This window comes from Corvus cornix, chromosome Z (genome assembly GCF_000738735.6).
Source record: "Corvus cornix cornix isolate S_Up_H32 chromosome Z, ASM73873v5, whole genome shotgun sequence".
Taxonomy (NCBI): domain Eukaryota; kingdom Metazoa; phylum Chordata; class Aves; order Passeriformes; family Corvidae; genus Corvus; species Corvus cornix.
Window position 1 is genome coordinate 30,357,366 of NC_046357.1, and position 138,811 is coordinate 30,496,176.

Here is a 138,811-nt window from a genome sequence, read left to right on the forward strand (position 1 = left end):
ATCAACTTACATCCTGAAAGGTACATCTTACCCTGTTTTCACTCCTCTCCTCAAGTCAGTTCTGACATTTTACTATCACCTGCACAGGCCAGCAGCCTCCTTGGTGCAGGGACAATGAAAAATGCCTGGAAAGGCATCTCAAATAATCATTATAATTTCAGGATAAAAACTACTCTTGTAGTAATTTTGGAAGAAGTATTTAAGATAAGACCTTTCTCTAGCAGTTTTGCATTCTTCTCCTCTTTTATTTTAAACTTTGTATTGCATTTTCTGCGTGGATTACCTGTTTTGATCCACATCTTATAACTGTCAGAGGTCTACACTTCAGTGAGGGTTTATCCCTTCTCTACCTGCAGTGTGGACCTCTGAAATCTCATGTGTCAATTTTTTGGATGACAAGAGAAATTGCTATCCCTACAAAAGGGTGCATTATATTGAAGTCTGTTCCTGCAATTATGCACTGCTATCTGGATCACTCAAGTTCAGAAAAGCTTCTGCAAACATTCCGTCAAGCATTCCCCCCCCACGACTTTTTACAGTTATATTTCTGAGGTGCTGGTCTTTCTGTTTTGGGAAAAAAGCACTGGAGAAAAAAGGTTTTACCTATACCATCTTTAGCACCTATGACCTGTCGTCCACATGAGACCTGAGTATGTCAAATGCATTGGGTTTGTTAAAAGTTAATGAAAACAATTTACAGGACAAATTGGGATTGTCTCATCAGGATAACTGAACCAGTTGAAAGCAGTCCATATTATTACCTCAGAACTACATGTTTGTGAGGTAGCATATCTGCAGAACCAACATAAGGAATATGAATGAATTTTCACCCACCATCATTACAAAAAAACCCCATCCAAAATATGTTCAGCCACACAAATACACAGCTGGATCTTCAAGATTATCTGTATTAGTGAGCCAGGTGCCCATATAGTTTGTAATAGTCTATGTAATTATACACATAATTGCCAATTGAAAATATTATCTTTTGAGGGCCCACAGAGAAAATTAATGAAGAAGCATAACTGAATGTCCACCTTAAACTACTTATTTACTTTTACAGATAATCTCATCTGGAAGCACACAAACATCAGCATGAAATTATAAATCAAGAGTAGAGTTATTCTGTACCCTGAAAGGGCTGTAATTCAAAGCAGAGTTTAAGTACCAATGGAATTTTAGTATGGTAACTGCTCTTATCTTTCATCACAATCTAAAAGCATGGAAAAGGGAGAAATGCTAGCAGGTATCTTTGATGAACCATTGTGCCATCAATACCACCACACTCAAATACAAACTATAATCAAAAGCAAAGCATGAGTGCTAAAAATACATGTGTACCTTTTATTCAGACAGGCTACAGTGGTCTCAGTGTCTTCATGAGATTTTCTTATGGAAGTGCACAGGTTGCTTCTTCACTGACATAATTTTCACAACATGAATCGGCAATGTCTGTACTTTTTACATTCTATTTCTAACATTTTCCCCAAACAAGCTAAAGGTAAACATCTAACTGTGTTCCTTAATCATTCACAAAGTAAGTCCAACAACTTAGAGGCTTGGAAAACAAAACAAAAAAACCACCATCTTCATAACTGTAAAGCCCATATTCAGCTATTTGTGCTGCATTATTTCCCAGCTTAGGCATCATCTTAATGAAATTTCTTGCTACTCAAAGGTTAAGAATCCTGATCAGTTCTATAAGTTATATTTCACCTTCACTGATAAAAATGGACCACTGATGGAAGATGCAAGGAAATAAGGTGAAAGGCAGAAACAACATGTGGTCATAATTTCAGACACAGAAGCCATTTGTGCAAGCAAGGATAAAATCAGAAATGCCATGTCACCTGGCCAGTTTGATACCCTGAGGTGAACTGAGTTTCGAAGATTGAGAAATTGATTCACACCAAAGGGTCCAAGGCTCAAGCAGGAATGGCATAACCTTTAGCAAATGCTAAGTTTTATTGCTTACATGCACAGTTACAACATGCAGTACACTGTTTTACAGTGAGCAAGTGGTGGTTCAAGATACGGTGCCACATGCTGCAGTGGTCCCAAAGCTGTTCAGCCATTCATTAGGGGCAGGACAGACCATGTAACTGGTCTCACACTGTACCATTCCCATCTAATGAGTAAGAATACAGATACACAAGAAAAACTCACTGCAAACTTTTAGTGTTTGACACCACCCTCTATTTCTCTTTTTTTTTTTTTTTTTTTTGTCTTCTACTATGGAAAAAGTAAGAGGAAATGTTAGTTTTACTCTTAACATTGAAATGCTCCGTTTGAAGGTACTATCTTTACCGTAAATTTGAGTCATTACCGTGTGTTTTGAAGGTCAAAACTTCCTCCAGTGCCTCTTGTTAACTGCAGTGCTTCTAGATAAATATTTTTGTAAACAAAGCTATATGACAAATAGCTGAATTTAGTAAGCAATTAGAGCTGAAGCATTGTCTTGCAGTTCAAGACCTGGAAAATACAATGGTTTTGTACATACTACGCTTGTGGTAACCTTGTGTTACCAAAACCAGTGTGACAAATGGACATATGCAGTATTACAGCAGTATCTGGAATGCAGCTCTGATGCAAATTAATGCTGAATATTCCAAACATTTAAGAGAATCAAAGTTCAAAGATCACCTATAATATACATGTGCATAAGGTACTAGTTTCTTCATTACAGGATAAAAAATGAAATAGCAATTCTAGTATATGTGGCGGCTCCACATCTACCTGTAGACCAATCCATGCTTTTCTCGAGCAAAAGTTTAAAGTTACCTGTGCCAGATTGTATTGCATGCTAAACAAATAAGACAAATCCTAGTCAAGCGAACAGAGACACTAATCCAAAGTCTATTCAAAATAATTAATTTTTCTTCTCTCCATTAGGGGAGATATGACTGAACTTTCATCAGATAGCATTTTTCTGAGCAAGCATCCATAAAAGCAAGGATACAGAGTTTTTACTTACCAGAATGTCCTTCAGCAACAGATTCTGAGGTAAAAAGAAGTAGTTTTTCTTTATTTGACATGTTTTGATATCTTTAGCAGGCCTGCAAGTGAGAAGGAACCAAAGCAACTGGACTACAGAAGAAGCACAGGCAGAAGGTGAAGTGGAAAGGTTAATGTCTTAATGCAAACAGCTGACGTCACTGCTCCTCCCTGTTTGTTCCCCAAAGGTTCAATAGGTAAGACTGATCTGTGTGGCTTTTACAGTGCACTGCTACAGAGACTTCTCTCCTAATACTTCAGTGTGGGTAACCTCCTAAACTGTGCAGAAATGTATCGTTACATGAAAGGTGGACATAGCTAATTCAGAGTTCAGTGCTCTTGCAGACTTCCCTGAGCCTCCACTCTTACTCTTTATTCTAAGTGCAAACTAAAGAGCATTTCAAGATAGTAACGCAGAACACAGATTTTATTTGAATCTGTAGGTGTAAATGATGTTTTCAACTAGGCATAATATCCATACTTTTTACTCAGCTGCAGTAGTGAACTGTGCAGAAATCTCTCTTTATGTGAGAACAAATGTTCATAACAGCTCCAGGTGGAAGAAATGTGCTCTTCTTCCACAATACTATGGCTAAGTCAGGACCTGTAGAGCAACAAAGCAGCATGCTCTGTAGAAGCAGGGATGAAGGCAGTAGCTTTACTACAAGTTACCTTGAATTCTGAAACTGAAAGCTATACCCTAGCTCAATAAATTTTTGATTCGTTAATGATCAGGCTCTCACAATTAATTTTAAAGACCCCTTCTCTCATACTTTTTGTCTCGATTGAGAGACACTAGTAGGAAACAGATAGACTCAAGTATCCAAACTAAGCAAAGAAGCGCTTCCCATTTGGAAGCACTATTTCCCTTTGGCTTTTTTCAGAACACAGGGCAACAACACACCAGAGCACCTGAATACAGCAGTGTCAAAAAGCTACCTAGGAGTAACAACAGTTGTGTCTGGTCTTAAAAACCCTTGTCCTTCTGAGCAGCTCTACACTGCTGCTATACATCATGTTGAGGTCAGCTTCTCTAAATAATTCATCATTTCTGAAAATGTTGCTCCATAACCTAAGCGTATTAAACAGCAGCAAGAGTGGTACTGAAATGCAGGTACAACTTCACTGACAACAGAAGGCTTTACAGCTGGCCATCACGAGTAAACCACATTCCTTACCAGGCCACCAGCAAACATCTCATAAGAGATGTGTGTTCATTCTGAAGTCTTCAATGCTAGGAGGAGACACGACTTCACTTCAGGAGACTTCCCAGTAGTGAGGTATATGAGATAATAAAATCAGTAGTGAAGGCAAAGCACTTAAACAAATGAGACAAAGCCAACCATCAAAAATATAAAGCAAAATTATATGTCAGCTGCAATGACTGGAGAAGGCACAGCCTAGCTGTGGCCATGCAAGTGATAGCTAGTGTGCTGCGAGAGGCCAGTCACTAACAGTGAAAACCACCCCTCTGGAAAGCAATATGTGAAGAGGTGAGTTAGTTGAAGGAAAAAGACCATCTGTACCCTTTTTGGTTTTGTCTTGCCTGTTGTTTTTTTTTTAAATCCTACAAACAAAAGTTTTCAGCACATAACACCAAAAAATACCAGTTCTCCAGAGAACAATTATTGCTTAAGTGTTTGTGGAGAACACCATTAAAGAAAAGACTTTAAACCAAATTCACAATTATCAGAAATGCCCTGTGAAATCCATTAGCTCATCTATTTAATTGCCTTTCTTTAGTTTAAGAATTTATTATGATACACTAGTGTCTTGGTTTTGAAAGACAGGTGTCTGCTAAGGAAGGCAGAAGCCTCCCTTGAAGTGGCAGATATAACCCCTTTCCCTCTGAGTTATTATAATTTTGAAATCAAGGGCCTTTAGGCAAAGATGTGGGAAATAGGAAAATAGGAATAACAGTTCTTTACTATATATATATACACATATATATATATTACATATATATACATACATATATTACTATATATATATATATGTATATAACCAGTCAAACAAAACAACAACAACTATGGCAGTAACAGCAATCACAAACCCAGTCCCAGCCTTCTCGGCTGTCAGGCTATTTCCCCTCGGGTGCAGTTCCGCTCGCAGCCGGCAGGGGCGCTGGCGGCTCCCGGTGAGCAGGGCAGGTGCGATGGTTCCCCCGCGGCTGCAGGGGGCGCTCCGGAGCAAGCTCGGGGAGCACGCGGCACTGGTGCCCTGGGATCCCGGGAAGGGATGGAACAAAGGCTTCACAAACCCCTGGGCAGCCGATCCCGGACTCTCAGGAACAGCAGGCTGGAACGGCAGGCACAAACACAAATCCCGGGTGGCAGACGCGATGTATCCAAAGGGGGAACCCCCCGGAGGCCCAGGCAGGCAGGGCGAGCAGGGCTACAGCGTAGCGAAAGCTCGAAGCAGCAGCGGGGCAGGGCGGCCACAGCCCGGCCTCCAGCAGGGCAGGGAAAGCGGCTTTTGGGATCCCGGCGTTGTTTCCAGCAAAAAGAAAAACGGCCGAAAAAAGGAACCAGCAGCTCCTTTCTCTCCAGCTTCTCTCTCCAGACGCTGAGAGCGAACTGAACCCACACCCAGGTGAAACAAAAGAGTGGCCAGGCCCTTTTGTCTTCTCTTAAACACCCAGCAATTTATCGTCTTAGTAACAGAATGGGGGAAAATTCCTTTAACAGAAAAAAAACTAGATCTCTTAATACCCCAACAACTAGAAAATTAAACTAGCCATACAGAGATTTGTATGTATTTGCCTGGAAATATTTCAATTCTGTGTAATAAATACACTTTGAGCTCAAGTTACATCTTCTGTAAAACACTTCATACAACACATGGGACAACATTCAAATGAATAATTTCAGTCTCCTCCATCAGGAGTTCATTTTATACTGCATTCTAAAATACTTCTGCTTTACATTGTTCCACGTGAAAAGGTGATGGAATAGCAGATCCTGAAGGATATCTCTATCCAAATGGATGACAAGAAGATGATCAGGAGTAGTCAGCATGGATTCACTAAAGGAAAATCATGCTTGACCAACCTGATTGCCTCCTACAATGGGACAACTACCTGGATGGATGAGAGCAATGGATATTGTCTACCGTGACTTCAACAAGGATTTCAACACTATCTCTCATGATGTGCCCATAAATGGAAGCTGGATGAATGGATGGTAAAGTGGATGGAGACCTGGCTGAATGGCAGATCCCAGAGGTTTTGTAATCGGTGGCACAGGGTCTAGTTGCAGGCCTGTCACAAGGTTCAATACTGGGCCCAATGTTGCTTAACTTGTTCACCAATGACTTGGATGAAGGGACAGAGGCTTCCTCAGCAAGTTCACTGATGACACAAAGATGGGAGGAGTGGCCAATGCCCCAGAGGGCTGTGCAGCCCTTCAGAAGGACCTCGACAAGCTGGAGGAATCGGTAGAGAGGAACTGTCTGAAGGTCAACAAAAGACAGTGCAGGGTCCTGCACCTGGGGAGGAATAACCCCAGGCCCCAGCACAGGCTGGGGGCTGACCTGCTGGAAAGCAGCTCTGGGGAGAAGGACCTGGGGGTCCTGGTGGACAACATGCTGTCCATGAGCCAGCAGTGTGTCCATGTGGCTGAGAATGCCTGGGGTGCAGTAGGAAGAGCACTGCCTGCAGGTTGAGGGGGGTGATCCTGACCCTCTACTCAGCCCTGGTGAGGTACATCTGGAGTGCTGTGTCCATTTCTGGGCTCCTCAGTACAAGAGACACATAGAGCTCCTGGATTGGGTTGAGCACAAGATGACAAAGATGATGAGAGGCCTGGAGCATCTCTCTTATAAGGAAAGGTTGAGGGAGCTGAGTCTCTTCCGCCTGGAAAAGTGAAGATTGACAGAGGATCTTACCATTGCATAGAAATATCTGAAGGGAGGATGTCAGAGGATGGCCAGGCTCTTCTTGGTGTTTAGCAATAGGACAAGATGCAATGGGCAGAAACTGATGTGCAGGAAGTTCCACTTGAACATGAGCAAGAACTCCTTTACCGTGCAGGTGACTGTGCACTGGAACAGGTTTTCCAGAGAGGTTGCGGAGTCTCCTTCTCTGGAGATATTAATAAGCCATATGGACACAGTTCTAAGCAACATACTGTAGGGGACCCTGCTGGAGCAGAGAGGTTGGACTAGGTATCCTCCAGTGACCCCTTCTAACCTTACCTATTCTGTGATTGTATCTCATACAACATTCTCATTCAACAGATACTCCTTAGTAGGGTATACTCCAATTCCAACCTTAAACGTAAAAGGAAAAAAAAAATACATGCAAAAGAAAAGTCAATCTTTCTGAGTACACTGTGAAGAATATAGAATATGGCAGAAGATAAACCCCCTGGTTTTTCAGCTGGTCCTGGGAGATCAGAGGGGCTGGGTGCTTCAGGCGCTGGACGCCCAGCGTCACCGCGGTTCAGGGACATCTATCCCATTGTTTCCCAGAGCAGCGTTCCCCTGCCTCCCAGGGCCACCGGGCGGCTCCCGCCCCTCTGAGGGCGAGGGGAAGCGCCGCCCCCGCCGCCGCTGAGCGCAGCGGGGCCATGTCGGCTCCGCGAGTTGCGGCGCCGGAGCGCGGCCTGGGGCTGGGGCCGGAGCCGGGCAGCAGCACGCAGACATCGCACCGGCTGCTGGCCTACAGTGACGCGCTGCTCTCCATCATCGCTACCGTGATGGTGAGCGCCCGGCGGCGGGAGGGAGAGAGGGAGGGAGAAGCCTGGGGCAGCCGCGACTGGTCCTGGGTTTCCGGGTAGCGCCCGTGCCTGTCCGGCCCGCCCCGCGCTCCCGCGGGGCCGCGACCGCCCGTGCCGCCCGGCCCCGCTGTCGCGACATGTCGGCGACTGTCCCGGGGCAGTGTCTGCAGTGCCGGCCGTGCCGGGCCGGGCGGGGCCGGGCCACGGCTCAAGACCGGCTGTGACTTGCAGAGCGTAGCTCCTGGCTACGCCATCCGCGGGCACCTGAGGGTTGTGTGGTTTTAGGGAAGTGCTCAACAAGGAAAAGAACGTCATGTGCTAATAAACATTTTGTTATTTCAGATTTTGCCGGTGGCTCACACAAAAATACATCCTGACCAGGTATCACGTGGCTTTTGTTGTTTCTTGAGTCCTCGCAAGTAGATGTGACAGCCTCGTTCAGCACGCCTGCTTCATTTCAAGTAACAGGCTTTAAAAAGCAGAAACCATTAAGGAACATTAAACCTAACAGAATTTTGTATAGGGCAAGGAACTGGTGAACTTTGAGTGTAAAACTTGAAGATGAATATTTGTGTTATCTGCACATGTTTTGACATAAAGCCAGAATGAGCTATATGTTATAGGCCATAGATTATATGTAGTTACTTTTCTATGAAGAATGAATTGCCCATCTGACCAAAACATCTTTCAGAAAGCATCTGGTCTTCCTGGTAATAAACCATCACTTAGTGAAGCCACTTCTATACCACAATATGAATGCTAGTTTTAAAGTTAGGTTCATAATAAATGTAATTTGAATGAGCAGAGATTGAAAAAGAAGACTGTAGGAAATAATACTGAAAATACCCAGGAATTTTAGGAAACATTAATAATTTGAGAATGTTTACAGATGGGTTTTTTTAATCATGATTTGTTTTTCTACTCTCAAACAGACCTAAGTCTTAATTCAAGGAGCTCAGATAAGATCTGTAACACAGCAAATATACTACATGAGTCTGTTTAAGCCATTCTGGTGGTAAAATGTGCAAAATTCGGTGAGGTTAAGCCCTCTCCTTTCTCCTTGTTAACAATCATTACACAAAAACCTGTGTGCGGCTTCTAGTGCAGAAGTCAGTGCTGTGAAAGTAAAAGGGGCGTGTTGTATCCAGTTCTCTGAAACGCATTATTAAAGTAACGGTGATGAGAGATGAATCACAAGGTGAACAGAGCATTGGGAAGCCCTTTTACAGATTGAAGAGATGTGTTGGCATATCACATGCCATATTTCAGCCTACTTAACAAGTTCCTAATAAACTGGTTTCTCTGCAATGTACTAAAGAGATTGTTGAATGGGAACTGCATTCTTGGGAGACATTTTAAAAAAATAGATTACATTACTGTACATCTCTTTTGCAGATGTTGGTAATGATTTTGTAATATAACATTTAAATTTTGTTTCCTTGGGTGTCACTTTCTGTTTCAGAAATTAGGTGAAAGTGTTCAGCAACTTCTTCTAGCAAAAATTGCAGTCTACTTGATGACCTTTTTAATAGTCACAGTGGCATGGGCAGCTCATGTAAGGTAGGATCACAGTGTTTAAATCTAAAGTTAAAAGTTAGAAAGTGCAGGAGATAACCATGTCTCTGATACATTTCTGTCTTGCTGCCAGACTTGTGAAATGTCTTTTGTTGAATAATATTAGAAAATCATTGTAAAGAAATGTTACTCTTACCAGTGAATAGCTACTCTTACACCACTGCCATGGTGATACAGAGAAACACAAGAATTATATAGCTTTTTGAGTTACTTTTCATTTTACTTCAAAGTCTAGATGGAATTAGACTTCTAATTATGCTGAAAAAACAGGAATTTGTAACTTGCATACTCCACAACAAAGGAACTGATATAGTACCAGCTGGGCAAAACTCATCTCTCTGTCCTCAGAAGTACTTGTCACAAAATCAATTGTAATGTTGCAGATTCTGAATTTTATAGAGCTGTGGACATCCCCACCTGCCGTGTCTTGGTGGTTAAAAAGAAATTGGCATGTAGGTATCATACTGGAACCAGGGCAGTTTTTGTTTGAATTTTGAAATTTACAATATTTTGAAGATACTCTGCCGTTCAAATAGAAACAAGGTTCTTGATAACTGCTTCATGAGTGACTTGATTGTATCTCACTTTTCATATTTTTCTAAGAAATTACTTTTGTATTTGAGCTACATGAGTTTTGGTAGCACCTGGAGCACTTGTATTAATTCCGGAGCAAAGGAAATTGGGTTCCCCTACACTATGAGAAATGTACAATTCATATGTAGTGTTGTAAAATATATTTTGTGAGTTGGCTTGTTCATAATAACCTTACCTTGCCTTGCCTTGCCAGGTTGTTTCAGGTGATAGAGCATATAGATGATGTCCTGGCTCTTCTAAATCTGGTAAGTCATGTCAGACAGGCTGGATGTTTAACCTAGCAGATACAGGTCACTTTTTCTTAAGTGTGTCTGTGAATATCCAAAAGTTTCTACTTTAAATAGAGTAACTCTGTCATATTTCCAAGTCAGGAAAATACAAAGATCTTTAGTTCCAATCAGTTATGACTGATTCATAAGTAGCTTGCGTTTAACTTAAAAATGTTTTACTGTAAGCCAATAGAAGCTCTGCAGCAGGTTAGTCTGAAGTCCATCTGAGGGAACTGAGTATTTTGCTATGTTGTTTAAAACTCTGTTCTCTGAAAGTATGCAACCACACAGATAATTTAATTTTGTTACTCATGGAGCACGGTTGGAGCTCCATGAGATAACATTAGAGGAAATTCTTTTAAAAGAATATCCTAAGACATCTAATTCTTACCTAATGTAGCTTTCAAAGCAATGCATTTCTTTACGCTTTTGTTTGGTTGGTTGGGTTTTTTTAATTTTGCTTTTTTAGATATGAAGTCTTTGGGATCACATATTAATGTTCTTGACAAATCAGAAACACCTATTTAGAAGGTGTGGTACATTTAGCATTGCTACTTTAGAGAGAAGTCTCTTAAAAACCATAGCAAAACTTTTACCTGCGGTATTGGTAAAAAACTGCAATGTTTTCTAAAATAAGCGTGTACAATTCGGATAGAGAACATGGAAGATGTGTACAAAACTAGCCATTTGTTTTAGTCAAAACTCAGTAACTTCAGAAATGTGGGTGGTTTTCATTATGCAGCGCAAGCATTTGATCTCTTTGTAAAATACAAAGCAAGCAATACCCTCATTGAAGATGTGTCCAGAAAATACATAGTGTTTCAATATGCTTTTTTTCTATTTTAGGCTTGTATGATGATCATAACCTTCTTGCCATATACAGTAAGTAATTTTCTAAAATCTGTCATATGTTTAAATTAAAGTGTTTGTTTCTTTATTTATTTGGAAAGACTTTACCAAAGTATTCAGAAACCCAGGAAAATGTTGTTATAGTGTAAACCCTGAATCCATTATCATAGTCAAGTGTTTCTTCTTTAAAATTCATTAACCTATTTTATAACCTTCAAATATTGCATGTTTTAGACCTGGCAGAAAATGGGCAGAAAATTTGTTCCATTTTCCATGACTGGAACAAAAATTACAGTCATGGGAAGTCACAGTATCATAGAATCATAGAACAGTTTGGATTGGGAGGGGCCATTAAAGGTCATGTAGTCCAACCCCTGCAAAGATCAGGAACATCTTCAACTAGATGAGGTTGCTCAAAGCCCCATCCAACCTCACCTTGTCTGTCTCCAGGGACTGGGCAACCTGTGCCAATGTTTCACCACCCTCATGGTAAAAAAATTCCCGTGATTTCTTTTAAAAAAGCAACCAAGTTATCTGATGAGAATTTTGGCAAGATAAATAAAACTGTGTTTCAAACTCCTCCATATATGGCAGGACATTTTCCTTTTGTAATTTAGACCAAGTTTGTGGTATCACTTCTGACTTGCTCCGCAAGGTTGATTCTGGCAGCTGATAGTTCATGTTTAAAATCTGCACAATTTTTGGTCAGATGACCTCAAAGGAATATTTGCTGAATATATATTAACTGAATGCTATATTAACAGAACAAAACAGTTGCTTAAAATGCATCTTGACTGTTGTATGTGTAAGACAGGCACCTGTTTCTCTATGGATATATATGTCCTACATTTAGTCTGCAAAAAATAAGGCTGTGGGCAGTAAAATGATCTTTAGCAGCAAGAGAACATACTTTTCATTTTGTCTTGAAGCTGAAATAATTTTTGGAAAGCTGTCAATGTTACTTTACTACTACACTCTGCTTTTCTTTTTTTTTTTATCCTCCCCTAAAGAAGCTGCAGAAATTAATACAACAGGGAGCCATGGAGATAGACAAAATAAAAGATTCAAAAAGGTATCCTAATATCAAGAATTTTCACAGCTATGACATGTTGACCAAAGCCAGTTAAACTTTACACTCGGGTACAAGCCAGTCTGTAATTACTATGCAGGCACAGTGCCAGAGTGGTTAAGGTTTAGCACTATCAATGTCAGAGCAAAACCATCTCTCCAGATGCTTTTGGTTGGGATATTAGTTGGTAGAAATTGCATTTAATGGAATTATGGTGAAATACAAATTATTACTTAGATATATGAGTTTCACTATTGAATGAAGAGTGCTTCTGTTTGTTTACTGCTATTCCTACATCACTTCTTAATTAAATATTTGATCTTGTTGCATTTTTTTCCAGTTTTCCTTAATGGCCTCCTTTCCAGGGGTACCTTTTGGCATCTTCCTGTTCAGTGTCTGTGCTGTTGTCATTGGCCTTATACAGGTATTGGAGCTATCCATTTACATTTTCACTTTTAAATAGACTTTCTTGTGTAGAACTGAAATTAAGTTTCTTAGTGAGGGGCATAAATTGCTAAATGTGTTGTTTGTATAGCATTCTTCTTCAATGTTGTGCCCGTTATGATAATACAGTGCCGGTATGTAAGATGAAAGTTCAGTCATGTGAAGCTGTTTCATGCTGATCTCAAAGTTCACAGAATTCCTTTCCCACTCGTTGTAGAAATGCCGTGGGGAAAGAACAATTGAGTTTTCCTGCCGAGGTATTTCTGAGCTGTGCAGCAGTGGGTGAGGGAACACAGACTTTCAGCCTGAAGTCCAGCAGCACTCTTCCTCCTGGTGCAGTGCTTTGTCACTTTCAGTTCCTTATTACAGCGATTTTCATTCCTCTTCATCAAGGATCAAAGGTCATGACAGGCTCTGCAGAGGAGATTAAAATCTTGACATGCAGCATGTTGTCAAATCTCAGAGTTTCTAGGACCAGCCTTTGATATGGAAGTGAAGAATAAGTTTGGAAGTGTTTTGGAATTTGTTGATTTATAGTTCTATGTCTTATATTTGAAATGCTGCATATACTTATATGTAATAATTTCAGTAATGCTCTTTTCCTTGCAGGCTGTGATAGTAGCATATGGATTCTATCACCCACACTTACTGAATCAACAGATACAGGAGTCCGAAAATCAGGATTTCTATAAACGTCATATCTTAAAGATTATTCTAAGAGGACCAGTTTTATGCTTTTTAGCAGCCATCTTTTCTTTTTTCTTTATTCCTTTGGTAAGTTCTCCCAGTTAACTGAAAACTTTGATGCAGCAGTTTGTATTAGTTGTCTTTAGGACTGTGTATGAAAATAATGATGTCTGCATTACTTATGCAGACTTTCTCAGTTGCCCGTTCTGTGGTGTTGTAATCATGACTGCTATTTTGCATTGAATGTTTTTAATCACATGTATCAACCTGTAACTTGATCCATGAATTTGTATCATTTAAAAATAATATTCTGCTACAATATTACTTGCTATGCCTGCTTTTTTCGTTTTAGTAAAGTCTTCTCAATTCTACCTTAGTATCTTACGCATCAGAAGTAGTTGAGATAATATGGAAAGTGCACGAAATAAACACCACATTGCACAAACTGAAGAGAAGTGAATGCAATTGCTGCACTAACTCAGGGTGTAAGAGCAAATAGAGTAAGGAGACCGGTTAGACAACCTGCATCTCAAAACAAGTAGTTTTGGCCACGGCCTGCTTTTACACAGCCTTTTTCTCTTCCATCTTTAATTAAGGTCAATGAGGTGCTCCTCCTTATTAATAGCTTTAAGTCTTTTTTGGAACCCCTATTTGGAACTGAAAGCTAGTTTTTTCAATGTATCCTGAGCTTCCATTCCTCATGTTCTTTAGGAAAAGATGGATTTAACTGAATTTTGAGGAAGATTCCACAGGAATTAGCAGTATTTAAAAAAATCCCCAAATTTGTGAGAAATCAGGTTGCTGTTGATGAAAGGAGCATTTAGGAGTCCAAAGGTGAAAAAATCTAGTTTTATCTGAAAGTATGTTTTCTTCTTCCTCACTCTGTTCACTGTAATTTGGTTGTTTGTTTTAATATTAACAACAGTGAAATTAGTCTCCAAGTTGCTCCTGTGTGTGCTTAGACCTGTACAAAGCCTGTGAACCACTTAGGACCCACCAATGTGTTTTTGTGACACAAACAGTAGATTCTTAGGATATCATTAATTGGAAGGACCCATAAGGATCATTTGGGATAATTCTTTAGCTTCTAAAGCAGTTATTCCTACACTTTTTGTTAGCAGAATTGTTTTGTAATGTTTGTTTTAGCTTTCTTTATTACTGGTACTAAATTAGGTAGGAAAAAGCAGTGCTTGGTTCCACATGCAGTATTCAGGAGGTGCATGTGCATTGCAGCTGAGCCGTTTTTTCTTTTTGAAAGTCAAGATTTGTTTTTCTCAATGTCACTAGATCTAAGATTGACAGTTATTTTCATACTAAAGTTGGAAGGTAATTTGTATTTTGATAACTATATTTAAACTGTTCATCTTCTTTTCCAACAGTCTTACGTACTTCTTGGACTCGTAATTGTTTTTCCGCATCTCACTCGATTAATTACATGGTGTAAAACCAAAGTTCTTGGTGAGTAACAAAACTCCTAGGCATATGTTCAGATTAGGTTGTCAACATGTTATGCATACAGCCCAGAATGAAGTAATTTTAGTTCTGCTTTCATTTTCAGTCTCAGAACATAGTGATTTTAGGGTTTGTTGATGTGCTTCTGAACAGTGTCTCCCTTGCTCCGTGGTTTTCCATCATTATGATGTGATTTGTGCAAGGCACAACACATTTAAAGATCATTTCCCTGTGCGAAACCTTCCTGGTTTGTCCTGATAATACAAGTGCATGCAGACACACAGAGCTATATGGATGATGGCTGCAGGCCATCTATCCCTTTTCCCTCCTCAAGAGAGAGCATGGAGATGGAAGAACATAAGGAAGCAAGCTCTGTGCCGTTATCACTTCTCTGCAATGCTGAATAGTCACACATTTTCAAACCAGCAAGCGCTGCAGCTGTAAATCAAACTTCGTCACAATAGTTAACTGTTCAGGGTATTACATCTCAGTAATCTAACTGCTGTGGTCTAAAGAGGTGCCTTAACACATGTCTTAAGTTAGCCTAAATCCATGCTTCCTTCCCTCACGTGCTTTCTGCCCTCCTTGTGTCAGGACTAACAATTGCACAACCGTACCAACAACCTGAACTTCGCTTAAATCCTGCTGAGAAAGAGGTTGCCTTTGCCAAAATAAAAGGAGAAGGGGATATCATGTAACCTACTTGGCCAAAAGGTGCAGTGTCCCTCTGAGAGGGACCACAAAACCACTGAACAGATAATGTCTTTGGAACTGACACTCCTGAGCTGAGTCAGAAGAATAACACCTTTGTGTTTCTGGTGCTGCTGTTCAGATTAGTACAAGTCTGTCTGTCTACAGTGCAAACGGGAGCATACTCTTGACTCCCTCATGTGGTAGCAATAGTAGGGAGGCAGAAATGCTCTGAAAGGATGAAGCCAGAGAGTTCTCAGAGCCTGAGAATAAGCACATACAAATATTGAGTGTGCTTATTGCAATGGGGCCACTGTGGTTTGTGGTCATGTCATGTCTGTACCTCTCACCCTGTCAGATGGCTGATTTACTGCTTTATTTAGTTTCTTGTCGTTACACCTGCTTTGCGTTCCTGTGGAACCTTAACCTTTTTCTTTGTCCAGTCTATACACACAAAGCAGTGTATTTTGGCTAGCTAGGCAGTTCTGAGTTCAGTCTTAAGAGATGTATTTGACATTTACTATAAAAGCTACACCTTTTGACAAAAGGCTTGTGTTATTTTAAATCAGGTCATTTGATATCCCAGTTCAGCCTCACACTCAAGACAGGATTTTTTCTGCCATGTAGTGTAAGTTCTCTGAGCTGGCATAGAGGCCCTACAGCTGTTAGGGCTTTCTGAGGCACAGCATCTGATTTGTTTTGTTCAATTACAGCTTTGAATCATTATTCACGTGGTGATAATGGTTTGCCATATGGTTTAAAGGACAGGGATTTTTTTTTGTTCCTGAAGCACTTTCCTTGAAAGAAACATAAACTTCAGGAAGAGGCACATAGGCCAAAAAAGTGGAGTGACTGACATTTGTGGATGACAGGCATTCTTTTTTCTAAAGAAAATATTTGGCAATGGGGAAAAAGGGGGGGTCACAGTAGGTTGTTGAACTACCTTGTTTTATACTTCTTCTCATTATTAAGCCTCTGGATTTGTTACCAGGTCAGAGAAGTGAAGAGGAGGAACATCATAGCATGGAAACCTTCAGTTTTTACCTCAGTGAGCCTCTGAGTAAGGAACGGGTAGAAGCATTCAGTGATGGAGTCTATGCCATTGTAGCAACCCTGCTCATTTTGGATATATGGTAAGGCTTTGTGCTGATTTTTACACTTTGTCTTGTTAAATATAGTAACTTTTGTCTGTATGTAATATTTGAGGAAATAAAATTAATCAAACATGGTCTTTAACTTCTAAAATCTGCAGTGGTTACTGTAAAGTATGATTTTCTGGAACGACACAGAGCACAAACCAAAGATACTTCTAACACTCACGTTACAGCAGTAATGATCATCAGTGTGTGTAATACATGTTGGGATCTAGAGTCTTGAAGAACAAAACTTTTTAGCTTAGTTTTCAGATGAAAGGCTTTTATCAATAAAAGCTGTTTAGTCACTGTGACAATTAACCCAAAGGAATGCCAACTTACATTCAGATTTCCTTTTCTATAGAATTTCTTTGTAGAGGTGTTATTTAAAATACTAAGTTATAAATTAGAAAACTATGGAGTGGATGCTTGTTGTTCACTACTTCCTCAAAGTAAAGCAGTTCAGTGTTGCTCCAGTAATTTTTCTCTCCACAGTGAAGACAATGTTCCTGATCCCAGAGAAGTTGAGGAGAAGTTCCACAGCAGTCTTCTTGAAGCTTTAAGTGAATATGGGCCAAACTACCTTGCTTACTTTGGCTCATTTGTCACAATTGGTCTCCTGTGGTTTGTCCATCACTCACTTTTCCTTTATGTAACAAAAGCTACCCGATTAATGGGACTGCTTAACATACTTTCATTGGCTTTCATTGGTGGGCTTCCACTAGCTTACCAGCTGACCAGTGAATTCGCAGAAAAGTCTCATAATGAAATAGAAGCCATTCAGGTCAGCTGCGTTATCACTTTCTTTGCCAGCATATTTCAGTTTGCCATATGGACTACAGCCCTTCTCAATGAAGAGGAAACTTTGCATGCCTTTGCAAGATATGGTGGCAAGGAGCATGCCTTCATGTTTGCCAAGCTGGCTCTCTACCCTTGCGTAAGCCTTGGGGCCTTCTTTCTAACTTGCTTGTTAAGTGAATTTAGCACAGCAATTTTCCATCTTATGCAGATTGTAATACCATTTGCTTTTCTTGCCTTGCGCATCTTTGTTAGAATTTCTTTAACTGCCATAAAGTCTGTGATGTCTCTCTCCAGACGGAAGGTTGTATTGTTAGAAGAAGAGGAGGCATGTTTGTCTCCAAATGAAACACTGTCCTAAATTTCCGCACAGTGCATGTGAAGTTAACAAGAGCAACTTCATTTCCTCTGACTCGCATTATATTCATGTGTGGATTATATTGATGTAAACCAAAGCCTGTATTGGCCATAACTGGGGCATATTTATGTTTTAGCTCAAGACCCTTTCTCCAAAATCTGCTATTGAAAATATTGGGTAAACAGGGGATACAAAGAAAAGCATGTTCCCTCTCGTTTAGGGTTACCCTATAGGAAAAAATGCTGCTTGACATGTAACCGCAGTGATGATTGATTAAGAAGTGCACAGATGCCCAGCAAAATGGCAGCCAAACACAGACATAGAAGCTACTTGTGCTTCTATGCAAGAGAATGTGAGGCATGGAAGACATGGAGACTGCTGGATTTCTGGATGGCGCATCATAGTAGAACATATGCGCATACAAGTTGCTGGTTTCCTTTTCTTTGTTTTTTCTTAATTTTTTTTTCAATCGTTGCACTGTCTGTTCTGCATAGTTACAAAAAGGGGATAGCAGCTGGAAATCTACCTGTGTTTGAGTGGTTCTGTGTGTGAGTTTAGATGGGAGTTGCAATTGTGATAGCAGTCTTCCAAGCTACCTGAACACAAGTTCTTTTAGCATATCTATTCTAAAAAACGATATATGTGACAAATGAGGATTCACGTGGCTTTGCATTCAAGTTTCAACTAGCTTTGATAATTTCTGAGGGAAAAGAGCTCTGTGACTAGAGGTGAGGTTTTTTTCTGTTCTGCAGCAGCTGCTCATCTGAAATGTTTGAATTTCTAAGGCTTTTTGTGTCTGTCAATGTAACATCCTTCTGTTATTCAGAAGGCATGGTGTCATATTCAGGCAGAGTATGAGACTGCCATGTGTAAGAGTTCCACATCAGGTAAGGGAGTTCAGCTTTCTCCTGAGTTGTGCATAACTAAGGGATCCCACAGATTTCTGAGTCTCAGAAAGCCAGCAGAAGAAACTAACCCCGTAGAAGTTCCTGTCCATGATACGTTGACGTTGTTTTTTTACACTTACCTGCAGCTGGATAAGTTTTGTGCTTATCAAGTCATCTAACCTCTGGCTGTCCTAGAAGCCATTATATTTCCTTCTGGCGGAGCAGTTAATTTGTATCTTGAATTGTCTTAGTGCCTGATAACTTTAATGCCATAATTAAAGGCATTTGGGGGATTTTGTTGTTCATCATACATCATAAAAAAAAAAATACTGTGGCAAAGTATGCCTGAAGAACATATAGGTGAAAACAAATTCAAATATCTTGTTTCAGTTGACATCAGTCTTGAAAGCACTTGTGCTTTTGTTTTGAAGCACCTTGATACCGATATCTAATTGTGACTATTACATACTTCTTGTGAAGAGTATGTTCAGCTATTCAAGGGGATTTATACCTAGTTGTGGTTAAATGACTTGTGTTGTGTATAACGTTTTATTCTGATACTTAATAAAAGCACTTTTGGTTCTGTATGGTTTTGTTTCTAATGTGCAGCAGGCACATAGTAAGTAGTGAATATGTGTATTTGTAATAAATTGCAATCAGCGAAAAAACAAAACTTTTAAGTCATTTATTTCTTCTCTGTAGGTGAGCCCTAAGTCCGATGTCTGTAATTAAAATTGTTAGATGGGTGTTTTCCTTCAAAATCAGCAAGGTCCCTTCCAACCTCAGCAGTTTTGTGATTTTTTTTATAAAACACCAAAATGCTTTTAATGTGATGTAAAGAAATGTTGATTCTACTTCTTTTGGTATCTGAAGAAAATGAAACCCAAAATCTGAATCTGACCAAGGAGTTTCATTTCAGTGTTTACAAGGATGCTTTGTCTGAATCTGACCAAGGAGTTTCATTTCAGTGTTTACAAGGATGCTTTGTATAAAGCAGCGCATAAATACTACAAGGCACTGTATTGGCTCAATAATGCATTTTTCCTTTTTGATTTTTGTTTTGGTTTGGGGTTTTTTGTTGGGTTTTTTTGTTGTTGTTGTTGTTTACCTTACTTATAAATAAGTAATTTATTCTCAGAACCTAAACCTGAGGACAAACCATTCGAGACTTTGTATAAACAGAGCTCATCCAGCATAATTTTAAAGTTCTTGAGAAACAAACTGCATTAATTTGAATTGTGTCATTCTCAAGTTAGAAAGATCATTCCTAAATGTAACTGTAACTTGCTGTTCTTTATAGAATTACTAATGACCACAGGATTTTGTATCTATGAAAATTAAAGTGAAATACAATGATTATTACAATCCCAGAATCACAGAATGGATGTCGTTGCAAGGGGCCTCTGAAAACCATGTAGTCCAACCCTCCAGTTTAAAGTAGGATTGGCTAGACTGGTTGCAGCGGTGTGTGTCCAGTCTGACTGAGCATCTGCACAGAGACACCATAACCACTCAATAGTTTATAGCATGATGGAATCAAGGTTGGAAGAGACCTTTAAAATCATCCAGTCCAACCATCCACCCAGCACTGCCACTGTAACCCCTAACCCACTAACCCACCTCACCTGCACCAGATCCACGTGCCTCTTGAACACCTCCAGGGATGGGGACTCCACCACCTCCCTGGCCAACCTATGCCAATACCTGACCACTCTGACAGTGAAAATTTTTTCCAGTGTCTGTTTTCAAAGGGCTCAACCCGTTCTAATGTTCAATTACCCTTATGAGGGGGGAGAAAAAAGGAAGAAGAAGAAGTGGGGTTTTTTCTTCCATTTAAAAGGAATTTCCTGCATTTCAGTCTGTGTCTGTTTATCATTGATAAACATCGATAAGGTCCCCTCGATCCTTCTCACAGGCTGCACAGTCGCAGCTCCCTCAGCCCCTCCTTGCAGCAGAGCCGCTGCGGTGCCTGCGCCGCCGGAGCTCTTTGAGCGCTGGACTCGCCCGCACTCGGGAAGCAGAGGACAGCGCAGGCATTCGGCTTCCCGGTCACGGCTGCTCCCCGCCCCTTCCTGCCGCCGCGCTCAGTTCCGGCCGCCGCCGCCGCCGCCAGGATGATCCTCCGGTGCAGGTCTCCCCGCTCATCAAGGTGAGGGCGGTGCGGGGATCACCCGGACTGTCCCGCGTGTCCCGGGGCGCGGGGAGGGCTGGCGGGGCCGGCGGCCTCGGCGGGCCGGGGCGGGGGGCGGCGGGGGCCGGCGGGGGCCGGCTGTGCCAGTGGGCTGAGTGAAGGGCGCGTCCTTGTCTCTGCTTCCCGCAGTTCACCCGGTACTCGGCGCTTCTCGTGGGGATGATCTACGGCAAGAAGAGATACGGTGAGTGTGGCGTCCCGGGCGGCCGCTCCCCGTTCCCCTGCGCCCGCCGCGCAAGGGCACCTTGAAATGGTCCGGCCGCCATTTGCCTCCCCCGGCCCGGCCGCGGCACTGCCAGGACGGACCTGCTGGTGTGAAGCCACAGATCCGTGTGAAATGTGCCTTTGTGCCAGCAGAACTGGCTTTTCCTCCTTTTTGGGCGAGCCTGCAGGCGCGGAGCTTTCCATCGGGGGTTCGGGAAGTTGTGTTTTAAAGGGATTGTGTTGATGGCAGACTACCTGAAGCCGATTGCTGAAGAAGAGAGAAGAATAGAGGCGGAGGAGAAAAAGAAACGTGAAGAACTGGAGCGGATTGCAAAGGAGCTTGCAGAAGGTAGTTCCTCGGTGTAGGTTATTCATCCCACGCTGCCTTGCAGGTGTTTGGCTGCAGGACTGCTCTTCCACCGCAGTGCTCTTAGTAGTAATTGAGGCCTGTGGCTAATCCCTGGAGGCAGTGGTTAGGGCCGTGTGAGGAGTAAATAGTGCTGCTGTTTAATGATGCTTGCATTTTGAAAAGGTCATCAGAGCAAGAGTTAACATTTTTGCGACAGTCAGGACTTGTTAAATGGCTGAATTTCCACTGCAAAAAGAAACTGCCAAGAGCTGCTGGTTATTCTGTGAGGAATAACTGAATCCATGTATTAACTGTAGCACGATGTCCCTTATTCATCTGGATATATGAGCCCTTTTCTCCATGCAGTGTAGAAACTTCAAAAATATGACTGTCTAGGCTATAAGCCATAGGGAACTGCATGTAATTGCAACTTGAGGCTTTTAAGTGGTGTATTGTTAGAGGTCAGCTTCATTTTTTGTATCTCTCACATTAAGAGGGTGTCCTGTAGGGCATTACTTGGCGATTAATACTGCTGCTTTTGTTTTCATTCCTTTCCATCTGTTGTATTCTTGCTGCAGCATTGTTTCCCTTGTCTTTGGGATTATTTCTTGTGTTCCCTGTACAGTTCTAACAGAACTCTGCTGCTGTACAGAGGAATGTGTTCTCTGGTTTTGTTTCACCTAAGGTTTTTAGGTAGAGTTAAACCTAAGAAGAATTTTAAGAAAATTGAATAATAAGCTGTTCTTGGTGCAGATACACACTCAGTAACTCTTCCCATGGGAAGGAGTGACATTTGCATCGTCCTAAACAAAACTAGTGTTGAACAAAACATTAAAGTTAAATTAACTACACATACAGAAAATCAAATATGATGTGTATCACTCATTAGAGATAAAGCTGTTTTGCCATCTTAAACATATGATCTCCATTGGTCATGGACTAAATAAATGGATCTTTTAGATGTCCTCTAGTTAGATGAAACTTCCTGTGGTTTTGGAGGTAGAGGCTGTGCTGTAATGTTGCCAGGGCACTTAGAAAGGAAATTTTCTTTATTATTTCTTTAGAGTGCTTAATCTGTTTTAAAGTGGCAGTGTGACAGGTCTGTTGTTCCCAACAATGGTTTTGGTGTGCTTTTTTCAGAAAAGCTGTTCTTAAACTCTCACTATGTGCAGAGCAGTTGCTGAAGATTGTTCCTTAAAGATGAACATACCTGCAGTGGTAGCTTTTTCTGGGCTTATTTGACTTGTCAGTTCTGAAAACTCCTTTTACTAGGGAGTAAACTTAAAAGTTTGCCTTTATCCCAAAGCTATGAATTACAATTCTGTTGAATAAACAAAGTGAGAATTATAAATACTAGCTAGAAAAAAAATACATAAAGATAACCTTTGGTTCCACTAGTGCTTTGCATATTTTAGTTCTTCATGGGAGTGGCTAATATTCCTAACCATGTTTTTGTTTCCTTCCCTTTTAGCAAGTGAAGATTCCATACTGAAATAAACAACAGATTTCATCTGAATTTCGCACATGGAAATACATGGCTAGGCTCTGAGCTGTCCTGTGGTTTCTGAACTCTGTGTGATATTCTATCAATAAAGTATTTACTACACTTCAGTTGGTATTTTTTGAGTGAATTGCACAGAACAGCAGCAAAAATGCTTAGAGAATGTGACAGGAGCCATCTGTCACAATCTTGTATTCCCCCAGCAGTAGCCAGTCACAACACCCATTACCCACAGGTAGTGATTGTGATCAGAAAATACATACAATTTGATATATATGGGCAGATGGGGGAGGCTGGTGAGGCATTGACTGCCTGAATGTGTAACTTTAATGACTTGGCTGGGGAGTTTCATAGAATCAGAATGTTAAGGGTTGGAAGGGACCTTCAGGAGCATCTAATTTCAACATCCTCCTGCCATGGCCACACCTCTCAATAGATCAGGTTGCTCAAGACCTTATCCAACCTGGCTTTGATCAGTGCCAGGGTTTGGGGCATCCGCAGCCTCCCTGGGCAACCTGTTCCAGTGTGTCATCACCTTTGCAGGAAAGAATTTCTTCCCAATATTTAACGCAAATTTCTCTTCTTTCAGTTTGTACCCATTACTCCTTGTCCTATCACTACACTTACTGACAGAGTCCCTCTCCAGCTTCCCTGTAGGACCCTTCAGATACTGCAAGGTTGCTAGGGGGTCTCCACACAGTCTTCTCCAGGCTGAACAGACCCAGCTTCCTCAGTTTGTCTGCATAGCGAAGGTGCTCCAGTCCTCTTACCAACATTGTGCCCTCCTCTGGACTTGCTCCAACAGTTCCATGTCCTTATGCTGGGACCCCAGAGCTGGATGCAGTGTTCCAGGGGCGGCCTCACCAGAGCAGAGCAGAGGGGCAGAATCCCCTCCTGTGCCCTGCTGCCCACGCTGCTTTGGATGCAGCCCAGGATCCCATTGCCTTTCTGGGCTGTGAGTGCACCTGGCTGGGTCTTGCTGGGTTTTTCATCCACCACCACCCCCAAGTCCTTCTCCTCAGGGCTGCTGTCAATCACTTGTCCACCCAGCCTGTAGCTGTGTCAGGTGTTGCCACAACCCAGGTGCAGGACCTTGCACTTGGCCTTGCTGAACTTCATGGGGTTTGCACAGCCCCACCTCTCCAGCCTGTCCAGGTCCCTGTGGATGACATCCCTTCCCTCCAGCGTGTCGACTGCCCCACACAGCTTGGTGTTGGTGGCAAACTTGCTGAGGCTGCCATTGATCCCACTGTCCATGTCACTGACAAAAGTGTTGAACAGTATCAGCCCCAGTACTGTCCCTTGAGAGTCAGTGACCATCTGTCACTGGTCTGCATGTTGATCACAATTCTGCCTTTCTGACATCTTTTTTTCAGCTTTGCTATCACAGTGGATTATTGCTCAATTCTTGCATGTGATAGGGCAGTCAGATTTGATTCTGGCTTGTCAAACTGTGCTGTGATCTGAGGAATTGGTGCTGACCCAATAGTCAGATATTCTGAACACTACAGATGGACAGATGTTGTTCCTCAAACTAAGTACAGCCAAATGGTAGTCTGTCTCTTTTATAGGGAGTGACCATTTATGCATCCTGATTATGCAGGAGAGGTCTGCCACACTTTCCATACTGTCTTCAAATACTGGCTCCAGGCAAGAAAGCTGTCCTGGTAATACCTCTTAGACTGGGAAGAATTCCTATGTGGGCTGGGAAAGGTACCATGTATCTCTTTACAGCCATCCCATGGGGACCAAATTAGTTCTCTGCCACCCCATTTTGGCCAGACAGTAGATGATTATCGGGTTCAAGTCAAAAAAAGGCCAAGAAAAGGAAGGAAGCAATGAAAAAATTTCTTTCCTGTCAAAGGGTATGAGAGGGAAGACCCCTCATGTTTGTTCCATATTCTGGAAAACACTACATTCACGTTTTCTTCTGCTGGAACTACATTTGTGTGACTCCTGAGTACTCTGCTGCTTCTTGAGACGGAGTTGAATGGTTTTCTACTGAATCTACTGGAAGTTTTTTCTAATCCTATAGTTTTGTGGAAGGAGTAGAGGAAGAGGTACAGAGAAAAAAGATCTTCCTCTTGCAAGTTTTATGATAGATGATGCAAACCACACTCAGCCCAGACAACAATAAAATCTTGGATCTAGTTGTCTCTGGGCTTTCATGGAGATTTCCTTATACAGGATCTGGAGATGCTGATAGGACAGAGCCCCTTTACTGAGCAGCAAGACATGCAACCCATCTGCCTGAAGGGTGGAGCCGAGATCCATACCCACACTGTAGTGCTCAATACTATCTCTTTGTCTGAAGAACTGATTGAAGGTTGAGTTGTTCCTGTCCTGCCTGCCTGGGAGGAGAGGAGCACTTCCCAGCCTTAGCCTGAGTCAGACTGTGGCTGACTGGGAAAAGACAGTAAGCATTTTGCTCAAATTCACAAGAGGTGGCTGAGGACCACATTCTCCGTTCTCCCTGGAAGTTTATCCTTTCCTCTCTGCTAGAACTGCCATCCTCACAGCTCTGCCAGCAGCAGAGGCCTTGTACATGTTCCCACATGTCTGACCGTGCCAGGTCAGGTATGTCCACTCACAACCCAGCAGCGGTCTAGGCTCCAGCAGAAGGAATGGCTGAAGGGCATACACATGCTCTTTTTCAGTAGCAAAGAGGTCCTGTCTTGTGTCAGCTTGTCCTACCCCTTCCACCAGGGACATCAGATGATGGCCAAGATGCAGGACTAAAAGTCCCTTCACAGTTTCTCACTCAAGCAAGCCTCTTCTCCTGCATGGAGGGAAGATATACACTTCACCCCTGAGCATCTCTCTGAGAAACCTCTCCTGCCAGTCTCACAGAGATTTTAATTTTCCTACCCCCTAACAGCCACCTTCATAAACAAGAATGGAGGTCTGTATGCATTACCTGCTTCAGTGAGGCACTTACAAAACAGATCCCCTCTTGTCTCCCACTGGACTTGAGAGCTGCATCAAGCCAGAGGTGAAAACAGTTAACTGGAGGGTAGGCAAATATGACATAAGCAGATTTAAATTATCTACAGCCCTCAACAGACTTTTCCCAAAATTGTGTTGCAATGACATACATTTTTTTTCAGACCTGGTGTTATGACCAGCCTTTGAGGTAGGCTAACTGAGGTTCTTGTTAATAGATCCCTTGGGTAGATTAGAGTGAAACAACACTGAATGACTGGTATGTATATGAGGCAGGTTTATTTTAAAACAATTTGGTTGCAGTGGAAAGGAGGTATGTAGCTGCTTTGGTTCTTTTCTATTAAAAATATATATAAAAATATCCCAAGGGAAATACATAAGGAAAAGAAAGAAGCAGAAGGAAAGGACAAGTGTAGATAGTGGAGAGGAAGGATCCAGTGACAAGACTTGATCATTTCAATTTTGGTGTCCATGGTCATCACTCTGATGGTTGCAGTTTTGATCCATTGTGGGTGGAGGCCCACACAACAAAGAGTTTGATGAGTTGTTATGTGTTCAAGCCTATGTGGGACCAGCCTGATACTGCCCCTGGAGAGGGGTTTTACACTGTCTGATGCAACACTGTGGAAATGAGTCAGGGTGGTTCTTCAGGGGTCTTTGATGGCTTATGTTGCCTTCTAATGGCACAAGAGCTGTTTGGCCCTGCTTCTTGTGACTGCATAGTTTTGCCAGTTGTGCCTTATCAGAAAAGAGGAATAACCTCAGGCCTATGTGTGAACACCCCCATATCTCCGCTGGAGGGGGAGTTTTACATTGTTAGATGTGGTTGTGCCTCACCAGAAGGAAGGAGATTGGCATGATAAAAAGCATTACCCTACCTCTGCAGGATCTGCTTCTTATCTGCCTTTTTCACTATCTGATGTGAAAACACTTTGTTTAAGACATCAGTCCCAGGTAATCATGGCAAGTGGCACAACCAGCCCACCCAAGCAAAGTTCGGTCCATCACGCCTGGGAAAACAGCGGACAAATCTGTCTCTTGGCCCTTTCTTTCTCCATGTCTAATATATCCAGGCAGTCAGCTCCCAGTTGCAAAGGGAGACCTCTGCAGGAGGAACTATGCCAAGTTTCACCTGCATCTAACTGGCCAATACCTCCAGTGAGAAACATTCACTGCTCCCATGGAAAGGGTCCACCCTTGAGAAACAGCCTCCTGCACTGGTACTCCACTCTGAGTGTCCATGGACACCCCTCTGCATGCATGCATTCATGGTCCCCTTTGGAAATACCTGGCAGCATGGCCACCCTGAGGCTTTGAGGACAAGCTGTGCACCCAAGTGCATGTGGGCAGACAGGGCACAGCCACCCACAGCTCACAGGGTGTGCTGGGCAGGCACCCCATGCTCCTTGTGTGAGCAGCCCTGCTGGAGCACCCTGCAGTGCTCTGAGTGCTTCACATCGGGCGCAGGGAGCAGGAGGGTTAGCCTCCAGGTTTTATTTCCCAGAAAACATTTGAGAACAGGAGGAGCTTTTCTCAGCATTTAAGTGTACAGTGTCTTGTGGTGATCTTCAAAAGCCCACTGCTTACCGCTCCACTGTGCAATAAACTTGTGGCATTTTTTCCACTTAAAAATGGAAGAACAAACTTATTTGACTTCTTCTGCTGTGTGATAAAAGCTTTCCACATGGTCCTCTGCTCTTGTGAGACCCCACTTGGAGTACTGTGAGCAGTTCCAGTGCCCCCAACATAATAAGGACATGGAACTGTAGGAGCAAGTCCAGAGGAGGCGACGATCTTGATAAGAGAACTGGAGCACCTCCCCTAGACAGGCTGAGAAAGCTGGGGCTGTTCAGCCTGGAGAAGAGAAGGCTGTTGGAGACCCCCTAGCAACCTTGCAGTATCTGAAGGGTCCTACAGGGAAGCTGGAGAGGGACTCTTTGTCAGGAACTGTAGTGACAGGGCAAGAAGTAATGGATACAAACTGAAAGAAGAGAAATTTACATTAAATATTGGGAAGAAATTCTTTCCTGCGAAGGTGATGAGACACTGGAACAGGTTGCCCAGGGAGGCTGCGGATGCCCCAAACCCTGATCAAAGCCAGGTTGGATAAGGTCTTGAGCAACCTGATCTGTTGAGAGGTGTCCCTGACCATGGCAGTGAGGTTGCCACTAGATGACCTTGAAGGTCCCTTCCAACCCTTAACATGCTAAGATTCTTAATGAAACTGGGACATACAGCATGGAGTCACTACCTGTGGCATGTTAGCTTTCATGCAAGTGGACAAGTTTCTGTGTTTTCCCAAAAGATAAGTTGCCTCTCACAGAATTGCTGCATAGTGATTGAAGATTACAGCTTGCTTACTACACCGAGACAGATAAATGATCACCAGATACCACCATAGCTCTAGTTTTCCTTTTACTTGCAGTATTTTTGCAATGCAAAACAATATACTGAAGGGTAAAGCCGTGAAGGTAGCAGGAGTAATAGAAGAAGAAGAAAATCCCCAGCAAAACAGATCTCCAAACAGTTTCAAAAAAGAAAGAGAAGGGGGGGGGGGGGGGGGGGGGGGGGGGAAGCAGGAGCTGAGAAGGGTGTGTTTACTAGTACAAGAGTGTGATTGAATGTTCTAATATATTTGCATGAATAAACATGAAAAATAACATTCATCTGAAATAAAAGAGTCACAAGTCTGGAGGATAATCTAAAAACCAGACATCTCAGAACAGGAGGAGGAAAGGAAGGACAGCTGGTTCTGATCAATTGTCTTAAATAACTAGTATTAAGAGGCAAAACAGAACAAATTTATGAGATGCCATAACTCAGGTTGCTTGGTTAATTGTATGAGGAACTGTAATGGGTGATGATAACACTGTCTTCTTTAAATGACATGTGAAAGAGCAAATCTTCAATTAGCACACAGTGTGGATCCTGCTCCTGAATAAGGTAGCTACTGTGTGTTGCATGGATGGCTCCAAGCTTTGGGATAGCAACCCATCCAGATTCTTGAAGTGAATACAGAGCTATTATCTGTCTGATTTTTTCTTGGATTTACATGGAATAGTAACATTTTAGAGCAGTTCAAAAGTTTACTATGGTCAGTTTTCATGCTTTATCTTTACCCTCAGATTTCTTTCTAATATCCTTACAGATACAGACTTAGATATGATAAATGATAAATATCTCTTCTTCAGTTTTCCTACCCTGCAGGCTATGGTTGCATTCACTGTCAGTCTCATGGGGTTGTATAGAGCAGGACTATCCCCATCAGCTTTGGGGTAAGAAGTGTTTCCCTGCAGGAAAAATGCAGGGAAATAATCATAATCTTGCAACCTGATTTACTGGGCCAAATGTTGTTCTGAGTTGCCACATGCCATCTGATAGCAGGTGCATTAAATGGAGGGCAGGAGACAAGACAGAAGTGGCTCCTTACCGTCAGGAAGAGATGCAATTAAGGCAAACAAGATCTAGCCCTTCCCTGGTTGGTCACAAGCCTAATAAATTACCAGAGTAGTCCAATCAGGAATATATTTGTATGCCATGATTTTTTTTGTTTGTTTTTAAGTGTGAGCATTCTCATTTTGGGTGGCATATACTGCAGTTATAGTAGGTCTAAAGTATACTACAGGTTCTGGAAGCTGGAGCTGTTCCTCCATTACATGTTATTTCACCTGCCATATAAAAAGAAACACAGAATTAGGGGCACAGTCATAAATTTCCTTCTCAGTCATTGCAGGAGTTTTTTAGAACTTTTATGTTATCCAGTAATTGGTGTAGATCATGCCTATGGCGCCCTACCTAGAGCTGCAAAGTAATTGTGCTTGGAAAGAGTATTGGAAAGAGTATTGTGGAGTTAGTGAAAATCTTCCTTACTTGAATATCAATTACTTATTCAGGAAATAATTCTTCAGAAATTGTCTAAATTGTAGTTAAAACACTTACTTTTGATATTTTAAGTTAACTACTGTGAGTTAAACTGAAATAAAACATCTAGACAACTCTAATAATTTCTAAACTGTGTCATTTGAGCAATGTCCACACCATGGGCTGTTGGAATTTTGGTCCAGTTTGTAACAAAAGAAGAGTTCAGATACAGTCTCTGGGGAGTGAAAGCACCCAGTCGTGGCAGATATTTGGTCAGACATTTGGGAGAGGCCAGGAGAACCTTCTGCTTCTCCCTTTCTGCACTGCTTTCACCCAAAGCCCACTACAGCTGATGGATTTCAGTACAACACAGGCTGGGCCAACAGAAAAAAGAAAACCATGTTCAACCAAAATAAATTGCTACTGGGTACTGCCAGGACTGCTTGCTTCTAGGTAGTACTTAATCCGGGCTAGAAATGGGATGAACCATTATTTCTTAAGTGTTCTCCTAGGACTGTGTTAACTTTTCTTAGCTTCTGCTTCATGACCTGTGGGACAGCAGTTCAGCCACAGCCCCTGTGTCCAAAGGGATGTCTCCCTGCTGTTTTCCAGGGACAGCAAATGATATTCTGCTGTCCTCAGGTGCATGGGAATTCATGCTGAATGTATTCTCACTAGTTTCTCAGATACTAGTGTTTGGGAATTTAAGCTGGTGGCCTTTTTGACAACCTGTCATGGTGTCAGGTTTGAAGGCAAGGTGCCTTCAGCCTTGCCAGTGGAGCCAAATATATGAAACTTGTTCTGGGTGTCTTACTCTGCTGTTTCAGCAAAGCTTGCTGTAGATCTGTGAGAGTATTCATAAGCATGTTTTTGAGTTACGAATGAAAAGCTAATTACTTTTTCTGACCTCTCTTTGCAGCCATTCTCTCTTCCTCTTTTTTCTTCTCTTCCTCCAGAGCTTTAATTTTTGCATCATACTCATCAGCACGAGTCTTCCACTCATTCCTGTTGTTCAGAAGCCCATCAAGCATAGGCTGAATTTCCTCATGGAAACGGGAAAATTCCTAATCCAAACACACCTCTCAGTACAATGCAATGCAGAGGGAATGCTTGTCCATCACACCCCAGGATAGACCCTGACACTTTGCATCCAAAGCTGATGCTTTGCAGAAAGCATTAATGGCAGAAAAAGGCACCATGTTGCAATGCCCCAGAAAAGGGCAGATGTTCCCTCATCAACATATCCCTCTCCCCAGGAGTGATGTTGCTGCACCAGGACTCAGTCACCTGGGATTTGAACCCCTGTTGATAAGGATGAGGTGTGTAAGGGTGCACGTTACTTACCTTATAGACAAATGTGCACACAAAGTCAATGAAACCCACTTGAAGCTTTGGAAGCTCAGCAGCTTTCCTTCGGTCCATCATGGGCTGTGGGAGGACACAAATTCACCATGATTTATGAGACCACTTAATTGAAAAACACACCTCTATCTTCTCCCCAAAACTGCCTTGTTGTGTCAGCCTGGCACTTTTGTCATGCTACCCTAAAGACTGTCCATCACAGATCTCTTCCTCAGCTGCAGAGGAGTGAAGTGGGCTCATTTCTATTGCCATTTTAGCAGAAATTTGAGGCAGCATTTCAAGCATCTATGGATGGGGAGGAGAACAACAAGTTTTTCCCTTGTGCCTCCCAAACAGATACCAGAAAAGGTTCATGTTATAAAACGTTGAAGAGGTTTTAAATACTCTAAAACATGACTGAACAAGAAATTATATTTCTACAAGATCTTGTTGATAACTATATAATTTGTGATGCCACTGTAGGTAGAGGGGGTGCATGAAAATCTACTTTAAAAAAACCCCCAAACCACACAGGTGGATGCCGCATCAAGGAAAAACTCCTGGTTCTTTCAATGTCAAATTTATCTAAAAAAAAAAAGTTAGAAATGCCCTTCCATTTATCAATAATTCCTTGACTCTATGGAGTCTGTGTTTGTGGTTTTTCTCTTTATTAGAAACTCTTCTTTCTTCTGTGACCTGTCTATTCAGTTTTTCACTTTTTCTGTAAGGGACCTGCACAAAATCTCCAGGGGGTTAGTCACCCTTTGATGGTTCACAGCTACTGAACCCATCTAACTATACGGACAGCTGGACAAGAGGCACTGGGCACAGTCAGAGATGCTCTTCACTTTCTCAGAACACAGTTTTCTATTGGATTTTGGCAAGCATGGTGATTTCAGGCAGACACAGAGCAGTCAGAACAGCACTGCTTGTGGTAAGTGTGTAGTTCAGAGCAGCACTGCTTGCTGTCTGAATTGAACTGCCTGGTTCTTGCACGGTACTTACAATGGGCTGCTGCTGAAGGACGCTTATTTCCAAATCTCCTTGCTCCCAGAACTCAGCTGCCACCAGTAGAGCTACCTACATTGATAAAGAAGGAAAAAGAAAAGTTAGCACTAACTTCAGCCTTGTAACTTGATGCACTTCACATCTCCATTCTGAAGCAAATCTCACTTGTAATCCTTCTGTTTCTTCTAGTCCAACCATAGCCCCACTCTTTCTCCTGGGAAGGGCAGCTGTGGCAATAGGATTGCACCTGTCTAGTGACAACTCGACAGTCCTGTTGCACTGGATCTCATTAGTCCACTCCTCATCTATTAAGAAACATTTCCAATGTATTCCTCTTTAGGATTTGCTTACTGGTCGCCTTGTGGGTGTCTATTTTATTTTTTTTTTTCTGTTGTCTTTTCTTCATGCTGAACAGGAAGGTAGGCTTTATTTCTTTTACCCTCCTTTAAATTTTAGTGTTGTCTTGGGGTGACTTTATGATGTGTATCCCATATCACTGCCCTATGCCCAGGAATTAATTTTTGTACCTTTCTATGCCTTTAAACTGAGCCTGAGAGGGGGAAGGAAAAACTGAGCAAAACTTTTTCAAAGCAATTTGCAGCTTGTTCAAGGAGACACAGAGATAGAGGCTTTTATTTTCAGCTGCAGCAGGAGAGCAGGAGGGAAGGGAAGCACCCGACTTGCTTTTCTTTCCAGCCAGCCTTCAGCAGTTTTTTTTCCTCAGCTCTTTTTCCTTTGGAGAGTTGAACTTTTGTTTTCCTGGGAATTCATTTTTTTCCTTTTCTCTCTGCTGGACTCTTTCAACATCAGAATACATTGGGAGGACTTTCCACCAAGGCCTTGACCCTGGACGTGGGCTCACCACCCAATCCCAGCTCCAAGAAGGGGGAGAGAGAGACTGCGGAAGGACTCTGAAATTTTCCCAGGTTTCTCTCAGCAGGGCAAGGGGTTTTATTATTTAGCATTATTATCCTTTTCCTGTGTGTTTGTTAAATAAATAGTTTTTATCTCTTTCAATTTCCTTCTAGGAAATTTATTTTTCCTGAACCTCGTGGGGGGAGGGGTGGTTGTGCCTTCTCTCAGAGGATATATTTCTAAATTTGACCAAACTGGCACAAGTGTTTATTATTTAGCAATTACTCAAGTACAGTTCAGGAATGAACTCCTTAAGGAAATCAAACAACTGAGCAAACTGGAGGTAGGTATTGCTGTAATAAAGCCAGTGCATATGTTATATCTAAAAAATCTCACTGTGACCCAAAAATCTATATTACTGGGAGGTTTGTTTTGCTTTTTGTTTTGATGGGGGGTTTTTTTGTAAACATGAATTTTTTGAGGAACTCACAACTACGATCTGAAAGACTGGTTAATCCATCAAAACCATAGCTATTCCTTTTCGTAATTTTGGTAGGAGACTTTGATTTAACTTATAGGCAGCTTAGAAATTGCATTACTTTGAAGTATAAGTACAGAAATCTAACAGGATTTCAAGCACCTGACCTTACTCTGGACTTCCCAAGGTTTTGTGATAGCCGACAAGTCACAAGCAGTCATCATCATGGCCCTAAAAACAGGAAAGAAATTAATTTATTCCCTATTTTTTCAGGCTCAGGACCCTCACACCTCAGTACTGTATCAGGTCTACCCTGGCCCCTGGTGAATTGATAGACAAAAAAAGATGTATTGCTGCAACAGCCTTGGTTCTGACTGGAACAATCATCAAAGGTTGCTCTCTTGCTTAAAATGCAATTATGATGAGGAACTACTTGCTTCTGGCACTAAGATATTTACTTCTTTAGTCATTGCTGAGCTGAACTCCATGACTTTAGAGTAACACCTTGGCTCCCTCATGGGTGTGTAGCAGTGCAGTCTGCGGTGAGGTTGTGAGGGCACTTCATCGCCAGTGTAGCAGCACTTCATCCTGCAAAGTGTCTGTCTGGTCACAAGAGCAGCATTGTGCAACTCAGATTCGTTGCCACTGGGAAGAACAGCTAATGGATCGGATGTCCCTGTCTGTGGCCTACAGGGTGACCTGGTAGGAGTATATAACCAGAAGGGATCCTGCATCTCCTTAGGAGTATATGACCAACATGACACTTATTTGGATGAAGAACCACTTTAAGGTTTTTTTCCCCTGTTTAATTTTCCCTGCTTCTCCAGAAGATCAAATCTGAGTGGCCAGTAATGTATCACTCGCTGACTTTGCACTAAGTGCAGCACAAAGTGTGTGGTGGAACTCTCATCAGGTGTCCACATCACTAACCTTTCCCCAGAGCCAACTACTCACATGACAACCTCTTTCTTTGTTGTCTCCAGAGACAGATACTCAGTCCAGGCAGTCACACTGTCATAGGTCTTAGACTCATCCACAATCTTTTGAAACATTGTTCTCTTTCTTTGGGGGGGTAGGGGAGGAAGGTAAAAAAAAAAAAAAAAAAAGGAAAAAAAGAAAAATCTATTAAACAAGGAAACAAATATGTTAAATACAGGTGGCTGATCCTGATATTGGTAACCCTTCCAGAAGGGTTTCCAGTAGTTGCTGTCCTGACACTTTATGTCCTCAAGGAAGCCCCCATCAAAACCAAGAACCATCATCTGGTCTCTTAACTATTGTAAATGCCTTAAAAATACGTATAGTGGTGAGACATGAGCAGGTCCTTGAAAGTATGACCTACTGCAAGCTATGTCAGCTGAGAAATGCTTCCACCTTAGCTGGCAGTACAAGAAGCATTTTTCCTTAAATGTTAAGCAAACTGCAGAAACCTAGAGCTAGCCGGAGTATTTTTAAAGCTACCTGGCTTTATATACTTAGTCAAGCATTGTTAGACTTATTTATATGATCTAAATATATATAGAGAATTCTGAGGAATGGTTTATACACAATACACCCTTGTTTGGAGTGGCGTAAGATCTGAAGAAACCCGATGTTTCAATATTAGCAGAGAAAACAGGCCATATCACAAAGTGACTTGTGCATGTGTTCTCACATAAATAATCCTGTGTCAGCTCAACCAAGCCTCTGCTTGCAGTTCACTTTGCCCAAGGAGGGCAAGGACCAGTTTGCTCCCAGCTGGTGAGGAAATGGTATTATACAGATAGATGGTGCCAAACAGATATTGCATCTCCACAGAAAGAGTTCTGGTTATTCCAACCTCCCTCAAATTCCTCTCTTTTGGGCTGTTTAAATTTAGTGTTATTATACTGCAGTGCAAAACACAGAAGCAGTTTCTGGTCTTGACACAGTATTTTGAAACCACATTTTGAAAGCTCCTTGCTAATTAGAAAGTTATATGTCATTGAGTTTCAGTCTTATGTCCCAGAAAGTTAGCATGCACTGCTCCAAGATTTTGGCTTTTTTGGCCCTTGGGTGTGAAACAGACTATGAGCTGGACATTAACCTACGATGGACTACTTGTTATTTGTGTCATGCCTCTCTCACAGAGAAGTTAGTATAGTTCTGGCCAGGCCATTTGCCACCTAGGAGTATTTTCAGAGCTGAAATGCTGGGTAAAAAAAAACAAGCCAAAACAATCCTGACATTTCTTCCCATAGGGGATCACATAGCCCTCCCTTGTTGGAAATAGAGGGTTAAAAAGTCATGTATATGATTTAATTGAGCAGAAGTTCAAAATTCTTTTGAATGATTTGAGTTCTCCCACCAGCTCTGAGGTCAGTATTAAGGGCAGTCTCCTAGAGCCAGTGTCCATGAAGAGAACTGCTGCACTGGTGGGTGGCTTTCAGAGCAAAGCATCACATTTGGCCTTTGTAAAAGGCCAGCTGCTTTCTGCCTCTCACACACAGTGTGCATGACCAACTTACTTGAAGTAGAGTGCCAGGTCTGTTGCTATAATGGCAATTTCCATCAGGTGAATCACATGCTCGTGCTGTCTGCGGTTGAGGTTCTGACATATATTCAGTGACTGAAAAGCAAAAGAAAGGGAGTTGCAAAATCCAAGCTCTGTGTTGTTATGAGTTCCTGGCCACCTCCCTTTCCCAAATATATTCACTTTTTTTCTTTCAATTGTTTACCTTGGTCCCCTCAGGTGCAAAGGGTGTGAGCCCATTCATGGTGTGGTGCCATTTCCCCTTTAGTTCACTGAACAGGGGGAGGTTGTTACACAGCGTCTACACAAACCCCATCCCCTGGCTACAGGGGAAATTTGCCTGAAATTGAAAGTTAGCTGTGGGAATGTGTTAGCCTTGGTCCTGCCAGAGGGGCTACAGGAGAACAACCCTGTATTGAATGTATTCCTATGGGGATAACAATGTAGCTTCTGAAGAAACCAAGTCATGCATTCAGGAAGCCTATGTGCTTTGGTCCTGGCCGAGCATAGAATCCTTAGGAAATGAAGCAGTTGCAGTTTGTTGGCATCCAAACCAGAGAAAGGTCTTGTGCTGACAGCTCGGTCGTTAATGAAAAATCTCCCTAAAAGAAAATTATTCATGCCCTTATACTACTGTTCATTACCGACCTCCTCAGAGAGCAAGAATTTTCCAAATTCCAAGTGATGTCTCTCTAAAATTGAAGATCCATGAAGTTTAGCTAAAGGATTTTGAGATCTGGTTGCATAAAGGAAAAAATGAAGATATTAGTGCAGCACTTAAAATTGAAAAGAAGTGTCTCATTTCGTATTTAATTTCTGTCACACACATAAGTTCAATTATTTTTAAAAGGCCTGTGAGTAGAACTTTTTAGTAGGTAATGACTTTAGTCTAATAAGACTTATGTGACGTTGCTTATAACTCTTTGGACACTGTGTAAAACAGTCTTCCAACTGGAAATATCACTCCAACTCTTCTTTATGACTGCAGTGTAATTACTCAGCTAAGTAAGTATAATTCCTGAATAATTACATGTTGATATCTGGTAATAGGAACAGAAAAACCTGCAACCCTTGGACACCTTCCTAGCTGAAAAGCAAGGCCCTCTTGTATCAAAAACCCAAGCCAACTTCACTTAATGTTTTTTCAAAGCTCCAGGAAGTAAGACAATACAGCCAGCAAGCATTGCAGAAGAGCTGTGATCTGACTTCCTAAAGTGAGCAACAGAGTCCTGACTAGGCAACAAAATTATGCAGTTGTTTATCTGTAGCTAATGACCGCCTACTGAGAGCAGCATTCTCATAGGTGCTTTGTTTCTGTAGGTGGTGAGGGCAATGCCATTCATGGTGCTTTCTCCATAGATACAGAAAAACTGGTCATCTTACGTCCAGGATGCTTCTATTGGCATCCTAAGTCTCCTGTAGTGCTCAGGATACTGAGTGCCTGCTCTGCACCTGTTCCACACGGTAATGGTAATGTAGAGTTTCGCTTTAACCAGAGGAGGTTTGCTAGGAGGTAAAGAAAGCCCCAGAGAGCACCGTGAATTTTCCCCAGCAGCCAAAGCATGAGCTCAAACACTGCAGCAAGCTGAAAAGCAAGGTAACTTGTCAAAGAAGGTTGTCACCTTTGTGTATTAAACAGAGATGTACTGGAGTTTGGTGTGATCACAGCCTGATTCCACGCCAAGTAGGAGCAACAGAAAATGGTTTGAAGTGGTGAGAAAATGCTTACTTCATTTGGTAGAGGTTGTTGGTTCCCCTGTGGTCAATATCGTGGCACAGAGCAGCAGTTACCATTGCAAGGGCTTCGAGGTCTGTGTAGTAACGCTTCAGTTTGCCAGTCTGGAGGGAGAGAATTTAAATGCCGTATGTTAGCATCTCTAACAGGAAAAGGTACTGAGCAGTGACTGCTCTGTGCTGGGGATGTCCTGGCACAGTCCAGGACAACTCAAAGTATTTGTGAACAGAAATGCAATGCACAGTACACTTAGGTTAGAATGGGGAATCAGCTGGGAACAAAATATTTCAGACCCAGGCAGGCACATCTGTAGTGTTTATCTGCTTGATGCACACCTGTAGGGTTGGCTACCCACTGCTGTAGGAGCCTTGTGCCCTAGGATTCACCCAGGCTGTCATAAGTGCCCCTCCCAGACACTGCACACAAAGTACTTTGTGAAAAGGCTCTGCTTCTTTCAGGTCAGTGTGGCTGTCAAGCTGAATCACCCAAAGGATTGTCCAGGGGTGGTAGGCATAAGTCTGCTGCCAGATGTGTGAGCAGATGTGTGAGCAGATGTGACCATCTTCACTGGTTCCTGGCTGATCAGTCCCTGGTGTGGAGCAGCAGTCTGACACCTGTTTTTCTTGTTGAGGTATCTGTTGCCCTGGGGACCTGTGAGAAATGGCACTCTCTGTGTTCACACTGGCAATAGACTTGTACCTGTGTCTGTCCTGGGTGGAAATGCAAAGCATAAGGTTGTGTCCATCCCAGCCAGCTGACTTCAGTCTGGCTCTTACTGTCAGAATCTATTGGAAGAATGGAAGTCCTGTAGTCTCTCTCCTCTATTCTGCAGAAGGATTTAATCTGGAGTCTATTCAACACCATACACATCTGCGTCTATGAGAATTAAAGCTCTCCATTCATTGGCCAATATTGACCAAAGATTTCTTCACATGTAATGTAGTGACTGTCACTTCAGGCAAATGGAGACCTTGTTTAGCAGGACCTGTGCTAGGAGTGACAAACCTTTTTCCTACACCAAAAGGGAGTTTCAAAGGGAGCCCTGCATAATTCCCAGGTGCAGCAGAAGACCTGCTGTAAGTGAAGCTGTGCCACAGAATTAACCGTGGCGGTGTCACCTTACCATCAGGAGTGTGAACATGGTCTGTGCAACATTGAAGCCATGGCGCCAGTTGTGGTAAGTTATCTTCCGGTAGCCTTTGCTGACGGAGTACACAAACCTTACCAGAACCTGCCAGAGGGGAAGAGGATGTTAGTGTGGGTGATGATGCTGCTGCCTGTTTATCTAGCCATAAGGGTCATGTACAGAAATCATGGATGAGGCTCAAACCAGCCAGGTGGGCCCAGAAAAGGATCAGAAGCTGTAATACCATCAGGCTACCCTGACAATGTTGTTAGAATAAAGCCTAGTCGAGAGCAAAAGGGGATACTAAAATGTAGCTGTTTTCTAATCTCTCTCTCTCTGTCTTTTTTTTTTTTTTTGGTAAGAAAAATAAAACCAAAGAGATGCCTATGTGGTGAACAAGAATCAGCTCTGCCTAAAGAAAAAGCAATTTCATCTTACTTTTTGTGAATTTATTGAATGGTTATGTTTCTCTAAGTTCTCAGTCATAAGATTTTTCCTTTTGTCTTGTGATGTATTAATACTGATACCTCTCTTCAAGAGATATGGATCCATAGATGTAGAGATGAATGACATTTATATCACCTAAAGAATTACAATATAGGGCACTAAACAGAGAAATGTTTTTTTCCCTCTGCAGTCTACTTCGCCATGTGTACTACCTCTTGTAGCTATGCAGGTTTTCTCATTAAAGAGCAAATTATTTATGAATGAGTATTCATTTCTTAAAATCTCAACCGTGAGAATTACTGCTTTTCACACCTGTTCCAGGGGTTAGTTGTTCCGGAGTAGATATTTTGAGTATTTTTGACACTGACATTCTACATGTAAGAAGCACAGAGTTAACTATCATTCACTTCCCCCTCAGTTGCGATCCTGCTTTTCCAGGGTGTAAACTCTTCCTGCAATTACCGCCAGATCCCACTAGATGGAAATCGACTTCACGTGATGTGCAGAGAAATCCCTTGGGGAGCACGGAGCTGCTGGAACACCAGTTTCACAATTCCTGTAGGGTTTTGGACTGCAGAAGTCGTGAGTTCCCAAGTCAGGGCTTATGGGGTCCTTGTTCCCACAAGGCCACACCATTCCCATCGACAAATTGGTGCCAACTGCGCCAAATGAAGGCACATCCATGTTTGCATGGGAATGAAAAACAGAGGGACTTGGCAGAGCGGGTTTCAGCACATGCTGGCTGAAAGCTGCAGGGTACACACTCTGGCAAAGGAAACAGGCACACAGGTGGGAACTCCCCGTGTTGCTGCTGGGATGTGTTTTTACACTGCAGCTGTGAGTGGCACTGGATACAGAAAGTGCAAGCAATCTTTTTCAGGGGCCACCACCCATCCATACAGACCTCATAGCAAACCTGCTCCTGTGGCAGGCAGCGAGGAGCAGAAGAGAGCAGAAGAGAGCAGAAGAGGCCAGCTTTATGCTCCAGTCCCACATGAGAGACCGTTCCTGCCCTCAGCAGGGTGAGGGGGCTCAGGACAGTGACCCCCTCCCGGCAAGTCCCCATGAACCCAGTTCTGTGGCTGCTCTCTGAGCTGGGCTGGGTACGCACGGGAACCTCAGTCCCAGCACCAGCATGGGTGAGTCTGCTGTACATCTAAGACAGGAGATCCTAGCTTTTTCCAGCTCCTACCTCCTGCGGGATCTGGAACTTTTTCACCACGCCAAGCTCGTAGTACATCTGAATGCCACATTTCACCAGCTCTAGCTCGGTGCAGTCAAAATCAGAGAACCTGAACTCATAGATTTCAAACTTAGTGGGCCCCGGGAGTTCTTCTTTCTGTAAGAGAGGTGGGCAGGTTTATTGCTGTTCTACTTATGTCATTCCTAAGCTTTGCTAAATAAAAATATATCAGTCAGATGCTGCTTTTCTTCTAGAACATAACACAGAAATGGATTGATATTAAGCTTTTCATGATAACCCCATTAAGTGGAGGAAGAGGGAGGGCAATTTTGGTTAAGTGCAGGAAATATTGTTTGTTTCCTGTTAAGCACTTGATTTGATATAATTTGAAGACTCAGAATGGGAGAAGACTTACAGCCTTCCTTAATTACTCTGAAGATCAAAATGTGTGACAAGCCAAGGTGGCTGACGTGTTTCCAGATGGACTTTGAACCCCTTGAGATAAAGTGGCAGAGAGCAGGGACTCACCAGGAGCTGTGGAAGGCACTTGCTGAGACATAATAATGATAATCTCAAACTCGTGGAGCAGAGGAGGGCAGGGTATGCTTTGCCTTTACCTTTCACCAGGGATCAGCATGCCAGCACTGGGAATTCCTCCCTACATCTATGCAGGCAATATTTGTTTGCCCGGGCTGTTCTTTTCAGCAGTGCATTGTTCTTACCAGAATGCTTGCCAGCTCCTCTTCGTCACACTCATTTGGTTCCTTCCCCAGCTTTTCTCGTGTTGGCTGCAAAGAGCATGGGTGTGTTAAGCAGACAACTGAACTCCACTGGACTTTGCACTGGGCAGCTTTGGGGCAATCTAGGGCAGCTCTCATATTCAAATTGTGCTTCTTTCCTGGACCTTACTTCAGTTTCTTGTCTTTCAGCATATTTTTCCTGGTAGTGTTCTCCCTCTCCTCAATTTTGTTTTGTGTTTCCCTTACTTGCAAATGTTCCCCAGTGTTGCCACTGGGTCCTCTAATTTCACATCCTCAGCACTAAGAATGTTTTGAAGAATAAATCAGTTTCTGTTCCACCCCTACAGCCCTGCCCTGAGTAGCACTCATTCAAGCCCACCTCCAAGGCTGGCTTTGCTGAGGAAATTAGAAAGAACATAGTGGCACAGTATGCCAAGGTGGAGGGCAGACCACAGAACAAAAAGAAAGGCTTTGTCTGCCCCTGTGCTGTTACTAGGGCCCAGGTGCTGCTGCCGCGTCGTGGTGGCTGGCAGCATTTCTGTGAAATGGGAGACCTGTATCTGTGCCACAACTCATGGGCCAGGTCAGTACTTGGGTGTGTGTTTCACGTTGAGAGGCATTACCAGAATTTCCTGGATTTCATCCTTGTCACATTTCACGTGGTAGAGCACCATGTCCTGAGCAATGTCCTTACGGTTCTCCAACTTGTTCATCTTATCATATGTGTCTGTGTTGAGTACAGACCAACCCAGGAACTGCGTCAAGGACTTGGTGAGGGAAGAGAAGGCAAGAGTGAAATAGCCATAACATCTGTTCCTCAAAGACACAGCCTTATGACACTGTATGATACATTTTTAAAGAAATGCAAGCTCGACTTTGGCCACAATCCCAGCAATGAGCAACCATGTCTTTGCTCCCAGCTGCGACTTCCTCCTCAGCAAAGCAGCTCCCCAGCTGTTGAATCTGCCCAAGCCTTGAGAGCATCCATGCTGTGGAGACTGAAGGACCCTCTGTCCAGTTCAGGGTACAGAAGACTATTTCTGTGTGTCTCCATGCCTGTGGAAAGGTTTCTGTCACAATGGTGACAGCAGGTCAGGAACCCTCATATCAAAGGAGAGCAAGGTGGTCTCAACATGTCTCACATGTATTTACTCACATCCTGTGCTTGCTTTCAACTTGTTTGCTGTCCAATGGCCAATTCAAATGGATTTTTTTTCCACAGTCTTTTTGTTTGATAATAAATGTCTATTTCAGGAAATGTCCTGATTGATAACAGATGCCAAGAGCTAAATACTTATATTTCATTGAAACTAGCAAAGGAACATTTCTAAACAGCAAGGCCCTTAGTCACAGCCGCTGTTGGTAGATTCAATAGCTGGCTTCCCTTTGTATCCTACCTACACAGACAGTTTCTGTGTAATTTTTTCACTTGCCCAGCCAGTGAGAGCCAGTGGTCAGGTATGCAAACACAGGTGAGAATGGTTGTGTTGGCACACAGCAGCTGCTCATGGCTAGGTGTACAACCCAAAATTTTCAAGCCTATGTATAACACCTCTCTAAGCAACAAAGGTACCCACTTAGCTGCAAAACACTTGGGATGCTTTGCGGGTGTACATGGAGCAATAGTGACCTCTTCAACCACATGAATTTCTTCCAGCAAAAAACTATACCTCCATGAGGGTTTCATCCTGTTCATCAAATGGTTTCCCATCTTTTCTGTTATAAAATGTGACAACGCCAACAATTTCTTCCCTTTTATTCACTATTGGCATGGAGAGAACGTTTTTGATTGTCCATCCTGATTCATCTAGAGGACCTTCCTTGAAGCAACAGCAAGCAGAAAGACATCATGTACTTAATATGTTTTCTAAATAAATGAGCACTCCAGTTTTACATTAGGACTACAAACGAAAAAAGTATTTATATGCATAATATTGACTCTACATTACATTTCTGCAAAAAAATGTTGAATCCTTGATAGAACTGGAAGTTTTCACAATACCTGAAAGTTAAACATCTCATCTGCAGCAGCATTCATAATGTTGCAGATCTAGGGGATCACACAAAAGAAAAAGTATTACAATATGGGCAACGAGAAGTTTAACTGCCAAAACAAAGGACTGAATTGCTGAGAAAGCAGCATGGGTATTATTCATCTCAGAAAGACTTGATGAATCCTAGGTTAAGTACTTACAAATCCACTTTCAGCCACATACGTTGGCAGTCCAGTTACTAGTGCCCAGTGATCCGGGGTAGGATTTCTAATGGAAGAAAAAGGTATAAGGGAAATTAAAGACATACATTTACTAAAGAAAGATCATGGAGCTGAAGTGTGTTCAGCTGATTGCGTAATCCAGGTTTAGGCCTGGAACCCCCAGTCCATAAATGGTCCTGTCACTTTCAAAGGATCCATGTGCACAGGCAAAAATTTTCCACATAAGTAAACACTTTCCCTTCAAGGATTCAAGACAAAATGACTGATAAAGTATCAGTTTGCAGAGACTTAATAAAAAGTCGCTCCTGAGAGTGAGGGCCATGTTTCAGACCTTCAACACAGAGAAAGATAAAAGGAGATTCTTGGCTAAGGATGTCTGCCAGCCTGAATTTTGAACACTGCTGTACCCAAGAAATGGGGGCCTTTTTTGCAGCACATACACCAATGTGAAGCAATGTTACAAGAAATGGGCAAAACCCCTCTAATGTCAGGTTTCACTAAGATGCCCAAGGCTTCTCTGAGAAATTCAGTGGCAAGAAGAGAGGACAGTTCTCAAAGAGAGGGAGTCCCAGCGTGTCAGGAGGGGAGAAAAGGCTAGCGGTAGCCTTAAGATAGGGTCAGGGATAGAAGGATGGGAGAGAAGCAAGGAAGCCTCAACACAAGGGCATCCTGGGTGGGGCTCACCCACTGACACAGGAAAGGCATGTAGGGGAGTGATGCCTCAGCTTGGCAAGGAGAGAGGAAACCTGCAGGCAATCAAGGAAGCTCACTTCTGCAGCCGAAAGCAAACACTGGTTGCAGTGGATTTTGGAGCCTGACTTCCAAGTCAGGATCCCAATGCCCTTGAGGAAATCTTTACCCCACAGAAATGTGAGTGGAAGCACCAACTTACATTCTGAGTCTCGGTCTTCTATCAGTCCTTTGCATTTCTCCACATGGATGTCTTTAAACTATGGGGAACCTTGCTTTTAGCTACACCCTGTGTCAGTACCTAGCATACAGGGACTGGGCACTTACGGGATGACTTTAATGTCTTCTTTTCCATGTAATATATAATCAATGACCTTGTAAAAGACTATTTCCTACAAGTGAAAAAAAGAGTGGCATTAAAATGACTGGTGAGGCAATGCATCCGGACAAGACAAAGTTAAAGAAATCTTGTTTTCACATACCCTGCCATCTGGGGTTCGAGGTCCTGAGTAGGGGGGTACTTCTCCCAACAGGACTGGCCACAGGTCAAAAAATTCCTGGTTTTAAAATTTAAAAAGTATTTTTAGAGTAGGAAAGTGCATTCTGTCTTGAGCCTCAAACTATTGCTCTACCATGCTGGGTTTGGAGTTGTGTAAGCAAGGCAGGAAACAATAAAACTAATTCAATACTAGGCAGCAGAATGATACCCAAATATCCAAATCTGGAAGTGTCAGGTGCATTTATATGGCTGCATATGATCACACACTGACTATACACTTCATTCGGTGAACAGTGAGTACTGGCTGTACTCACAGCAAACAGCTATGACAATGCTCTTATGTTCTTCGTTTTCCAGAGTGTGACTATAGGCTGACCTACTACTTGCCAGATTGAAGAAGTGAAATACTTCTCTTGCTTTTTATTCTGTTAGGCTACATCATAATGTTGATCAAAGTGCCTTTATCTTACACTAACCATCTTTTAACACTCCTCTTCACAAGACAATATGCTACAAGAGCTCTGTCAACAAGACAGGCAGCCTGACAGTGGGACAAACAGGGCTCCACTGGCAAGGATGCTGTGTAACCCTCACATAAAGTTTGCAAACAATCAGACCAAATCAGAGGTAACTTCAATTCTGTCAGCTTGTTTTCGTGAAGCCAAATTTCATCTAAAAACCTGGATATTGTGAGCATGAATGAGTCCTTGAGGAAGATGGCTGCTTTGTTGATGGGGGTTTCCACAGGTGTCTCACTACACTTCCGATACCCACAGACTTTGTGAGGTTTTGTTTGTGCTGCAGGCTTTGACCAGGATTGCCAGACTCAGACACATCTTCCCCTCCTATGTATTCCCAGTCTCAGACAGTCTCATTCCAGTGATAAACTCTTCGCCTTTCCTGTTTTAGTTAGCCCATTATCTTAATCTTTGCACAATAAAAGAATGCCAACCAAAGTGAGAATAATGGCTCAAAGTTAGCTCCAACTTTCACTGCCTCGGTAAATCTTATCTCCATGCATCACCCCTCAGGGGATAGCAGCAATCCGAAAGATGCACAGCACATATGTGAACGCTCACCTTCTCCTTTGTCATGTCCAGGAGACCGACTGAGTACCGGTCACAGTTCAGGTACGCCCGCACTGTATAAAAGGCTTTGTGGAACTGCCTCTCAATGTCCGTCAGTTCCTCAAAAACCTTATTAGCTGACCACAACAGCACCTGCGGGAGAAAATCAAAATGTAAGCACAGCCTTTCTCAGAGAGATGTGCTTCCCAAATGTTGGGTTACAGTCCCCGAAAAGTGCAGAAAACCTACACTGCTTGTTCACACTGGGAATTACTATGGAGGAAGAGTCAGGTCATCATAGTGTTATACAGAAGTCAAACGTTACCAACACAGCACAAAAAAGTAGTAGTGTCAGGCAAAGAGCTGTCCCCACTTAAATTTTGCACCCATTAGTAAAATCTTGCATCCAAAACCGGTTAACACCAAAAACGTTGCAAATTCCAGAGGCTCGTGCTTGAAATAGCTGAATTAACACTTTCCTCAAAGACTTTGAGCAGCTGTTTTTTGTGTACATCGGCCCATGATCCTTTTCCTCATCTTCTGGCCTACAGATGTACCTTTAAGAAAGCTGTTGCTATTAGGCCCTTTCATTTGTAAAAGCAGACGTTACACAGATATTGCTCTGAAATGATAAGGAAGGCACCCACACTCTTGCTTAGCTTAGCTAATGCATGTGTGCCTGTATCCAAGGTGTGTGCCTGGCTTTCCGAGCCCAGGAGGTATGAGGAGCTGTGCTTCAGAAGCACTGAGAGCTGCAACCTGAAGCAGACTGGACCTGTGCTTTGTCCAAGAAATACTGTTGCATGGCCACAGTCAGAAAAAGTGTCTCACCTCTTCACTGGGCACTAGTAGATGTCTTTTGAGCAATTCTGAGATGCACTGGTCTGTTTCTAATCCATAAATTGGGACAACTCTGCCACTTGTATGAAGTCTGAGTCATTCAATAACGGCATCCCTCAAACAGGGTAGTGGTGTTGTCATACAAACAAATGAAAATGAGCAGCAGTTTAGCTTTTTGGCACTTTACAGCATGCAATAGGTAATGCTGAAAGCCACAAGCCCAGTGAGAAGGACTGAGAGAAACAGCTGAAAAATATCTAAGTCAAGGAATCTTGCAAAGAATTTGGTCAAAATGTATTACATGGTCTTCTAGTAAGACTCTTACACAGTATCTGAGCGCAAGCAGACTGAACTGTCTTTGCACAAGCCATTTTACCCACGGTATCACCCAGTCTTTGCTGTTGGGATTTGCAATATTAAAATCCTAGACCACTTTTGAGAATGTCATTTGCTCACTCTGTACTTCAGTACTTTAATTTCTAACACAATGAACTGTAATAACTTTCACAAAGCCCTGAAGACCTATATTAATCAGAGGTTTGACAACTGAGCTGTTGGCAGAACTAGAGCAGTGTGTCCTGCATCTCATTGTTGCTTTCCTCCCTTTCTGTGGGACCTGCTCAGACAGCACTAATATATGAACACAGGACTCCTGGGTTCAGTCCCAGACCAGAAGCATTAGGCCTTCCACTTTTTGGGACCCCATTTTGTCTTCTAGCCCCTTTTTTATCCTGACTAGTCCTACTGCTAAGCTCTCAATGGGAATAAACCTTTGCCAGTTCTACTTTAGTTAACTATTCACCATTGCTGGTGGCTGTATCACTGGAATATCATTCATGTTTTGTTAAGTGAAAAAAATTAGGCAAAGCATAATGAATTAGAAAGTATAAGTGCTGTCCCAAAGCTTCAAAATAAACTTTCATTCTGCATCCATTTTGCTAAGAGAGGCATTTCTCCATGGGAATCCCAGTGGAGAATACAGCATGGCTGCCATGAAACACAGGTACAATTCCAGGTCCTCTTCAGTGATAACCAATATCTGCTGCACAAAGTGGTTGCAAGGATTCACATCTATACTAATAAATCTGAGAATTCTATTGTACCCCAAGTAATGGAAAAGAATAGTGCCTGAATTACTTCAATCCAGAATATCCTAAACCCTTAATATAAGTTCTTTTCTACTGGTGGAGGCCAATACAACAGGCAGATGGCAACCATTTTACTGCCTCTAAGAGGAAATCCAATAACACTTTTTAATGAGCAGATAAGGAAAAAATACCACATTCCTAAGTGTTTCAGAAAATGTCTTGGTGCTGCTGTCTGAAGTGATTAAGTGATCCAAGAGCGTTTCACAGCCTCAAGTCAACAAAACATCTAGAGGTCAGTCCTGCTGAAACTGGTGCCACTGCATCAGGTCCTGCAGTTTCACCAATAGCAGCAGAGTAATGAAGGACTCTAGGGAAAGGATCAGTATCTCAAAACAGCTGAGGGCATCTTTTCCTTTCTGCTCTTCAGGAACAAATCTCTGAAGAAAATCAAAATCACCTTTTAAAACAGAAGAATGTATTCATTTGATTTTGAGATAGTCAATCTGCATTTTCACTCTTACCTGGCCCCTACGAGTCTCACAGTTGTGAAGATAACTCAAGTGATAAATTTTCAGGTTCAAGGATGCAAAATTCAGATACTTCAGAAAGAGCTGAAAAGGCAAATTGTGAGATTGAATTGAATGCAGTATCAACCTCATGTGTACAGTATTGCATAACACTGCTTTACAAGCATCAAGGTAATTTCCCAGGATAAATGCTTTGCTTTGCACTGCCATGACATGAGGCTTATCCCACTGTACTTTCCCTGAAAGATCTGAGATAAGTATCCTCATTATGAGCCTCTTCTATGAGGGTGTGAGTGCTCTTTAGGGAAATGCACACCAGTGGAGCCCCACTAGAGCAGACATCACTAGCATAAAAGAATCTCTGTTACATGACAGAAGTAACAGCTGTTTGATAGGAACTCATCTACTACCACTTACTGTTTCATCAGAGCTGGTGAAGTGTGGGCCATTCAGTTTATTTATAGCCACAATGACTGCAACCAAATCTTTGCCATTCAAGATGGGTGTTGCAAGGATGTTTTTTGTAGTGTAGTCGGTGAGCTCGTCAACAAATGCGCTGAACTGGGCACACTGTTTAATAGAGAATTTACAAATAAGCGTTTTCCACAACATGTGTAGTCTTGAAATCAAGTCAAAGCACAGCCCCTTGAAGTAAGCTGCCTAAAAAAATTTTGCTTAAAAATTACTCAGGAAAAGCAATGAATTAGCAGAAAATTGGACAATGTACAGATGATAAAGCTAATATCAAGAGCAGAAGCTGTGGCTCTTGACTGCCACATGTACACTTTTAACTTTCTGTAAAGATCTTGCAAACCATAAGCTTTAACATGTCAAACTCTCTCAGAACAAGGGGGCTCTCCACTGGTCACTCTCAGATCAATGACGTTCTTCACAGTACCTCCTCCGTCCTTTCCTCTGACTTCTTGTTAGCACTGCAGAGTGGGTAGAGCCAGGTAGCACTGCACAGCCACAGTGTATAAACCAGTGCAGTGACTGGCAAGTTCACTCACCCTCATTTTTCATCTGCTTTTACTGTGAAGCTTGTCAGCTTGCAGCATCTACCCCTAGTTTCTCTTGGAAAGCAGAGAAAGGATAGTATAGAGAAAGCAGATGGCCAATGATTTCACCTGCACAGGGCCATACTGATACCGTCATCACCTGCCACGGGGGATTGCAGGGATGGTCTTGCTGACAAAGGATCTTCTCCCTGCTCGGGTGAATAGCTTGTCAGCTATTAGTTCTTCTATTTGGGTTAGAAAAAGCCACACAGCTCTGATCATATTCAGAAGGTTGCACCAGAAAGAATGATCACTCCCTAATGCATCTTCTGCCCATACCTTCCCCTCTGTTGGCCTTTTCTGCCAAATGGGGTAGACCAAGCATTTATTTTGTCTCTGGGTCTTCTTCAAAGGAATTGTCTTATGGCAATGTCTAAAAGCACTAGGGTTGGAGTGCAGCACTTATCTCACAGCACGGAAAGCCTTCCATATATTTGGAGAAACATCAGAAACCAAACAACTTTAAAAAGTTTAAGTCACATTCTGATGCTTCCCCCAACACCAACAATACCCCCAGCAAAAAAAAACCAAACAGGTTGCAGAACCAAAAGAGTGTCTCAGTGTGTTCCGTGGAAGACAAGGAAGGTTTTGCTGGAGGGTTGGGCTATGCCTGCATTGAGCAACAAATGAATGAATAAACAGATGGCCTCTTTGTAACTAGCAAACAATAGATGGAGTAATCCCAAATGCCATATTTGGGTCACATGGATTTTAGTTTTATATCTATGATTAGAACAAGCAGATTCTTATTCCAGCCACCCAGGTTTACATGATTGAACCAGAAGTATGGGAAGTAAATACTGTCATGAAAGCATAAACATAAAACATTAAAATCCCTCAGATCCCTCCGGATATTGCAGATGGCAGTTTTTGCTGAAAGACTTTTTTTGGTCAAAGCGTGTTTCTTGCTGCTTCTGATGAAGATCACCCATACACAGATTGCCATTAACGCACCTGCTCTGCGGTCCACTCCCTCTGATTGATAATAATGCCTCTAAATGCCCTTAACTAAATCTTCATCACAGCTTTGATTTTCAAAGGTCTTTCGTGATGGAAAACTGTCTTTGGACTCACTGTAAAGGATTTCTTTGTCTTTGCCCCTTCCTCGTAGAATATAAAATTGTATGGAAAATTCCATGTGCATTCAGTGCACTGGCTGCCTCACTCTCCTCCACTGGACTAGAAGTGATTTTTTTTTTAATTAGACAGACAAGGTGTAGCAGTGCCCTGTTTGCAGGCAGTAAGACCTAGTGTAATCAATGTGCTTAGTTTCACCTCACTCCACTAATGAAATTGGAAGCAACTTTCAGACTTGCTACTTGTTTCCAATACACAGCTACTACATCACAAGCACTGAGGTGTGCTGCTGCCTCTTGACCCCTGTGAGCCTCTCTTCTACCCAGAAAATGAATAAAAGGCAAACATACCTCGTGGACATCCTTGATGTTCATGGTTTTTTTGGTCTGAGCAACATGGCCCACAATGCCTATGTCCAACGGATAGACAATCTCGCAGTCTGGAGAGACCAGGCATTCCTCCAGAGTACTTCCCTCTTGGATGTTGAAAAGCCTTGTTGCCAGTTCAGGAGTTCCATTTCTCTGCCTATACATGAAAAGACTACAGCGATCAGCATGAATAAGGGACCTGATTCTTCTCAAGGTCTTGAAAACAACTTTCTCCATGTTGATGCTTTCTTGCATGTCTTGGATCAACTCAAAAAGTATTTCGCTCTCATTGTTATCCCAGGACTCTGTTTTTAGTTTCTTCTCAAAGTACTGCTTGGCAAAAGCAGGGTTGCCATCAAGAAACTTCTCCACGTCGTCTTCACTAATGCTCATTGTGAATGCCTTGGATCTTGTGGGTAAGTAGCAGTCCAAAGGTGTGCAAGCAGCACTCTAATTTCTCATGTATGTCTTAAATTTTTGTAATAGAAGATGCTGCTTCTGGAATGACCAAGTTTCAGGTATCCCTGTCAAGAGAGCTTGTCATCAGGAAGAGGTATTCCCTTATAATGCTGAAGGTGTGTCTGTGGGAGGACAGATCTTCTCAACCAAAGAGATTAGATGACCTCTACAAGAGCTTTGGGTCAACTTTCCTCTTCTTAATCTAACTGCAAACAAAAACTGAGTACTCACAATGTCTGAAAACACTATCCTTTCTCTTGATAAACAGAACGCTTACTGAAACAATTCTATTGAGGCGGCAGCAACAGGGAAGGAGTGCATCTCCTAACATTGAAATAAGCTCTTTAAAGTCTAATTAAATATATACTGCTTGGGCCTAATCCTTGGCTAACAAGGTGAGCATCTTATTATTTCTGCTCTCCCAGCTCCCAGCAGTAGTAGGAAGTGTATCCTTCACAAAAGAACTCAGTGGCCAGAACAAAAATAATGAGGTAATGCTGCTCTTTAGGATTCTCTCTACTATTGCATGGCTCTACAGCAGCTCATGTAAGGGCTGTATTCTAAGGGAAGCACCAATCCTGAATGCTTTAGTCCAGGGTTTGAACTGAATTTGCAAGGTCTATGGTCTTCATTTCTTGCTAGTAAGAGCCACAACAGGAAAACATGCCTCTTAGTGGCATCCCTTTAGGAAGGAATCTGGAGAGCTTCTGTTTGGGATTGCTGAATTTAAACACTCTGAAGAAACATGGGAAGCCCTGCAGATAAAACAAAAAAACAAACACCAAGCAAAACCCAAGCAAGCCAGGAACGTAGAAATATTTCCCTCATCACTATCAGTGGAGAAAGGGGGAGAATTATGGCTGTGAGGAACAGAAGCAATTTCACATCAATGAAGTCACAATGCTGCGAACAGCAGGTGAGGGTCAGTGTGATGCTGGGAGGCAAAGTGCTACAGAGGCCATTACTTCTCAGAAGAATTAAACAATGCACAGGTGTTTTCATTACTGGGGAGCAAGGCTGAATCCCATCTACTACATTGCTGGAAAATAAGCAAGGCTCACCTGCTCAGGGAGTAAGGGTCTAAGGGTCAAGGCTGCCTGTGTCTCTGAGTACTGCCACTACTGCCAGGAGTGGCTCAATCCAGCCCAAATGTGAATATGATTGCCTAGGAGGAAGGTGGCTTGTTCTGGTAATTCTCACAGTCAGAATATCAAAATAGAATTATTGCTCAAGAAGACTTGGAGGCGGCGGTGTGTGCCGCACACGTTCCACAACCATGTTCTAGCAGAGGAACAAGGACCTACTCAGATCTGGCATGGTGGGGTCTGCTCCAGGCCTCCAGGATAGGAGGTGCATGAAGTGTTTTGTGAGCAGCAAGCAGGACTGTCCCAAGCATAGGGCTTGGTGGCAATGGAGAATTTTAGTAGGGACAGCAGCACTTCAGGTTGCAGGCTGTTCAGCAAGGTTTCATATGTTGCAGCAGTTTTCTAGGTTCAAAGGGTGGCAGAAAGGGCAAGAGGGAATTTTCTTCATTTTTGTCTGGAGGCAATGGGAAGAACTAGCTGAGAAATGATGGTGAAAGACAGTTTAGGTGAGTAAGACCATGAAACAAAAGTTTCAAACTGGAAAAAATAGGCCATTTTGTAAATTATGTGTTCTTGTTAATCTTAAGAGAAAAGCAGGCAGAAAGTGTGTAAGTGAAAGTGGTGAAATTATTGAAGATGTGTATAAAAATACCATGAACAAGTAAAAATGGAAAGTCAGAAAACTCAAGGTCGAATATGAGGTTAAATTAGGAATATGAAAGGCAATGAACATTTTCTGTTTATCATATATGGAAGAGCAAGAATATCAAGAAAATTACTGAAAAGATGAAGTCTTAGAGGATTGTGTAAAATAACCTCTAAACTCCTAATGTCTTTTTCTGACAACTAATGGAGGATCTTCTGAGGTTTTGAAAGACTGGGAAAAAGTAAATGTAGTGATTCTTTCAGCAAAATAGGAAAAAGAAAGAACTGGAGAATTCTACAACAGACCACTTTTTAAGATTGGCTTCTAAGAAAATACAGGAACAACAAACCGGTTTATGTATATATGTCGAGGAGGCAAATAACAGCCAGTGTGATTTTGTCAGGAGCAAACTGTGCCATACAGCATAGTTTCCTCTATGGCAGAGTCAGAAGTCTGTGGATACAAGGCAAGTAATGGCTATCACAACTCTTCACTGATGAGGAAATAACACAACAGATGTTTTGTCTCTTGTGGTGAGGGCTTAGATGAGATAATTAGAAGGTGGCAGCAAATGTATTTGAAAGATGAAGAGTTTGTTTTAGTAGCTAACTAATGAAATGTAGAATTTCTTGAGTAAGATTCTCTGTGAAGGCCATAACAGATGTAGAACATCTCAGTATTTCCACTGATAGGTGGAAAAATACTAGGCCAGCAAGTAAGCCATGGTCAGGTGTCTGTAAATGTGTTTAAGCACCATCTTAAAACTAAATTGCAGACAGGTGTGTTCAGGACTAGAGGACTAGAACTCCCCAGGGGTGCATGGAAAGTCCTACTCATGTAGAGAACAGTCACCTGGTAAATTCATGGGGATGAGTCACTATCTCGGCTTAACACGGACTGCACGTGTGTCAAGACTTCCAGGCAGAAGGAGGTATACATCCATTAGGAGGAACCTTCTCTTGCATAACAGATCATGCCAAGTTGTTCTGAACAGATGTTTCACCTGGAATACAGTGGGAAAATGTGATCTTTGAGGAAATACTGAGGTTTCTCATGTCTCTTTTTGAGTCACCTCTTTTCTAAAAAAACAGTCCCCAATTGTGTAAAAGGCTATTGCTAAGAAAAAAAGGAACAGTCTGTTCTCCATAATCATATAGGACAGCAGATTTTAGACCTGCAGAGAAAAGGCTTCCAAAACATTGGGAAGAGATTGCTCTAACTTTATCTTAGATATCCCTAGAAACAGAGATGCTATCCTTTTTCCCAGGGAACACTTCAGAAGAGGTGAGCATCTAATGACACCAGCCAGCTGGAACTGATAAAGACAAACAACTTCTTAGAGTCGGGGGGAAACACACTTTTCTGTGGGTCCAGCCTTCCTGTCCATGGTCTGTCAGTAAGGAAACCATTGCTCATACGCCAGTAAAGTCTTCATTTGCAGCTCTGTAAACTCCCTCCTGTAGTTTATTTATGATGAACACGTGGAAAGCTGGAGGCAGCCTTCTGCCTTCCAATGTCTCTGCTTTAGTAGCAATCTGGGCCCTTCCAGTGCATGGTAAAATACAGGCCTTGTTTCATCTCACAGTGATAGGGAGGAAAAAGGGTAGAGTAAAACCAGTTAAGTCTTTCCAGGGGAACTCACACATTTTGGATTCTGGTATCCTATAGGAATGAAGTTTCCTCCCACCAGGTCTTTGAAGAAAATCTGAAGTTTAATTCTTCTTAGAGTCCAGCATACTGTGACCTGGCAGCTTTTATGATCCATTGGATCCTTCTTGTGCCAGGTCAGGTTTGTGGAAGGAGAGAAAGTCTCCTGGGAGCTCACAGCCACTTCTCAGAAATGTTTCAATGTCCGGGAATCATATGAATGATCATATGTCCAGGAATTATATGAAGTGGATATCACAGGACAGAGTTCTGCAGCTAGAGGATGTACTCAGGATGCCCTATGTCTGAACAGAAGGTCCTTTGGGATTGGTAACATGGTACAAAAAAAAGGTTTTGTGGATGCACTAAGGGGTATGAAAACTGTTGTATGTGCTTTTCAGTTGTTATTTGGGAGCTGAAAAATTGCAAATGGGTGAACTATTCATATTGAATCAAATTTGGCACTCTTTTGGATCCAAACCTTCCAGATATTCATACTTTGCTAAGAAAGGTTGTGTTCAGTTCAAGATAAATATTTTTTCTTTCAAAAGATTTGTAAGAAAAACAAACAGTGTCCAACAGTGATACTCCAGGCTCCAAATATGAAAGATCCAAACTCAGTTCCCACTTCTGCATTCAGGGTTTGAAATTTACCAAGAAAATTTCCTCTTAACAAGGGGGAAGAATGAAGATCCTAACGTACTGATGTTTACAGCTGTAGAAGCACAGAAACTGAGGCAATATTTCTTAAGGCAAGCCAGGGCTGTGTAATTGCTCTGCAATTTAAACCATGTACGAATGGCAGGTGGAACTCTAAATCACCTTTGCAAATGGAGCCAGCAGGGCCAGAGCAATCCCTCTGGTGGGCTGATGTACGCAGAATGATAAGCATGGGGCAAAAAAGCATAAGTGCTCCCTAGGCCTTCAGGGATACTCAAGTGGCACCATGACAACCATTGCTGGCATAACAATGATAACTGAGGTGGATACAGCCTAAGCTTGCAATAGGATAATGTTCTTTGAATGGACTTAGGCAGACAATGGAGGATTTTGGAGGAAGATGAGGCTGCTATTTTAGGAAACTTGCACGAGGCTGTCACACAGCATAATAATATCTAAACACGTGTGGTTGCACAAACTTGTTTCCAATAGCATTAAACCCAAATTGCAGCATTGGCATAAGACCTCTGCTTTGTCGGGTGTTGGTAGATGTCATTTAAACACTGTTCCAATTGGAAACCTCAAATATTTAAGCTGTACTGAAGGCTTGGCTGGTAGCTGGGAAAACAAGGTGGAGTTTCTGGGAATAAAATTCTTCTCCTCCCAACAACTCATATGACAGACTCTCCCTAGTCCTAGGATGAAAACTACTGAAAATTTGTTGACTAAAAATCATCTGGCTAACATGGTGCAAAACATACTGCCCAAGAGAAGCATTAATGTTAGGGCCATTAGTGGGACTGTGTCCGAAGCAGTGGGTGCAGACACTATGTGGAAAGCAGAAAGAGGGATGGGAAGTGCTTGGGTAGTTCAGGCTGCTAAGATGATTCGTACTCCTCCTTCATGGGAACATTGTTTTTCCCCCTAACCAACAGGCTGTGGGGAGTGGAGCTGCAAGTGACTAATTTGATCAGACACTATCCTTACAGGGTGCTGTATTGACAGCTATACTCAAACCTTTCTGACCCACTCATCTGTCGGCATAACAAGATTGCAGCTTATCTGATTTACCATGTAATATTCTCATGCCACCTGCTTGTATACAAGAATAAGCTTTCCTGCCTGTAGCCATGGGAGCCCAGCAAGGATCAGAGCCATGTCCCTTGCCCCTCCTGGGCCAGGGCCTTTTTCTGTCCCCCAGAGCCTGCCCTCCCCCTCCCCCCCCCCTCCTCCTCCCCTTTAGCTGCACATGGATTGTCACTTCCCACATGGAGGACTAACGTGAAAAACCTTACGGGTCTTGCTCAGCATCCTCCCCCTCTCCTTCCCCTCTGTGGCTCCCCAGCAATGTTTAGGTGCCACCACAGCACAGCCTTGCCAGTGGGATCTCACCCCAGACTCTGCTGGTCCCCTCTCCTGGCCTGTGGTCCCAGCTTGTGCAGCCACCAGTGGGTGGGATACTGCCACAGCCTTCCTGTCCACACATATGGTCAAGCTGGTTGGGGCTGGACCAGGGGAAGAATGCACCTGGGCTACCCTTCATCAGGAGCTCAGGGGCTGGAGAACCTCCTGCCGCCTGGGCAAGCACCAAGTCCTGCCCCTGGAGCTGGTAGGAGCCTGAAAAGGTGCAGGGTGGCAGCAGTGGGGACATGTGTCAGCTGGGGCATGTGCATGAGCATAGCTGAAGACATACTTGTTTTCGTGCAATCTGAGTGTCACACAGAAGTACAGCAGCAGACTCTAGGTTTGCAGAAAATGCCATTGAGCAGTACCTGGTTATGCTAGAGCTGTATTTCCTTGCTAGCAGGACAGTTGATAGCTGAATTGTATCCAGACCATTAAATCTTTGCAATAACATATAAATCCTTTGCACTTTTGTGTGCAGGAGAAAGTGTGCTGCTGGCAGTCCAGTTGCAAAGGGTAAGCACTTTGTCACAGGCTTGCATTTTGGCCAGAATGTTGACTCCACCTCCACAAAGGAACATCAGCCCTCAACCTATTAATTCCTTTGGAGAATTACCTTAAAATTAGCATACAACTTTTTGCATTCATTGGTGAATTGCAGGAATTAGTCAGAGATTTCCATCTGAATGGTTCTCATAGAAGGGAGGTGGGTTTCTGAAAGCACAGAGGGCAGTTTGGGGTTTGTCAAGTCCGATTGTTACTTTTTATGAGAGATTTTTATGAGGAAATGTATCTCTGCCATGCCAGGAGACTGTAAAGGTACCTAAGCCTGTGAGTCACCACAGGCCAGATGTGCCTCCTTGACTTCCTCCTCCTTGTATATGTTGTAAATATGCTCAGATTCTCTTTGCCTAATTTCATGGAGAAATGGCTCTGATAAAAAATACTACAATACAGTAGCAGCGGCAATTTCTGCCCTAAGTCTGCATGAGTTTAATATGTTTCAATTGACAGATTGTATCCAAAGCTCTTAGCACAAATCACTGAACCTTGAATAAGAAGATTACTTCATTCATCAAATGTTCTGTGAAGCTGAAGGACTAAAAAGATCATTAAACTCTTCTCAAACTAAGCCACATGCACAAAATACTTCCTTCTCAAGTTCCTTCCCAAAATGTTCTGGGCATGGAACTAAGGAAAGCTCAGTGGTAGGACATACGAAATCTCTTAGAAGGAACTCTAATGACACAAAATATGTGCTCAGATGTACCCAGAAATAGGCTTGCTTTTGCAATATTGTGAATAAACAAGGAAGAAAAGAGAAGAATCTAAGGAAAGATTTGCAGATGTTTGCAGAACAAGAGGACAGCATCACAGGTAAGAAATGAGGGAAGTGATTTTCGGGAAACCTGGCCACAAAATTGGGGGTAAAAAAGGTGGAGAGCAGGATTGTTTAGCAGAAAAGGAAGGGAGCAGACAAAATGACTCTAACTTCAAGAGTAATGGAAGAGCAAGTAATGAGGAATTAAAAAGGGCTACTGAGTCCATAAAAAGCTGTGGAACCAGAAGTGTGGGAACAAGCATAGCCACCTTGGGTAAGAAGAATTCAAGTCCAGAAATCACAAGAAGAAGCTGGGAGTGTCTGTGTAGTCTCAGTGCACATGTCAGAATAGCATAAAGAGGTTTGCAGCATTGGCAGACACAAGGCTGCAGCAAAGAGGAAGCAAGTACTCATATTCCAGGGACCAGCAGCAGGGGTGGTCATACAGGAGTTTCACTGCTCCTAACAGGAGCGGCCATAGCTCCCCTGCCAGGCCTGCAGGCACAGGACTGCAGTGAGTCCTGCAGAGGTTTTGATGATGTTGGGGTACACTGTGGCCTGCCTCCCCTTCCTTCTCTTCTTGTGGGCCTCTAGAGGGATGCTTAGTGTCCAGTTCCTGCAGCAGCGGTGGCTGCAGTGGTGGTATTTTTAATGGGCCTCTCTCTTTGGGGCAACCCTGCAATTTTCAGTGTTTCCAGCTTGTTGCTCAGTCTGAAGCAGATGAAAGCTTGGTCTTCAGGCTGACTATTCCAGTTGTAAATTTACAGAGGTGGTAACACTGTGGGACTCTGAGATTTGACTGGAACCTCTGGGCTTGTCCTTAAATGAATAATTTTTCTGTGTAAGTGTTGAGAAGCATGGTGAAAACAGTGAACTTTCCTATCTACAGAAGACTTACACTATCTAAGGCCTTGCAGCTTTAAAGATCAGCTGCTTAAAGCATAAAATAAACCAAAAAAATCCTCCAGGAAAAAAAAATTATTATTTTTGACAGTGTAGAAAATTCTTCTGTTTTCCCAAGCTACATACTTCCATCCATTTCTCCTGCAGAAGAAGCAGAGATAGAAAGCTGAAGTGCAGTTTTATGTGAAAGCCTTTGCTTATTGTCTAGCGCTGTGACTCACTAATCAGCCTTGTGTTCACAGCTGCCCTCCCTTTGGAGTGCAGAAAGGTGCTCTGACCTAAACCTTCCCTCCTTGCACCTTCTGTTGCACATGGAAACTGTGTCCTCTAACACCTTCTAAGGCCAGGTGCCAGCTAATGGCTTTTGACTGCATGCACATACAGATTTCCTTGGCTTTTGTAATTTGTGCTTCTGGTTTTAGCTTTTAAATCCATCATCAGGGCTTGCATGGACATCCTGGCTTATCCATAACCACTCAAGTTCTGTGCCAGCAGTATCACTTTTGTAAAGCACCTTGAGATGCACGCTATGTAAGGAGCTGTATATATCCCATTGGAGTAATCTGGTGCAATAATCTGGAGGCAGAATTTAGTGTCTGAAACATGTGGACATATGGTCTCCTGTTACATCATGCTTTGCAACCAGTTAGAGCCTACAGATTTATTCCTGCATTTTTTTGTGTTAAGCTGTTTCTGTTGCATTAACAAAGAAAAGGAAAGAGAATACTACATGCCTGGTTTATACCTTCAGGGATATTCACATAACATCTGTGCCTCCTGGTTTGTGGAAGGCATCCTGAGAATAACACCAGGGATTAAATTAACTCTGGTCTGTTACCTCATTGCGAAATGTGGGAGAGGCTACTGCTGCCTGAAGGAAACAATCTCCTTCCTCCCGTCTTCCCCCAGGAGAAGAATAGGATCAGGCCATACAGATATGTCAGAGATCTTCTCAAGCGTAAAGATCTTATTGCCAGAGAACTGAGCTCCTTTCCTATTTGCAGATGCCACCCTCCTTGTCCAAAACAAATGGCAGACCCTCCAGTGTTTTTGTGCTGAAGGAGCTGGTCTTTGCCCTCCAGGACCTGGGAGCTTGGCAGGAAGAAGGCAAATATTGTATCTTTAAACCAATGTTGCAACCAAAATGAATAAACCTGTCAATGCCTGGAAATAGATCAGCTCAGTAGTAGTAAATACTAGATATGTATAGAGATATGTCAACAGTATGCCTTAGAGTAAGTACCAGAAAACAACAAATGAAAAGTTCATCTTTTTATCTGATGGCCACAAAAGGTCTCCTTTTCATGAGGTTGCCTCAGGCCTGAATGGTCTTTTGGTAGAGATTAGTAACAGGCTGTTTGGGAAACTCATGCGTTGGAGAGAAAATCCAGCAGCTCACTGATGAAGCTGCAACAACCATCCATACAGTTGTGCAGAAACCAGGAGGTGGCACAAAACCCAGTATGTTTCTTTGGCCAGCAGATCATTGTGTGCTAAAATCCCGCTGAAGGAGAGATTTTAGCCAGCTCTGCATAACCCTGTTCTACCAAGGCAGCAAGATGCTGAAGGGTTTGGAAGAGTGGCTGCAACTTAATTTTTCTGCAAGCTCTCATCAATGGCTCTGAGAAAAACATTCCCTCCAGGCTGACTACCCATAGTGGCAGGGAGGCTGAGGCTTCACAACTTCTCTTGCTTTGAGCAGCCCCCTGTTTCACCTGCAAACAGGGTGACGTGTGCCTTTTTCTGAGGTGCATTGTGTGCATGGGAGCTTGTGAGGCCCTGCTCTGCCAATTGTCAGTCAATATATTCAGCAAGAATTACACTATCATTTTTCAGAAGGGAAAGGTGTCTTTCAGTTCCTGTCTTTTAAAACTGTGAGGTATTTGAATATCACCTTGAAAGTCCTAAGGCAGTAATTTATGATGCCTTTTTAACCTAATTATATAACACACCCAAGAATCTTGCCCTTGAACCACAGAAGAACAAACTTCAAATTATTTCCTCTTCATCTGTATTGCACAACTCTCTTCCTTGGAAAACATCAGCATTTCTGAGCAGAAGTCACAGAAACTGAAAACCTCTATGTCCACAGCTTTCATGTGGTGTCCCACTATGGGGAAGACTTATTTCTCCTGCTTCCTGCCCTAACAAAGAAGTGGAGCAGATTATCACTGTCCTCTCAGCTCTTGGCAGACCTTGGACTGGTTCTCCAACAATGCAGGCACAAGCATGTGACATCCCCAAAAAATAGCCCAGCACCCTCAGCAGCACAAATTAGATCTGAAGCTAGAGGATGAAGTCCCCATGACTTATGGTGTAATAACCACTGCAGCAGCTGTCAGGGGCAACTCAGAACACACGTACATGTAGCTCTTCTCCAGTGCCCTGGCAAACAAGCCCACAACCTGACCACCCACTGGACAGCAGGGAACTTAGCGCCTGGTGCAGAAGCGTATTTAGAGCCCTCATCCTGTGCCACCGGCTGCTGAGCTAGTAGCACAAGTTACTAAATCTAAGATGGCAGTGCAATTGCAGTAATTTCCAGAGCAGTTTACCCAATGCTTATTCCAATAATAAGGCAAAAGGAAGAGGACCTGCTAGGGGCAAGAAATACAAAACTGTTGCTGCTGTATTTCACAGGATAGGAAAGAAGATAAGATTAACCATCTCATCTGCACACCTGTTTTGCTGCAAGTCATTAGAACTACCAGTTACCCTTGTGCTGAGTTCAGTACATCGAATGGTCAAGCCACCTCTTCTACTAAAAACCAGCCAGTTGTGATGAGCAGGTCTGGAACAGGCTCTTGGGTATCTTCTTTGATAACCAAAGCCAGTAGGGCATCTTTGTTTTTATGAAATCTGCTTCATGTCACATCAAATTCAACAAGCCCAGGAATATGTTTCAGTGCTTTGATTCCTCCCTTTTTTTTTTTCCTATGCCCAGCACAAATGACCATAATACTGCAAAAACGAAGGTAAATTTGCTTTTGTTTTCTTCTTGCTCCAAACAGCAAATAATGCAGTGACAGATGTTATGCTCACCAACCAAAACCTTGTGCTGTGATTAGCTATTATTAGCATATGTCTAATCCCTAGGGGATTAAGTGGTTCATCTAAGCATGGCTTCGAGTGTCACCTATGTCTCACATGGACATACACTAATCTGTTTTGTTGGAAACAGATGAAGTGGTAAGTGTTTGGAAGCCTTCTAATTTACAGAAAACACTGCAGTTTGTTCTCCATCAAGTCCCCCTGTCAGGGTGGAAGAAAACACTTCATATCCAGTGTCAGTCCCTTTAAGATCTAATGGGCATCTAGCCCTGAAGTACGGTTTAAGAAGTTACTTTTTGTGTACTCTTTAGGTGACCAAGCAGTCCCAGTAACCATTTGCGCATTTCCGTGTGGACTTGCCCAGGCTGCCTCTGAAGACACACGGATAGCATGGACAGGGTATGTTCAGTCACCACGCTGCATGCGAAGTACCACTGCCTCCCTCCAAAGTGTAGATGGAAGCTGCACAGAGGCCAGATCAAAGTTTCCTCTGGCAGCAAGCAAGGACAGCGTTTTCCAGACAATGGCCAGCCCTAAATAAGCTGCCTGGAAAGCAACACAGTTCACACCAGCTACACAGCAAAACTGTGTGCTTCTGTTCAGGAATTCCTGGGCAAGAGAGGGTAAGTGATCACTGGACCAAGCTGAAAACATCCAGAAGGCTTTAGCCTCACTCTGGAAGTCCAGACTGTTGGATCTGAACCAAAAGCTTCCGGACTTCCTGGGCTCACTCCACAGGAATAACAGGGTTGTCTCTAGTGGCTATGTCCAAGGCTCCCCAGCACTTAGCACCCAGTGTGAAGAGTAACTGCTAATACTGGGAACTCCTACTTCAATGTCTGAAGTCTTAGAGCTCCCAGATGAGACTGGGACGAAGAGTACAGGAGCAGCCTTTGCATTTGGAGAAATTCTTCAGGCGCTTGAGAATGACAGGCATGGTTTGCTACCAAAAGTACTCCTCTAGTGATTTCTGCCTTCTTGTCTTTTTGCGATGTATTGTATCCCCATGAAAGGCTACTAGAAGGAACATTTTAGGTAGGAGAGAGCTGTAGTATTTATGTAACTGGAAATGTTGACAAGATTAACTAGGAAAAATGTACATAAAACTGTTTCAGTGCACAGGAGAACCGACGACTCCCAAGATTTTGATACAAACATGAGGGCAAAACTGCAATTTTGCAGCTTTTTGTCCCCTCCCACATGTCGGTAATGCGCAATGTCTTCCTCCTCTTGCAAGGATCACCTTAATTTGATGATGCCAGTATCGGAAGAGCTAATTATGTACCTGCTCCATGCAAGTTGTCAAACTTGAGCATGTGTCTATGCAGATGTGTGTGTATAGTCCAAGTGTCTCTCTAATTAATGCTCTGTGCTTATTCTCCTAACGTGTTAGAAGCAGAAAGACTTCAATGAGACAAAGCAGTGGTACAATCAAATCAGCAGATTTATTAGCTTTCTGGGCAGCTTTTTCCATTATGTAAAAGCTGTGTTTGTATTAGTATAGCAGTCAGACCCACCAGCGTGAGGATTACACTTGGTTTTTACATAATGGATTATCCAAGATTAAGTGTTTTATTCAGGCACATGAGCAAAAATAACCAATTAGTGACTTTGCAGATTCCTTATTTAAAGGGAGCTGGAGGACAATTGACACAAAACTCTCCTGCAGCCCAAAGACTGAAGCAGAGTAGTCTCAAGGATCTCCAACATCTCTACTCAGCAGGTAGGTCTCTCTTCAGCAGAGGTGGATCAGACTGGCATCTCTTGCAGCAGGGAAGTGCAGCTTGCATGGCAGCAGCTAGAAACAGAGTAGCTGCTTGGGTTTTTGGGCTCTGGGTTAGTAGCTCAGCTTGGATGGTGCTGACAAGCATCAGGTAACTGTTTTATCTTGGTATCAGGACAGCTATTCAGGGTCAAATACTCTGCAAGAACGTATCATGAAGGTGCTCTCTTCCCAAACTCTGAGAAACAAATATACTGGGATATGGATGAGTAGGGATACCCAACAAGAAAAATAAAGCCATGGGCACCTAGTGGTTGTGCTGCAGTGACAGACCAAGCCTTTAGAAAATTAATATTATTTGTCATGTTTGTTGAAGGAATGGTCAGAGGACAGCCAATACCAAGGTGTACTATGCCATTAGAGTAGGCACCTAGAAAAGGCCTGCTTTGGTGATGAGAACACAGATTTGCTGCTTCGAAAGCAAAGTGGACATTCACTATGAAATAATTAGAAAAAAACATCTTTACAATGTACGGTGCTTTACCAGAGCTCATCAGAATATTTTTCTTCTTGTGAAAACAAAATTCAAAACATTTCAATTTTTTACCAATTCTTACCAACCTTATCCATAGTCTGGCTTGATTTATAATACAAAAATACCATGAACTGCATTACTACTACTGGCAAGCAAAATACTCTTGCAAAGTAATTGCCACTGATGTTCAGTTTTGGCTAAATTTAGGCACCACAATGACTCAGTACCAGTGGAAGAGTTGGTTGTCTACTTAGCATGGAAAGAAACTAGTTTTAAAATGATGGACATGCATCTGTAGCACTAGCTACCTCCACCTACTGCATGAAATAAACCCCCCATGTCTGCTTTTGTCTTGCAGAATGAAATACGCACAGTATGTTTTCCTGGCCTCGGTCTTCTATACTGTTGAATACAGCCTAGCTCAGACCTGTGCAGTGGAGTCCTTTGCTGTGAAAGACAATTTTGATCCAAAAAGGGTAATTATGGTTACTTCAATAGTACATATGAAGAAGCTTTACATATAAACTGGTTTTCCAGGTTATGAGTTTTGTTCATCTAAACAGGTTCTTCACAAAAAAGTTAACTTCTTTCATAAGCTGTCTTGCAAATGCTGTTCCTGTTGTTTGCTCTCCTCAGTACTGTTTAACCTTCTGAACATTATGTTAAAACTGGTCTTGAAAGCCAGAGATGTTACTCAGTTAGAGGTCATCTTCTCTTAGCTCAGCACAGCTTTGAGCTTTGAGCAGTTCCGTGAAAGAAACAATTTAGAGCCACATCAGAGAGGAAGATCAAGCACAAGCCCTAGGGTGCTTGCATCCACCACTAGTCATTCTTGGGAGTCATAGCAAAGAGAAATCTTACCTAGTCTGGTATCCTGAACACTGACTCTTGTTTAGACACATTATCTGTGCTTCTGAGGAGGAAATGAGGGCTAACTTGCTGTTGGAAAGGTCAAGACACATGTGTCAGTACTGATTTTAACTAATGGTCAGCAAACACTACAATTCCAGGGGCAGCTGGGATGTGGCAAACACTTTATACAAGATTGGCTTTGCTGGAAACAAACCATGTCCAGGGAAAGCTTTGGGAATATCCCACTTTTAAAAAGCCAAAGTTTTTGCTCTGGCTCCTGTATTTGGAAATTAAGGGCTTGCAGGCTTAAGCATATAACTTGCCTAATAGATTTCATTAGCTTCACTGCAGAATCAAATTTAACATAGCTAGATCCTGCTCTCAGCATTTCTACTGATAATGATAACTTTTAAGGGTCTTCCCCTCTGTCAGTCATCTGTTCAGATCTTGTTTTCATTTCACTAGATACTTCTTGTATATTTTCCAGGGGCCATTTTTTGCATGAACATATTCTTTCTCTTAATCTCATCCGATTTCTCTCTGTTGTTACTCTCCCCAGCACATCATCTTCTTGTTTTGAAATCACAGTCATCACTTTCTGCCTTGCTGGGTAGAGCCTTTTCCTTGTCAGAGATCAGCTGTGGCCCCTGGAAGCCACAAAGATTGTCCCCAGCCAGCTTGCTACCGTCTTTGCACCTGCAATTTGATATTGTTGAATTTGGTATGGTATTTCATGGAAGAGCAGGGGCTTGAACAGGAACAGGGAAGAACCAGTCTCTCAGAAGATGTCTTAGGATGGGAGATGCTTTTGGTGTGGGGTTACTGTGACAGGAACGTCTCACTTGACGAGTAGACACACACAGCAATGCAGAGCTGCTAGACCCACTCCCTCTGGCACAGAGGGCTCATCAGGCAGCACTGTAGGATCTGTGTGCTACATTCCCACCCAAACTCAGACTGGCATTTATCAGGCAATGGGAAGTTAGAAAGGCACTTTGATCACAAAATGGTTTTTGTGCTAATCTTGCCATGGTGATTAATCCAGATATTAATACACTTTTCATGACAGTATGCAGGAAAATGGTATGCTCTGGCCAAGAAGGATCCAGAAGGCCTTTTCCTTCAGGACAACATTTCTGCTGAATACACCGTGGAGGAAGATGGCACAATGACAGCGTCCTCCAAAGGCCGAGTGAAGCTTTTTGGGTAAGCTCTCTTGACTTTCAGCTCTAGCTGCTGCCATGAGGTACTGGATGAGGGGGACATGGATAGTGATCTATCCTGAACACACAACATGGCTGGGTTTTCTTCATTAAAAAGAGAAGTTTATCCAGGGTGTTAGTTTAGAAGCTAGAGGTTAGACACTTTTAAGTACTGAATTTCTTCTCAGCCTTGCTCAGGTTTGGGTCTATCACAGAACTACTCTGTAAAGTCAATTATTAAGTCAAATCTTGATTGATGGAATGGTTAGATAAATTCATTGCAATCAAGTAAAGGAGCTAATGAAGGCTGTGGGGCTGCAAGGGCAGGACAACCCTCACTTCACTGAGAGGTATGGGAAAGGGGAGGAGCATTACTTTCACAGATATCTCAACACAATGTTGGACAGGTTTCTGAGGAGAACATGTGGTTAACTCTTAGATGTAATTGCAATGCCTGAATGGACAGATGGCAGGAAGCTTAGAGTTTTGCCTCTTGGTCATGATTACTACAAGGAATTACTACAGCATGTAAAGAGATTAAATAGCTTTCTGAGTGCAGAAAAGAAAATCTGTGGCTTCCAATAGGCTAGCACTAGCAGGTTGCTATGAACCTTTGTACATCTCAACAGTGCAGCACTCCAGGATATTTTGGGAATGGGCAAATGAAGCTTTGCAGGCATGCCACACAGTGCAAGTGGGAAGATTCCCAGAAGGACTCTTCAGAAAACAAGTGGGGTCTCAAGGCTGCTGCAAATTTTATTTCTGCAAAGCCAGGATAAGGGGAAGCACAGCCTGAGCAAGGAGGGGAATGAAGACCCTTCCACTGTTTCACAAATCCAGGTAATGCTTGATGAACAGTGTTGAAATATGGGTGGCATTCAAAGCAAACAGATACCAAACAGAGAAGGATATTGGAACAAATGGACTCCCACGGGGTGTCTCAAAGGCTGTGTGATGGCTTTTCACAAGCTTAGCAGAGGGGCTGTAACTATTACTGTGCTTGTAACAGACATCCCTGTGCTCATATTGCTGGGAAAGGTTAGACAGGGGAGAGCCAATTCCCTTCCTCTGCCTGGGGCACAGCTACTGACCCCAAGTGAGCCCAAATGCAGGTCAGCTCACCCTGCAGACTGCTAGCAGGGAACCAAGAAACCATGTTCATTATTGTTCTTGGTGGCTGTCTGCTTGTACAGAAATGGGTGGTAAAACACCCACCGAACTGAAGGAGGGTCAGGGCACTGCCCCAGCCACAGTGTAGCCGTACAGCAGAGTTGGGGACCAGACAGCAGCAGCAATCACCAGCAGTGACTGGGGGGTGTCGCAGATTTGCATTACTCAGTGACAAAGAGTGACTTTGCACTATGGAAAACCATGCCCATGCCTGAGGCAGCTGTGCCCAAGTCCTGAGTGTGGGACACCCATCTGAAGCTCTCATGCTGCCAAGTTTTACCTTGAGTCTTATGGATCTCATTGCAGTTTCTGGGTGATCTGTGCTGACATGGCTGCTCAGTATACGGTACCTGATCCAACCACTCCAGCAAAAATGTATATGACCTACCAGGGACTGGCCAGCTACCTCTCCAGTGGTGGTGAGTGAAATTCTCCAGCCCCCTGATGCTAGTCAATTGCCTACACCTGTCCAGATGTGTGTTTCAACATACAAGCAGGAAAAACAGTTCAGCTCAGATTGCTCCAAGTGAAGACAAAACATCCTTTTTTGGGGTGCATGCTTTATCCAAGCAGTGAATTTTATGTCCACAGAAAGGGCAGCATCCAGAGACCTCCCAGAGATCCCTCTTATCCACCATGTATGTTAACATGGAGGCTCAGAGGCAGTGGGCCACACGCATGGATTTTGTACAGCCAAGTGTGGTGTTGAACCTGGGGAAGCAGTACTTCCTGCGCCCCACTGTGGGCATTATATAAGTGCTGAGGTCCATCATCCTTGTACTCCTCATAGCTAAGTAGAGGAGACAGATGGACCCACAACTGCACCCCAGCAACAAGACATTTCTCCTCAGGCAGACAGAGCTGGACTCAAGAAATGGAGCTGTTAACTCAAGTCCTGCTCTCAGAAACTGCTCATGCTGAACCTCATTTATGCACCCCTCAAAGCCCATCCTTTGTGCCTGAGTCTCCCAGAGCTGTGGCTCTTCAGCTGTAGAAGTTGGGGAGGACTTCTAGTGTGTAAGAAAGAAATACATTCACTTAGTACTGCCAGATAAGCCACACAAAAAAAAAACTTAGTTGAGCAAGGCTAGAACACAGGAGGAATGTTTTACTGAGGCTTCCTGTATAGGAAATGTAATCTGTACTGTATGTCCTTCCTTCCACCTATGTTGCTTGAGCGAGCAACATAGAGATATTTTGTCATTGAAAACCTAGAAAATCCTAGTCCTCCTAATATTTCTAGCCTAAGAAACTAAAGGTGAAAATGCACTGAGCATCATGGGGAAAAACATGGTCTCAAGATGCCCTGTGCTTGTCCCAGTTCTTCCCTTCATGGTGTGGAGACAAGCTGGATGTGTGACATGATTATAGGTCCTTTGGAAAGCTATCCTTGCCATGTGTTGAAATTTGTCATCTCCGTGCTGAAGGATCTACCTCTGCTCTGTTTTGCCCAGTGTGACAAACGCACGTGTTCTGATGTTTCAGGGGACAACTACTGGGTGATTGACACCGACTATGATAACTATGCTATCACCTACGCCTGCCGCAGCCTGAAGGAGGATGGCTCCTGTGACGATGGCTATTCCCTGATCTTCTCGCGCAATCCCCGTGGCCTCCCCCCAGCCATCCAGCGCATTGTGCGCCAGAAGCAGGAAGAAATCTGCATGTCTGGCCAGTTCCAGCCTGTGCTTCAGTCAGGTACTTGGGGCTACTTAGCAAACTCACTGAGCTGTACAGTAGGTGACTGCATTTGCTTTAAATGTGACAGAACCACAGCAAACACAGTTGTTCTTTTTTAGCAACTGTTTCTTAATGTTAGATCTATTAGAAAAAGAGCTACAAAGGGAAATCCATGCAAGGGCAAGAGCCTGCTACAGGCTGGTTCTGCAGCCTTCAGATTGCTACTTACAGGAATCCTGTGTGTTGAAACTGGTACACTACCAGAAGAAGATCAGCCTTGTTACTGTAGTAGACAGGACAGGGATAGATGCAACAAGCCAGTGTTTCTGCACTTGGAAACGTGTGTCTTGGCCACTTGCATAATAGTATCTTACCCTGGGTCTGTGCAGTGTCCTCCACGAAAGGATGAGAAGGTGCCTCCAGGAAGGACCACTCTCGCACTTCTTAGTTCCATCATGACTTGCGTCCTGTGTGGTCTGAGTAGCAGGGGTGAGGGGCTCTGAGCAGCATTTCTGACTGTGTCTGCTGGCAGTGGGAGTCAACAGTTGCACCACATACATGCAAACAGACCATGTCTAAGGCTCATTTTGAGAACATTTTTCCAGAGGTACAGGAATTGATCTCCTAGTTCAAATGCTGTCCATGAGATAGGCAGATACTTTTTCAGGGCTATGCTGGAGGCAGAAATTCCTCTTTGTTGGCAGTTGAGTACCCACACCCTTCACATCCTCAATTTCAAGGCCTTGCCTTGACCCTTTACTAAGCCAGGTAACACATGCATTCTGCACTGTGGGACAAGGAATGGCAGCTAAAACTTCCTGAACAGCACATCGTTGTGTCAGCCAGTCCTCCACTACAGAGCAGGTACTGGCATCATCCAAGGCTGTGGCGATGGCATGGGCAGCCCTGCCCCATTCCGCTCTGTACTGTTCCCTGTGGCAGAGGGAAGGCAGCTGGTTTGCAGGGTCATGGCCGGGAACTCAGGAAAGCTGAAAGCCCATGGCTAGCTGGGAAAGGCTGCCTGAGTCTGCGCCAATAGACACAGACATGTGTCATGCAAACAGCAACTTTTGCACCCCACATCCTAGTCTTGTACTGTGATTCAGAAGTATCCTAGGAAGGTTGTAACTATAGATTCACTGGAGACTAAAAGGTTGTTAAAGCACTTTGCAAATTTACTTACACAGACTAAAGTTTACTTTTCTTTCATTGCAGGGGCCTGCTAAAAGTACGCTTCTGATCCTATCCTTACGCACAGAAACCAGACCTCTTCGTCTTGAAGTTGCCACTCAACTAACAGTAAAAAAAATCATAGTATGGAATAGTGTGTTTTTCCTCAAAAACACATGAAAATATTGGGGGATCTGTAAACTGTGTGCAATATAATAGTAATATTTGAATTTTCAGTGGAATACCTAATGTGGCATTTGTCAATAAATGTTTTTGAATAAAAGGCACCTCTGGAATTGGTTTTTATTATCTGCTGTCCTCTCTGTTGGGGAGCAGAAAGACTAAGGATGCTCATTGAGGACAGGTGAGACAGCAGCCAAGGGTGTTCCCAGCTCACACAGGGCATGTCGCTCCCCAGCAGAGGAGCAGGGCAAGGATGGTGAGAGGGGCAGGTCCCCTGATAGTGCATGTCATCAGACAAGAGCATGGTGACAGGGCAAGTCTGCGATTCACCTCGGAAGTCCAGCCAGCAAGTGAGGGCAACAAGGCACAGGGCAGGGCACAGGCACGCCAGTGAGATGGCTCCAGCCAAAACCAGGACTGGAGAGCATGTCTGAGGCAGAGCTACCTGCAGCAAGGCTCCCAAGGGGAGAAACACAAATTCAATAAAACAGATGCTACTTTCAATAACTCTGGACATTGCTTAAATGAGCAGGTGCTTGCATTTCTAATGACATTACCAGTAATTTGCTCCCCTCCACCTTCATAATCCAGTTTTCAGTATCTGAAAGGTATAGAACTGAAAGATACAGAACAGACTGGTTTTATGGCCAAGAATTTCACAGGTAGAGAACACCAGAAGAAGAGTACCTAGAAATCTCCAGGTAGAAAAAGGGTAACCCGAGCCAGCATTATTGAGATGTATTTCCCACTGCTTTTAGTAAAATGGCATTCACTTTGTGTTTCCTAGTAATAAAAATACCTGTAGAACACCCCAGCACCCTGCTGAACCCTGCAGTTTGTCAACTACACAAATTTTTACAAGTTATAATTACCAAGCACAGAGGTAAGACCAAGGTGAACAGCCCCTGCTGATAAGGCTTCCAAAAGGTGTGTGGCACGAGGCTGATGTTGACTGAAGACCTCCAGAGCACTGCACTGTTAAACAGCTTCTGCAAGATGCTTGCACAATCTTACCTAGAGTAACTAGAAAGAACATAGAAACCAAAGACCAGAGACACTCTCCAGGACCAGAGACATCATCCCAGGGATGCAGCAAATCTCTCAAACTTGTATTTCCCAGGATTTCCTGGCAATACGCGTAAGGCTCTCAACCCACTTGAACAAAGGTGTCCTTGCTCTTCAGGTCTAGGGAAATCTACCCTGACAGGGAACAAGATTGTGAACTACCACCTAAAGCTAAGGACAGAAACAGAGGAGCACTAGCAGGCAATGCTAACAAAAGCCCACACAGATAGAGAACTACTGAGCATTGAAAAAATATCAGCCTTTTCTGCTGGACTAAGTGCAAGGTCGGTGCATTGATTGACTGTTCTCCACTAGCACCCTTCTCCCAGAAGGAAGTATTGGGGTGGAATCTGTGAACTTAGGACTTGTATAACAACTGATTAGACAACACTAACCCTTAGCTGAAGAAGCACGGCCTTTGGCCAGAACTTTCAGACCAATACTACCAATCTTAGAGAAGTGGGATTTTTAATGTCTATGGTTATGGTAATTGTATGACCAAAGCAGATGAGAGTTGTAGCAAGAAGAGACAATCAACATGCAGGAACAAATGCATCCTTATTGTGCTTGGTGTAGTCTGTCTAGATGAGATAGGCAGTGAAATTCCTCCTCAGCTGCAAGAGGCAAAGCCTGCAGAATCATAGAAACATAGTGGCAATTCTGGTTGAATACACCACAGAGTTCAAATGCCCCAGGAATTGTACTTGGGAGAGCATGTTTCCATCAGGACCACAAGCAGGTCCTCATTGTGATGTGGTGAGTTAATGAACAGATGGGAGTTACCTCATATCCATTTCTCTCCAATGAGTGCAGGAAATGTGAAAGACAAGGTAGGGTAGGGGAGGCAGCCATAAATGTATTCTGATGAGATTTACACTTCTCTTGAGATTCTCTTGAGTTCAACATGAAACATCTCGGGTATATCTAGAGGCAGACATCTTCTGTCTGCTGTTTGAGCTGGCTGATGAAAAGCAGTCTATTATTCCTGGGTTTTAAATGTGTGCATAGGTCCCAAGTCATAATCTCTTGTCCTGAACAAACTTTCCACTAACAAGACAAAATAAAAAAATTGTTTATGCATTAAAAGGACTGTTGTTTTGTCCTCAGAAGGTCCTTTAGTGCTGGCAGAAAGACTATGACTGCGCAACAGCAGGAGGTACCCTGCAAGGATATTGTCCTTCACACACCAGTGAACCTCCTCCAGCAAGGACACTGCAACTCCTGAGATCAGGCATTATGATACCACCCTGAGTTTGACCAGTTTTCCCCAGGTTGTGGTAACTGAAGCAATCTATGCATTTAGGTTTCTACTTCAGCCTTAACATTTTTTATGGTAAAGTTCCCTTTATGCTTCAGTTTTATGTAATGTTGGAACTTCCATGAGTCAAGCTACCTTTTACCCCTTGTGCTGGTAGCCACTGTGAGAAGCTGTGTGGTACTTGGTTGTTGTCTGAGGTTAAAACATGACAGTGCTTGAGAACAGTCTTCACAAGATTAAGTTGTTGACGTAAGAGTTTTAAGCAGTTTCTACAACACAATGATCAGATCCTGTTTTTACAGGGTTCATATGAAAGATTAAAAACCGGTTTTATTGACTAGCACAAAAGATGGTAACAAATGTAGCATATACACAATTAGACAATGTAAAATACTCAGTTGAAAGGTTCTTTCAGTTGCAAAATGGTTATATAGCCTCACAAGCTTTTGTTTGAAGCGCAGGCAAACAATCACATGTTGCAGTTGCAGTTACATATTCTTATTTGGATTAATGAACAGCAAGAGAAATACATGAGTGCTCTGCAGTCTTGCTTTGGTTATGATACTACAGAACACCTAGTGCTATGGATACTTGGCACTTCTGAAAACTCAAACTGTAATGGGAGGCTGATCACTACATGTAACAGAGGAGATTAGTTAAACATGCAATTTTGGAAACACTGTCAGAGTCAGCAACAGATGGTTACAGAAATCTCAAGTTTCAAGTACTAAATAGCGTTTTTCTGTACACATTAAATGATAAGAAAAGAAAACGCCATTTCAAAACTTTTATACTTTGTTAGAAATAAACTCATACCTGGAAATAACAACTTCTCTTCTCTCTGTAATTGTTAATACATGTTAATTTCTTAAGGGCATGAGTTTACATCATAGCAGCAAAGAAGATTTTCAGAAGAAATCTTCTATTTTTCATGGTTTGCACATCTATACATTTTCATCCCTGCACAACAAAATCAATACTACTCACTACAGCTTTTTTTTTTTTTTTTTTTTTTTTTGCTGGTTTTGTTTTTTTGTTTTGGGGTTTTTTTTGTTTAATACACCTGTAACTAGTGCATAGTCCTTGGTTTGATAAAGACTGCTATATTCTGATTGCCAGGGTGGGAAAATTTTAAAGCAGAAGGGATACTCAACTAGGACATCCTAACACACTAAACTGTCCTCTCCAGCTCCTGCATCTTCCCCTGCTTCAGACACACTAAAATCTCTCAAGACCCTATACTTAGTATTTCTGAAAATAATTTTATTCGTGGTTCCACCTCATACTAGCAAAACAACATGTGTTAACTGCTAGATTTTACTTAACTGTTCTTCACTCAGGGGCTATTATCACAACTTTAAAATGTATTTTTACTATCCCCATCCAAGTAGAATGTCTCAGTAACTTTTCTTAAATTGAGAGGGTTTTCAATTCTGTGGAGTCCATGGCCCTTTTCTGCTCTGCCTGTAGGGACAAGGAACTGGAGAACTAGGATGTAACAAGTGCCCCTTATTAAAGGAGACAAGAAATATTTCTTCTGAATTCTGTGACAGAATGCATCTTTTAAGGCTAATTTTCAGTACAGGCACAAGAACAAGTAACCAGCAGGTGAGGAGATACAAGGCCACATCTCACATACACTGCCTTTTTGCATATGCTTCTTTTCTGCGCTGTAAAAGTTGAGGGTATTTGAGGTAGTTCACCTCTCTCCTACTGTGCAAACTTGGGCACTTCTTTTTTCTGAGACCTGAATGTTTCATCAAATATGCAGTTTTTGTTGTTATGTTGCTGAGGTGGCTGATGTCAGCAAAGAGAGCAGTAGGGGACTTGTTTGTGTGACAAAGTCACTCCTCTTACGGAAAACACTCTGGCTGTTTTCACTGGCATTATCCTTCTCTCTGCAAGCCTGTTAAAGGCACAGCTCAAACTGTGCCAGTTGTGAAAAGGGAAGAATAAAACAGCACCCCCTGCAATTTCAGGGAACTTTGCTGTTTACACAAAGTGTTTGGCAGCTGCAAGCACAGCCAGTGGTGATCCGTAGCCCATGATCTAGGGCTGTCACATGCTTGTGCACATGCTTTGCAAAGCACAGGAGCTCAAACTGTTCTTTGTTAACTTCCTAAGTGTCCTAAGTAGCTGCCCTGCTACATTCAAGAGTGTGCTGTTCTGTCATATGAAAACACAAAAGGCTCTAACTAGTGTTTCTGCTTTCTCCTGGCCATGCAGAGCTGAGTGGTCACTTACATTCTGTGAGGGGAGGTGCTAGCTCTAAGGCCTGAAGGACGCCAGGCTAGGTGACAGCAACGGAGAGAAAGAGGGACTTTCAGGGTTAGAGCCTCCTCCACAAAGAGGCAGCAGCTGACGGCCAGAGTCCAAACAGGTGACTTGGACAAAAACTAAAAAGAGAAAAGGCCGGGAAGTCTGGAGGCTAGGGCTTTCTGTGCCTTCTCCCCTCTGAGAATGAGCTGATAGCCCTTCCTCTGAGTATGGGAAATAGCTCTGGCATCATGTAATAGTCACAAATACTGAGAGAGTTGGGTGGAAACCCCTCTGCGAGAGAATGAAGTACCTCATACACCTGAAGACATGGCAAGCGTTCTGAAATAACCCACTGTGACTAACCAGCAGGGAATAAGGGATCCTTCACTTCATGCTCTGAATGTGTCTGGTTGCCGTGCACTTTTCCATCAAACCCTTATGTCAAGACAGCCTGGCAGCTAAGGCAGGCAGTTCACTCTTAGACAGGTCCTCCATGTGCCTTTGCTACCATCCTCACTCACACAGTGAAGCAATGGTCTTGTTCCTGTTACAGTCTGCGACCTCTATAAATCTCAGCTTGCCCTGGCTGTTAGCTCAGTGTAATAATAGGGAATAATAAATATTTATCCCCGTGATTCCTAGTTACCAGGCTCAATCCCTGTCCTACAGCAGCCTCCTACCAGCTGGGTTGGCAGTCGTGGTTGTTTGATAATGCTGTCTTTTGTGCTGTGAAGAGTTAATAGGGGCAGTTGCTTCTAACTTGCATTCCTAACTTCATCAGGTCATTTCCATACTCCCTCCTCAGGTTGGGAGGAGTTTATTTTTCTGGGGAGTTGTCATTTGCAAGGAACATACACCACTCTGACACCAAGCCAGGCACCACTCTTCAGGGTCACTTGAAAGCTTCAACATACCCCACGGGAAGAGAGGACAGGCCTGCCTTCCCCCAGTAGTCAATGGCACGCACTCTGTAAAAGCCGGAGACTGAGCTTCCTGCAAATGAAAAGGTTAGAAATGGTCACTGTGAAATGCTGACACCTGTGGTACTTGGAGGATGTGAAGCAGACATTACTCCTGTAAAATGTAGGTTTGTGGAACGGGCTGGGGAAATCAGTTTTGCACCCTAAGTAAGTGTGTCTGTGCCTGTCTGATTAAAAATTATAATAAATTCCTCAATTTATTAGCCAAGTACTGGCTTTTATATCTTGTTTCACCAAGGATGTCCTCTCTACTTATTAGGATTTGCAAGTACAGCTACAGGACTGCTTTCCCAGCAGTCCATTTGGAAGAAGGCTGTGACATCTGCTACACACAACTAGTTATCTCCTTTTTTTCTGACTTACTTTTCTGCCTGAATTGTGCCTTTGGAACAGGTTATGTGGGGCCAGGTTCAACAAAGAAGCAGAACAAGAAGTATGCAGGCTGACTGAAAACCATCTGCTCTACTCAGGAAGCAGCACCACTTACTTTAAAGGTATGTGAGTTGACGTTCTGTGGTTCTGCTGCTTTTTATCCTTGATCCAGTTCAAAGAACTAAAAGATTTCCTTAGCAGAATCTTTGAACCCACAAGCAATATAAATTTGGGGGTATTTTATCTATTTAATTGATTTTTATATGTGCTTTAGTGTTTTTATTCTGGAAGAAAAAGAACGCTAGAAATAATGGGTGAGAAGTTCCTAGCAATAAGGACTACTGAGACATGGTATTTTTTCAAAACAGTCTTTTTTGTTGTTGTTGGTTTTGAAACAAACAATTAAAACCGGTATATAATACTATAATATAATAATGAATAATAATTTCAAAGATTGGCCATAGCCATGATTTACAGTTTTTGCTTGCCTGTGTAGCCTTTATATTGCAATAATAGCTCTGAACTTTTATTATGCAACCACTGCTGATGTTAAGACTTTCTCAGGGTAATATAAGCCTGTATTTCTGGTAAAAACACTTCTCAATTGCTTTTTAATACTATCAGTATGAGGGAAAGTTTGTCTGTGTTTCACCCAGCTCTCATCAGTGCTTATTATCAATATTTGTTGGATGGTCATGTTGCTGACTAGACTGCATTTGCTTAAAAAAAAAAGAAAAGAAAAGAAGAAGAAAAGAAAAGAAAAAAAAAAGGGAAAAAAACCCCCCAAACCTACAACCAACCACCACCACCCCACACCCACCCTCCCCCCCCGCAGATAAACAAAAAAATACCCAAATAAAACATCACTACCTTCCATCACTCCGATGTCTTATCTGAGTAAAGTAAAGCATTCTGTTGCAAGGTCTGGTCATGGTTTTTTGTGGGGTTTTTTGTTATCATTTTTGTGTATTTCTACACCAGCTACAGAAGTGCTCCTTAACTTCTCAGGGACCTTGCCAGGCCTGCAGCTGGGTGACAAGTGACTTTTGTGACAATTACCCATGGCATACTACTAATAATGTCCTCAAGGCTATTTCTCAATCACTGTTCGTCCTTGAGAATAAGGCTCTCACTGAGAATATGATCCTAAAGCAAGGGATGAGCTCTTATTTGTGATGGGACTGTTACTAGCAAGTGACCTGCCTTTAGTAGTTACTAAACAGTGTTTCATATACTCATGAGTGGCAATATCAACATGACAGATTACCTAATACCAGTGTTCTTGCCATACCTGGACTGTAGACCCAGAGAGTGAATATTGTGTCTTTGGCATTAATCCGCTGGTACGTTTTTCCATCTGGTGAGAATTCCACTTCAAAGGTCTTTATACATCTAGAAAAGAAAACCAGAGAGGTTTGTAAATACAACTGATAATGTGTTGAACATTCAAATACTAGTCTCAGGGCTATTTCAGCAAGAAGGACAAAAATAATAAACATTCAGTTGACTCACTCCTACCAAAAGTAGGATGGCATGATTTTCAGTATTAAGAAGAACCAGGGCTCCAATAGCCCGCAGAAGAACACCTAGACTGACTTGCTACTTTGGATATATGCAGCACCACAAAATGTCACTCATCTTTCACTCAGACATCAGGGTTATCAAGGATGAAGAATCTAGGGAGACTGGCTTGAAAAGGAGCTAAGTCACTGCCTCCTGAGGCAATCTGGCTGTACACTGTAACACCTTTCAGAGCTCACCTACAGTGGGTTTCCAGTCGAGTCCAGCTTACCAAAGCAAGCAACTGGAGATTTTCTATTCCAGTTCACATCCCTTACAGAGATGTGCAAGATCCCACTTAGGCACCTGCTGATAATATAACTTTTACCATAAATCTTCCTGCCACTGAATGCTGGTGAGGAACAGGCAGATTCCTTTGGTCAGGCAGCAAATTAAGCAGGGCTCCTCTTCAAAGTTTCTGCATGCAGGTCCTACAGTTCGTTTTGTCAGACAAACACACTGTATCATCTATCAAAGAGCAGTAATTCATTAATTTTTGAACTTGTTTTACTCTGTAGGGCTTGTGGAAACCTAGGGAGTAATATGTTGGTAACTCATTTGTATCTATTTTATTTTAAAGCTACTTACTTTGACTTTACACAATCGTCGTCCCACAGCACAACGACCTGCCCCTTTGTGAGGGGGATCAAACGAACACCAGTCACCTGTCCAGAGACAGAAGCCCATGTAAGAAGACTGTACAAACCAATCAGCCAGGTCACATTTCTGTGTTCAACTTCCTTACTAATTATTTGCTTTGATTTTTTTTCCCCATTGAGATCAGGTGTAAAAACAAAATTCTTGGCTCTGTAGCTTTTTGTAGCCTATGTCCCCCACTCATCAGCTGCGCAGAGGACCTTCAGAGGCTCTGGGTACCACTATGAACATGGGTGAGACTGATGAGCAGATAGATGTCTAATATGGCAGCCATTATTCCATTTTAGCTTTAGCTATCCATTATTAACTGGAGAGCTCTCATCAAGCCTTGTAGCACACCATGTGATTTTAAAAAAGATACTGCAGTTTTCAGTCCTGCATTACTAATTTCCCTCCATGGGAACTTCCATTCATCTCAGTGATGGCTCCTATCACTTGCTATGTAGTATTTTCTCTTGAATTATATCTTTGAGAGCCTTCTCATCAAAGGAGAGAAGAATTGTTTATTTACTAATTCCTACATGGTACTTTTAACAAAAAATTAACTCAAATGGTCTTCTTCTAAGATTTAAGGCAGGAAGCAGTTTCTGTTTCAATGTGTCTGATAGCAGAATACAACACATACTTGATCAGGAGCTGATCTGGGTCGTGCACAGATGTGGATAAGAAAGACTGAGGGAATGGGAAGGTCTTGCTTCAGTGTCAGGATGCCATCTTCAGGAAATGGGAATGGGCCTGCTGCCAGTGGGTCCTGTGGAGCCAAAGAGTAGTGTTGTGAAAAATCTTTCATTACAGCACTAAAGACCAACTGTCAAATCAGTGTAAAGTGCCTGTGTATTTACTGTAGGACTCTAAATTTCCAATAGAGTTGATACTGCTAATGCTTACAGGCATCAAACCTCTTCACACTGGGAGACTTAATACTCACCAGTTTTCCAGCTCTTCAGGAAACAGAGGGTTTGTCCATCTCACAAACTGGGTTGATCACAAATGCCCTTAGGCACAATCTGTCACTTCTGGTAACCTCCCCAGTATGTCTTTCAGGCTAGAGGTCTTTACAAACCATGCCCCCATCTCCTCCCAGTGTACAGAGCAAGCTACTGCTAGCTACGACAGCTACAACAGCTACGCAGCTGGTCTCTGGGGATGAGGCTGTACCAAATAGCCATGAGCATTTAAAATCTTGCTGCGGCCCTTTTCAAGGAAGAGCTGATGTCTCCTACAGTATCCAAGAGGCCTCAGCAATAGCCAGTTATGGTGACTGGAAAGAGAAGACACAGTACTGTATACCAAAGTAAGAAGGCAAGTAGTGTCTGTGGGCCCTGAATGGGATAAAGATGACCTCTTTTTTTAACCTGGGAGTCATGCATAGAGGAAACTATGGGAGAGGGAGCTGAAGTGACAGGCTGTTCAAACATGCTCACATATGGTAAGTAATCTTCACATGGCTTTCATCCATAGGGACGAGAGGATTTCTCAAAGACTTATTCTTTAATTATCTCTGTGGTGCATTCAGCACTAGTGAGAATGAGGGAAAACTGTAGGTTTCCCTATGAGCCCCTCAGAGGTTTCCCCTCAGAGAGGTATTTGTTTTCTATTATTAAGGGGGTTCATTCCAACTCTCTAATGCAGCAATTTGTCCATTCTGTAATATAAACAGGGCCATGTGACTTATTTGGGGAGACGGAACAGAAGAAGTCTCAAAGCTCACAGAAGATTCAGGGAGAATCTTCTTCCCCAGGAGCAACTGTGCCTCCTTACTTTATGGGTAGGCCCAGAGCAAAGAGGTTGTATAACACAAACACAAAGGCGTAAGTTGTGTATCATCTGCACTTTTCTGCAGGACTACAAGTGAATTTTTGTGTGTATATGAAAAGTGAATGACTGTGGCTAAGGAAATTTTGACCACAGGCCTTATTTCTCGTCTTTTACACAAGCACTTTACCCGTACAACACTTCAAACAAACATATAATCATACCTCAGCATCCCTTATTTGCTGGAACTGTTCTGGAGAAGGAAAGTCAGGGCTTCCTAGGTTTTTCCACTTCAGATAGGGATTGGTTTGGTTGTTATCCATGTAATACGTCACATACATCAGCCCTGAAGGAACACAAACAAAACAAAGTAAATTCTTTACTTGGATTTAAAGATTAACAAGAATAAATTCAGCAGGTGTGTACCTGCAGGTGTGTCTATCTTTTCAAAAGTGATTTCAGAACTTTGGAGCCTGACTTCCACTAGAAAAGTCCCATGGCTAGCACTCTTATGAGGCTCTACAATTTACATTTGCCAAGTTTACATTTCAAACTATTACTTCCAAAACAAGAATTGAAATCCTCTTTTTGCACAGGTGCTGCATGCATTTGTTGGGTAACTGCATCAGCTGTGCAATTGTGTGTTTGCACTGGCTGTCTTGGAGCCATCTCATTAAGGGAATTGCTTGGCAATATCCAGCCAAGGATCAATAGATCAATAGTTTTCAAACAAGGTAGCACTTGGCAGCTGCCATTAAAGGCAGGGTCAAAGTGTAGGCATTAGGAATTAACCTTTCAAAGAAGAACATGATTATACCTGAGAAAATCTAGGAGTGCGCAAAAGATAAGAGAGCCAGTTAGCAAACTAAATTCACTCTTGCAATGAAAGGCAACTCAGTAGAAGTTTTCCAGCTGTTGTTCTGTTTAAAGATCACGTAACGTGAGCTGCCTACATGATATTTGTTTACCTCTAAGTTTGGGGAAGTGGGTGGCATTCACTGTGACGGTGCTGATGTTGGATGAAGTCCTGTTATCCTCACTTGAATACATCAGTACAGTAGCTTGCCAGCTGTCTGAGGGCTGTGTCTCACTTGGGGTGTGCACAGATGCCAGCACACCAACTGTGCTGTTTTGAGCGCTTTCATCTCCACTGATCTTCACTTCTGCTAAAATCTGCTCTTCTCCTTTAAAAAATGTAAAATGTGACAACTGTAAGCATCATTGTTAGTCAGTCCTGGATCAGAAGCTGCAGGGTGAAAGCATGCAAATAGGTTGAGCATAGGTTGAGCTATGTTCTGCCTTATTTTGCCAGTTACAGCCTTCAGTCAGATTTATTTTACAACAGCAGAGCATGCACATACTACAGCAGTTCTTACGCTTAGCAGTTCAGCTAGTAACATGCAAACAGGTGACGGTGAATGAGGTTCTTCCTGTAATATGCTGCACGAGTCTTCCAGCTGCAGGGATTTCTTAAAGACAGTTGCAGCCTGATGGGATGTTACCCCTTGCATCACAAGAGGGAAGTACCAGTCAACAAAATATGAGTGGTTGGCACACAGAGGGTATAAACAAAGCACTAAATTAAATTAAACAGATAACAGATTCTCAGCAATATTTTATGAGCTATTAATCTCTCTGAGGAAATGAAGTTTCATTTTCTTAATACAGCTAGTAGACAGTGAGTAGGAGAACTCCTGCTTTTATGAACGGTGAGATGGCTGGAACAATCTTTCTTAGGCTGGAAGCTTCTAGGTAGGAGGGGTCATTGATGTGTCTTTAATCAGTGGTTACTATACCTAGCAGTGCCAGCAAGCCCATAGCAGTCAGCACCGGTTTCCGCACCATCTGGACATGAGGCGGCTTTGTATTGTTCATCTGGAAACGTGCTGTCAGAGTCCGCTGTGTGAAATAATGGGGGTAGTAGCTCAAGAAGGCATTGTCATTACTCAGCAACGAGTAGTTGATGGTGTTGTTGGCTTTGGAAATGAGCAGGTTTTGGTGCTGGATGATTACCTGAAAAGTCATAAAGAAAATGGACCCTCACCTTGGAGAAAAACCAACAAACACACAGTGCCTGTATTTTTTCAAAATCTTCACAGCATTCTGGAAAGAACTGTCACTCTGCCTTTTAGAAAAGACTGAAGAAAAAACTGTTCATCACAATTCTTAGAAAAACTATACTTTAGGTGATATATTAATCACTGTAAAATCTGAAGTATCTACATAGTTTTGACAGTAATAAGTCTCTGAAATAACTCTTACTAGTACTCTCCATAAATAATGAATACATTTCCTTGTCTACTGCACTACAGATGATGCTCCTCTGTCTTGAATACTTAATTAGCAATCAGGATTTACCATCTGAATTAAACCTAAATGGTTCTCCAAATCTGGAGTTACTTTGTACCCACTACACCAGTGTCTGTCAGCTGGTCCCGGGTTCTCTTTCTTAATTAATCATTTTTCCCACTTCGTGCTAACTTGGAATTAATTCTCCTGATGTTTCACTGATTGCTGTGCTGCTTTCCTGCAAAACATCACAGTTCCCAAGCTCTCTGTTTATTAGATTGTGCCTGAGTAGCAGAATCAAGCAGAACTTCAGAAGGCTGACAACTGAACAGTCTCACAACTGTGTCCCTGAAGGAGCACAGGGCTTCAACTTCTATACACCCAAGCGTTAATTTTCCACTCTATTGTCTTTCTTTCCCCCTTCATATCACCACATCATTATAAACACTGTTATTTTGTCTTGCAAACTCTCTGTAATGAAGTCAATGGCTTGCTGCCTTACAGAAGACTGCTTGTATATGCAGTCTCAGAGAGCTGGGAGCCTTTGTCTCCCCAGGAGCAGCTGATAAGATAAATCTTTTTTCTGGGTGACATACATGCTCCTGTGTTTGGGAATTATTCCTTTACACAGCAGCACTTGGACTCTACGTGCTGTATAAGGTAATGGCTCACAAAGCACCAGGCACGCCGTGGAAATTACTGCTATGCAGAGGAAAAGCTGAGTTTGCTCTGGGGCCAGGGTTCAATTACTGCAGAGGCAGGAATGTTGAGCATTCTCTTCTTCTGCTTTTCTGGTCAACATCAGTAATTATTAGCAGTAATTAATAAGACCATGTGTACAGCCAGTATCCAAAACCAAAGAACAGATCTATGCTGAGAGCTCAAGGGACTTCTTAATTATGCCTGATATCTCTTGATGAGATAAACTTACGAAGGAGCTGGGAAATAATGTCTCACATACGTGAGTACTGACACCAGAGCAGTAGAATTACATGGAGATGGCATGTGTGGGAGTAATCTTATCAAATGGATCTATCTGGGGGACTGTATACATTCTTCAACTCAGTTCTCTAGCACTTCTCTGACAAGTTCTCAGTTTGGTTTTGAGTTGGATTTTCTTTTTTTAAGGAAAGATGAAGAAAATTAATACAAATTAAATTGAGCTACTAAAACCAGACTATTCAGACTCCCTGCTTTATCAGTAGGGAGCTCTCCTTTTTTAGGATCTATTAGTCCGAGTAGCTGCTTAAAAATTAACTGTTAAGTCTGTTTTTCAACTGCATTAACACATCAGGAAACACTACTGTGCCAAAACTACCAACGAATTCTTACCTTTACAACCATAGCTGCATAGGTCACATCAGCTCGCCAGAGCTGTGGAATGGACCATCCAACCATTGGATCTGCTTCATCATTGTATATGGCAACCGAAGAAAAACTTGGAAACAGCTTCTGAATTTGTTGAACCGCTTCCACTTCTTGTTGCAAGATGTAAAGAGAATTCCCACCTCCCTACAACAATATTTCATATCTGCTTAGTAGTAGTGAGAAAACAGTGGTAAACATACAGACATAACCCAGAGTCATAAACATAAAACATATCCTGGGTCATCAAGGTGCTGTGGACCAACAATATTAGTATTTTTACCTCATCTACTACAGCATGTGCTGCTTGCATGAGCTCCTCCTAGAATATAAAATGGAACAGAAGTAGAGGAGTTGTTTTCCCTTGGGAATCAGGCAAAGGCAAATTTGCTTTGAGTTGAAGTCTTGTAACTAAACATCACATAAGTTTTGCAGGAATAGGTAGCCATGCTTCCTGCTATAGGCTGGACACTCATCATGATCATCATCAACTTCATAAATCAGAATAAAATGTAACTTTGATTGAACTGATTGATAAAATGGCTTTAAACTGAAATCTTGGACTAACCTTCCTATGGAGAGAGATGTAATCCAGCCTTACACCAGTCTCCCCTGTGAAGAAGTTGGTCCCATTGTAGCAATGACAAAGAAGACTCCAGCATATGGGTGACTTGGGTAAGGGATGGAAGGAATCCCCAGGCCCTCCAAATTTTAGAAGAGGACTGGCTGCTCTTAATCCTTCTGAGCAAGCATCATAATAGTTGAGAAACCCTGAAGTCCAAGCAGATGTATATATCAAAGATGATAACTCAAAACAGAAACTGGATCTAAAACTACAAGGAGATGTTATAACCCTATTACTTGATTTATTGGCAAGACCTCACAAACTGGGTCTACCCTTTCCTATGCACGGACAACACAAGAAAACATCAAAACCTCAGCTGCTTTCACAAGATTCTTCCAAAGATTTTGTATGAATAGGTTCCCAAGGCATGCAACCGTCAATGAAGAGTTTTCCTTATTCCACCCTTCACCCCCTTCCTGCTATTAACTGTATCTTATATCCAAGTTAATGAACTGCATCTTCTTAGTGTAACTCCTGTTTTGTTCCTCCTGTTCTACTATCCCTGATACCCCAGCAGGGAATAAAGTGTAGCCAGTAACACAACCTTAGCAAAACAGATTTGGTGTACCTGTCACATTCCTTATCACGCCCGTCTACCCTACTTCTTCGTCAGTATAACTTACTTCTCTGTGTCACCCCTCTGCTCACCCCACACACCTGCCTCTCTTCACCACACTCATAAGTGCTCCCAAACATGCTCACCTTTTACTGTCATAGACACATTGTCAAAGTCGTGGTGGTCTGGTTCATTCCATGTTTCAAAATTCCACTTAGCAACATGCTCCAATCCATACCTATCTGTAGGAGAGGCCTCATTTATTAGTGAGCTGCATATCCAGACAATACTATCAATAAGTGACTTATACAGACAGTTCTATTAGTTAGGGCTGCAGGTGAGGCTCAGCACCCCGAAACACAACTACTTCATTTCCCTCATTATTTTTAACAATGAGGGAAATGTGATTTGGGAGTTTCAAAATGATCTCTCATTTTTGATGAAATGCAGGAATACTTGAAAAAGATGGAAAGCGAGAGGGAGATGACTTACAGCTTTGTGATTAGGGCACCTACCCTTAATTCAGGTTGGGTCTTCTGCCTTGTTAGAAATACTTGAAGCTGGCATGCGAGAAGTATTCAGGTTGTCATGCTTCAGTGAAAGCTGGTGGTTTACAACCACAACAATGTAACAAGGTTAAAAGTCTTTGCAGGCCAAATGTGCTACCCAGAACACTCTACTCATTCTGGATGTCAGCCATGGATCAGTAAAAAGAGGGACTATTATCCCATGGTCTCCACAGTCTGTTCTGGCATGGGTTTTTTCTGGTTTTGTGTTGAAATCCAGGGTCTTGAAATTGATCAGAATACACAGAACTTTTTCAAGTAGCTAGAAGGATTACAACAGAATACATAACAAGGCTTTTATTTTTTTAACTTACCTATGTATCTCCTGGCCAGAACCGTAATTAAGTTTCTCCACTGTACTACATGTTCTTTATCTTCAAAATCTAAAAAGTATCCTGATGGATTCCCCATCAGTTCAAATCCTAAAAAAGACATAAGAAATTGGTCTCCTTTTTTTGTGAAGGGGTTATCACATCATCTGAAACAAACTTGTTAATGAAGAAGCATCATTAAATGGGCTCTCTTTCCTGTTTTCACATGTTCCCACCAGAAATATTTCAGATTTGATGTTGTTCACTTGTTACTTGTCAGTGACTATAGCAATCAAAAATAGTAATTGCTAACATAAATGCAAGGCTCAGAGGAAACTTAAAACAGTGGATGTTTGCATAAATTTACGGGAAGTTATACCTTGAGTATCTGCTTCTCTGGCCCCTTTAGGTACATGTCAATGAGTACAAAGTCTTCTCCTCTTCAAGACATCTAATTTACAAGTCCATCCATCTGAAACTACCTTCAAACGCAGTGTAAAACCATTTGTGTTGCTTTAATTGCTATAATATCATTTTGCTCACACTGTTTTTCATGGACATGATGTAAGGCCAAGTAGGTAAATAATGAATTTTTATCAAAACCAGCTTTGGAAAAGCTCTCTAAGAATATTCTAATGATTGTACAGTATGGGCAAACAGATATACTAAGCTGTGGAGGCTGTGCCCTTACCTGGAATCAGCTTATTTTCCCACAGGAGATCCATAAGGTTATCCAAGGCAGTAAAATCGTAGTTAAGTTTGCCATTCACCACTCTGAAGAGCAAAGAAATAAAAATTACAAACGCAAATATTATAGCAGAGCTAGGACTTGATTAGTAGATAATAGTCAGATGGCTTCCTTCTCAAAATTTATATGTGACTTAGGTTCTTGGAATTGTACACAAATTTCCTTCCTCTAAAGTAACAAGTGTTCACCATAAGCAAGTCATGTCTCTTGACCAATCCATGCCCTCTTCCCACTTCAGCAGCAATAGAAGCAATATAATGGATTTGCTTGCTGAATTCTGATTTTTTTAACAGAATATTAACATTTCTAACTCTTTGCTGAAGTAAAATTTACATATATTTTCTTTTTTTGGTTAAGCTGTTTTTTCAATTTCCATTGGATTACCCACTACTAGGCCAGCTCTTTCCACATTGCCCCATATGCAGTCTTTCTCAATGTACTCCTAATTTGCAATATATAATATAGATTTCTTAGTAGCACTTCTTATGGATTTAGGTTCAGCTGAAAAATAACTTCATGTTTTTCAAAGAATGCTGAATTTATGTACACAATGTCTGTAATTTTTACTTCATTGCAAGCATTTGCTTAGTATTTCTCCTGTACTCCCAAGAACAGGCTGCTAATCTTTTATCCAGCTTTAAATAAATGCATTCAAAGACTTAGCAGCCCTATGATGCATCCCTTTGTGTCAGGGAATCTTGCAGGAACACAGGTACCAAAATTTGGACATGCACATGCATGGGAACACAGAATTCTTTTATCCAGGGGATGAAAAATGGCATTTGCAATTTATATGTGATATACTAGAAGATTTACTTTAAATTCCTGAAAGGCTTTCTTGCCTGGTAAACAGTAGAAACAAATACAAAGTACTGTGTGGTCAGTTTCCCGTAACTTCTGAACTTAAGGCCTGATTTAACTGAAATATGAAAGGGTTGCAGAATTTTTGCCAGTATGAAGTGCCAAATAGGAATTAACAATGAACTTCTGTTGAGAATATTCTGCTCAAGTAAGGGCAGTGGCCCAAGCAACAGCCTTGGCCTGGTGGCCAAATTCTGGCCTCAGTATGACCTGACCAAAAGACTTTTTAAGCACCCTTGATGTAAGTCCAGCCACAGTCACACAGCAGCGCTGAGCAGAGTCTTGGCAACCCCTCTCAAAGCTGATTTCTCTAGCCATGCCAGGGCACAACAACTAATTTTTCTGGTACAGTGCAGCCTGACCACTTCTCCTGAAATCTTGCCTGCTCTTTCCTAGGCACTTTGCCTTTGCTTGGATGGAAAGCTGTACAAGTGAACTACTGATCCAATTCCCTCAGTATGATGGAAGGAGGAGAGACAATTACAGTTCTTGCAACTGATCAGTGTTAGCACACCATGACAAGCACACAGGATTTTACATGAGAATGGAGCCATCAACAGAGCTCTTAAACCAATGCTGGACTCTGTGCTGAGAGTCACAACTTGCTTCTTTCTGTGCCTCCCCAGGCATTTCTGAGCCTCTTTGATGGAGGCTCTTCCTCTGTGCTTTCTTGTCAAGAAAAGGTTTCAGTGAAAAAACTGTAATAGCAGTTCCAAATTCTCAGAAAATTAAAAAAGGCTGACAGAATTTCCTAGTGCATAAATAAGGGAACTGTGGAATCTGAAGAAGACAAATCTCTGACCAGGGTCTAGAAGAGAAAGACAAGGCAGGCAGAGTGTAACACAGGCCATAGCCACTGTGCCAGCTCCACGTTATGTAACGAAGAACACAGTCTTAGCCCCAGCCTGGTCCCACTCTTTTACCAAAGATCTGAAGCAGGCTTTTTATTTTTAAAGTATATCCTACTACCATGACAGAAATTGTCGTGTATGCAGACACCGATAAGCTTAAGAGTTCCTGCCCAAGTCAAATGGTGCAGCTGTAAAAGAAGCAAATAGCAGAAAGAAATTTATTTGCTTTAGTATACTTTGAAGTATTTTAAAAGTCACTGTTGAACTAAAGAACAGCCATTTGGAACCAGGTTTTTTTTGCTTAGACAAAGGTTTTTTAAAAAGAAGTCCTATTCCAAAGTTCAAACACAAGTTTCAGGTTTTTTTGCAAAAACTAGTTCTGCTCCCTCAGATCCATTAACTATTTCCAGTTGCACCCTGTGTTCTATTGAAATATTTGCTTACATGCACACTTACAGTCAGTGTGTGTAAGAATGATTAACTACACTGTCTTGTAAAAAGTTAATAATGCCATTTAGATAAAAGCAAAGGAACTAGGGTCTTCCTGACTTCAATCTAAGGTCTACACAGTATTATGTGAAAATAAATGCATAAATAAAACCTTCTATTTGATGCCTGTACACTTAGGGTTCCAGCACATTTATATTTTTCCTACTGCATCAATTAAGTAACATATTTAAAACAGAGTGCCATTGCCAACCATGACTGAGTGATGGTACATGAGATCTTGTTGTGTTATGTGTGTAGGTGTAGAGGTACTTCTTACGTTCTTTGGCTGATCTTTATAAGAATCTCTTCTTCCTTCCAAGTGGACCAAACAATACGCTCCCATTAATAAAATGATTACTTGACTGACAGGATTGACACTTCCTCAGATTTTGATCTTATCCTAACCCCATACTACATTTCTGGTGTGAGATTGATGCATTTTTTTACAGCATATACAGTACTGCTAGAACTTGTGTTGCATGGTTGCCTGCCATGTAGTGACTGGAAGCCATGCTGACTGTTGCACTTGAGGCACAGAAACTGGTACTATTAACAAACATTCTGCATGGAGAAGATTGGTTCAACTGCCAGGCCCCTGCTAGGAGTGCTCTAAGACAATTTTAGGACACTGAAAGCCAGATCGAAACTGTTACAGGCATGTGACAAGGTAAATCCACAGCCCAGGATAAATCCACATGACATTGCCAAAGTTGTTCAAAACATCGTTCTACATCTAACCTGTTGGTGCAACATCTTGTACCTATGATTGGGCTCTTGGTTGCAAGCTCACAGAATTTTACAGTCATTTTTTTGCCTGCTCCTCTTCCAATCTTTCTGTCATGGCTTCTAGACACCACCGCCTTCTTTTATAAACACCCAGAAAATTATGTACTCATCATTTCATTTGAGTGCTTGCAAGACTGAGATCGTTCATTGGTTGCTGTTGGGTATTTTAGATGCAATCGCTGTCCTGTCTGTGCCCAGCTTTCAACTGCTCCTCAGCTGGGATTTCGCTGGGAGACTTGCCAGATAGACGTTCTTCATCTTCAGTCATTATCAACAACTACACTAAAGCACATTTGCTGGCATCCTGGCACCAAGGCCCACGGAAGCACCAGGCTTGAGGCTGCTATACTCCAGAAGTTGTTGCCTGCTGGTGAGGCATCTTTCCAGTCTGTGTCATGGTCTCAGTTCCAGACCCATGTGCTGCCACTTGGGAGCAATGATCATGCTGTGAATATGAAGAGCAGTGATGAGTACAGAGGGGTGTCTGCTGATTGTCACAAAATCTGTTTGCTCCCTTCCTTGAAAAGGCTTGCTTTGTGGGTAATCCTTTGCTCAATCAAAGGTTACCGGCCCATCTTAATGGCTTTCCATTGCCTTCTATAACTGAAGTAAAGTATGCAGGGAAATTCTTTTCAGGTGCATAGGTAGCACTAGACAGCTTGCCAAAGTGTTGTAAGATACTCATGTTGTGCTTCTTATCCATGCCACTTTCAGCCTACTCCCATTCAGAAACTTAATCTATTGGGAGGGCAGAGGTAAGATAGCTTTAGCTGTCAACACCTTGCATCACAGCCAGATCCGCTCCAGTTAGCACAACTGCAGATACTACTACTTAGCCTACAGCTATTGCTTCCCTCCCATGCCCATCTGTTGCTTCTCTTCTGCCCTGGGTTGATCCTGTCCAGGAATATAGTTGCATATCCTGGCAAACAAGTGCACACACAGACATTGGACCAAATATCTTATCTACCAAGAAGAGAGAACAAAAACCACAGGCAGAGAGTGTTTCCTTTCCAGGTGATCTTCAGTCAAGTACTGAATATCCGATAACATGTCAAGCTAACTTTATCAGACTTTATTGTAATGTACTGAACTAAATCTCCTGGGATAGGAAGTCTTGTGCCTGACCCCTGTCATAGCCCATTTAGGAACTCAAATGTATCATGTAGGGTAACCATCAACAGAGACCCTCTGTTGAAGAGAGCCTAGAATTAAGATGATTGGGAAACACCAATATACTAGAATAGTACTCATCCTCATCCTGACATTCTCACTCAGCTGGTGTGGTCTCCCTTTTGTATTTCTAGTGAACACAGTTACCACGCACACCAAAAGCTGACATAATCTGGATTGCTCTCATCAGTATCTGACAACAGCCTCTCTTCCAGCAGACTGGCCGTAGGGGCTGGCTAACACCACTCCCATGGCAGCAGAGCCTGCGTACATCCTCATTGGGAACTTCTACTTGGAAAGACTGCCCACCTAGTTGCAAAAGTAGCCAAGAACCAGGGATAAAAAACTGGCACAAGATATTAGCAGCGGAGAGATGCAACTCACACCTGCGAAATTTTTCAGCGGACTATTGGCCAACCTCACACTTGGAAGGTAGACTCCATGAGGGGGCCACCTAAAAAAGACCCGTCTCCACTGAAAGTTTTCTGTGTTAATCCTAGAGAAGCAACAGTGTAGTCCAAGACACTACCCTGCTACAGCAGTATCTAGTATCTCTGCTGATGATATTACAGCAGAGATACTATATTGATCATGTATGTATCATACTATTACACATCATACTATGTAATGATCATATTACATACCACTATTCATTTGATAAAGATGCTTAGCCGTGTGCCAGACCATCTTTGCCTGCCCTTGTAAGGTGGTTCCTGCAATCATACACTCTCTTGTCCATGGTGTCCAAGTCCAGGATGTGGATCAATGGTAACACCGTCACCATTGCTCTTAATGAGTGTAAATATGCATGACAATTGAATTCACCCGCTCAAGACTAGATGAAGTGAAAGTAGTTCTTGAAATAAGTGACTATCAAGAGCATCTGTAGATACAGCATCCCAAGGAATTGCTTACCACCTTTCTGGAATGCATGATGCCATTTTAGGGATCATAAATCTCCAGAATACGCACAAGTATCTATCTATCCTGGAAAGGAGTTCAGTGTCCAAACTCAAGGTCTTCACTGAAAACAAACAACAATAAGCTTGCAAATGTTCCCACGGTAACTGTTGGGGGAACAAACAATAATAATAATCTGTGCCATTTCAAATTCTTGCTGCTACCAGGTCCTCCAGAAGGAATGGTCTTCAGAAGTACCTGTCCTGTTTTTTAGCCAGAACAGGCTGTTAAATGTTAAACGTAAGCTTAGAGCAGAGAATCTATAAGATGAAGGTCAAAAGCTCTGGACAGAAAATGTCAAAGTTTATTTTTTCCAGAAGGGAAACTTATTGCCCTCCAAGTGTCTCTTACAACACAAAAGGATCACGCCTCCTTGGTTTTTCTAATTACTTTTGCCGCTATGATGAATGAAATTAAGCCAATTTAACATTCAGGTTTTTACAAAGACCTTGTTTGCTCCAAACCCACCAACTGTCTACATAAGCTTCTTGTTCTGCTGAGTACGTAAAAAAACCTCTGGACCTTAAAAGCAGATCCTAAGGGACTGTGAGCACTATTGAAATGATACCTCAGAATATATGAAGGGCAGAATAGCACTCATTAGCATTCACCTTTCCAGAGGCTGAATTCTCAACAGTTCTCTCCAAGTCTCTTCAGTGTCAACCAAAAACCCTACTAGTCTGGTACTTCAGGTTTAAGTACAAGATCATTAATAAGTAACTGAGAAATCGGTAGGTTCCTGGGTTATTAATAAACAACACTTGCCCCTCCTGAATTGAGTGGAAGTTAACAGTATAGCACTCACTCACACTAGAGCCGCTTCTACCATGTTCTTGCTCCACTCGCTCTCACTTCCTATGATCACTACAGGTAAAGTAAATTGGCTCCTGCTCATGAAATCCCCATATTCCAAAATAACCGTGATAACTTGATATTTTTCAGGTTGACGAACACTGATTCTTCCTCCCTGGTGGTTCCCAAGCAAAACACAGCCTGTGCTTTTCACACATGCTTTGCAGACCAAAAACCCTAGTTCAGAGGCTTTTTCAAAGGCCAAAGACTACCTCACCCACACTAACTAACTTGTATATTTTATCACTTCTGTGTCTATTTATTAGCATTAATATTTTTCTGCATTTGCTTCTCTGCTCTATCATTTGTGCAAGCAGGGTTGGAAAATCTGCTTGCTTTACAATTATGGCACAGCTTCTGCACAGAAGCACAACGCTGAGAACTTCAGTCTGTGCTGGCCCACACTTCGCATAATTCACTCACCCTATAGCAGGAATGAGTCAGCCCAGCAGTAATGGGAGGATGCATTACAAAACCACAGAGCTAGGCAGCATCCAGCCTTTGCTGATGTCACAGCTTGTCACAGTTAATCCATCCACACAACCAACCAGCGTGGTACATGCGCAAAAAGAAGGATGGGTAGAATCTCTGTGACTTAGGAATAAACTGCTTCAAAAATGAAGAATACATCAGCTGTTATTTACTGGAAATCACTGCCTCTTCCAAAAGCCAGCCAAGAGGCTGTGCATTCAGCTGAATCTTTTTTCTTTTTTAAAAACATAAAAATAGAATTTACTTTGATTTATACAGCATTTTAATATGCTTCTTTGCTCTTTGAAATCAGCATTATCTGAGCTTCACCCTGCAAAGCAACTCACAAAATCCTTGCTGTGATCTGGCTGAAATTCACAGGCACAGAAGTGCAAGCAAACAATGGATGTTTTCAAGCCAATGCTAATCACAGCCTATGATTTTCCATTTCTTACTCAGCCTGCTTTTGTGAGCATAGTCTCAGTCCTTCTTTCAGCAATGAGCGTGCTGTGTGTGGGGGGAAGAGAGAGGCAGACAAAGCACCAACAGCTTCCTGTGTCGAGGTGAGTTAACCTCAGAAAATATTGTTAGACTGTTGCATCTCGTCTCCCCCCACGCCCCTCTTCCCCTTTAAAACAAATTCCAGATGTAAAAGGGGAAACAGGCTGTAGAAGCAATTTAGGCAAAGGCATATGCTATTTTAGTATCTGACCTCTCTAGACATAGCCAATCAGATCACCTAAGCATGGGTAATTCAGTGTTGTGAGACCCTGAGATCCCTTGTTGAGGTTTGTCATGTTCACATTCATTTGCAAAGGGAACAATTAAATAATAACGTGAAACAGCAGAAAATGCTTTTCGGCTGATTCTTCGCTACAAATTTAAAGGCTTTGCAAGTGATTGAAAGATAGGTTCAGTTACTGTATATGAGCTGGACTGCTAGAGGACACCTTTCTGACTGAGTTTGATGGATGAAACTGATGCCCTTCTGCCTAACACTTGGCTACAAGTAACTTGGCTACAAGTAAAATGTTCATTGTGGTTTGATACTGCCCTTGATGATGGAACTCCAAATAATGTCACCTAAAAGCAAAAGTTTTGAAATGAGGTGACAGGGAGACTAAATCAATAATGAAGATTAAAGATGCAGAAGGAAGAGAAAATGTGACCAAATGCTAAAACTAGCTTACTTCAAGCACATAACACCTTTTGGCATTGCCTGAGAAAGTTGTAACTGAACTTTTCTTTCCAAGCAGTGACAGAACAGCTCTCTGTATGCATCCAGCATTCTAACTCAAGCACACACAATACTGCACCTCCTGTAATGAGCCTCCTTGGTACATATTTGGACTTGGACTTACTGTTTTCATTTCATGGTTCTGTTATTATCACTCCTTCATGTTCACATTTTTATTTGCTGTTTATGCTCCATCTATTCTTTTGCCTGCTAGCTGTATGAGGAAATACAGTCCAAAAGTATGTGAGTCCAGCTACATCACGGAACACAGCTTATTTACTATTGTGCAAATCATAACACTGAGAGGGAACAATTGCCCTCCCTGGTGCCAAATATGCAACAAGAACCAAATTCAGCAATGCTTTACTTAATGTGCTCTTGCAAGCAGTTTGGTTGCTCATGGACATACTGTAAATGGACCTGAAATTCTGCACTAATGCACAATGTGCTACTTTTACCAGATACTTTAATTTTTTCCATCTCATGTTCTCAAAACTTGTTTCCACTTGTCAAGATGTGTACTAAGGAGCATGTGATGGATGAACCAACAAACAGCCTAAGAAAAGAAAAACATGGAGCTAAATACTGAAAGTGTGAAGATTTGCAGCTAGATTTCTCAGCTGATGTACTTCTCTTATATCTAAAATACAAACAGCACATGGTGTCTGGTGAAGTCCAGCAGCTGCTGGATCTATTTGCATATCATATGTAGTTTCAGGTGTGTCTTTCTGTATCAATCCTTGATTCTCCACAGGCAACTTTATGTCTAACTTGACTATGTAACTTACTTGCAAAATGATACTGAGTTTATTTTCTAATTTACTAGTATTTAATAACTTCTGATGGTGAAAAGGCACAATGAATATGTCATCCATGTCTTGCTCTTAATCCTGAAGAATTTTTGTGATGAGTGGTTTCTGAGTACTTCAGAACTGACAAATGACCACTATAAGCTAATCTGGAAAGAGCAGCTTTTTAAACGGCATGCCAGTGTCTGCTACTCACTCTTGAACATAAAACCTCTTACAATTAAGGAGGTCAAACTAGCCAGTTACATTTATAGAGAGTTTTCTATGAGATGCAAACCTACAAGTGTCTACAAACTGAGATCTGATAATTCTATTTTGAACCTAGGTTTGGCATTACAATTTAGACTACTGGTGTATTATTAAATACAGCAGTGATAGGTCTTCCATTCATGGTCTTCATGTTCATGTGCTACCCTTTTTCCTTCATTCTTTCCCCATCCTAAAAAACTTCCATTAATAAGAAAAATATCTCCCCTTTCAATATAAAGATGCATTACATTGTGTGTTTATGAAACAAGAAAATTTACTTCACAATGTAGTAAGAAATAATCTATTTTCTTTGCACCCAGAAATGGGTTTTCAATATCCAGTTAAGATTACACAAAATTTCAAGGAATGGGTGAACAAGCTTCAGAATTCCAGCAAGACTATCCTTGCTACATTAAATTTGCCTCTAAGATATATAAGTATCAGTAGTAACATTCATCTTCACCAATAAGCAGGCTGTGGTTCTACAATTCTGGCTGTCTGGGGTGAAACAACTGGCAGTTTTCTCTACAAGGCAGGAAAGCTCAGACATTTTACACTCGATGTCAGTTGACATACGTAAATTCTTCCTATATATAAGATTTATCAGCTAGACCCCCTTCATGATTTATTTTAATAAAAATCCTTTTTCAAAGGACAAATCTCAAGTCACATGCTAAGTGTAAAGACAGTTCCACACACTTCCTGCCCTAACCTCATCTAACACAATAAGAGTATTTTTTCATCTAATTGAAGTAAGTATACAAAACCCCTGAAACTGTTAAAAAGCCAAGTCAGTACTGCAATTCTATTTGAACTCCACACAGTTCAACCAGTTCTATTAAGGCAAAATAGCAGAGATGAGTAAGAAGTCAGAGATTACCAGCTAATGTAATGACTTGAAGTTTATCTTTTACCTGTGATTACACCCTACAGGACAAAGATTTTTCCAGTGCTACTGCTTATTTATATTATCTCACTGTAAACATTATTAGAGCGATACCCAATTGGAAAGGCCCACACAATTTCTAATCTATTCTTACAGAAAGCTGCGCTCCTGAGGTACTGTGCTACTGTGTGCTGATCCAAAAACTATTGTGGAACTACTGCAGCTACTTTGTGCCTTTGGTAAGTACTAATCCATTGGTTCTGTGTTTGTAGTGGGAAATGGAAAGGCGCTTGCATGCTGAGTGACAGCCTTCCTCAGTTTTGAGTATACAAATCTGCACTGAATCTTGTAGATCTCAGTTTCTCCTACAATAGGAACTACAGATCTTTTTCATTTAAAAAAATCAGCAACATGACTCTCTGCATACATTTTCAGCTGCACTGGACACTTGCTACAGCTAGAGAAGGAATGTGGGGTGCAGTGCATAGTGGATTGGAAGGGAGTGGATGTTTACCTTCAGTGAGCCCATCTTTCCAATTAAATTGCAACCAAATGTGTGCTTTTTAGGCACATCACCTGGTCGCTATGATAGAAAGGTAAACTACAGAGTAATTGAGGCTTGAGGGCATTTTAAACAGTGCAGGCATTAGGCTTAAGAGGTTTTTTTAATTCACTGAATTTATGAACTTGAAACACTTGCATAGAAGGAAGAACATGGCTATTACATTTGGACTTTGTACTTTTGAAGATTTGGTATTATTGACTGTGGCCCAGTAAACAAACATTTTTAACTATGATTCTGTGATTCTAAGATTAACTGTCCCTATGTGACTAATTCAGCACTACTTTTTTAAAGTACATAGTTAGGTTACCAGATATGAATTGTGCATAGCAATGCCATGAATTTTTCTGAAATAATCTGAAATCCTCAAGTAAATGTGTCAACAAAGTCAAATATATTTTATATCTTTAAAGCATTTATTTCATAAATACCTCTGTTCAATTCTGCTTTTAACCTTTTACAGTTTTTTAACCAGTTAAGGGTATGCATCTGTTCATAAAGATAAATCATCTGTAAACTCAGAATTACTGGTCAATGATCATCATTCTTTTCTACTGTAGTTTCTACTCTTAGCAACAGGTGTTTCATTGTAGTACCTCTTTTGGTTATTTTGGCCAGTTACAACTGTTTCACAACTCAGCAGCCGACAAGGAAAGACAGCATGTTTAGAACTGAGTCTTTTTTGTTAGTGTCAGTGGAATACAACCAGGATGCCAGGACCCGCCCACTCAGAATTATTGCTGGACTGAAGCCTTGATGAATGACTTCATGTAATGGAGTGTGAACTCTCATTTCCATAATCCACTGATGAACCTTCTGCTGTCAGTATTTTTGTAGGTTAAGTAAAACTTTTTCATCATAAAACACAGTTTTGTCAAAATGATATAATTTTCAAAATTCCTAGAGACAGAATGAGAGATTGCTTCATTTTGTCACTTTTTTCCCATGTGGAACTGTCCTGTCCAGAGACATTTAGCCTCACTTGTACTGTGCTGTACCTAAAAAATTGTTCAAAATTATTATTTTAAGTTTCTTTCTTTAGATTTCAAAAAGTGTTATTTTTAGGCTAGCTTGAGGCAAAACAAAGTTACAACCATATATGGAAAGGGTCAAGTGATAATGATACAGTAATATCCTTTCTCTCAGGAGCCTGATATTGGGAAAAGTGCTGTTGGAGAGAAACGCAGAGAGGTCTTTGTCAAAAAAATGTTAAGTTGGGCAAACCCCAATTATTCTGAAAATTCCAAGATTGCAAATACCAGAACTCAGAGAGTTTCCAAATATTTAATGCATTGTGAAGGACAACAGAGTGGGCAAGCTTACTTTAGTACTGAAGCAGATGGCACACGCATTTTAGGAGGTCGCTAGACAAGATAACTCTTGTTTCTAACAATTAGACAGTAAAATGGATGAAAGGATGAATTTGAGAGACTTGATTTTAAGTCACTTGATTTTTAATGAAGAAATACTGCAAGGCTAAAATTAAATTAACAGAAGCAGTGAAGTCTTCTATTCTGTAGAGCACAAGACCAAAGAAACACACCGTCTTTCTGACCAGTGTGCAAAATTCGTTATGCAGTAAGGCATCCCCTTTCTTCTAAGAGCTACTTTAGCAAAGGGAAAGGGATGCGAGTGGTTGACAAGACATTCCATAATAAAGAAGCAAGAAACAGGATTTTAGTAAGACTGAAATTACCCTCTTTAGAGTTCAGAATATCACAACTACTATCACCGAGCCTAAGTCCCTGGTAACAGCCAGTAGTTTTAAGAATCTATGACCAGTTTAACACCACAGAAGTCAGATGCGAGATGCTTCCCTTTCTATTCCACCCTCACCTAAGTTTTGACGTTTCATTTACATAATTTTTATGTTTCCTTCTTACTTTTAAAGAGCAGGAAAAAACTTTTTGCACTGGGATAAAAGACAATGCTGGAACCTGGCCCTCTCTAGTTGTGCTTGTGCACTGCACCCCCCCTGCACCTCTCCGCAAGCCAGCAACATAGTCTTTTTGTGGCCTTGAAACTCCCATCTCAGATTCTTACTGCATGCCTGCTCATGCTCTTCCTTGGCTGAGAAATAGACACATATCCTCATCCCTTAGCTCGTAGGCCAGCTGAATACAGTTCCTGCAAGTCATGGCCTTGTGCCCAACCTGTTATCTTCACTGCTTAGTAACCATTAAACATTACCTATCACCTTTGTCAAGAGGAGGAGATAGATGTTTATTTGTCATTTGGATAGCTCTGCACTTATACAAAGATCTAAGATAACTGAGAGGGAACTTGGTCATTTATATACTTCAAAAGAATGAAGTAGACTTTCAACAGAAAAGTCTATCTTTGTCCTGCTGGTCTGCCTACATTTTACAGTCTTTGGTTTACGCAAAAGCAACAAATCTTGTGATCTGAATGTGCTGGCATGTAGGAACAGAACTCTGACCTCCAGCCATCCCATCCTATGCACTGAGTAGAACAGTACTTATTCCAGCCTGCAAAGTGCACAGATCTCAAGCGAGACGGAAATTCTATTCATACACCTTGAATATGTAAAATCAAAACCTAATGCTACGTGAGGATGCATAAACCAGATCAAATCTCAGATGAAAAGTAGCTTCAAAGGTCAGAGATGTGCTAGCCTGAACTCAGCACAATTTTTGGATCAGTGCTAGTTAATTAATAATCTTATGCATTATTTAAACTCAAATCCTCAGCTAGTGCTACATATATATCCAGCTTTACAAAAAGATAGAAGTGACAACACACTACCAAACAGGAAGCTTAAGATTCCATAACTACCCATTCTTACCTTGAGGAATATTTAGCTAATAATTATCCTTTACACAAATAGAGAAATGTCTGTCTGAAGATTTTCATTCATTCCAACGGGCAAAAACAGAGCTGGTACATTCCTGTCAAAAAGCTATTCAGGTAAGAGATTTGTCTCCCTTCCTGTGCCTCTGAATTCAGGTTTTTTCTTTACCTGTTCTCAAAGGTGCAGAACTGCCTCTTTTGGCTTACTTTGCTCGTGATGGTTTTTTTTTGGTTTCTCATTATGTTGTTGTTCATAAATATTGCTAATAAGGTAGACACTGGGCAAAAGTTTGTAAAGCATGCAGTCAGCTGTAAATGCTACAGCAATTATCTTTCCTGCAACCCTCGTCCAAGAGTTCAACCATTTGGCTGGTTTTTAATTCTATTTTTAAAAATGGCATATACTAGGCTTATCTGTTTCTCAAAGTACTACATTGATACTGAAACTGAGAGCATTTTCTCAGTGCTTAAGTACAAAAGAGTGTTTCCAAAATACTGTCCTTATTGCATGTAGTAAACACAAGATGCCACAGAAGACAACAGGAAAAACCATGAGAATGGACTATCAATTTGGTTTTCTCTATGACAGCTTAGTATGGCTAAACAATGTCCAGCAAAACCACAGGGCAGAAAGCAGAGCTCAGTATTTAACTTTGTGAATGATGACCCGGTCTTGAAAAGCTATCTTGAAAGACTTTTTTTTTTAATAACAGACTTTCACTTTGAAACAGTTACTTTTCCAAAAGCAAGAAATCTGATTTTTAGGAATGTTTTTTTGACTCCACAGGAAATGCCTTTTCAGTGGTCATGTCCTAAGACTCTCCAGAAGAATAATGCTGTCTTGCCTTCAAATGCACGTCAATAGTTAGAACAGCATGTTCTGGAATCCTTGAACAAAACCCGTCTCTTGAGAACAAGTGAAACTACTTGATCATTTAATTGCATATATGATCATTTCCAAAGATGATCTGATGGGCCAGCCTTAACAACAGGTGCTGGCTGACTGTGTGAGTTCCACTGTCGCCTGCTCATCAGCTCTGGGATTGTTACCTGCCAGTGACTGTCACCTTACTCACTGGGATATGGAACTGAGAATCCTTGGGAAAACAAGATTTGAATCATAGCTGGTGGTGAACGCAAGCATTTAAAAAAGAGCCTAACTTGCCTGGAAAATCCTAGACCAATTTACAGTTGGGAATAAAAATTATCAATTGGAGATTTTATTAGAAATACACAAATCTAAAAGACTCTCAGAATAAATCTCTCCTTTCTATAGCAGTTTTAATCTGCAGAGGACTTGATCTGGCTTTCCTGACTTAGTAGAGACCACTAAGCTGGAATGCAGTTTCCTCTTACACTTCTGAATTAGCATAAAACTGAAATGCAACAAAGTGCTTTGAAGCGACAATATTTTGCCCAAATACAGTGAAAAAACTAACCAAGTCTATCAAGTTTCACATAATTTTCCTAAAAGGCATTGCCATGTTCTGTACCTATAGTCTGACAGCTTGCTAGGTCAGTGTATAAATAAATGGTTTTGGTTGCTGGCACCTTGCTTAAGTCTGCTTGCAAGTACATCTTAGTCCTGAAGATGAAAATACAACAGCTAATGCAAAACAGGGAGAAACATTCATCTTACTTGTTCTGTTTTACCACTTGATCACTTCTAAAACATTTAGGTTATGCTGACATACCTAAGCAACCCTGCAGAACAAAAGCAGATAAATAAATCAAAGCAGTACATGCCAAAGCAGTATTGTCTTACATTACATGCAGCTCAGGGGATTTATTTCAGACTAGTCAGTTCTCACAAACTAAATGTACTCCCCACATCTGTTCAAATATGTCCAAAGCACCAATTGCTGGCTTAGGTTTTTATGCTACCATAAAGGGTCAGAGTGCACTGGGGCATAGTTTCTAGGTACTTTCCTCTGAAAAAAAATCTGGTTTGCAAGAATAACACACCTCTGTACATTGAATCTATGCACCATGAGGCTGAACAAGGAGATTTTTCAAAATTGTGCCATTGCTCAAAACCAGAACAGTAACATAGTCATAGCCATTAGAGCCAAGAAAGGTTTCTAATATGAAAGATGAGCAACATGAACAGTTTAACTCAACACCTGTGCTTCCAATCAAATGTTTAACTAAACTGATGTCTCTCACGTTTTTCTGTGAGTTATGCAACAATAAATACAAAACCCACCCTAACCACATCCGTTTTTCATAGTTCAAACATGGAGAAAACAGTGAACATCACTTGGCTCGAAGTTTTTAAATGGCTCTATCCCAACTTACACTTAAAGTCAGTATTTCAGCAAGCGAGCAATTATAGTATAGAGTTATGATACTGTCTGACTTCTGTTCTAAACAAAGAATTTAAAATATATCCTTAGCACGGGAGACAGGCTCACCCTCGCTGCTCCCTCCTGGGCTTTCTAGAGACACAGCTTCAGATTTTTTGGTGGACAATCAGGATGGGGAGGCAAAATGATGGAAAAAAAAAAGTTTTGGGGGGCTGTGTGCTGTTTCACAAAGAACAACTCATCCATTCAGAATGGTCATACATGCAGCAGCAGAAACTGCCTGCCAAAGAATCCGCAAAGAGAAATCCCACATGAACATACTGTGATAAACATTTCTGACCCTGCTGAAAGATTTTGTCAGGTCACAGGCATGATGAAAAGACAGGAAGAAAGGCCAGTTGGAAAGTCAGCAGTTTGTTTGGCTTGAATGGTTCTTTCCCTTGTTCCTTTTTTTCACAAAAAAATGTGAGTCAATGCATTTAACCTGAAAGAATGAGTTGTTCAGACAAGGTTCTGCTCAATTGTTTTTGGTCATATGGTCAAGGGAAACTTGAAAAAACTTCACTGTGAAGATTCCAAACACAAAAGTACAATTAAAAATAACCAAGACCACTTTCCATTCTAATTACATGAATGTTAAACATATACATGACTGTGCACACAAGTAAACTTTCACTTGTTTTAAACAGTTCTTCCAATACCAAAGTCAAATACAATGAACTAACATGTTTTGTGTTATGTGCTGCTTCATCTGTACAGCCCTGCTAAGAACAGCTCTTTCAGCCAATGATGACTTGAATAAAATGCAAATATTATGTTCTGTGGAGCTCTGGAGGAAGAAAGGGAGAGTGAAATAGTAGTTTTCCATTTGATAGTACGGCCTAAGCTGAAAATGGGTCATTTGGTGAACCAGTAAAGGAATCCACTTACTGACACCGCTAGGGCTCCTGCATATTTCTCAGGTATTACCACTTTGGAAGGATGGTGGTGTATGTCAGTGCCGGAATCAGAAGGCTGGAGTTGGCTCATGAGCACAGCAGCAGACAGATCTCGCCACCATTTTGTCTTTGGAGATGGCAAGAACATTGGAAGCTCCAAGGTCTGCTAGGCTGCACAAGCATACAGGGGATAGCACATACCTGTGGTGGAATCCCATTTCCTTCAGGCGAAGCAATGAGTTAGCTGACAATTATTTGGTTATACAGCTGAAAAATGCATTGCTGATAACAATGTCCCTTCCCTTACTTGGTGTGGCTTTACGGTATTCTAAAAGCAACAAGGAAACTTTAAATATTAACAGTTTCTGGATACCAATATAGGTTGAGAGCTGAGTGCATTGCAGCTACCATGTTCATTTGACATGGAATCTGAATGCATATATAGTAGAATAGACAGTCACTTACAGGAAGGAAACCTTTATTTTCAGGAAAAAAAAATAATTGAAGAAAATTACTTCCTGTCAGCTTGAACACAGAAGATACATACTTTACTGTGCTAGCTTTTTTTTTTTGGGGGGGGAGGCAGAGGATTGGTTGTTTTTTTACAAAAAGCTATTATTCTGATTATCCAGTAAGGCAGTATAGCTAATAGATACATATAACTAAACTATCATTCAAACACAAGATCTCTTAATAAATTTCCAAAGAAATTATGTTTTAATCATGTATTAAAAGTCACTATTATCCCTCAGGGAGTTGCACAAACAATACACACATCTGAATTGCAATGGGGTTTTTTTTTTTTGGTAAATACCAAATTACTTCCAGGTAAATTGTATGAGATTAGAGAGGGGCAGACAGCAACTATGCAATTAAATATATGAGCCTAGTGTACAGAAGCTGATGCAATCTTTTTTATGTAGCCTATAAAAAGCACTCATTGGATATTGAACTGCCCACCAGCTTTTAAGTATGTAGAGCAAGGGCACAGTACTTATTTCCTGGCTGGCTGAATTCACTCGGCTGTAAGAAGTGAGTGGCATTTGAATAAGGACTTGCTGTCCTCATGCACAAATTTCTCATTCTCCAAACTAATTTAGGTAAGACAGGAAGTACTGAGCTTTTGCCTTTTAAAAACGAGTGTCTTTATTACATTTGCTAGTATTCTGTATTTGCTAAACTTCATTCATAAGCTCTCAAATACTTCTCTTGGTGTTGCAACTTCATTTATCTTTTCTGTCACCTTTGCATTCTAACAAAGACTAGATCCAACCTACTTCCTGTACAAGCAGATCTCAGCTAGCATAACTGTGCAGTACATTAGGGTCTAAAGTAAACTTAGCATTGAAAAAAAATAAACTTTGATCTTTCTAAATAATTACATTAAATTGTAATTAGCGTTCCCTTATGATGAAAATAAACCTTACTTACAAACACAAAGAAATGTATGTAACAAGCACAATGGGAACTAAAAATGGGTTTATTTAATTGGGATGGATAAAAATCTACTGATTTTGTAGAATGTATTTAGACTATTATGCAGGTCCTTTTAAACCTGGACAATCAGTCCACACATTTCTAACGAGAATCTCTACTGTGCCTTTTACAAATTTATAAATTACCTATAACACCTAAACATCCTGCTTTGAATTGCGGTTAAACCTCGCATAGCCTTAGAACTCATACTGTATCATTTATCTGTATGCTGTATCATGATATCTGAGAACTTGCTTAAGAGTTCTGAACTAGTTACAGATATGTATCTTATTATTTTCAATCTGGTGGCAAAACGTAATTATTAAAATCTTGAAAACTACTTCTAAGCAGGATAGACAAAAGACTTTCTAATAAGCCACCCTCTATTTGGACTCCTCCAGATCAAAAGCGTACAGGCTATTGATAATCTATTTTTTTTGGTTTTCAATTATGCTTCCAGTCAGACTCATAAACACTTTGCTTTTTCTAAACTTGGAATTCTACACCTTAACAGGCTGTTACCAAAAATTAACAAATCAAAATATTCTTCTTAACAACAAAAAAATACATTAAATTTACACAGAGAATGATGACTTCTGTCACTACCATCTAAACTACGTATTAATTGTTAAAACCATTAAAATTTACCAACAGAATACTGTGCCAGTAAGTGTACTTCAAGTTTTATGAAACTGATGGGTACAGAGTCTGTCTCTAAACATTGAAAGAGGAAAGAAACAGCTTTTACTTGTAAGTGAAGACAAGCTTTGACATTAGTGCAATGTCACTCCTGGCACCAAACAGCTCTGATGTAGAGATCCTGGCTGTTAATGACACTGGGAGAGGCTGAGCCTAGTGACGGTCTGCTTTCCTAGAAGTTCTGCATACAGTTGTACTAGTACATACTATCGTCATCTAGATCAGTATGAGTCACTCCTTATCTCCCACTACTCATATATGGGCATCCTCACGTGGAACTCTCTTCTTTCTTTCCACTGCTAACCAGAAGACAAGATTTCCCATTTGGCATAGTCTAACATTTTCCACTTGTGTGCTCCTATTTTATTTTTGGAGCTATGTAAGTTAGGGCACTTGCATGTTTTGCCTCTTAGTCATGTTCCCACCTACCCCAAAACTACTTATGAATGCACTAAGCTAATCTCAATTTAATTTGACAACTGAGTAAAAATGCAGAGGTTGAGTTTGGTGAAAACAGTTGTGTCCATTGAGGCAAGAGACATTGAAAGCATCCCCATCAGGGGCATACAAATAATCCCAGTCATCATATAACAGAAAACAAGCAGGAGAGCCATACGAAACACTGCTGTGTTTGTTTGGCTGTACACATAATTATTTTTTGTATCTCGTTACTGGGAGAGCAAAGTTGGGTAACTATGGATTTAAACCCGAAAATACTAACATGTAGCACTCTTCTGACATGGTAACATCATGGTGCTTGGTCCATATGTTGCCAATGTGGTGGTATTTGTGAGTAGGTATTTATTACCAGAAGTTGCACATCAAAACAATCTACAATTCAACAAGTTCATGTTATGTAGCAGCTACAAAGAGTCCATCGATGGTTTGTGTGCATATCTTTTATGCAAGACTAAACTGTTGCTCTCCAGAAAACTCTGCTTTACAGGTCCTACCAGCAACATTTTCCTCCTCTGCATTGACAACAACTGCAGTGACAGATCATTATACCCCATGTGAGTGACAAATCAATGACTACAAGATGTACTCCCTATACAGAAACACTATAACCTACCTCACTAGTGCATGTTTATTTCACACCATCAAGTTCTGCCTCTGCTCACAAAGACCTTTATGATGGAACATTTGGAATAGATGATGGAAATCTTTGTCACACAAAGAAATTACTAATTTAACCCCATTTTTCTTTAATAGAACAAACTGGATTCAATTGAAAGTACTCTTTAATGTCTGCAAGAAAGGGCAGATTTATTTCTTAGACTTGAGTGTCACTGGAGCCCTGTGATAGTGTTCTTGTTGGGATGATGCTTCCTTAAAAGCAAAATCAGGTGACAAACTTATAGTGTTAAGCGACTGTGCTAAGAAAACCTTCCTGAATTGCAACCTAACAGAGGTTTTCTTCACTTTGCAGGAACACATAAATGAAGTAAACACTGGGAAAATGGAAAGACCACTTGATGCTACCAGAATGGAAAACAACACCTCATCCTGCTTTCTCATGGAAAGAAAGCCTCACATCAAGATTAACAGGAAAGAAGTCATCCTAGCTAAGCTGAGAAAGAGCTGCTCCTGCACACCACAGAAGCTGAAGAACTTTGTTATGGACTTCTTTCCTGTTTTACGATGGCTTCCCAAGTACCAGTGCAAAGAGTACATTTGGGGGGATGTTATGTCTGGGTTAGTGATTGGGATCATTTTGGTGCCTCAAGCAATTGCATACTCACTGCTGGCAGGTCTGAAGCCCATTTACAGCCTTTACACATCATTCTTTGCCAACATCATCTATTTCTTAATGGGCACATCCCGTCATGTCTCAGTTGGCATTTTCAGCTTGATAAGCTTAATGGTGGGACAAGTTGTGGACCGAGAACTTCTCTTGGCTGGGTTTGACTTGAATGATGATGCCCCACCAGCCCCAGATGATGGCTCTCTGCAGAATGACAGTCTGTCCAACACAACTGCCTTCAACCTTACCATTGTGGGGATAAATGCCGAGTGTGGGAAAGAGTGCTATGCTATCGGCATTGCTACAGCCTTGACATTCGTGGCAGGAGTGTATCAGGTAAGTGGTTGCTGACATCCAGAGGCAAGGTATGAAGTTCCTGAAGCTTTTTTACATGACCTAAGCTTTGGCTTGACTGTCTTTCAATGAGATACATCATCAGTTCATTTGAATGTACCTAGGACTGCTTTCCCCAGGAAACCTAACTGTAGGCAACTCAGAGACACCATGAGGCTAGCAGTTTTCTTAGCTACTAGCAAACACAGGTAAAACAAGAGTCTTCTGAAAGACCATTGTTTTGATACTCTACTGCTTCTTGGCCTTGTTGCTTTCATGAGACAATGAGCCCCAATACAGATATAGGAAATTCCCAGGTAGCTGTGTACTTCAACAATGAAGAAATAACTCTCTTTCCCTAGATATATTAATAGAGGTGTAGACCTACTCATCTACTTCTACAAGTTCAGAATGTGCAGCTCAGTGTTTTGCTAGGGGTGCTATTTTCTAACAAACTGTCCAAAAGATAATTCAAAGAAAGGACAAGAGGAGAAATCGACTGACTAACCTACTTTTCAGACAATGGCTGTGCTGGACTCCTTGACACTTGTCAACATGCTGCCATCACAAGGATATCAAGAGAACACAGAAGGAAGCATCATGAACATACTTATCGATTAACTGTGTGTGTGTGTGTGCGTGTGTGTGTAAACATACATATATATATATATACATATATATATATATCAATTAAGAAAGAGCTAGCTATCTTCCTGTTGTAGTAAGGAATTTCAGGTCACATTTATGAACAAAAAAATGCCCTTGTGAAGTTCGATTTTCCAAAACTTTCTAAAGAAGGAGAATCAACTAGTTAAGGACAGAATCCTGGAGTTTGTGAGCTGTTCTGCCACTTCTGGTCTTAGACATGCCATAAAGGCTGTCTGTGCTCCATTTTCCCTCCTGTCCAGAGGGCAAAAATTAAAAGCTGTTTAATACAACAGCTAAAGTAGGGATCTTATTTGGTGTCATTCAAGTTCTGTTTACAAAAAAAAGCCATACATTTTAACTTTATTCACTTTAAGACAGAGAAAAAAGAAAACTGACTGTGGTATAATAGAAGTATTTTGGACCCACTGCTCTTTTGCATGGGAAATAAAAATCAGGCAAGCCACTTCAGATAAATATTTGACTGACCCTGTCTCAAGCTCCTCATTCACCTCTTGGGTTTGTAGCATTCCACAACACTAAAAGGAATCACATGTTTTAAAAGCAGACTGGAAACAATAAAGGATAATTCCTGTTTCAAGACTGAAATAGCCAAAAGCTATTGACCTCCAGCTAGTTCTCCCCCATCTGTACTTAATTATTTGCAGCAATGGTTACAGCTCATGGTTTATTTGTTGGTTTTTTTTTTTTCTTTTTCTGTTTCCTCAGGTTCTAATGGGGATCTTCCGTCTGGGTTTCGTATCTATGTACCTATCTGAATCCGTACTAGATGGCTTTGCAACTGGTGCTTCCTTAACCATTTTAACAGCTCAAGTGAAGTATCTGATTGGAATAAAAATTCCACGTAGCCAAGGGCATGGGATGCTTGTTATTACCTGGATTAACATCTTCCGGAACATTTCTCAGGCTAACCTTTGTGATGTCATCACAAGTGCCATTTGTATCGTGGTGCTGGTCACTGCTAAGGAACTCGGAGATCGGTATAAGCATAAACTGAAATTTCCTCTTCCCACAGAGCTGGTAGTTATTGTTGTGGCAACATTGGTGTCACACTATGGTAAGTTAAATGAAGTGTATGCATCCAGTGTTTCTGGAGCTATTCCAACAGGATTTATCCCTCCAAAGGTACCAGAGTTCAACTTAATGCTCCGAGTTGCTGTAGATGCTTTGCCTCTTGCCATAGTTAGTTTTGTCTTCACTGTATCCCTTTCCGAAATGTTTGCAAAGAAATATGCTTACACCATCCGAGCCAATCAGGAAATGTTTGCTGTGGGGTTCTGCAACATCATTCCTTCTTTCTTCCACTCTTTTGCAACCAGTGCAGCTCTGGCAAAAACACTCGTCAAAACATCTACAGGCTGCCAGACTCAAATCTCTGGAGTAATCAGTGCAATGATGGTTTTGCTGGTGCTGCTCTTCCTGGCACCTCTATTCTACTCCTTGCAGAAGTGTGTCTTGGCTTGTATTATCATTGTCAGCCTTCGGGGAGCCCTGAGGAAGTTCCGAGATGTGCCAGCACGGTACCATGTGAATAAGGTGGACACACTTGTCTGGGTAGTTACCATGTCTGCCTCTGCCTTGGTCAGCACAGAAATAGGGCTGTTGGTTGGCATTGTTTTCTCCATGTTATGCATCATTGTTCGGACCCAGCGGCCACGGACAGCCCTGCTTGGTCAGATCCAAGACACAAGCTTTTATGAGGATGACTTAGAATATGAAAATCTCTCTACTGTTCCAAAGGTCAAAATATTTCGGTTTGAGGCCCCACTTTACTATGCAAATAGAAACTACTTCCTAAAGTCTCTGTACAGATTGACCAATTTAGATCCTAACCTAGAAGCTGCTAGAAGGAAGAAATATGAGAAGAAGGAAAAGCAGCATCTGAAAAAGGGAAATCACAGAACTGCTAATGGACTGGGCATTGGAGAAACCACTATGCAACTAGTTCCTAAGCAAATTGATTTCCAAGCCCTTGTTGTAGATTGCTCTTCCATCTCATTTCTGGACACCACTGGAGTTAATACTTTAAAGGAAATCCTGAAAGACTACAAGAATTTAAACATTTCTGTTCTCCTGGCTTGCTGCAATCCCTCAGTGATAGACTCTCTGAAAAGAGGGGGTTACTTTGGAAGAGATTTTGGATGTATGCAGGAAATGCTATTCTACAGTATACATAATGCTGTGCTGTTTGCAAAAGACCAAAAGCTTTCAGCAGATTGCTCAGTTTAACCCTGCATCTTCGCTGATGATTCGCTACGAAGTGACAGACGGAGAGGGGCAGCTTGCAACAAGTAAATTATCAGACACACTGTTGGCTGTGTAAAGCCATTCCCCCCTAAGAGCTTCACTTTATGTCATATGTCACATAGAGCAGCTACTGGAGAGACAGTCCAGGACAAGCGTGGAACAGGTTAGACTACCATTTTCACTTTAAAATGCAGGCAAAGACAATTTGGGATTGACTTGTCCCTTGTACCATGATCATTGTGACCCAACATGGATATCAGAGGACTGTTGTGGTGGAAGGTCTGCCCAGTATCAGCTTGTTCTCCCAGTGATTTAATGGCTTGTGTCAAGAAGGCTAAGCCACTTCCATGAAAATGCAATCAATACATCATTCTGGACACATAATGGTTTAAATTCTGGCTTGCAAGGCCCTGCCCTTTCCAAACATTCTAGGTGTACTCCTAAAAAAGTCCCCACTGTTTGCATACAAATAAAATGTATAAAATATTGTGGAATGTAGAATATCGCTCCTCCTTAACCACACAGGCTTAACAGTATAACCTGCCACAGGAGAAGAAACTACGATCCATCACAGGTTCCTCTCAAAACAACCATTTCCAAAAACTGCTGGCTTTGGAGTCACAGGAGTCATCTGTTTTATTGGATCAAATCTGTCATAATTAGTTACTGAAGACTGTGATGCCCCTAATTATCCTGGAAGAAATATGACTCTGATGCACAATCTTGTAACTAGTAAGATGATAAACAGGATTAAGAAAAATTAATGGCTTTAACTGGCAGCTACCCAGCTAGTTGTACCATCCTGTAAAATAAGTTGCCTCTGGTGGGCAGATGCAACTCTAATTCAGGGATACATAAGGACCATCAAACATAAAACCTCAGAGCTGTGATGCAGCACATCTTCCTACAAATGCCTGCCTGGGTTCAAAGAAAAACAGGAGAAAATAGGGTAGGGTGGGAAGGTAAATCTGTGAGTTTTCTTGAAGGGGATTGATGGATCAGTCAGAACTGCCTGGCTGGTCTTCTCTGATGCAATGCTAATGAAGTATTACAAGTAACATACATGGGTCAAGTAAACAGAGCAATGCTTTGTAACTTGTGTATCCCTCTATGTTGAAGAACTTTCATCACTGTACATACTACACACGTTGTGGGGTTTTGTTTGTTTTGTTTGGCATTTTTTTCCTATCATATTAATCTTTGATTTGAGGTCTACTAGACCATGTCTTCTAGGGCTGGTTACTTTCTATAATAATTTGCATTAACTGCTGTTCATTATGCTTTATGTCATGTGATACTCCCCTCATCAGTTGTATTGTTGTATATCTTTACAAATAAGAACAGACTTGGATTTTGATTGTAACACAATTCGTGTTCAGTGTTCAGGCCCATGGCATGGGCAGAATATCCTGTTTCATACTCAAGTTTGTAACTACCTTCACAAAAGGTAAGGCAGTTGTGCTCGCTGTCCCTCCTTTTTCATGTCAGGTTCACACAGCATTAAGCATGGAAGGAAATTCCATCACAGCTGTGCCTCTTACAACAGACTCTAAAAACAGGTTCCATATATGCAGAAGCCATTTCTTTGCTGTCCCATTCAAAAAAAAAAAAAAAAAGTCAACACATCATATGACTTGCTCATTTCAATTTTTTAGGTCACTGAATGAAAGAACAGTCAAACTGAGGTTCTCCAAGTGCCCCAGAGTCTGTGTCTCAGAAATAAGTATTTTCTTAGAGGAAAAGCAGTGCACTCCCAAAAGACAAAAAGTATCTTCACTGGGACTACAACTAGCACAGTATTAGGTTATTCAGTGCTGACGTCTTCATGCACTCATTACAAAAGAAGCCTATCAGCTGCACACTGTTAGTACTGCTAAAGCAGTAAAACCTGACAGATACACCTGACACAAGATTAAAGGGTTGACTATTAGCAGTATTTTCCTGTCACAAAGCAATTCACATTATTATTTAAATTGTTTACTTGGTATGATTAGCTTCTTTCTGTTCTACAAGCAAGTGAGCAGGGCCCAAGGACAAAATATTGCTTTGTGCCTGCTTTTGTTTGTAACCCTTCTTTGATCAGGGAATACCTCTTTTAAGGTCCTGTTTGGGCCTAACAAGGGGAATGGGTTTATAAGAGTTACTGCCAGACAGTATCAATATAGACACTCTTAGGCCATTGTGCTAAGCAAGCTGTCAATGGAAGTCAAATAAAACTTCCTACCAATCAACACTTTCTTTAGCTTTATGGATCAAGCCACCAACATAGAACATAAAGAAAAAAATATGCAAAGATACCCTTAACTCTAGATTAATCTCATTTTAAAAGACAAAAAAGAAAGAGAAATCCCAATGGAAGGTGTATCCTTCCAAGAGTCTCTGGAGAAGAATGAAGAGAATGAGAAAGTTAGGAGTGGGAAGTCTCTTTTTCACCATATTTATTTTAAGTGTGGTACCAAAGGATACCTAAGCAAAGAAAAGACTATGCATAAGAGAGAAGGTAAACTTCACAACTTATACTATGAAGAAAGAAACTATTGGTCAGAAAAAACCGTAAGAACAATTTCCTGTTTAGGTTTTACTGGCAGAGCTGGCTCATAATCAACTGTGTTGGACAATGTCGAACTCAGCAGGGAAACAGCTTCAGTGCTATGATGTGGGGATGCTGGCAGACTGTGAATTATTTCTATGGAGTATGTAAAAGGTAACTAAAAAAAGCAAGCCTTTTTCTGGTACATTTATGTTTGCTATACTGAGTTATACTAAGATTAAAGATATGAAGATTGAAAATTAACAAAAACTGCTGATTCTCTTCTCTCCTAATCTACCAGAAATTAGCTACCACGTCTTGGAGAGGAGCTGGGGATAGGCTTGTAATTCCAACTAGGTTAATACTAATATTGAAATAAAATCATTATATGCCTTTTAGGAAATGTTATATGCTTCATGTAGATTGACTATATTTTTGTTCACTGTGATGCCTTGTGATTTACCATGTATCATGTATCTGACAGAGCTTAGTACTGCTACATAAGAATGGGAAAGGATTCTTAACTTGTGGACTCTGTGTGTCCCTTGGAACTGGGCAAAGAGCCACAGTCTTCAGCTCAAAGCGTCCTGTCTTGTTGACTAGTGAAGCACAGCCAGAATGTGTGGTCTAGGTGTCAAAATAGCTCTATTTACTGGCACTGGTAACCAACAACCTGGAAACTTTCCAGTCCATGAAAGACACCTTGGGTTCCCCCACAATCATGAACATTCCTGAGTCACAAGACCAAGAGACAAATGCATGCTTTTGGTTGGAAAATAAAAAACAGTTCTCTGAAAACAGTTTGCTTTGTGGTATCCTTTCACAGGTGGTGAAATAATGGCCTAACTCAGAAAAAAGAAAAAGATGAAGAGGGGGGCTTGCTGTACTAGAAAAAGTTAAAATAAAGGAATGCACTTGGTATTGGGGGATTATAAAACATAATGAGAAAGACCATTACAGAAGTGAGGAAGGGAAGGTGGCAGTCTTTTATTTGAGCACATCTAGTTCTTGGGAGAAACATGGTACCTTTTCACAGATGGCACAACTGTGAAGAAAAGCAAGGTCTCTGTTAGACTTCCACAGAGGTGTTATCTCCTGGTCCCCTGTTTTTTCTAAGTACTGTTCTTCAGTCAAGTGCCCATCTCCACATTTCAAGAAATGTTCTCTACTCATCAACCCCATGACATAATACAGTTCCACACTCAGATGGTTGCACTCAAAACCTCTTTACATCCTTCTGGAAATCACTGGTTCAGGAAGAGATTTGCACATGCACAAAATCAAGCATCAGCACTGAACTTCTCTGCTTGGACTTCTGTTCCTGCTCCTGTTGGTTTTTTCAGTCCCAGTGTTTGTCCGCAGGCTCCATGCTCCTTCACCTTCCAAAACTGCTGACACTTAGTCCACTGGTTGTCCTTCCACAACTTAAATGTCTTCTTGTCTTTGACAAATACACATTTTTTTGCAAAATGAGAAGTTCTAGCTTGGTTCTAAACAGCAGCAGTTTCTAATTTCTACTTGTCAAAGCTGGGCTAAAGATTGAGGCTAGAAGGTTAGAATCCTACCTTTGAGACACTGCAGGTTTTTGGGGGACTTCTTGATTGATTGCTATGTTTACATGGTCCTAGAATTTTGCTAGTGTCAAGGATTTTATCCCACTTTAAAAGACTCAGTGCCTCAGTTCCCACAAATGCTGAGCAGAATCCATGACGCAGGATGCATTCCTCCCCCTCAGTCATTTGGAAAGTCCAATTCAACACATGCCACAGCCATGACAGGCTGGCAGAAGGGATTCTGAGCTCCAAGTGTAGATACAGCTATTTTCTTTCCAAACGTACTCATTGATTTTTCCTAAGTGAATTGGTTACAGAAACCTGAAAGACCCAACCCATCCCCCAGGAGAAATCTTAGACGGGGACTCCAGTAGTGGTGAGCAGTGACAGTTGTCTTTGACAGTGGGTCACTCCAAGAGGACATACTCCACAGACCAGTAAGAGAAGGAGACAGACACATGAAAGTGTGTTTACTGGAAACTTCCACAGGGAAAGATGAGAGCAAGGAGCTCTTGTTACCTGTTATACTCACAGATGGACTAACAAAGAGAGGCCACTCTAGGGTACTGATGCAACACTTACCTGCGTGCAGGACTTCTGACCACCCTCCTAAAAAACTGACATACATAAGCACACTTTAATGAGGAAGAAGAAGTCTGCTCCTAATGCACACTCTGAAACTCCCTACTCCTCTGCTCACATGCCATTTCAGAGTCTGAGCTCTCCTTCCCCGTTGCTTCCCTACAGTGGTAAACTCCCATCCTTCTGTGTCTGGGACAGCAGATGCAACAATGATGTGGATTGTAAATATGCTCAGCTCAGCAACAGTCTGAGCCAGGCAGAACTTTTAAGTGCTATTACAACTTTTCATGGGGTTTTTATGGTTTGTCTTCTCTCATAGACCAATTGCTCCCGCTCTAGGCATCTGGCTATTTGGCTATTCCCACTGGGCATCTTGATATGAGTGTTTTCAAACTGAGTTAAAAGGGACTTGAAAGGCAATGAATTCCATGTGTCCTCCTAAAGTCTGACATGTCTTTCCCTAAAACCAAAAATGCCATTTTGTATATGAAACCTTTTGGAACAGGATATTAACTGGTATTACCTGAATTCACCCTGTTTTAGTTCTCACGACCTGTCAATTGATGCAGTACACAGGGGGGTTCGGGATGCAAAAAAATAACTCCTATGACAGGCAGAAGGATTAGTGGCACCTTTCATTTGGACCTCTCAGTAAGTCAGGCCTGTATCAACCTTTGTTGGACTTTTTTGCTGTTTCCCATCTCCTGAATTAAAGGACTAAAAAGTAAGCCATCTTTTTAGTCCCTCAGCTTCTCAGCAGAAACTATGTCTTTCTTCATCTCATAAAGCTCCAGAATAATCCCCAACTGCTGGAACTTAGCTGACTTCCATGGAAGCAAAGACATGCCCAGCTTGCAACTAGGCTAAGATAAACATCAAAGTGAGCACCTGTTGGACCCTTTAATGTGTCACATTTTCCTAGACTTTGACTTGAGGTGTTTGCTTACCTAAGAGCAACTAATTCCAGTAACCAATGAATCCGAACTTGTTCAATGCCGCCATGTGGAACAGAAGAAATGTAGGCGAGGTTCAGCTCTTGGTCTTTGCTCAGGTCAAACAGGTCAGCACGGCTATGAGGTAAAGGAGGGCTTCAGGAAAAGATGGACAGAAAAGAAACACACGCAGTATTAAATAACAGCTCCACTGGGCATGCAAAGATTCCTATGCTACATCCCTACACCACCTGCACGTTCCTACATGGCATGAGCAGCACTGCCTAACATGAGATGAAAGCAAAATGGAGCTGCAGGTTATTTGGGGCCAACTGGCTGTACATGTTGCTTGGCAAAGTAGAATATCACCTGGGTGCGTCTCAGCAGTCCCTGCTGCACAGACAGCAATCTCAGGCAACAGTGGCCAGAGGAAACAATATAGTGACATACGCCTTGTCTCTGAGTAACTAATCATAAAGGAGCTCACAGTTTTAGGCTTTTCAGTGGAAGTCAGACTTGCTGACATAAGAAAAATATGGGCTTGACTTTCCTGCTGAAGTCCATGCAATGGCATCAATTCTTTCTCTGCTGTGGATGCTACTACACTTGTTAGAAGCAGAATTAGATGCTCTGAGCCTTCACACTCTTCAGCCATGTTCAGCTAACCCTTAAGCATAAGAAAGCACAGGAGTGTGCAGTTTGAGGTTTCTATGCTTGATTCTGCAAGCACTTTTACAGGTTCATGGCTATACAGCAATGATCATATCAACTTGACTTTGATGTCTACTTATTCCACTGAAATTAACATTACACTGTGGCAAACTTCTGTTGTTCATATCTCCATAGATAAATACTGCAAGATGGAGATCTCAACCCCACCCTTCACAAGTCAGAAACTTAGAATGCTGCACGGTTCACTGGGTTTGGGCACCCTCAGGGACTTTGATTAAGCCTCCCCGTATGGTGCACATTTTGAATGATAAAGTATTTGTGTTACAAGGATAAAACAATACTGTCCCTCAGGCTTGGTAAAATATATCCATGTCTTCACACTGAAACAAGAGATGACTTGTGCTCTGATGGCACACTATATACATATTGTTCAAGTCTGTGCCTTGTAGTCTGTCTCCTACGATGCCGACCAGACTTGTGCTGACTGTAACTCTGCTGGGAAGAGACATTTATGACATCCTTGCCTACTCTGTACCCATCCACATAATCATCCCACCACTCAGGGCTCTACGGATTTAACATGCTACTATATAACCATCAGTGCACAAAGGGAGAAAAGCCTGGTCCCATCTGGACAAGAACTTGACACAACTGAGATACTGCCTATCTATTATCCCATCTCCTGCATCCTTATCTGAAAGTTCAAGTCATCACACAAACCACATCCACTTATAATGCTGCAATTTCGCCAGCATACAAAGCACTTAAAAACGATCTCCATAAGATAGCTTCAAATCACACAAGTGATACTGAGAAATTACCAGCTTCACTCTTAACTAAAAATGTATCAGCCATCTGGGTATTTTTAAATGTTCCAGTGAATGAGGACAACGTTAACAATCAGATTCTGATGGAGTGCTTTACTACTACTCTGAAATTCAAACTGGTTTCCATTCAACAGTGGCAAAGACACTTATTTTTGCTTAGTCCATGTTGAATAACCACTATGAAATTCACACCCTGTTAGAGAGAAACCTTGCAAAAACTACAATGAGATACAAAAGAAAGATGATGGAACAGTGGGTTTTGTTAGTGGTGCTATCAGTATCTGTCCTTTCCTATTCTGAGTGCCAAGTGCCCATCCAAGAGAACCTCAAGCCTTGCTCCCAGGCTTTCTCAGCTGCTGATCCACAGCTGTGCACTTGCCCAGAAAAGAAGCTTTAGCAGCTGGAACTCAGTTATGCCACTGCATGAGCTTTGAAGGGATTTTCAGAAATACCAGTGTTAGTCAGGTGTTATAAAAGAGTAACTGCTGACCCATGGATAGCCTCTGCCTCTGCTACTGCTCCTCTGTCTTTCCTTCACACGTCTTTCTCATTTGCAGCTCTCCAAAGTTTTGGCACAATTAAAACCATGGGTGTTTCATGGGTTGCAGTTTAAATGGGCTAAACAAACTATTTTAAAGGCAGATTTTCATTAATGTTTCATAATATTGCAATCAAAATTTAAAACAAAAAATTGAAAAACAAAAGAAAAAAAATACCAAAACCTGAAAGCCCAAACATTTCTTTTCATCACAATGTATTTTAGGTCCTGTTCTGTTTTCCCCCCCATGGAAAACTAAAGAAAATCTTGCAAGTTGTGTCTTAGGGGACTCTTATGCATTATACAAAAGAAATACACAAATTCCTTTTTCCAAAGTACATTCTGATTCAACCCCTATTGCAACTCTTTTCCATATAACTGTTATTTAACCCACTGTATGCCTAAATGAAGGAGATTATAATCACTTTAGAGTAAGATACAACCATAGCAGTAGCATATACCATCGCTTGCTTTCATGCCTGCTAGAAGCCTTTAGCAGTCTCACAAAACTTGAAGGCTGTTCCAACCCCATTTAGCTGAGCAAGACCAGGCTTTCTCCGAGAAGCAAAGCGTGACCAGAATACCGAGTGGTGAAGCTGGGATTTCTGCATGGTCACAGCCTTCCCTCTAACTTAGGTCAGCCTGACCCACTGGCTGCATCGGAAAGGTGGTGCATCTGGAAAATGTCTGTCAAGAAGAACAAACTCCTAGAACTACCAGTCTTTTGTCTGGTAGCACTAGAAATATCAGAAGTTTTGACTGGGGCCCTTTAGGGGCCTTGGCAATGGAAACACTGAAAAGTAAAGGGAAATAGAACATATGTACCGTGCTGGGGAAGGACTTTACATGTTCGAGGGGGCAAGGAAGCAAGTCAGAAAGGGAAGGAATGTCGACTAGGCCCCTCTTTTGGCCAGCTCACGTTAACTGGCCACATCCCACATCCCGCCCTACACTGGTGGAGCTGGTCCAGCAGCAGGCTAAGCAGCAAGCGGCGCAAGGGCCCTCTGATCCCACAGCAGCAAGCCCGGGAGAGCCTCGGTTGCTCCCAAAAGGCAGCGTCCGCACGCCCTCGGGATCGAGAGGGCGGGATGCAGCCGAGGCGAGAGCTGGAGAACCTCTGCCCAGCGGCTCGGGGCCCGGAGCCGGGCGGTGCGCGCTTACCAAAAGCCAGTGCTCCTCCAGAAGTGCTGCAGGGGCCGCTCGGCTCGCCGGGCATCCACGTACACCTCGTACGGCCGCGGAGCCCGCGCCCAGCGGCACCAGCAGCAGCCACAGCAGCAGCCCCATGGCGCCGCGAGGGCCGCGGGCCGGGGAGCGGGGCCCGGGAGCGGGGCCCCACCACCGCCGGCTGCCGACGCGCCAGGGCACGCCCAGGGGCCGAGAGGCGCCCGCCCCCGGAGCCCGAGGGCCCGGCGGCCTCCTGCCCGTCGCTGTGCTCACGACCTCGCAGCGCTGTGGCCGCTGTCCCAGCGCCGCCGGTTCCCGGGGGTCTCCCCCGGCGGTGCCGCGGGGCGGGCGGCGGCGGCTGCGCCTCTCCCGCGCCCCACACGGGGTCGGTGCGCACCGCCACGCCCGCGCTCCCTGTGCCAGGCCCGCGGGAAAGCCGCTGTGACGGGGGCGGAACCGCCCTCCTTCCCCGGAAAAGCGTAGGGGCAGGGTGGGAGTTGTGTCCGCTGACTACGTGTAAACCAATTTATTGATCTCAGCATGGCAAAGAGGAGTGTGCGGTCTCAGCCCATAAAGCCAGCCGCATCCTGGCCTGCCTCCAAAGCAGCGTGGGCAGCAGGGGAGCGAGGGGATTCTGCCCCTCTGCTCCTCTCTGGTGAAACCCCACCTGGAGTGCTGCATCCGGCTCTGGGATTCACTACAGGAAGGACGTGGACCTGTTGGACCAAGTCCAGAAAAGTGAAGTTTATAAGGGGACTGAAGAACCTCCCCTACAAATACAGCCTATGAAAGTCGGGGCTGCTCAATCCTAGTGAATAACGGGTACAAATTGAAAGAGGGGAAGTGTAGCTTAGTTTTTGGGAATAAATTCTTTACTGCGAAGGTGGTGAGACACTGGAACAGGTTGCCCAGGGAGGTTGTGGATGCCCCAGCCTGGCACTGTTCAAAGCCAGGCTGGATAACGTCTTGATTAACCCGGTCTAGTGGGAGGTGTCTCTGCCCCTGGCAGGGGGATGTTGGGACTAGGTGATCCTGAAGGTCCCTTCCAACTCTTAACATTCTATGATTCCATGTTTCTGTGAAAAGTGTTATATGTGCTTTATCACAACCAGCCTGTAGCTTGATTCTCTCAATGCTTGTTTGTTACCATGTGTACCTGAGGAGCCAGTTTTCCAAGGGGTGGGACTCTGGTCCTCAGGATCATTCTCGTTTACCTATTATTGTGCCTTCAGGAGTCTTATCAAGCCCTCCAGGGAGGGAATCCAGTTCTATGCTGCTAGCTGCACCCTGAGCTGGGACAACACAGGTGAGTGCTGCTGCATGGGCTTCAGTGAGGGCTGATAGCATTTTGCCAGATGGAAAGGGTGATCCATGAGAGAAGGACCTTGCACCCACTCAAATTGGCTCTTTTGTTAGCTTCCTCTCCAGAGGGATAGATTGGAGGAGATGAACACCCAATAACCAAACGCCGTACACTGATTTTTTGCTCATTAACACCAACCCTGGACCTCACTTTAAGTGGGGAGGGTTCGTTGTGGGGCCAGCACAAGATGCCAGCAGCTCCAACACCCAGCTGTGATGGACGTGGAAGCTATCCCTTGCAGAGGAGCCAACAGCTCAGTCCCCAGTCAAAGACTTATCCACAAATTTCAGCAAAAGGTTCTTTGCAGGGGAGAAACCCCCTGAACCCCATGGGTTCTACCACAGACCATTCCTATTGACATCTGGAAGACCAAGACTTGAGCCTTGGAGACCAATCTGATGTTTCCTCAGAGACTGCTGAAACAGAACGGGTGCATTCAGCTTGGCTGATTTCAAAGTCCCGTCTGGAAGACAAGGTGTCAGACCAATGCTCTTTTTGGCCAGGAAATTTTGGCTGTCCTCAGATGTGTTGTAGAAAGTCCTGAAACACTGCAGAGTCACAGATAGAGATGGTGCTCTGTCGACATTTTAGAGAAGTCTCTCTCAGAGCTCCAGGCAAGTCTCTTCCCTGGAAGTCTGACAAGAACATGACCTCCAGAGCATTTCCAAGAGATTGGGGTAGGACCTAAGCAGAGCATCCCTCTTTTTTTCTGCAATTTATCCCAAGGCATGGGCAAGTGCTACATGTAGCACACCAGCAACATCAGGCCTGAACTTGGGAGACAGAAGTCAAAACCCCTGCTAGAGGAGAGATTCGGCAAAAGGCTCTATCACCTGCAGGGTTCTCCTCCATGTCTAACAAGATTTTTCAATCTTATTACAAGAACTGCAGTTGCCCTCAGGAAATCTTTTCTGCTCACCACAGCTGCTCTGGTGCCTTCTGCCAGAGAAAGAAAATCCAGCAGAGTTACCTGCACCCTGGGAAGGAGCCCAATACACCTCGGTTCCCAAAACATCTCAGGGCTGCTGCAGGGAGAGCAGCTGGGAGCATATGGCTTGCTTTTTCCTAATCAAGGTAGTCAACTGGATCAACATGTTCCAGCAGCATTTTCAGGTCAAATGCCAGGCTACACTGGTGAAACTCAGTGGTCTGCTCTGCAATTCTTCCAAGTCTCTTCTTCCAGGGGCAGCACAAATTCCAGGATTACCTCAGATTACATCCAATATGCAGTTTGCCATGTTTAAAAGTATGATTCAGAGCTAAACGCATGTGCTTAGGTTTCTGTGAGTATGGTTCTAAAGACGGTCAGGCAGAGCCGTGATAAAGACCCTGGGACATTCCCCTTTTGCCTTTGACTTTCTGCTCCTCCAAGGACTGGGAAGTGTCCAGCAGCGTTTTACTGGGGAGGTTTCCCACAGCTGACACTCCCACCCAAAGTACACTGGGGATTTTAACACAGCCTCTTCCCATCTCCCTGCAAAGACTGAGTGAGAGTTCTTCCTATCCTGAGGCATTTGTGGGGAGGCACACGGGCATGGGGAATGGAGAGCAGCACTTTTCACTGGCCCTTTCCCGTATATGGAGGCTGACCCTTCCCAGCTGTCTGGCCAGTTTAAAATCCTTCAATGTCTCAAACTGGGCAGATGAGAGATGTAAAACCTGTTACTCCTGAGCTGAATCACTCCACTGAGAAGGACTGTTTAAAGCATTTGGTCCCAGCAGCTCTCCCTGCAGCATCCCTGCAGATGTTTTGAGAACACAGACGTTCCAAGCTCCTTCGGACATGTCAGGGAGCTGGTAATTTTCTGCTGCATTTTCTTTCTCTGTGAAGAGGTAACTTCACAATGCACAGGAAATGTGGGTGTACGTGTTGGTGGGGGGGTAGGTATCTGGGTGAGTGTGTGTGTGTGTGTGTGTGTGTGTGGTTTTCTGTTCAGATGCCTCCAGCTCATTTAGCACTTAATTGAATTATAAACTTGGCTTCAAAGAGCATCCCTGGAAATGCCAAGATGGCTTTGTCACACAGCCATCTCATGCCACATGGCAGGAACAAGACTTTTGCTGTAGCATATGGAACTTGAAGCCTAGAAAATCATCTGGAGTTATATGGATATTTTTGTAATAACTAACTACTGTTGTAAATAACTAACTACTGGTGAGGCATTCCAGGGTTTATGACAGCCTTTGCTTCTTGGATAACTTCACATTCCCACATGGTAGCAGCTGGTCTTTGGGCAGATGGACTCAGCTGAACAGTCTCAATTTTCATGTTACATCTAATCCATTCTAACCAGGACTTCTGTCTTGCTCTTTTTCCCTGCCACTGCTTGCTTGTTGCTGCTGTTTCCCATGTGTCAGATCCAGCAGCAAGGAAACTGAAAGGAGGATAATTCATCCAGCTGACTGCCTGGGAAGCATCTCCTTTTTTATTTCAGTTTGTTTTCTTGTGCACAGGTAAGCTGCAGAGACGTGACACTGTGTAGCCTGGTAGTCCACAACAGAAGAAGCACAAGGACAGAGGCAGGAGAGAATGAGACCAGCCCTGACTGAACTGCCTGCTGGTAGGGTGGAGAAGGCATAGTACGAAATTGTGCTCCAACTCGTGCATCTCCATGGCTTCCATAGCGTGGTCAGCCTTGTAAAATCTAACTCTGAAGTGATCCTGTTTCTTCCAGAAGCCTAGCAGTTCTATACACCCTTCTCAATCACCTCATTGCCACTGCTGTTATAATGTCTCTGCAACATACTAAAGGTATCAGACATACGTATCACACATCAGGAGTCTTACCAGCCACAGAGCATGGATCTTAGTCCTGCTATTCCTATGGAGGGCTTGTTTTTAAAGCTCAGCTTATGACAATGTTGCGGCTTTTAGCCATGATCGGGTGGGCTTTGTGAGCCCCCAGATTTCCTTCTTCCTCAATTTATTTCCAGCCTTTGGGATGAGTAGTTGAACTGAATGTGGCCTGCAGCTATCTGTTGCCTTTTCCCTCAGTGGGACAGTGCTATGCTGCCTCAAGACCTGCAGTACCTCTAGCACTAGGTTTCTACCATAGTAGGTTGCAGACAGACATAATACCTGCTCCCTGGCGGTGATTGCCTGTGCTGGACTTGATTTTCTTGCAGTGATCCGCCCCAGACAGAAGTGGCACATGATGCAGGAACATGGGTGCACTCCTGAGGGGGCTTGAAAGCTTGAAGGTGCCTGGGATATATCATCCTAGAGTTGCATGGAATTATCTAGGGTTGATCAATTGTATAGGAGAGAACAGGGTGCATTTGTTTGCGGTGTAGGGTAGGATGTGCTGTTTCCTCCCAAGGGCTTCAGATTTTTTTGTTTCTGCTTCCTTCCTGGTGTGATGCCATAATTGTTTTTCCAATTCCCACCAATTCTGACAAGTTGAGAAGTGTCTCTTGGCTTTTCCAGTGCACTTTCTAGACTTCATAGCTAAGGTGGAGGTGTTCTGTGCCCTGAGGAGATCAAATGTTGGTATACAACCTAGTCTGGGTAGATGCAAATAGACTCAGTGATGAAAATACTTCTCAGCCCTTTACGAGTGCTTTCCTCATCATTACTTTGTTTACCTAAGAGGTGATTTCCTAATCACCTCTTGTTATCTTGTTAGTCTTTTTATCACCTCTGCTGAATACAACGGATTTAACAAGTATTATGTGAATGCTTGAAATTCTAGATACCATCCATGTGCATATCTCTAGTATCCCAAAACTGGCCAGGATTTGGCATCTCCCTGCATTTGTGATACCTCACTATATTTCATCCAATGCATATAGCCTAGGGTTATGTCTTAAATGCTCTCTCATTTTTCCAGACACATGGACCTTATCACCCAGATGTCACCTTCTATTCCACCATGGTTGAACATGACTCAAGGGGGTTGTTTTGCTGCAGTTCAGCCCTGTACAACTATTTTTGTCTTCAGATGTAACCTGGTAAATCTAATTCTGTCATTATGACTGTTACACCGAGGGCTTCACATCAACCTGACAGTGTGTTGTCTCAGGGCTTGTCTTGGCCCAAGATGGTTGTAGCTGTGGTAAGGGCTGTTTGATAGTTGTGTGACTGCTGCCTACAATTTTTCAGCTTAGCTCAGTGAATAGCATCCAGGGTAAAACGTGACAGGCTGCAGCAAAGGGCCAGCTTATCCCTGAGGAGACAGGCTGCCTCATCGCCGGCCTCATCCACTGCTTCTGAGCCGAGGAGCAAGGCAGGTGCTGAGGGACAAATGTGGTCAGCCCAGAGTCCAGGTCATTAAATTTGGATCAGGCAAGTATCGTGAGAGGACAGCTCTGGGGCTGACACTGAACCGTGCTGTAAATCAAATCTCTCCTGAAGGGAGAGGGTTTTAAAGTTCTTGCCAGGAGTTAGCACAAGAGGCAAATGGAGACTTTTCCTGGAGTTTCACTGCTGCCAGATAGTTGTTTATTAAGTCTTAGCAGAGAAACAGAGTCACTAGCGTGACCCAGGCATAACACAGAGCCAAGAATGCAGGAGAAAAGTCTAATTATCAAGATTTACACAGCCTTTTAAAGATAATTTAACCAAATGGTTACTAAAAACTTATATTATTTTCACTTTCCTACCAGTTATTCAGTAACACGGACAGGAACTGCGGAATTCTTTGCCCAATCATCCCAAATTACTTTTACTGCAGAATATGGAGTAGTAGTAGAAGAAGAAGAAGAAGAAGAAGAGGAAGAAGAAGAAGAAGAAGGTTTAGAGAACAACAACAATCCTCCATTTTGATGTTTTTTGCTCATATCTATTTACCACAAAGAGAAGTCTAAAACCTCTAAATTTTTCACCCTGTGACAATCTTACATAGTAGTCTATCACCTGATTCACACCATTGTATTTTCTAGTTCTTGTCTGATCGTTGGTAATTTTTTCCAAGGTTGGAGGTCAAAACAGTGTTGTTCAGGGGGGTAAGAACCCTTAAAAACAGGCAGAGAAATATTCTCGGCACTCTGGGTTCCTACAGAGACCGAACTGGGAAGGCAGTCTATGAATCAGTCTAGATCAAAGGTCTGTGGCCAGATGTAGGCAGTGCTGAGATCAGCACTTGTGCAAAATAGCTTGGGTAGTGGTTGAAGCCCCTCTGAAATGGGGCTCCTGTACTAAAGGGGGAAGGTTCTGTGTGACTGCTGCCTACAATTTTTCATCTTAGCTCAGTGGCAAACAGTGATAATACTTAATTCTCATAGATAAAAATGACTACTGTAAAGGTGCAGTGTTCTTCTTATACTGGGTTAAGTACCAGTTCCTCCACTTCAGGAGGATTGGGATGTTGGGTCTGAGGCTAGTATGTATTCCATCTGCACTTAACTTGGGAGGGAAATAAATCTGAAAGATTTTACTTCCAGTTCTAAAGTTCTGGATTTACTCCACTGGCCCTGAGCAAAGAGAAACCCTACATCTGACTGTCAAAGTTTAGATGGGAACTAATGGAAGCAAAGTAGATTTTATTAAGAAAACATCCAAAATAGCCCCAAATGGGGCTCAGGTAACCACACTACAATGACCAAGAGCCTACATTTGATGAAGAAATTGGCATGCCTAGGACTCAGTGTGATACCCACTTCCTGCTTGGGGAGAGCTTATGTCCTCCCTGAGTCTTAGGACTCAGAAGGACGACTGCAGGCTAAATTTAAGGACAGAGAAAAGGGATAGATAGTAGAAATTTAATGTGTATTAGTCTCACTCTTATTTTCAGAGTGTTAATTCTACTGTAACTGAACCAATGATAGTGATCTCCTGTATTTTAGTTAGACTGTGGAGACCCTAGTTAGACTAACAGTAAATTCTGAGCTCCACATATAATCTGTATTCCCTTTTGCCCATAGCAAAATTTATTTTAGAATGTAGGAAGAGTGTTGCAGAGCTACCAGAGAGAATGGCATTGATGTTACATGGTAGTCACATCTGTTATGATTGGAGCCAGCTAGAAGAGGGGCAGGACTATGTGGTTAGCTGAGGATGACGCACTGCCTTGCATCCTTCTAACAAGCCACCTTATCTCCTCAGTTCCCTCTTTGGCTGCATCAGCTCCTCAGGGTGAAAATTACCATGTATTTGTGTGGCACCCCACATAGTAATTTCTCTTACAACTCCTTTAGGTCCTTTGGTGGAATTAGGATTTGCATATATTTACCTATGGCCAGAGCATATTCTACCTTTTGCTTTGAGGAAGGGAGGCTGAGTGTGGAGGAAAGAACAGATTTATCCCTCAAACCTCAACAGTCTTTGGTACTGTCTTTGCTCCTAGAACTGGCATCAGTACACAGGGTGGACAGGGTGTGGGGAGTTGATTTCCACAGCTTGCTCTGCCAAGCTCATTTAAAAAGAAGTCAGCATAGACATCAACTGCTCTTCCCTCATTCATCCAGGTCTTTGTTTCGTTGTAGGAAGTCAGGTTGGCCAAGCATGATTTCCCTTTAGTGAGACATGGCTGACTACTCCTTATACCTTCTTGTCATCCATGTGGATTGAGATAGTCTCCAGAATGAGGTGCTCCATCACCTTTCCAGCAACTGAGGTAAAGCTGACTGGCCAGTAGTTCCCTGGGTCCTTCTTGCTCTCTTTGAGACTGGGGTGACATTTGCTGTCTTCCAGTCCTCAGGTACCTCTCCTGAACCCCATGGCTTCTCAAAGATCAGCTGACAACCAGAAGGGAAACTTTCAAATTCTCTGGTTCAGCAGTGGTAGTGCTGTGTGCTACCATGCGAAGAACATTAACCAGTGGATCTTTCTCAGCACTGAATTGCACTTCATGCTACTAAACAAGTGGCTGTGATCAGCCACTGGTAGCTGGGCATAAGCAAATTCTTGCACTGTGGTTACAGTTTCCAGGTACTCCCAAATGCTACAAGGCATGCATGCCAGCTTTTATTTTGCAGCTGAACCAGATGGGAATATTTATTATTTATATATCTATTTTTAATTATCACTTAACTTATCATTTGCCATAATGCTCAGTAAACAGAATCCAGAAGACTTTTTTTCTTTTTCTTTTTTTTTCTTTTCTTTTTTTCTGAATTACAATTAAAATCCTGTGTATTTGGTCTGAAACCAAGTTTTGGAAATCTGTGATGCTGGTTGTGCTAATACGAAAGATGACTCATGGATGCAACTTTAGGTTCAGGGTAGATGCCAGTCAACAATTAATAAATACACGTTTGGAAGCCTGCCCCCCAAAATGGAGAGGCACAGGATGTACAAATTCTTACTTGTTTGTTCCACAGGACATGGATTGTAACTGATGTTTTGTGTGGGCTGTGGAGAGGCAGAGGCAAAAATAATAACAAATCAAAGAGTCCTCTAGAAAAATCAGAATGGCCACTCTCTGAGTCCTCTGGAAAGCTTACATTGGCTCATTTTGTCTAAACAAGTCAACCCAGATGTACTCAGTTAAAAATATACCTCCTTTACAAAGCTTTTGCCACTTCGACACCAAGTATGGCCATAGTTTCTGTGTTAGACTTCCTGTGGCTATCACATGAGTTTGTGAGTCAACCCATTAGAAGCTTTTGCAGTTATGAACCATGTCAATAACTGAGAACGTAAGTACTCTCACTGCGCTGTGGTTGTGAGGCAAGTAAAGAAAACTAAGGGCATTGGGCCACTACCCCTTTCAAAACAAGGAATAAAGATGTTTTCCTCTGCCTTTGCAGCTTTATTGCTTATAACCAATCAACCAAAGTTCAAAAAGAAATGCTTTCATTCTACCATTGCTATAGCAAACCTGTGATTTGTCTCTAATCCCTTTTATGTCTCTCTAATATAAGCCCTAATTAATGTTTAATTCCTTACTAAAGTCTTCCATTAAGGATTCACTTTATTTCTGGGAGGCATGGGGCCATCACAACTAACATGTATCATTTGTTTGACAGTTTTATGGTTCAGCTGGACAATTTGCAGAGCTGTCCATCAGTATCTTCCCCATAGCTTTTCAGCCTTTCTATTTTAGTCATGAACTTCAGAGTAGAGCAGAGTAACAGGCCACTAAGTGATACTTAGAAAGTGAAGGAATAAAGTTCAGAAAAGCCACTGGAAATATTCTGCCTAATAATTTATTAAGTTGTTTTAGTTGGTTTGCAAAGGTTTAATGCTAGTGCATTAGAGCAGGAGTTGTGCTTCAGAGGTATCTTCTCTGCAGTGCAGGACTTGCAGTATTTTTGTTTCGTGGTTACACAGTTCTCTCCATCAAGAAGTAGTACTAACTGTCACTTCTCTGAAGCAGTAGAGGGGATGAAAGACACCTCTGCTGTCTTAGCATGGCCTTGGCAGTGCACTCTGAAAGGCTGGTAAAAGCCTTTCTGTGCTCTCCCAGTGTTTGGGCATCATCTGATAAGGTACCAGCAGGGAGAAAGGAAGAGATGCCAACAACTTCAGCTGTTGGGCAGCTCTGCAGGTGCATTGCCTTGCAAGACCAGAACAAATCTATGCACTTAGCTCTCCAGAGCTGGGCAGTCTCAAGTTGCCTGTGAAATGGCTGGGCATCTCCTTTAGGTACTTGCATATAATTCTTTGACATTTATCCTCCCCTGCACTACTGGTCTTGGACTCATAACAGATACTGTATCTTAATAGGTTTACCTGTGATCACAGTTGTACACAAGCCATAAATAAATGGTGACAGTTTGTGATAACATTCCCATTTCATTGCCATTCCAAATGATAGTGCAGAATATTCATGCCAGTATTTCATACAGCTTCCCTATGAAGCCCATTCTTCTACAAGAGCCCCTTGCCAGCTGCTTCACCATTTTATACAGTGCTCTCAACAGGCTCTTTCTAATGGCAGGAGTCTGCTGAAACACACAGTACTGTCATGTGAAAAGCCCAGGGTTTGCACATCAGCCTTATGGCCACGCTTAGACTATGCAGAGTGAGAGAAACAAGTACTCCTGAGAATATGTGGGTGGGCACAGTGATACCCAAGCTAAAGTAAGGTGGACTTGTTGCGTGGCTTGAAAGATTGTTGCTGAGCTTACCCCCGGGTTTCCATTAAAGGAGAAGGTGTAGGTTATAATTGTGGGTAGATAATTAATGGTTAAACTTCTCATGCAAGGTTTTCTCATTTGCACAGTAGAGGAGTGGGTGTGCTCAAATTCACTGAGTACTCTTTTTCAGGGAAGAGAACTCTTAAAATAATGCATGTTAAAATGGGCCGTTTTTGAAGTTCAGACAACATATTAAAAGAGAGCACAAGGTCATTCAGCTTCAGGGGTTTGCAGCTGCTTCCCACACAGAACATGTGAATTCTTCTGCACAGTTAGAATTCCCAGTTTTACCTACTGCTGAAAATGGACTGGTGAACTCACTGAACTGGAGCACAACTGCTTTCCTCCAGAGCCCAAAGCATATTTAGGAGCTCAGCAGACATGAGCATTGCACACTCATCTGGGATTTAAGGGATATATGCGTCTGTACCTTTACATGCTGTGGTGCAGCCTGGACAGAACAGCACCATTGGAAGGATAAGTTTAACACAGTGCATCCATTTCAAGTAGTCCTTGCACTTATCCTTTCCTACCTATTGACATGAGTAGTAAAAATGTATATGCATGCGCAGACACAAACACACAGATAGATATTCCTCTTACCAAGAGTCAACTCTCAATTTCTTGTCAATCAGTTGTTGCTGTCTGCAAACATCCTACATTATGCTTTCCCTACATGCTGGCTTCATTTTTCTTCGTGGGGCGTATTTTGCTGCTCCCAGATTTCCATCTGACTAAACCTATATTTTCCAAACCAGATCCTCTTCTTTGGCATCTATTTTGCAAACTTCAACCGTACTGATAAAAATTGCTTTACAGTTGTTGGAACTTTTTTGGTTGAAAGTGGAAGGATGAAACAAACTACAGAAACAAGAGCAACAAAATAGAACTGAGAAACAGCTTTGATAGCTATTTTTGTAAGAAATAACAAAGTATTCTGTGTGTACAAGCTACCAAGGCACTAAAATCTAGAGTGTTTATCAGACTGGCTTTGATTTTTAATAGTTTTCCCTTCCTAAAACCGACCATTTTCTTTTCAAGATATCAAACTTCAAAATACCCCACAAATTAGTGAACTTAAACACAAATTAGTTTACCTGAAAAATTTCTACTGGCCCCAGAGGTGACCGTGGAAAATGAGGTGTTCTTTGCAAAAAATGTGTTTTATTTCCTTTTTTGCCTTCTTGCAAACTTTGACCTTTTCTGAATTGCAAGGCTTCTAGCCATCTCTAAACAAGGGGATCCTGTTGGCTGAGACAGCAACACTTTAGTTCCAGCAGATGTTAGCTGTCATTGCTGCTCACTTCTCATGGGTCTGCTCAGGGAATTTCACCCTTTGCTCTTCCTTGTCAAGCTGCAGCTCATTGACAATGTAAATATGTCAGACAATCACTGACACTCTTGCTTGTCTTGGTGCTGATGTTTGACATGGCACCAACAGGCTGTGATGCCTAGCTGACACTGTGTGTGAGTTTTTTCTCTTCATCATGTTTTCCCCATAATGTTCACATTTGTGGCCCTGGAACATTATAGCTGAACTTGCACTCTGAATCCAAGGGGTATCCTGCCAATTTATATTTACCTTCTTATCCTTTGATTCAAAACTGCTGCATCTTCTCTAGTACAAATGAATGACAGTTAAAGTTTGCCTGGCCTTTTATGCACATTCCGTCTCAACACATGCTCTGGCTTAGATTATATTTTCATATTTACATCCCTCCTTAAGCAGGTAATGCAGGATGATTTCGGAAGTTTTTAATAATATGTTACCCAATGCTCTGACGAAAAACAAATCACAATACTTAGTTACAGCACTCAGCTGCCCAACTCTATTGGTGATTGTTATCTTGTTTTGCACCAGTTTTTGCTTCATTAGATACTAATATAGATGAGCCGTGAGCTCAAATACCATAGATGTACAATATTACTGGTAGAATGCCTTGAGGCATCTATCATATAAAGTTAAAATGGGACCTGCTGCACAGCCTCGGAGGCCTGCAAAGGAATTGCTATTTTTTTTCCTCACTTCAGTCACCAAGTTTTCTCCATAAAAACAAGCAAATTATTCTTATTATTCATGTAAGTCTACCCTGATTATTATCCATCTGACCGTCTTCCTTGTTACTGCCTATGTTTCAAGTTTTAGAGGGTGTTGATTGGTACAAGCATACAGGGAATGGATTCTGTGCCAGTGTCAGAGCCTAGAGAAGATCTGAGAGGCAAAACTTTGTTATTCTGTTGTGCCAGATGAAACAACAGGAGGAAAAAGGATAGGATCTAGCTAGCCGAACCTGAACCACCCAGAAGGCAGTTAGCTAGTCCCTGCAGAACAGGCTCTGAGATGTCTCTGTCGGAAGTCAAGCTCTGCAGAAGCAAATCTTCATTTGCGGATAGCAGAGAAAGCCTTGAAATGTACGCCTCATTTCTGGATAGCTAGGGCTAGATGGAATTAATCCCCATTAATCGGGTTATCTACTTCTGCCTGAAGCAAAGACAGGAATATCTCAGCTCTGCCTAAACCTAAAATTGCATCACAAAGACTGTCACATTGGCAACAGATCACCAAACACCCCTGGTCTAATCCTAATGCTATGTACAAAACTTGTACTTCAGACACTGCCTTGCTAGATAATAGCCAGTGGCAATACTTGTGTAACTAAAGCAGATGATGTTTTAAATTAATTTTTCCACTTCCTCCCTCTCTCAGTCACAATGCCCATTATGAGGCTGCTGACATTCTTTCCAAAAGCCTTTTCAGACAGAGCACAAAAGAAAAGATGGTTTCTGACCATAATGACATCAGGTTTTCTCCTCACACTTTTTGGCCAGAGGCACAAGAGGTATTGATTGCTCAGCCTGTCCTAGAAATGTCAGAACTCATGTGGTTCACAAAGCCATGCATTAAATGAAGTGTACAGGACTCTAGCTGCCAGACAGTAATTTAACAAAAATAAAGCTTTGCTATATAAAGAAGAGTCAGTCAGCTCTGCTGATGGCCTCATGCCTCCTTCACTAATACAAGGTTATAAGGAGAGATGGACAAGTCCACTGACCCTGCAGAAGCAGGATCTTGCCACTTGGTTGTTATTAACCTGAGTGCTTCCATTTGTGCCTTCAGTTACAAAATGACTGTTTTGTTAGCAGGATTGCTCTTCAGTAACAGAGGATGAGGCGTTACTTTTTCCTTTCTGAATTACCCAAGATTTGGATCTTAATTCATTACCCGTTTAAATTGTAATGGGCTGCTGCTAGTCTCCTTTGGCAGACTTGAAGTGCTCTCCTTCCAATTGCAAACTTAAGCCAGCCTCAAAAGGTTAAAAAATTATGTTTCAGGACCTCTGGAGCTTTGGTACTTACACTGCAGTGTCTTTGTTCTTTATGCTGCTGCCGATTTAAATTCTGTCAGTCCCACAGCAGTCTCTTTCTCAGCACACTTCATTTGAGAGCCATCAATTAAGTAAAGAATTAAGGGGTTCCGAAATCAGTTTTTAAGAGGATTAAAAATATTCTCTGCTAAGGAAATGGATTTTTGTCTGAGTGGTTCTGCTTATAGATGGATGGCACCATTTTCTAAGGATAAAAGAGTCCTCTCCCTGTCCCTCATATAAATCAACTGACAGCTGAAATATTTTGCAGAGGAGATATGATGAAATTTCATGGGAGAAGTCACTTGGTGCTTGCTCTTCTGAAAGTATTGTATGTCATTGCAGTCATAGCATGCTTCCCCTCCACAGGAGCTCTGTCAGGGAGTTTAGGTTTGGCCAAATACTCTTTTTGTTAATTTTTCTCAATTTACCTAAAAGGAAATTAAAATTTCTTGTGAGAATCTGCATGATTTTCTGCTAAACTGTAGGAATGGCTCAGGTAAATAGCTTTGGGGTATTTAAACCAGCACTACTAAGGCTTGTCGGCACAATCTGAATACAGGTTCTATGGCACAGTGCAGACTCATTTTTAGCACTGAGGTAACAATTTTCTCTTTCAAAGAGAACAAAATTCTCCAGAGACTCACACAGTTCCTTCTGGAGGGGAAAAATGTCCCCTCAGAAGAATTCTGACAAAGGTCTCAGCTGGTGGGAAATCCAAGCACACTTAATGTGCTTTATGGCATCTGTTAAGGATCTGATATCAGTGCTGCTCTAAATTTGTGTGCTTTGATTGGTTTTTATGGCGTCTAAAGAAAAACATTTACACAATTTTTCAGTTCCACATGGAATCCTTACAGGACTATTGAGGTCTGACTGACTAAGTTCCTGCCTGTTTCTGTTGTTGATCTTGCTCTAAAATTTCTCAGGAACTTGTGTCTATAGTTTTTGCCAGAAGGGCTCCTCCTGACCAATTTCCAGTGAAATCTGATGAAAAACAGAAAAAGAGGCTTATTTTCAGATGACATTATGATTGTGAGTATGCCTGATTGTCCAGAAAGTATCTCTTAGTGGTTAGTGCATTGAAGCCCACATTTTCTTGTTCAATTTTTGTTGACTCCTCTAATTGCTCAGTGCTTTGGCTTTTCTAGTTGTTCATGTGACCACTGAGGTTCTTTTCCTCCTTGCTTTGCCTCTCATAGCAGTTTAGAAATTGACTGCTTTGAAGATTGTCTGTCAGAGTGTTTGTGCAGAGGTCTTGCAAAGCAAATCTTTTTGACACTGGGACTTTTTTGACACTGAAATTTGGCTGTCCGTGCGTTACGTGACTGCATTCTCACTTCCCACTGGCTTTATAAAACTCCAGAAACCTTTTGTGATGGATTGGGAAAACAGGCAGAAGGGGAATGCTGGGTTCTCTCAGAACCCAGTAGTACAAACACTTGTACTACCACTTTTCTTGTTCCATAGTGGTGATATGGTCTTCAGGAGCAAAAAGGGAATTAGCTAAGTTGAAAAGAGTAACATTCTCAATAATCACAGGGGATCAACACTACTCACAAAACTAAGCACAGATAATCCCAAACAAGACTGTTTCTTCAAAATCTACAGGACACCAAGGATAAAAGCATCTCATAGACTCTGAAACAAATAGGATTACTTAAACTTCCAGCCACCATTCATTTGCATTTAATAAAGGAAGTTCCCACACAAAATTTTGAGTATGTCTTAAATATATTGAGCTCTTTTGCCATGTGCAAACATCCTTGCAGTGTCCATAAAGTGTTGTAATATCTTGGGAAATGTTGGAGAGTTGGACATGAAGAATTTTTAAGAGAAACATTAGTAGATCATCCCAGTGTTCCAGAATAAGGACTAAGGACTGAAGCCTTGAGAACTTTCAAACAAAGCTTGCAACCTCTTTTTGATATGTGTAGAAGCTGTGTCCTTCAACTTTCTCATCAGCTGAGAAAGTGTTTCAGATTTCAGGCCAAGGTACCATAGATATTTTCAAAGGTTCATTGATTAGTCTCATTTCAGGGGAAATCTGAGAAGTGAATGGCAGAACTCCTACAGACGTGGATTATTTACCTCATTTATTTACAAGTTCTCTCAAATGGAACATTTTTTTTATTGGAGGGGGTGCCTGCTGTGAACTCAGCTCTGATTACCCGTACATTGCTAAGGCTTTCCTCCAGCATCAGCAAGGTAAATGGGTGTACTTTGTTTTCCAACCTGACAACACCTTTCCCCTTACTTAGCTTTCCTTAAGTTCTGTCCTCTGACAGCAGTAGTGACAGACGAATGTCAAGTTGCCTGGTTAGACCTGGTGCATTTTTGAGGTTTCTACCCCAGTTAGAAGCTACCATTTAATTATAAAATGGATACAATGTTTATCACCATGAAGTCATACATTTGTTAGTTCTGCTGCACGTGGATATCTTGGGGGCCAAATATCCTGGGAAATAAACCTTATTTGAGAAGATTTATCCTTCATCTTGAATCTAGTATTCTTCCTGCTCCAGATTTTGGATAAAACTTAGGACAGGTACTGTATTTAACTTATTTCCCATCTGATGGTTTGTTTTCTATGTATGTTGCTAATGGTTGAAGCAAGAATAGAACTGTTCTTTATGTCATCCCTGCTTCCTGTTCAAACAATATTTTTTCATCACATCTTTTTCTGTCTATTCACTGACCCTTCCAAATGTCAGTTTTTAATGAATTTTATAGAAAATTAAGTTTCTGTAAATTAATTGTGAATCAAAAACTGCAAAGAAGGAACAATCCAAATGACATTTGTCCCATCTGAAGAAACAACAGACGGACTATATATCCCATTTGGAAGTAGCCACATGGTTAGTCAGCACATACATGTTAGTTCACCGTACATACACATAGCTCCTGCCTAGCTTCTACACACGTGGCTTTGTACCCCTTAGGAATCTAGAAGGGAGCAAGAGGAATGGTCACAGCTGTTGATATAATGGAAGTTTGGGGGCAATAGACTCATGCACAAAAAATAAGCTTGCAACACTCCTCCAGCTCACTGACCAGCCCATTTCCCTAATGACAACTGTGGTCCTTCTTTTTCAATTGTTAGGGGATTTTTTCCACACTAATTAGTTTAAGGACTCTTTTCCCCCCCTTTTTTTTTCTTTTCCCAACCACCAAGTTCTTCAAGATTTTATAATTTCTTTGGAACACACCCATAAATTTGCTAAAATATTGTTAAGATTAAATCTCAGTCCACTAGAATACAGCCTCAGAGTAGTTATTAAGCCAGTGTATGACTGTAATCTTGAACTGTTGAATCAACAAGAGCACTGTGAGGTGTGCTGTGTTCACATGGTGCTTGAGTTACTTGCTCTTTGCAGTGGTCTATTATTTCATGAACTTGTAAGGGCTAAAACTGGGAATTTGCATCTTAATCCCTTTTAGGCTAGGCATTTTCAGACATTCCATCTAGAACTCTTTACTGCAGTCATATTCCCATCACTCACTTGCTCAGTCTGGCCCTGTACCTTTTGTTAAAGACCCCTACCCTTTCCACTCACCACACTCATTGCTATTGTATTTTCCCTAACAATATTGCAACTACACCCATTATCCTCACTACAGGGAAAGGATATGAAGACACCTCCCTACAGTCACTGAACCCAACATTTTCAGGATGTTATGTCATAGCATCCATATGAGCACTTCTGTTTACACTTCTGCTTGATTTGGTTTTTTCCCTACTTAAGAAATGCTAAATTTCTTAGAAATAAAATGTTGGCTATACTAGCATCCCTGGAGGCACTGCAGATGTCAGTATAGAATTTGGTGGCTTCCACAAGATCATATTCAAGCTTGTGTGGTCTTTATGTTACTTCTGCTATCACAACTATGTGCATAAAGCTAGAGATTTCTGCTGATCTCTCTCTGTTATAGCTCTTTAGAGTTGCTTCAAAATATTTTGTGATTTCCATTTTGGGATTAAGGAGAAATGGCATCTATGGCAAGGAGGGTACAGAAATATCCAGTGCACCCTCCCTATAGTGTCAAAGTATGCTTGCAGCAAAGAAAGGTATTTACATTTGGAAAGTGTGGAAACATATATTTTACATGTTGAAAACCTACTCCCGTAAACTGTTGCTTTTTTAGAATTCTAAGAAAGCTGAACGGAGGTGATTGGTTTGAAGTTTCGTTTCTTGAAATGGATCAGGTTTTATCAGCCTATATAGTCTCCATCAAGTTACAAGAAGAGTTGGTCCAAGCTGGAGGTCAGTGAAGGTTAAAATAAGTGATGCTGTTTTTACAATGGAAGGTGCTTTGGGGATGTTGCCATCAGTGATGTTTAGCTTTTAAAAAATGGATCTCTGTGTTGTACTCTGGTTACTGCCTCTGCTTAGCAGACAGGATCATGGGAATAGACATCCCCATTAATATGCTTGGCTATTTGGTGTATATTGACTGCCTGACTTACTTACCCACTTCACAGCTGGCCAGCAGGGGCAGACTCATAGAGGTGCTGTGGTTCAATCTCTTTAATACAAAAGAAAAGCTAAGAAAGGACTTTATTACAAAGCAAGCTACTGAAGGGAAGAAATCCTGAGCTCAGTTTGTGGAAATGCCCTAATCAACGCAAGCTTCAAGGCCTCTTCCCACACATCATTTAAAATCTGACTAACAACAACAACAACAAAAAGCTTTAATAAAAAAGATCCTGAACCATGAGCACATTATTCTGCATAAGTAGCCATTGAAGTTCCATCTTCACTCATACTTCACATCTCCTGCACACTGGAAGCCACTGGTCAGTGTCTGGTGGATCAGAGAGCAAACGTTGTTGGCACATGAGGTCCCAGAGCATGAAAGAGGCCAAAGGCCAGGACTTAACACATGGGTGAGATCCAGGTTTTGCTGCAGAGAGTGTGAATGCACTTCTCAGGGTGTGACACTTGGCAAGCTGGACTGTACTAACACTTTAGCAAAGGGTAGTGTCCCAGAAGGGCTTCTGTGGCAGTCAAATGACTTCCAACAAGGCAGTGAAAGCTGGATTCCTAATATTCTTCTGATAAATTCTTTATTAGCCTGATTTATTGTAGTGATGTCAGAAGCTGAAACAAAACAGTGGATCCCAACAGCACTCATGGCTAACACAGATTAATAGCAATATTTTATGTCTATGAAACTGCAGTTGTCACATAAAGGCAGGTACAGCTGCTGTCAGTATTGGTTCTATGAAGCCGTAGGAAATTATACTGTGTTGGGGAGGTGAGAGGTGGAACACAGACAAAGCGCCCATCAGACAATCATTTACCTATTGAAGCGGGGAGAAGAGATAGGGCTGGGGGAATACAGTTCAGAAACAGGGCAGGAGTAACCAAGAAAAACAGCTGAGAAAGCATCTAGATGATGTCAGATAGGAGAACATAGAGAGCAATGATTTGCTCTGCCTTCGTAACAGAGGCACACTTGTCAGTGAAGGATAACTCTGACAACACAAAAGAATAGAATTCTGCTTTTGCCTTCAGAAGGTATAAATATTTGTGACCCTTTTACCCAACTACTTGTGTGAAAAATGTCTCCTGGGGAGTCCTACTTTGAGCCCAGTGCTTGCTGAGATCAAATGCTTCCCTCAGAGGGTTGTTACAGGCGGCCTCTGCCTCCCTGCCTAATGTCTGCAAAGCCTTGAATGGTTGAAAAGTCTGCTTTATTTCTACAGGCAACTGTCTTGAAAGATGTGGAAGGTGGCGGTATCCAAATGCCATGAATCAGAACAGAGCGTTTTAAGGTAAAAATGCTGATGAGTTGCCCATGAAGCACAGACATGGAAAAAGCACTAGTCCAAATAAGCTTTGCAAGCTAAACTATTCCTTCATCACTCAGAAGCTTCTAAGGAACTTCATGTTCCAGCCTTTAGAGCTTGTCCTTCAATTGCCTGCTCAATTTAAGCATCTCCCATTCTCAGAAATCTCATCTCTGTGAGTTTTAGCAAGTTTCCTGTTTACCTTAATTTAGCTAATGCATGAGATATCCAAGGCTGACTACAGAACTGTCAGTAAGATGGGAGGATTTGACTGATTCTTTCCTTATTGCATTACGGTTTCCTTCCACTGGCATCCCTTTTTACTAGCAGTAGGTGTCCCATGCCCAAGGAAGCACTGTGTGTGAATATGCAGAGAGGAGCAAGCTCTAATGAGTTGGTTGATTCCCTAATTGCTGTCTGCTTGCAAAAGCAGTAAGCAGCAGAGTAGACATAAAATTTAATGCTGCTGAGGTCCCACTCAGCTGTTTCAGGGAAGGCACTACAAGCAAATGTACGGGTATCCCTGAGCAAGAAACCAGTGAGGAGTGGCTCAGATCCCCAGTGCTTCCAGACCAGCAAAGGGTAACAGGTGCCCCTAGTGCAAA

General features: G+C 42.1%; 6 protein-coding genes across 10 annotated transcripts; 4 read left to right on the forward strand and 2 right to left on the reverse strand.

The window, feature by feature from the left end:
- Window positions 1–7,524: 7,524 nt before the first annotated feature.
- On the forward strand, window positions 7,525–19,104 carry TMEM175 (transmembrane protein 175). Its single transcript, XM_039567304.1, has 10 exons — window positions 7,525–7,694; window positions 8,055–8,093; window positions 9,175–9,272; window positions 10,075–10,126; window positions 10,997–11,032; window positions 12,409–12,492; window positions 13,122–13,286; window positions 14,579–14,657; window positions 16,333–16,474; window positions 16,970–19,104. Exons 1-10 carry the CDS (start codon window positions 7,563–7,565, stop codon window positions 17,631–17,633), a joined length of 1,491 nt encoding a protein of 496 aa, XP_039423238.1. The 5' UTR covers window positions 7,525–7,562; the 3' UTR covers window positions 17,634–19,104.
- A 1,295-nt stretch (window positions 19,105–20,399) lies between these two features.
- ATP5ME (ATP synthase membrane subunit e) lies at window positions 20,400–22,872 on the forward strand (the record flags this gene model as incomplete). Its single annotated transcript, XM_039567305.1, has 4 exons — window positions 20,400–20,666; window positions 20,838–20,892; window positions 21,163–21,261; window positions 22,733–22,872. Coding segments are annotated over 4 exons (447 nt in total), but the record flags the coding sequence as incomplete, so codon positions are not given.
- Window positions 22,873–28,107: 5,235 nt separating this feature from the next.
- Window positions 28,108–51,192, reverse strand: PDE6B (phosphodiesterase 6B). Of its 2 annotated transcripts, none has more exons than XM_010400047.4 (22): window positions 50,382–51,192; window positions 48,314–48,466; window positions 47,891–47,980; window positions 45,454–45,594; window positions 44,358–44,432; window positions 44,203–44,267; window positions 43,165–43,231; window positions 42,973–43,020; window positions 42,641–42,790; window positions 41,594–41,737; window positions 40,953–41,018; window positions 40,240–40,386; window positions 38,598–38,705; window positions 37,469–37,578; window positions 36,388–36,475; window positions 35,735–35,835; window positions 34,203–34,310; window positions 33,416–33,479; window positions 31,913–31,987; window positions 30,911–30,994; window positions 30,464–30,630; window positions 28,108–29,373 (listed from the first exon to the last, which is right to left on the reverse strand). In XM_010400047.4, exons 1-22 carry the CDS (start codon window positions 50,790–50,792, stop codon window positions 29,370–29,372), a joined length of 2,466 nt encoding a protein of 821 aa, XP_010398349.1. In that variant the 5' UTR covers window positions 50,793–51,192; the 3' UTR covers window positions 28,108–29,369. The 2 variants fall into 2 exon arrangements, with proteins under 2 accessions (XP_010398349.1, XP_010398348.1); XM_010400046.4 differs by having other exon boundaries at window positions 30,474–30,630; window positions 50,382–51,191.
- An 11,997-nt stretch (window positions 51,193–63,189) lies between these two features.
- LOC104689750 (purpurin) lies at window positions 63,190–70,194 on the forward strand. Its single transcript, XM_010400045.2, has 6 exons — window positions 63,190–63,298; window positions 64,192–64,309; window positions 65,755–65,891; window positions 67,364–67,476; window positions 68,543–68,755; window positions 69,953–70,194. The coding sequence occupies exons 2-6, from the start codon at window positions 64,193–64,195 to the stop codon at window positions 69,961–69,963; spliced, it is 591 nt and encodes a 196-aa protein (XP_010398347.1). The 5' UTR covers window positions 63,190–63,298; window position 64,192; the 3' UTR covers window positions 69,964–70,194.
- A 2,529-nt stretch (window positions 70,195–72,723) lies between these two features.
- On the reverse strand, window positions 72,724–118,846 carry IDUA (alpha-L-iduronidase). The gene is made up of 14 exons (XM_039566626.1): window positions 118,658–118,846; window positions 115,475–115,615; window positions 86,400–86,482; window positions 85,712–85,819; window positions 84,978–85,073; window positions 84,219–84,421; window positions 83,618–83,797; window positions 81,793–82,009; window positions 80,965–81,180; window positions 80,221–80,342; window positions 78,867–78,992; window positions 78,173–78,249; window positions 77,316–77,416; window positions 72,724–75,665 (listed from the first exon to the last, which is right to left on the reverse strand). Exons 3-14 carry the CDS (start codon window positions 86,431–86,433, stop codon window positions 75,565–75,567), a joined length of 1,581 nt encoding a protein of 526 aa, XP_039422560.1. The 5' UTR covers window positions 86,434–86,482; window positions 115,475–115,615; window positions 118,658–118,846; the 3' UTR covers window positions 72,724–75,564.
- SLC26A1 (solute carrier family 26 member 1) lies at window positions 75,596–113,192 on the forward strand. Of its 4 annotated transcripts, XM_010400040.4 has the most exons (6): window positions 76,058–76,146; window positions 93,359–93,462; window positions 96,237–96,319; window positions 105,802–105,885; window positions 106,302–106,952; window positions 108,324–113,192. In XM_010400040.4, exons 5-6 carry the CDS (start codon window positions 106,332–106,334, stop codon window positions 109,842–109,844), a joined length of 2,142 nt encoding a protein of 713 aa, XP_010398342.1. In that variant the 5' UTR covers window positions 76,058–76,146; window positions 93,359–93,462; window positions 96,237–96,319; window positions 105,802–105,885; window positions 106,302–106,331; the 3' UTR covers window positions 109,845–113,192. The 4 variants fall into 4 exon arrangements, with proteins under 4 accessions (XP_010398339.1, XP_010398340.1, XP_010398342.1 ...); XM_010400037.4 differs by lacking the exons at window positions 93,359–93,462; window positions 105,802–105,885 and adding an exon at window positions 75,596–75,679 and having other exon boundaries at window positions 76,046–76,146; XM_010400038.4 differs by lacking the exons at window positions 93,359–93,462; window positions 105,802–105,885 and adding an exon at window positions 75,666–75,755 and having other exon boundaries at window positions 76,046–76,146.
- Window positions 118,847–138,811: the final 19,965 nt, after the last annotated feature.

Coding starts and splice junctions, on each gene's coding strand:
- LOC104689750 (XM_010400045.2), top strand. CDS start 64,193: ATGAAATACGCACAGTATGTTTTCCTGGCCTCGGTCTTCTATACTGTT. Junction 64,310..65,754: donor ACAATTTTGATCCAAAAAGG/GTAATTATGGTT, acceptor TTTTCATGACAG/TATGCAGGAAAATGGTATGC. Junction 65,892..67,363: donor GGCCGAGTGAAGCTTTTTGG/GTAAGCTCTCTT, acceptor ATCTCATTGCAG/TTTCTGGGTGATCTGTGCTG.
- TMEM175 (XM_039567304.1), top strand. CDS start 7,563: ATGTCGGCTCCGCGAGTTGCGGCGCCGGAGCGCGGCCTGGGGCTGGGG. Junction 10,127..10,996: donor TCCTGGCTCTTCTAAATCTG/GTAAGTCATGTC, acceptor TTTCTATTTTAG/GCTTGTATGATGATCATAAC. Junction 16,475..16,969: donor CTGCTCATTTTGGATATATG/GTAAGGCTTTGT, acceptor TTCTCTCCACAG/TGAAGACAATGTTCCTGATC.
- IDUA (XM_039566626.1), bottom strand. CDS start 86,433: ATGGATCTCCTGTGGGAAAATAAGCTGATTCCAG. Junction 82,010..83,617: donor ATGCAGCTATGGTTGTAAAG/GTAAGAATTCGT, acceptor ATGACTTTTCAG/GTAATCATCCAGCACCAAAA. Junction 75,666..77,315: donor TCTCTGGGTCTACAGTCCAG/GTATGGCAAGAA, acceptor TTTCATTTGCAG/GAAGCTCAGTCTCCGGCTTT.
- SLC26A1 (XM_010400037.4), top strand. Junction 76,147..96,236: donor CAGCACCACTTACTTTAAAG/GTATGTGAGTTG, acceptor CTATTCTTACAG/AAAGCTGCGCTCCTGAGGTA. Junction 106,953..108,323: donor TCGTGGCAGGAGTGTATCAG/GTAAGTGGTTGC, acceptor CTGTTTCCTCAG/GTTCTAATGGGGATCTTCCG.
- PDE6B (XM_010400046.4), bottom strand. CDS start 50,792: ATGAGCATTAGTGAAGACGACGTGGAGAAGTTTCTTGATGGCAACCCT. Junction 44,433..45,453: donor TGGACATGACAAAGGAGAAG/GTGAGCGTTCAC, acceptor TTTTAAAACCAG/GAATTTTTTGACCTGTGGCC. Junction 36,476..37,468: donor AACAACCTCTACCAAATGAA/GTAAGCATTTTC, acceptor TTATGCAACCAG/ATCTCAAAATCCTTTAGCTA.